The sequence below is a fragment of the Gavia stellata genome, chromosome 20 (assembly GCF_030936135.1).
Source record: "Gavia stellata isolate bGavSte3 chromosome 20, bGavSte3.hap2, whole genome shotgun sequence".
NCBI lineage: Eukaryota > Metazoa > Chordata > Aves > Gaviiformes > Gaviidae > Gavia > Gavia stellata.
Genome location: NC_082613.1, coordinates 3,577,653 through 3,692,836, shown reverse-complemented (window position 1 = coordinate 3,692,836; position 115,184 = coordinate 3,577,653). Strand labels below are relative to the sequence as shown.

The window sequence follows — 115,184 nt, the reverse complement described above, 5'->3', positions numbered from 1 at the left end:
CTTTCCTGAGTTAGGAAATATCAAAGTATCAATATATATTCATGAAGGATCAAAGGAGATATCCCAGTGCTGGTAAAGAGGCAGTAGGAGCGTTTCCTCCGCGGTGAAGGTGTGCTGGTTTGGGAGCTCTTGGCTCCTGGTCGCAGCAGCTAACTAACAGAGACGGGCTTTTTTTATCTACTGAAATCAGCGATAGCAAAATCAGTCCCCAGCCAAGCAACCTGCTTCGCAAGTGCAGATAAATGTAACGTCAGATTTATGTTTGATATGGGAAACTGGCAGCTGAAGTCAGCTGGCTGCCGTGCAGGAGGCACTTTTGATTCACACCGGGGTAACACGACCAGTTCCGCCCCTCAGAGCCTGATCCAGTACCTAATAATCCCTTTCGACTTTAATAAAGTTAGAGTGCTAAAGCACTCTTATTTATTGTTGCCAATATTGCATCCAAAGATGGGAAAATAGATTTAGAGCTCTAAGAGTCATAAGGACATTGGCGGGATGAAAAAGTGAAAAAATACAGCCTTACAGCCAAGGCATTATCTTTTTGCGCCAGCACATTACAGCAGTCTGTCTCTGTGGCAAAATGTCAACGCCTGCAGTTAGTTTTTGCATTTACATGTTACACATCAAAGTTATCCTGCACTGCACTCAGCCAGCTAAAGTAGAAGTTACCCGGAGGAGTCTCGCGTGGACCTGAGGAGCAGTGCCCTTGGGCTGCCAAGCCCACCCCGCCCTGCGCTATCATCAAATTCCTACTAAAATCTGGACCCTGAAATACTCTGCGCACTCTGCTCCCTAGACAGGGTAATTAAGATAGGCTTGTTTGCAAATGAAAGGACGATCTCATTTCTTTAACTCACCTTGAGGACCAGACCTGTTGTAGCACTGCTGACCTGGGTGTTTAAAGTTTGCCTGCACTATGTGGTCCATCCTCTCCCCCTCTGGGGTGGGAGCAGGACCTCGATGCTGCTGTGAGCATCACATTCTGCCGAGTCCTCCTGCCCCGGTGCCTGCCAGAGCTGCCGGTGTGGGGAAGCACATCAGCGCTTGTGCACCCCCTTATCTACCAAGCAAATGGCAGTGAGTGTCTCCAGCAACACGCCGATGAGTATTAATTTGTTCATCAAAGGCTGCAATATTCCCAGGTTACAGTGATCTGAACAGGGTTCATTTTATTGGGAAAACGAGTGCCCGTTTTTCCCATCCCCTGTTGATGATTGCCATCTCAAGTGGAATATTTTGATAGGAACCTCTTGAAGCCTGTCAGTGTTTTAAGAGGCATTTGGACAATGCCCTTAACAACATGCTTTAACTTTTGGTCAGGCAGTTGGTCTAGATGATCGTTGTAGGTCCCTTCCAACTGAAATTATTCTATTCTATTCTTGTCTAGCATTTGTTGCCTATTTAAGAGGAGCAGTCAAGGGAGAACCTTATTGTTTTCATCATTTATAGTTCAGCCAAGGGATTTAAGAAAAAGTACTCTTGGTTGCCGGCATGACCAGGTGCTAAGATGCACAGGAACTGGTTGAAAGAAGGCAGTCTGCATCGGTAATCAGGTTAGAGTCAGCTGCCTCTGCCCTCCAGCTCGCCCTGAAATGGCATGTAGTCTAATTAGTTATAGAAAGGATTTTACTGAATAGTTGTAAACAGATCTGAGGGCTTGGAATAAAATCAGTCTGACTGTGGAAACTTTTCGGGATAATTATAAACTGTTATTGGCAGAGTGTGAAAGAGAGACCAAAGGACTTTTAACAGTGGGAAACCTGTAGCTGTGCACGCCGTTCTCTGCAGGGGGAAGGAGAGGGACAGGGGTTGTGGCTGGCGCAGTGAGGGTCGGGTCTCTGACCGGGGTCTTTTCAAGAGGAGGCATAAGGGGCTTCAGCTGGTAGGGAGACTGCCTTTAGAGGTGCATTTTATGGGGTTTTTTAATGCTTTTGGATGTTTGGGGGATTTTCTGTAATATTGATGGTGCCCCAATACCTGGGGTACCAACACACCCCATGGTGGAGGGCACACATCCAGCTGAACTGCACAGTGAAATGCTAATACTTATTTAAAAAAAAAAAAAAAAGGAAGAAACAACATTTGAAGGCATGGGGCATGGTTTTATATAAAGGCATGTGTGAAAATTCTGTCTTCACAGATCGCAATGGTCCTGGCTCAGACCTTTGCCATCTCCCTACTGACGTAAGCGCTGAAAATTGCATCTCCCGGGTAGTCAGGTCCTCGCTGCCCCACGAACCTGCCCCGGCCACCAGCCCCACCTCGACCTGCCGCTCGACTCCGCGTTCCCGTTCATGGCAATGCCCCAGAATTCAACTGGAGAAAATGGCTTTTGTTTCACTCGGACGCTTGGCTTCTCCCGCCCGTCTCCTCCTCCCGGCGAGGCCGGACGGACCTTCGGTGCCGCGAGCGGGCAGGAGGCATGCGGAACCCTTCTGAGCAACGGCACGGTGTCCTCCAGCGCACCCAGCCCATCCGAATCGTCTGCCGAACCCCTCTGCTCCATCACCCCGGGAGAGGAGGAGACCCCATTCAGCGAAGGGATTAAATACGTGTCGGCTGAAGGGGAGGAACTGGCGTGTGGCTGGGGGGGGTTCACCCCCGGGTGCTTACAGCTCTTCAACACGTCCAAGGGCATCTTGTTCTTCCTCTGCGTGGCCTCCTTCCTGCAAGGCATGACGGTGAACGGCTTCATCAACACGGTCATCACCTCCATTGAGCGACGCTTCGACCTCCGCAGCTACCAGAGCGGGCTGATCGCCAGCTCCTACGACATCGCGGCGTGCGTCTGCTTGACCTTTGTCAGCTATTTTGGGGGGAACGGCCACAAACCGCGATGGCTGGGTTGGGGCGTGCTGGTCATGGGCTTGGGCTCGCTGCTCTTTGCCTTGCCCCACTTCACCACGGGACGCTACGAGGCACGTTCGGCGGCGGAGGTGGGTGTCTGCGGGGGGAACCAGAGCCTGCCCTGCGCCCAGGCTGCCTCCAGCCTCTCCGGCTACAGGTTCATCTTCATGCTGGGGCAGTTCCTGCACGGGATGGGAGCCACGCCGCTCTACACGCTCGGCGTCACCTATTTAGATGAAAACGTCAAGACTAACTACTCCCCTGTGTACATTGGTGAGTGGAGCCGGAGGAGCAGCTCGGACCCGTGGGCTGGGCGATGGGGGGGAGAGCCGGTCCATCTGCCTTGGCACCGACCAGGCCACTCTGAGCAGTTTCACGAGAGGTGCTCCCAGTCTTTTGTTCCCGATAACCAGCGAGGTGGTAATCAGAGGGAAGTGGCAGCTGTTGGGGAGGGTTTGATGATTTACAGGCAGGAACTGTAAGTGTAGCTGGGTATTTTCACTCCAGCGACGCATGCCCTCCAGATCTGGAGGTGCCTCCTGCTCCCGGCACGGGGCCAGCTGGGGAGACCCTCCAGCGTGCCCCAGTGCCTGCGTGGCATTAGCACCTCCGGCAAACAGCCATAGGGCCATACCCCATCCGTGCAAGGGGATGTCACCCCTTCAGTGGCATAGCGCAGTGGGGACGGTCGCTGGGCTGCTCCGATACTGCTGGTGCAAAGCACAGCCACGAGAAGATGCTCAGCACACTCCTGTGCTCTGTATTGCTGATAGCTTAGTGATTGCCAAATAACTACGGTCCTATTTGTTGGAATTGCTAGAAGGGGTGACCTTTAAGCAATTCAAAATGTAGCAGTCTGCCCACACCGTTGTATCAGAAGGCTGTGGAGGGAGAGAAGGAGATCACAAGGCTGGGATCAGTAAGTTAATGATCTTTCCATGGCAGCAAACCCAAACAAGTGCCGGTGGTGTCGCATTTAGCGTAGACTTCGCCTATTGTCAGTGGGGAGACAACGCCGCTGCTCATCATGCCGGCAGTCGGGATGCGGCAGCGGTGTCAGCTACATCCCTGCTAAATAATCAAACAGTAACTGCATAAATATGGTTTTCCGTTGAACCAATTTTGCCTGCCCCGTGCTATAAAAATTCCCAGGTTGGATGCAGAAGTTTCCCTGGGACATGAATGTGAGGTGAAAACTTGTCAAAACTGTCTGGCTTTGTTTCTGAGTGGCTTAGGGAGTGGGGTGCAAGGCGGCAGGAGGCTGAGCATCCCGGATCCAGGAGGGAATCTGCTGCGGTGGGGCGGGGGCTGCGGGGCACCGGCAGCGCTCCGCAGCATCCCTGGCTGAAACGCCGCTCTTTCTCTGACACGGCTTGTTTTCCCTTTCAGCTGTTTTCTACACTGCTGCAATCCTTGGGCCTGCAGCGGGTTATCTGGTAGGAGGAATGTTTCTAAATATTTATACTGAAATTGGCAGAGAGTAAGTCGCTAAAAAATAATCTTGTTCCTTTTCCTTTATGCTATATGTTTCCTTTGGGGTAAAAAATTAATAATAATACTAATAATGATAATCTGGAGAAATGACCTGGTGGCTGGGTGGAAAGGTGCCCGTGGTGTTCCGCGGTGTTTCTGCGGGGGGCCAAGGCTGGAAGGGTGGCTGTCGCTGGAAGAAAATTGCTGACAAACCCGTCAGCTTAAACCCTTCCTCACGCTGCGCTGCCTGCGCTAATGAGGCTACCAGCAGCAGGTGAATTTTTTGAATGAGTTCCCTGATGAGGCACCGCTACCAGCAGTGCTGCTCGTCCTCCCAGTCATCCAGCCAGGATGCTCAGTCCCTCCTTGCTTTTTAATATTTGTAATTTATTTTTATCTCCTTACAGGCTCTTTGGCAGATGAATGGGTTAAAAAGGGGGAGCGGGTTTCCAGAGGAAGGAACGGGTTATTTCCACCAGTTTTCTTACAAAGGGTGGCTCTGGGGTGGAACGAGAATTGTGACAACCCCCAAAGCACAGATGAAATGGGGAGAGGTGAATGTGCAAGCCAGAGATTAAAGGAGAATTAAGTGATGTAGTTTTGGGGCTGGTTAAGTGCTGTGCTCTCTGGTAAGGCAGGCAACACTCTGGTGTGACCGGAGGGATGGTGGACGTGGCATCCCCAGCACATTACAGAATCACAGAATCCCTAAGGTTGGAAAAGACCTGTAAGATCTTCAAGCCCAACCATCAACCAGCAAACCCCACCATGCCCACTAAACCATGTCCCACAGTGCCACGTCCACACGTTCCTTGAACACCTCCAGTGATGGTGACTCCACCACCTCCCTGGGCAGCCTCTTCCAATGCTTCACCACATTCTCTGGAAAGAAATTTTTCCTAATACCCAGCCTGAACCTCCCCTGGCGCAACTTGAGGCCATTTCCTCTTGTTCTGTCGCTTGTCACTTGGGAGAAGAGGGCAACACCCTCTTCTCTGCAACCTCCTTTAGATTGCCATGGGAGAGGCCAGAGCTCGGTTTCCTTCGCTGACGTCCCCCCCGTGTCCCCCCAACCCCTGCCAGCTTCAGCGAGAGGCACGCCGAGCTGTCCCGCTCCGTTTCAAACCGCCGCCTCTCTCCCTTGTGTCCTTTCGGCTTCGTTTCTTACAGGATCGACATCACCCCGGAGAACACGCTGTGGGTGGGGGCATGGTGGATCGGCTTCCTCGGGGCCGGAGCAGCCTCCCTCCTCATCTCCATCCCCATCCTGGGGTACCCCCAGCGCCTCCCAGGTACGCAGAATTGGGGCTGGGCTGCACGGTACTTGCGTCCTTATGCACGTGTGTAGCTGGGGACACAGTGGTAGAGGAAGAGCTTCCAGTGTTTGAATTGTAATTCCAACGCGGATTTCACCCCCGCAGCTCTCCAGCTGCCTGTTTCCCTGCTCCTCCCTTGCAGCGGAGGGAGGATGTTGCGTTGCATTTTCCCCCTGCACATCCACCGCTTTGGTGGCATCTGCATCCCATGTCTCACATGCTCCTTGTTCCCGTTTGCCTCTCGTTTTCAGGATCCCAGCGGTATATCGTTATGAGGGTGTCAGAGGCTCATCAGCTAAAGGATGGGAGCCACAAAAAAGCATCGGATCCGGACTTCGGGAAAACAGTTAAAGATCTGCCTCGGTGAGAAAACCACCCCACGCCTGAGGTTCAGGGAGCCCTCCCCAGAAGTGAGAGCAATGGGCCCAGACTGAGCTTGCTTTCTGCGGTGCTAGCTAAAAGGTTTTGCCCATCTCCAAACGTAGTGATAACGCTTTCTCACAGAGGAGGTTGCAAAGCTCCTGGTCCCATCAGTGGCCAGCGGCTCTCAGCAAATGGGCTGAGCTAGAAATTGTGCTGGGGATCACGTGGGAGAGCAGGGGACAAGTGGCTGGTCCTCTCTGTGGTTTTCAGAAGGTCACGTCCACGTGTGAAGATCCGCCTGCAGTCATATGCAACGCGCTGAGTTTTGCCGCGAGTGCTTGGTGCCAGCCTTCAGGTGACAGGAGGTGCACAGGCATTGCCATCTCATTCCCTCTCCCCAGCAGCGTTATTTCTTCCTGCCTGCTTGTGTCTGGCCTCACCTGGCCCAGCTGGGTGTTGTCCAACGTCTCCTCTCCGTCCCCTTGGGGCTTTTCTGCCTTTCCTCTGTTTTTCTTGTGTTAGATCCCTGTTTTGTCCTTTTAATGAGAAAAGAGAGGAAACAAAATCCTGACTCTTATAGCTCCATTCCAAATTCAGGCAAGAAGATATCCTGCACTGTAGCTTTGAATTCCTTTTTTCTTCTCAGTTTTCTTTTCTTTTTTCCTTTTGCCTTTGCATCTTCCAGCCACCTTTTGTGCGTAACTGCTTCTTATCTCCTGCAAAGCAGCGACACGCTTAATCACAGAGCTGCTGCTTGGCTCTGTGGTGTGGGCGAGCACGTTTGCACCAAAGGAGGTTTGGTAGGAACTGGTTTAAAGGGATCCTGGGTGGGAACAAGCGAGTGGCCGAAATAAAGTGCGGTCTTTTAACCTGGAAACATTTGCAATGGATCTTTGAAATCTTTTATGATTTTTTTTTTTGTGTCGAGTTGTATTTAAAAGGAGGGCAGGGGGAGAGGTGCTGCTTTATTTACAGCTGGGTTTAGCCGGTATGCAAGCTCTGGATGTTGCAGAGAGATCTGGGTATCAACTCGTTTTGGAGCTTGCAGTCAAGAAGGGGATTTTTCTTTTTTGTATTTCTCCAGGACTGTTCTTAGGGAGGAGTTTGCATCCATATGTGACCGCTGCCCCATGCAAAGGCAAACATTCAGTGTTGCCAAACCCCGTGCCGCTGCCAGCAATTACTTCTGAACTTTAGCAGTGGTGTTTGCCTTTGTGCTGGCAGAGGAGGATTGAAGCAGGTGCTCAGTACGGGAGTTTTCAGCAGCAGTCGCTCTGGGTTGCGTCAACGCAACTGCTCACACTGGTCTGAAATTCTTGGAGACTTCGTAGGAAGTTTACCAGGGGTTAAGGTAGTTTTATGAAGAATAGTACATTGAACAGATTTCAATGCTGTTATTAAATGGCATTCTTGACTGGGTGCCATTTTCCGAGGTCACGGCTGATTCTCCACACGGAAATTAAATTCAAAACCTGCATTTAAATAATGATAAGGTTATGACTAAAACCGACACAAACAGGGTAGCAGAGAGGGATGAAATTCAGTAGTTGATGCTTTTCTTGCTTGTCTGGAGCAACGCTCCCACTGTTTCTCGGTGAAGGCTGTCTGACAGCAGGTACGGAGGCGGTCCTTCCCCAGGAGCATCTTCGTTCACCCCTCGTTCCCGAAGAACGAATACCGGAAGGTGGGCAACTCGTACCAAATAATTCAGATCAGTCCAGACCTTCGTGTGGTTTTCGTTTGAAAGCAAAAACCCAACAGACTTTTGTGTTCCCTGCTTTTGATTAATAACAGGGAAGTGCCTTAAAGGGTTGCTATTCTGGAAACTCACATTAAAGAGGAGATCACATCCGTGCGTGCAGCTCTTGGGGACACGTGGACCAGGCTGGAGAGCGAGGCCAAAGGACACTGTTGCCTTTGTTTTAGTAACGGATTGGATGCTACACATTTTCTCACAGTACAGACAGTAAGAGTTTCACAAAGATAAGCAGAAATACTGATGAAATAAAATACTATTCTATGGCATCAGGTCCTTTCGAAGCGAGGTTAATGAACTGCTGTATTCACAGTGCTGACTAAGAGCAGGAGCTTACAGGAATGCAGCCCGTACAGCTTAATCCTCTGCCCTGAAGAGACTTCTGTCTTAATTCTTGGGTTGAAAAGGCCTGATAAAATAGCGTTTTCCTTTCTCTGGTTCCATATGATTGGTCTCATGAAATAACCCCTGCTGTCAGTGCAGAGGGATTCAAACAGAAGACATGTAGAGCTGTGCCAGGAGAGGAGGCTTTGTCCTGGCGAGCTACGGGACGGGGTTTGTGAGGATCACTTGCTGGTCTGTCAAGACCTGATCTTCAACACGAGAAGCTACTACGGTCAATATTTTACTCATCCCTCTTGGATTAGTTGGCAGGGCGGGGGCTTCGGTTTGTCTCATGGCTTTACTACAGCTTCCGTGTGTTGTAAAGGGAGGTTGGTTTACATTCCTGTGGGACGTACGTGCTGCCCTCCGTCCCCTTGGTGGTGGTGACAGTAGGTGTCATTTTGTGCTGGAAACGTCCCCATTCACGTGCTCTAAGATTGCATAAATATCTGTCTATCATTAAGGACTCATTAGGTTGTGGCCGTACTCCGTTACAGTCTGGGGTGTCCTGGGCATGCAAGTGTTCCTCAGAGGAGCGGGCCCTGATTGCACAGGCGGTCCCAGCTCACTCAGCAGGACCATTACCTGAGGAAAGAGTACCCGTATGCACCCATATCAGTAAAGACTTGCAGGATCAGGCTTTTATAGATGGGGGGATTCTTCTCTTGGCAGTGCTGAGCTTCCTGAAATCCCTTTGGCTACAAGAACTGAGGACAGTCAAGACTATCCAAGAGTTAGGTGGTTTCTGGCTGTGATTAAAATCCTCCTGATAGCAATGAAAAGCTCTGTGTTGACTTTGGTAAGGTTTTATATGCCATAGCTCCTCACAACTACACCTTCTGTCTACAAACAGATTAAATTACATGAGTAAATCCTTACTTCTAGCACTAAAAGGAGTTCCTCCACATTTTCCTACCTGCAAGTCTAACCTGTAACCTTTGGCCAACAGGCACGAAGTCACGCTGTGCCAGGGAACCACAACTCTCTTTTCTCTTGAACTGTAAAAAGGTGAAGGCGTTGTACCATTTCTACATCAGCCACAAGGTCCACAAGAAGCATTTTCTCACTGAGAGATTACGCTTTGTGCTTCCAAATAAAGCACAATCGAAAAGATCATTCCTGGAAAACAGCTTAGTAAATTAAACTAATCCCAACAGCTAGACAACGGTTGGTATAAAGCCCCCTGTAATCAAGGTGTAAGAATGTGCGGTATTTCTGTCTTTCAGCTTCTTTGTTCTTTTGGTATAATGAAATTCTCCACTTTATGTGGATAAAGTTGCATAAATCTGATGCTGAGCCTCAGCACGTCTCGTACTCGGTTGTACTACAGTAGATTTTCTTTGATTTCACATTTCCTCCAAAGCAGTAGGTGGTAAGTGACTGTGCCTTTCAACTCAGCGAGCATCCCACAGCGTCCCTGTCACTGCCATCGCTGCGGGATAATGGGTTTGTGCCTGTCTCAGAAATGGGATGATCTGTGGTACTGGTCCGGGCTAGGCTTGGGGAAAGTTATGCGGCAGAATTTCAAGCTTGTTACAAAACGCTCCCTGCAAAGCAGTGTCAACCCTCTTAGTCCAATATCCGAGATAGTGAGAGATAATTGAGACCATCCCATGTGCCCGAGGGCCTTTCTGTGTCTCAGAGATGGAATCATTGCTGGATCATCTTTCCGCATATAAATGACAGATGGCAATTTTTCAGGCATATCTATGGCGCTCTACTAAATCCTGGTGGGTCAAAAAGAAAATGTATCTGCTCAACTTATACATTAATCTTAAAGTAAAACTATGCTTAGACTGTGGGAGAAAGATTGCTTTCTGTTTTCCAGGGGGATATAAGGTGTCTTGGAGGTGTTTCCTCCATATAGAAAGGCTTGCTTGGTATTTCCCCTGAGCTGCAAAACATCCATGGTTATCAGAGGTTGTTATTCTCAGGAAGACATGGGTGCACCTGAGTAACATGCGTACGTGAGGGTGTAACACAACTTTGTTCCCTGCTCGTGGTTGAGTCGGCAGTCCCAAGATAACTGCCATCAGGGACTAATAAAACCTTGAAATGATTGAGATTTGGTGAGGAGTAGTGTCCTTTCAGGTCCTTTCAGTATGGCCCCATTTAGGGAATGGAAGTTACTTAGCCTGACTCTAAATGTTGTAGAATTACCACTGAAATCATCTGTATAGAAGTCATGGGCACCCTGAGTGTGAATTATGTCACACACACACACTGCTGGTATCCAGTCCCAATTTTGAACATGCACATGAGATAAATAGACCCATCTGGTACCCTCATGAGGTCCACAGGGAAGAGTCCCAGGTTATTCCCTCCTGTTTTAGGTGTTTGGTCGACGTTCCTCAGATTCCCTTGGCGGCTGGCTGTAGCCAACGGGGCTATAAAAAACAGCCAGGGTAAGCATGTCTGTTAGGTGCCTGAAGATAGTCAGGACAACACCCAGTAGGAACAAGAGCCAGAGCAGGTTGGTACATGAGAGACGTTAGGCACAAAGGCAGTGTTTGAGAGCAAACTTGTTGATCTCCACCCGCAGTGGAGTCTATCTCCACAAAGCACCAACATCTACTCTGTGCCGGTGTAGGGAGAGGTGAGGGTATCCTCAGCATCCTTCCTTGGCTGGTAGGATTCGATAAGCATAAGTGGAGAAGCTCACAGCTCTTTCAAACTCCAATTACCTCCTTTTGTTTTTTTTCTTTTGAAGAGATGCAGCGTGATGGAATGCTGCCTCATCTTACATGTGGTCCTTCTGACCTGAAAATAGGGGACAGACCTGAAATCAGAATGTGCCACAGTGATTCAATCCCAGTATATTTGTCCTTTGCAGATCAGTACTGCTGCTTCTGAAGAACCCCACCTTCATCTTCCTCTGCTTAGCGGGAGCGACCGAAGCCACCCTCATTGCTGGGATGTCCACGTTTGGACCCAAGTTCTTGGAGTCTCAGTTTAGTTTAAGTGCTTCTGAAGCTGCTACCTTTTTTGGTAAGAATACCAGGTTTTTGCAATGTTTTCCCATTTTGCTTACAAATGTAGGAGCACTGTAGCTTATTTAGACTGGAGACAAACACGCTTTGCAGTTCATTTGCAGAGCGATTATCGTCTTCAGCTATTAGATAGGATCGTTTCCTGTCAGCACATCTGCACCAAGTGCATTTTCAGAGCTGTATCTACTGACATCAGGAAGAAATGTGTCGCTTCTGTAGCCATCTGTTACCCTCTAGAGGAAGGCAAAATAATTGTAGTCTCTTCCTTCTAGTGCATTACCAGGAAACATTAACTAAATGTTTCCTCTAACAAGGGATGTCTGAACTGGGGGACATATTTTGTCAGCATCCCAAAACTAGGAAGATCCTCGCATAGGTGCCATATTGTAGACCGAGGAAGTGATGTCCAACAAGCATCAATACTCATGTCAACAAGCATATCAATACAAATGATGTGCTCCTCAGAGCGTCTGTTTTAAGATCTCTGGCTAGGAAAAGCTGCCTTGCCAGGCTCATGCCACGTTACCTGAGCTGTTACAGAGAACCACCTGCTGTAGCAAAGTCCACTGAACTCCCACCAAGAAGCCACACAGCAACTAAGGGGTTATTCTCATGCAGACACACTGCAGTTAACGTAGTCAGACATGAAAACTCCTTGCTGACATTTCTAAACTTGGGTTTTTTCCCCCTTTTTTCAGGTTATCTGGTCGTGCCAGCCGGAGGTGGAGGCACATTCCTGGGAGGATTCCTTGTGAATAAATTTAAACTGCGCTGTTCAGGAATCATCAAATTGTGTTTACTTTGCACAGTGTCGAGTCTGCTGGCTATATTCATTTTTTTTATTCACTGCCCTAACATGCCGATGGCAGGAGTAACCCAGATGTACGATGGAAGGTAATAACAATCATCCCATCTGTCTTGTGCTGCGTGGCCCTGGTCAGAATAGAAGGATAACTCCAAATACACGCTGCTGGTGGTAGTCATGTGTTAATGTGTTGGCGATGGAAGATGATGTCCAGTCAGTCTTGCAGGCAGATACTGAGGGTGAGACCCAGAATATAGATGTCCAAATTTTTGCATCTAGTTGGAGTTTATGGAAGAGGCTCCTGCTGTAGTCAGGGAGGGGAGATCAGTGAGACACTCTGCTCTTCAGCTGCCGTTACAGAGTCCCCATCTCTATTATTATTGGTTAGACTACAAGTTATTGGGTTATTGGTTATTGGGTTATTGGTTGTTGGGTTATTGGTTTAGACTACAAGTGGGAATCTCCTCTCCAAATGGAGGTGTCTCCCTATGAGCTGGTCATTTAAAGTCCCTTGGTAGGTGTAGGAATGACAGCTCCAGGGCATGATTCCTGTTCATGGTTAAAATTAGGTGAGATGAAGCCCTTCTGGAGCCTGGTGTTATGCTACTTGGGGATCCACTGCATCTCCTACCATCCCTCCTTCTCTTGCTCTACCCATTTCCTTCTGGAAAATGCTGTTCAGTGTCTCCCCACTGACTGCTCCTGTGTTTCCCTTAGTGCTTTGCCTGGTGGCCACCTAAACCTGACAGCAGCCTGCAACGCCGACTGCGGCTGTCTACAGGAGACCTACAGCCCTGTCTGCGGGAGCGATGACATTATGTATTACTCTCCCTGCCATGCCGGGTGCAAAAAAGTGTCCGAAAACCTCAGGAATGGCAAGAAGGTATGTCTGAAAGCACAGGGTATTAACAAAGTGGTGGCACATCTTTGGGGTGATTTGGCCAGCTCTGCAAAAGTGTCCGCAGGTTTGAGCTTTGCTGCAAATCAGTGTAAAAGGCAGAGACAGCCCGGTGCAGGATGGATGCTCTCAGGCATCACCTGGGATGAAGGCAGAAGGTACCCTGAGGTCACCCTGCTTTGCTTCTCTCAACGTGTCACAACCGGTTTTGCCTCGCTCTGGGTCAAAACTGCACTGAAATCCGTGGTAAATCACCCAGGCAGGCGGGGGGAGCTTGGTAGGCACCTAATTCCTGCCCCAGTTCTTTTGGGTCTTCGGTGAACATGATGCACCTCCTCATCCTTCCAACATGTCGCTCATAGAGATAGACAAAAGCTTAAGAAGGGTAATGATGACATTCAGCATTCAAGGGCTGCCTGGCAAAGTTAATTTCTCTTATTTAATAACCTGTTTCGAAACAGAGGTGTGTCAAGAATGCAGCTTGATTTCTGCTTCGCTCTGCTCTAGGAGTGAAACGAGCTGTTTTCTGCCCTCCCTGAATTTCTTTCTTTCTAAAGCTTTGACTGTCACCGTGCTGTCCTTGACAAAGTGCCCACCAGCCTTTCTTTCCCAGGTCTATCACGAGTGTAGCTGTGTTGAGAAAACCCTCCTGCCTGGCCCCGGTGACGCAGAGGCAGGGAAATGCACCTCCTCTTGTGCAAAAAGGCCCCTGCTCCTGTTCTTCATGTTCGTGGTGATCCTCTTCACCTTCCTGAGCAGTATTCCTGCCCTCACCGCCACTCTGCGGTAAGCACGGGATCGCCTCGTCCTCCACCAGCACTGCAAGAATCCGCCTCTCCGCTTTGTCCTGCTGGCTCAAGCCATGGGGAAGGTGTGATGGGAACCACCTCGTTACTTGCAGCCTGGAGACATTGGGACTAATTCCCTTCCCTGACTAGCTGGGAAAGCAAATTTTAGCATTGGCAGCTCTATTCTCTGAGATCGGGCACCCACATGCGTCCCCCAGTTTGCAGCAGTGGTGGGGGGACATTGCACTGGGGTGAAGCTCGATCTCCAGAGAGGATGGAGGTCCCAAGCGTGCTGGACCCAAGTGCATGGCGTTGCGGGGCAGGGAGGTGCCGTGCAGCCTGGCAGCATTTTTAAACAATCCCCTTTTGTTCCCCAGGTGTGTCTCCGACAGGCAAAAGTCATTTGCACTCGGGATCCAGTGGATTGTGGTACGAACACTAGGTATGGAACAGAGGGAATTTGGGCATGGGTGTGGTCCGTTGGCTTTGTGGAGTGTGTGCCAAGCTGTTACCTAAGAATAAAACACGTTGGGTTGGAAAAGAAGGGACACATGCTGTTGAAAGGAGGATGTTTTCTCTTGTTTGCTGTCATTCAGTAAAACCTAATTCCCTTTGCATATGGTTTGCAAACTGAATGAAGGGTTCTGTAACACATCACAGGTGGGGTAGAGGAGCAATGTCCTGGCAACATGTCCTTATTTTAAGAAAAAAGGAGCAGAGGGGTTGAAGGTCCTGTGTATGTCTTCTGCAATATGTACGTCAGGATGGTCAAAAGACCTGCTGGACTTTCCGGTCCTGAAATTCAGTGTATTTTGGATACCTTGTGGCTCTAGACATTGTGGGATGCGTTTGCTTAATCACGGTAGCAGCAGAGCCTGATGCTTTTCGGCAAGCACCTTGTGTCTTGCAAGGCTCGTGCATAGGTGCTACCCAAACTGAAGGTCTGCTCTCTCTTCCCGCAGGAGGCATCCCTGGCCCCATTGCCTTTGGGTCCATGATCGATAAATCCTGCCTGCTCTGGCAGGACCAGTGCAGCGAGCAAGGTTCTTGCTACGTTTACCAGAACTCAGCCATGAGCCGATACACCCTCATCGCTGGACTGATCTACAAGGTGATGCTGCCTGTTAACGTCGCTCTCTGATAAATCAAACGGGTCTTTAGGAGACAGCATTTTGCTCTGGGAGAGAATTTTACAAAATTGTGTTGTCCTGATCTGCCTCCCCAGCCCAAATTAGACCTTCACACAAGAAATGTTCTCGCGGAAGGCAAAAGCTCCATTTGCTTCTTGCCAGGTAATGGTGCTCCAGGCACCATCGTTCTCTTGAATTCCCATTACTTGCTAGGCTTACAGCTTCCGTTGCACCATATGAAATATCTCTTCTTCTCCCAACAGTTACCAAAGAAATGCTAGAAATGGAGTCAAGTCTGTAACTGCAGTGTGTTACTGAGGGTGAGGGATGGCATTGTGGGCAGGCTGTAAATAACCATTCCCTCATCACCGCTAGAAAATAAGAGAGCTTAGCTCTGTGTTTCTTATTTATTAGCTGAAAACCATCATTTTAACTGCTCCCAAACAAGCACTTGTCTTAGATCTTGGTGTTTAGCCGTTGCGGTGATAAAAAGGCTTTCAAAAGCCTTCCAGCAAATGGCTCAGGTGGTGTTGGTCCATATGGCACTGTGCTCCAGGTGTCCGTGTGGGGCTGAACAGCTTTCCAAATTCTCACTGTCCCATTGCTATGGGGCTGGCTAGATTCAGATTTTTTACTCCCTGCAGCTCTGCGCGCTGGTCCGCTGCCCAGGCTGGCCTTCAGCCTCATCTCCCCAAAGCTTGGTCAGCAAACCTCATCCCAAATGAGGGCAAGGGGACCAGTTTTGGGGGGAGCAGAGAGTAACGGGGTGTCTTCATGGCTGCAGGTGCTCGGGACAACCTTCTTTATAGTTGCCTGTTTACTCTACAAACCCCCGCCGCCAGAGTCGGCTCCGGGCAGCTCGGACCCATCTGAAAATGGCAACTGTGACCTCCAGGAACACAAACCTTCACTGCCGGCTGAAGAGGATATGTAGTGCTGCACGCGTGGAAGTGACTTTCTCAGTTTCAAACATACGATGAGAAGACTTTATGCAGTTCCTAGGGGTTTTTAAATTAATAGTAATATTATCACTTTTTTAGTTCAAGAGAAATAATTTAATTAACCACTGGTGTGCTTGCTATTTTTCTTAACAGCAGAAGCGCATTTAAAATTGGGCGCTGATGCCATATGCAGTTATTTAATTTCATTTAAAGAAAGGGCTACCGTCGCTTTATTCTATGTCTGTGACAAGCAAGGACCGCGTTCTCCACTCGTGGAAATAAGCACCAGTAACTCCAATGGAGCATGTGGGGTTTAAACCACCAGAGGATCTGGTCCCTAATATCTCGGTTGTAAAGCCAACTTCTGTCGAGACTTCCAAAGCCTGAAAAGAGCCCTGCTGTCCCGCAGTCTGCATTGCAAAGAGGACGACTGGCCCTTAAACCACTGTATGCAAAGTGGACAGCCCCGACAGTGTCCTCCTCCTTCCTGTGACACACAGCATCGCTCCTTTTGTTCAGGAGCAGGTTATCTAATTATGCAAATTCATATTACTGTGCAATGGGAGACAGGTTTGAGAGGAGATTTGTCTGGCAAATTCATCAGCACACTACAGGCAGCCGTCCCCGAGAGCTGCCGAGCACTGTACGTTCACTGCCTCATTTCATTGCAGGGTTTACACCGTGGTGACACTTCTGGGGTTTTTTTTCTTGCCTCATTTAAAGGTGATGCCTTTTGTAATGTACTGTGCAAAACTTGAACTTACTTCTTGCTCTTTGTTGGGTGCAGGAAGACATGAGATACAGATCTATGCAATGCTTCTCTTCGGTTGCTCTGTAAAGACACTGAGTTTGGGTAGATGAGAAAAATCAGAATGAATTTAATTTGACTCTAGACTGCTAGCTTAAGGGAGAGCTTGCCCTAACGACAGACTGCCTTGTGGAAAAGGGGTGCTGACTTGTAACTGGCCTGCTTGCAAGTAGAGAGGGCAGCGTTCCCAAAATGACCTTTGAATGTGCACTTGCAATATTGACCAGGACCTTTCTGAGGGGGGAGGAAAGTGGTATTTGGACGGGCATATGTCTTGCTTCCCTCTCAACCCAGATCAGGAGAGGCTAGTGCTTAGCTTGCCTGTATTTGCACCGCCACAGGATCCAGGTACAGCTCCGGGGGAGGGCTGTGGCCGGCCCCGGGAGTCCTACACTGGATAAACCGCGTTCACAGGCATGGGACCTACATTGCTGAGCTGCAAAACTGGCGCTTCTTTTGTGCCAGCTGCTACTTAGGATTACTTCGTAGATGTTTTTGTATATTTTGTGTATTTATGCTTTCATAAACGGACACGGGATGGGCATTTGTCTCCTTCGTTAGCAAAGGACCGACTCTCAGAGCGGAGGCGAATCCGTTCCCATTGCAGACTGGGACAGCGGCGCTGGGAGCGTGGTCGATCCTTGAGCAGCGGTTGAGAAAGCAGCTTCTTCCATTCACAGATCCCCTTCCACCAAAGCCAGGTAGTGACCTTCCCGCTTCCAAAGCCCTTGTTTCCCAGCCCCTGTCAAGTGCTGGGAGAGACTTGAGCATCTCCAGTAACTGCTGCAAAAGCTACGAGTGCTAAGGGTGAGATGGAGGGTGGATTTTGGCTGCTTGAACACGGGCAGCTGGTGCAGCTCTGATGGGGCACAGCATGCAGGAGGGCCCTGTTTCGCCCGGGAGGCAGGATTAGACCCACGGACGCAGGAGTTAACCCCGACACCCCCCAAGCACCAAAGGCTTCTTCACAACCTCCACCGGGGTTTGCAGCCGCCTGCAAGCACGAGCCTGTCGCCAGACCTTGCCCAGCGATTGCCCTTCCCAGCTTACAGATACTTCGGGTACAAGCAGGGATCTTAGACGGGGAAAATGCATGAATGTATTTTGGGGACATATTTTATGTATGTTGTATTTATGAAAGGTAGAAGTTTTTCTTAATATATGGATATTGCAATGCAATTCTAGTGTTTATAAAATGAGCTTTATCTGAGTGTGTTGTTTCCAGAGCAAAAGGAAAGCTCACAGGATTCTGGGCATTTATTATGTTGCTGTGGGACTGATAAGTCATGGATTTAAGTAAGCAGCAATAAGGCATTCCTCTTCCATAAGCAGGATATGTAGGTGTATAGGTAACTTAAAACATTTGAAAGTATGTTTCCCAGTCTCATATGAAGTATTATATTGCTGTAAAAGCATAGAAATATAATCAGTATTTCACAGGTACTTGTGTGCATGTTTTTCATCGGTCATTCCCCTTTCCCAGCTGCTGTCCCGGCAGGGGTGGGCTGGATCCGTGCTGCCCAGGAAGCCAGTCCTGCCGAGCCTCCTGCTAACGGGGTCAGGGCCACCCCGTGGGGGTCCAGGCTTCGCTGCCGATCACTGTGGTGTCCCCAAGGGTCTGCAAATCCCCCCAAGGAGGAGAGTGTGGATTTAGGTTTGTGCTTAAATCGTGTTAATAAAGCCCCTCGTGGATACAGGAGCTACAGGCAGCATCATCCGACGGGTGGGACCGCAGGTGACAGTGAGACCTGGTGGGTTGGTGTCTCCTACTGACTTACCTTGTCCCCCTGAGATGGAGGATAATTGCTTTTGAAGGCAAAATGAGGTTTTTAGTTGCTGAGGAAGAACAAGGAGGGCAAGGCAATACCTTTGCTGCCCTCCTTCATCCACAGACCAGCCCTGTTACAGCCACAGAGTTTCTCCCAGACCTACACTACGTAAATGAGGTCAAAGTCCTGTGTCACCTATGGTTTGCTTAAGGGGTGATTCATGCAGTTAAAGAATACAAACAAACAGCGGTTGGTATTGGGGAAAAGCCACAGGGAAGTAAAACAAATGAGCACCCAGAAGGGAGTCCAGGCAGGAAGAACTGAAAGTTGTTTATTGTAGACAGAAACTCAGGCAGTCAATGAGGCGTTTTGCTCTAGTGAAGAGTTTGTTTGGAAGCTTCCTGGAGATTTTAAATTGACAGCAAATAAAAGCTTTGTATGTGATACATAGACGGTTTTGCAGGGCTTCCTACCCCCTTCCTGCTGCTACGACCTCTCTTCTGCGCCCGGGTGGGCAGAAGACCCCGATGCCTCCGCACCCCCTCAGCTTCCCGTGCTCCCTCCCCTGCAGCCCAGGCTTCGGTCTTGCCATAGACGGGGAAGGGAGCGAATACTGATAATTCACTTTTTATAGTTAGATTAATATAATTCAGAAAGGAAAAAAAAACCCACAACCCAAACTACTGATTGGCACGTTTTGATTGCATCAAAAGAAAAAAAAAACCCTTTTTTTCAAGGGGGCCCAGACTCTGCTCCTGAAGCCCGTGGCTGTGGGTCGGGTTTTTGCGTGGGGCGCGGGTGGGGACCATGGCCCCAGGGCCACTAGATGGCAACGGAGACGGCAGCATGGCCAGCGGGGCCGTCCGCTCGGAGCAACCTCTGCTCGCTCCGGAGGAAGGCGAAAGGCAGACTGGTGCAGTGGGTTCCAGATTTGCACCAGCAAAACCCCAAATGGATTTTAGAAGAGCCAAATAAGGTCCAGGGTAAAAATCTAGCATCTAGGAACAGCCCTTTCCAGGGAAAATAGGTATTGTTTGTAATCAGAAAGCGATGCAGCAGGTGAGGGTTCAAACAGACCAGTTGTACTATTTTTACAAAAGTCGATAAATTCTTATTTGCAGCTTTCCCTTCCCAAGCAGGGATGGAGAGCTCTGAGCTGTCAATCAAAAGGCAGTTTCTCATTTATATTTTCCTTTCTTGATTTTCTTCTTCCCCCAAACGTGATCATTGCCATCGCTATTAGCCTGAGCCTTTCACCTCCCTCTGAGTGAGGTGAGGGTAAATCCCCCAGCTCCTCTTCCCAAAACAGCCATCCAGACTCACCTTTGCGATTAACCCTAAAAGATTATCTCCCTCTGTTTGGAGGGTAACCCGTGCTGATCCCCCTTTACCTTCACGCACCGTCATTGCTGTCTTGTGGCTAAGCTGGAAATCAAAAGCGAGGAGGGTTTGGGGGGTGAAGGGCTGGCTAAGGGGGTGCCAGCCCCCCCGGCGCTGGGGCATGCCCTGGGTTGGAGGCTGCCACTGTGCAGCTCCTTCCCCTTCACTGGTAAAGCTTTGGGCAATGGAGCTGCTGGGCTTTTTGGAAAACGTGACTTGCAAAGAGCGAATAACTGACCGTGGAGGGGAGTAAAGGCTGTGACAGGGGAGCAGCGACGCTGTCTCTGCCTTGCCACAAGCTGGCAGAGGGGTACGTGGCAGCACCAGAACAATCTGGGCGATGCAAAGAGAGATTCACGGGTGATTTCTTAGCTGCTTCTCCCCGTAGCAAAATTTCTCCTTGGCTAGCCAAGACCAAGCGGTGTTATTCTGCCCATGCAGTATGAGACTTCTCAGGTCTGACTCTCCTCGTGCTTAGGTCAGAAATTGAATTGACTGAAGTCAACTAAGCGACACAGAGCGAGGAACAGAAGTGAAAAAATAATTAAACTACAGGAGGACAAAATCTGTACATCCCCACAGGAGATCCTTGTTTGGTTTTGTTGTGCAGAAAAGCCTACCTGCGTTTTCCTGCGTTTGCAAAGGACACTTGTTTTGGAGCACAGCAATAACCTCAGGGTCCAGCTCTGGTCCAGCTGAACTCAGAAGAAAACCTTTTATTGAGCCCAATGGGCTCTGGATCAGGCTCATAATTAACAACTTCTCTGGCTTCTTTTAAAACCAAATAGCAATGAAGAAGAGTGGCAGATTAAAGGAAACGTGTGTGTTTTACCAGCCTGGGCAGACTCAACCCAGCAAACGTGGTGGTGACCAGGAGGTGCGTGGGGTGGCTGTGGCTCTGCTGCAGGAACAGCACTGCATTGCTATCAAACAGTTCGAGGGGATTTAAGGGAGCAGAATGTGCTGGCATTTTCTGTGGCCAAAATAATTTCCTCTGGAACAGAATAAATGCCAAAATTTTCTTGCCTTCCCTCAAGTTTTCATATTGACCTGCACAACGCAATTTTAGAAGACGAAAATGAGACCATTCTGCTCCTTTGAATGAGGCGCTGCGTTTTTTCTCCAGCCAGGGACTCTCCGTCCAATTTCCTAGAGACACATAAAAGACTAAATCTCATGTTAAATTAAGAATTTCGGTTGTGTTACATCATACCTGCTTCATTACCAAGTAACACTCTGTCAGTTAACACAGGGTCCTGAGAAACCTCCTAAAGGTATATGCAATGGGATGAGTCCACCAAAACCTCTCATTACAAACCTACTCTCCTAGGAAGGGGGAAGCAGAGCTACTATAAAATTAATATTGCAGTAGTTCAGTGAAACACTAATGCACTAGTAACTATAGAAACTGTAGCTCTGGACATGAATGTTCAACATACTAATGTGCCCTGGTTCAAACTAATAAAGAAAATGTGATCTCTTACTATTCTAGCAATCTGCTTTAAAAGTACAAAATCTGTTCCGAGTGGAGCAACGCTTTGAAAGTCGATCAAATCACAGATAAAGCCTTCCACCTCAGCGGAGGTAAGAATTAAAAATCATGAAGTATCCGAGCCTTTATGGCATTACAGATAAAATCTGCCCAGTAGTTGTCACCTAAGCAATATCTATGAAAAACTTTTTTAATAGGAAAAGTAAATTACACATCCTCTTTGCATGCCTTCATTCCTAGGGATGGATTGGCGGTGGATTTGCCTTGGGAGATGCAGACACTAAATTTTGTTTTACTCTGGGGGAAACAAAGCAATAGGGTCGAGCCCAATGCACCAAAAAAGGGATTATTAACTTAACCAGGGTGGGCAATTAACATCCTTCACCGAGTCCGTAGCAGCTCACGTGCAGGTCGTGGCACTCGCTGTCTGCACGGCTCGCCGAAGGCAGCAGCCACGTGAGTCAGGTTAAATGGTGCCCCTTGGCCAGTGCTAGCGGAGGGCTGGCATTGCATGGAAACGTGGTGAATTAGGCTGAAACATTTAGACTCAAAGCAAAAGGTTGTTGGGCACCGTTAAGTTTGTGCTTTTTTACATCAGCCAGGATCGATTAGGGGTTGTCCATCTAACTTGCTTTTTAAAGACTTGCTGCTCCCTGTGCAGAAGTGCGGCTTCTCCTGTGAAACAGCCCAAGCTGCTAAAGAAACCCCATAGCTGAGGCTTTCTGATGTGTGGCCAAACTTTCTTTAACAATATGTTAAAACTTTATTTTCCTCTTTTTTTACATCATAATCCACAATTCCCAACCAGCAAGCTGGGAAGATTATTTGGTTTTGTGCAATCCTTTCAATGCTTCATTTGGATCTGCTCTAGGAATATTCCCTTGTTAAAACATTGCAGCATATTTCTTTCATTTTGTCTCTACGATGGGGACCTGGGCACTAAGCAGTGTGTTACCTGCATCTGCATAAACCAGATAACCAGGAAGAAAATTGATGAAGAATCGGGACAGTTTATCCATGTTTTTCAGGGATCCCACACTTTGTAGGTCAGTGTTATTCTGGACTTGTGAGTGTTTCTGGCATCTTATTTGCTTCTTGTCTTGCTCTGAATCAAATCGATGGTTGGACTTGATGATCTTACAGGTCTTTTCCAACCTTAATGATTCTGTGATTCTGTGAAATGATGCTCTTCTCTTAGAGATAAGCCTCATCTCATTCATTCATAGCCCCGTTATTATCGTTATCATGGAGATCTCAGTAGCTCCGTGTAAGATGGCTCATGGGAATGCCCAGCTGGGTTTTACATTCCTTGTGAATCCTGCGAACGCTCCAGAAGCAGGAGAGCATCTGGTCCTCCCCGAGATTCACCAAAACAACGTGCTCCAGCTCTGTGGGTGCTGGGGCTCCGGGGGGGTCCCTGCTGCAGCCCAGAGCAGACTGACAAGCTGCTAAACCTCTGCCTTCAGCCTCCAAAATTTAAAAGCTGTAGGGAGAGCTAGAAATCTTCCCACATCACCCCCGCAATGCTCTCCTGCACGTCCCCAGGGTGGGCACGGGGGGCTGCGGGTACGGGCACGGCCCAGCTGCTCTCAGCCCCGGGGTGCCTGGGGAAACGTCTCCCTCCGGAGCATCCCGGAGCCAGATGGGTGGTGCTCCTTGGGAGGCACAAGCTGGAGAGCTGGAAGGAAAAAAAAAGTGGCTGTACTCCTGTTTTGCTAATCTAATTAGGCAAAAGAAACATCATTAATGCTCTGCGTGTCTAATTGATTAACATACCCACTAAAGCGCAAGGTTGCTCTCATTAGCGGAGCTTCGTAGCTGTGAATGCCTCTTTGCCTGAAGTTGCAAATATGTTGCGTATCTAGAAGGCGCATCTCATTTCTGTCGTTGTAAAATACTTAGCATTTTTATGTGACTATTAGTGATGAGGGGAAAGGGAGGAGATAGGAGAAAAGCCCTAAGTACAGAATAAGCAGAGAGTCTTGGAAAGTGAGGGTTTGTTATTTTTTGTGCCTCATTAGCTGTGAAAGGGAGCAAGATGGGTTTTTTTCCTATCCCATAACAATTGTAAAGTTTTTCTGCTCTGCATGGGAAAAAAATATTAATCTTTGGGGCAACAGTGAGCTGAAAACCTGGAACCACACAACTCATTTTCATCAAAATTAATCCAATTTCTAAATTGTCATTTTGCGTTTCTTTTTTTTCAGTTTCATAAATATCTGAATGAAAATTTATTTTGTGCCTAAACCAGGAATTTGCAGTTCATAAAAGGGTAAGTGCGAGAAGATTTATGTCTCTTGCTGAAGCCTAAGACATGGGTGCCTGCAGCGGCAGCCTGCCCTCCTCTGTGCTGGCCGAGCAGTGGGTATTCCTGGGGCATGACTCATCCCGGGCAAAGCCCAGCATCAAAATGAATTTCTGCCATAGGATGAGATGACCGGCGTCCTGGGAATGCCCTTTTTTTCTGCTGACTATGGAGATAACAGGTTCACGTGGAGATTTCTACATTGCAGAGATCTAATTTTGATCTGAAATAACCCCAGCCATTTCACAGTGTCGTCAGGCACCTTTTCTACCTTGGAAAGGAGAGAACTGATGCTATCCCATCCCATCCCATCCCATCCCATCCCACTCCATCCCATCCCATCCCATCCCATCCCATCCCATCCCATCCCATGGTTTATTGAGAGGCAGAAGCAGCAGCCGCAGCCATCCCTGTTCTGCACATCTCCTTGTCCCCGATCACAGCTGAGCCCCTCTAGCCAGGCAGACTGTTATTAGACAGCAGATTAATCAGACTGATACCATCCCAATCTGATAATAACCCCAGCTTTTCTTCCTTGATGTCTTTTCCACCAGCATTTTCATGGATGCCAAATGCAGAGGCAATGGGGGATTTCGCAGCAGGTTTCCCGACCGCTCCTCGCTACCAGCAGCGGGCTCTGCCCTGCCTGTCCCGGGGCTGCGTTATCCCGTGAAGCCTTTGCGGCAGCCCCGCTGCCCCACACACCCGCCAGAGCCATTTCCCAGGCTTCAGCAGCTGCTCTTAGTGTAGGAATATAAATAAATTTAGATCATCAAATTATTTCTTTTGCAAGAGACAAAATGCAAATTCTGGTTGCATTTTCCCTTTTCCGTGTCCTACCAGAGGGAAAGAGGTTATAAAAATATAAAGCGCTCCAGACTTTCTTAGGGAACTTACCTATAAATAAGTTTAATATTAGATGGGTCTAAACTTGCAGGTGGGCAGCTTGAGAGGCTGTTTTTTCTGACCACTTTGCCCTGTTACCCAGAGGACTGTAGCCTTTTCTACCTGGTCCATTTTTCCCCAGCAGCAGAAAACAGCCTACAAGTGACACATGGCCCATCTGAGCCCAATCAGGGCAAATAAAAGCCCAGAGCAAGGCCAGCGATACAAAAACCTCCATAATTGTGGCACGGGCATTGCCTTCTCTGGTCATGTTCGGTCTCATCCCCGGGAACGGTGACGAATCCCGTGTGAATCTGGGTCATGCCAGGACAGTGAAAAATGAGTGGCACAGGCTGTGTGTGCTTCAGCTTTCGCCCACAGCCAGCCCCTCTTCAGGGTCTGAAAAATGGTTTTATTCTTCAGGAACGTATGTTAAAATTGCGAAGGAGATTAATGTGACCTATTGAGTTTTATGCTCACTTCCTACATAATCGTTGTTGAATTTTGTTCCTGTTTCTTTGAGGGGGAAAATAAGTTACTTCAAAGAAGCATTTGCAAATAATTGTATTTACAGAATTATTTCTGCCTTCATGGGCTCTCAGGGGAAGCAGTGGAAGAGCCACCAGGACTGGGTATGTTGTGATCTGACTCACAGATAAACTGCTCAATGGATCCACTTCCCAGGCTGCTGCTATTTTAGTTTGGTATTTGTTTATTATTTTCCTTTCATTTTGCACATTTCCTCTTCAACGCCCTCCTTCCTGGCATCGCCTGCGCTTTTCCTTTCAGCAAGAGAGAGAAACCAAAGGCTCAACAGGTTAAAGAAAGATCCCATTGCAAACGTTGCCCCGTGCCAGGAGGCAGCTCTGTGTTACTGAAGTTTATTCTTGCTTTTTTCTGGCTCCTCATTCCGAAAGTGATGGAGCTCACTGCAGTGAAACCCAGAGCTGGGAAAACAGTTTTCCTACCTGGATAAGGAGCCTAGTTAGTGCATTAGGAGATGGGGATGGATGGGTTTCAAGCAGCAGCTTTGGGAGGTGCTTTATTAACCCTCCTCTTCCAAGCAGCTGCCCTGGGGGTCTCCCATCCCCATCCCCTCCTGCCACCTCTCCATAGCCGCGAGGCTCAGCCTGCAACGGAGCAATCCTCAATGCTGTATTAATACACACAAATTCTCTTCATGGCTCTGCAACTCAGGAGAAAGCACAACATCCCAGACCTGAAGGCTCAGTTCATTTAAAACACATCTTTGTGGGTGTTTTCAACCTAAAACACAGCTTCTGTGGATTTGGGGGTTCCTGCCTGCATCTATGCCAGCTTTGGTTTTTAAAGAAACACCATCTTGGCTTATCCTACCCAGGATCACAGCAAATCCTCTACCTCTTGAGAGCTTTAGTTACCAGCTTTCACGGAATTCTTATACAAATCCTGTCGGTAGATTAAAACCAGGTCTGAGCAGCTTATACCCCCCAGTCTATGGGGCCAGCACCCCCAGTCCGGAGTGCAGAGTATCCCTTGTGTAGCCCGAGGTGGGGGATGACCCTCTCTGAGCATCTGCCCCTCTCACAGTGCAAAGGAGGCCACTAGCTCTCACCTTCACCTTCCCAAAATCACTGAAAGAAATAGGGCAGACGGGAGGTTTTCGTCATCCCCTGGATTTTCGCAACAGCAGGAATAATTGCCATGACAACATGATTTTCTGTGTCCTCTATTAAGCCAGCCTTGGGGGTCACAGTCCCCACAAGGGCTTGGGTGTCCCAAAGGTCTTCTGTCACGTCTTCCAGCCCTTCTGGGAACAGCTCAGATACCATCGGGTGGGGGGTCCAAAGCAGCACACGTTATATGTTCAGGCGCCTGAACCCTTCCTCAAATGTCAGCCTCTTTCGGAAATTTCCCACTGCAAAAATCCACCGTGCTTTCCCTCTGGCATTAGGTTTTTGCTTTATATTGTGTATTGCAAGAACCATGAGCAGGAATATACATACACACATACAGAGGAAGAAAGAAACACTTTAAATGAAAGATCCAGTTATGAATTAAAGAAAAAGGAAATGTAATTACTGTAGAAACTGACTGAGAGCATGCAAATGCTGAAATGGATTAAGCAGGAAGCGCTCACCGAGCAGAGCCACGTTTGCTTCCGTAATATCCTGTTTATAGAGATAAATCTAAACACCTAGTCTTAAAAGAGCAACATTTAACCTCCCCCATGCCAAGTGTTTTGATGTAGGCTTCTCTCAATGTGCCAGATGTAATTAAAACTCGTAAACAGCTGTTAGAAGTGGTGAAAATATATCCTTTCCTACCTGCAGCTTATCAAAGGGTGTAATTGAAAGCAGGCAATTAATAAGACACCAGAGAGAGATCATTCATGCTAACCTTTTCTCTGTGCACTGTTCTGACAACAGTAACGTTACGGGCTTTCCTTACCTTTCTCTGCTCTCAAGCATTCTCCTTCTCACCACCTGAAGCTTTTTTTTCCTTTACAAACGTAAAAGCATGAAGTTCAGACAGCGCAATCGCGAGTAGCTCTGTGGGTAAATGCATCTTGTGCAGCCCCACCTTAGTAGAGCCATCGACAATAGGAAGAGCCAAAAACCGCGTCCTCTTGTTATCTCAAAAATCAGGTGTTAAAAGCCTGGACGATGACATTCAATGGACGCAGACTGGAAGTTACCTTGGAAAAGGTCAAAGTGAGATCAAAGCTAAATTTTGACTCAATATAACATGAAGACTAGGTAGATGAAGTTAAAACCGTATAAGACCCAAAAGCTGCCAAACCTCGACAGGTCCAGTTTTGAATTCAGATCAGATAATGCAAACATTTGTGCATTGGCTTAATTTTAGGAGTGTTAGGTCTTAATTAAAAGATGGGGAGGGGTAGATCCGAGAAGTCATTGCTCGCCGCCTGAGCAATCCAGCTGAGTTCAATCCCGCCTGCGCGTGTGGGCTCTGGGGGTCTGGGTCACAGTGCTCAGGTCCATTTCTGACACCCCCCCCCCCCCCCCCCCCCCCGAAATTGCAGGGTCTGCACAAACCTCCTGGGAACTGAAAAGTTTTACTTGTCTTACAAAAGGTTAGCATGAGAGAAACAGAGTTAACACAAGCCATTCCTCCAGGCCAATAACAGGTATTTGGAAAATGGGCTTCATTTTACTAACTTGGGTTTTTTAAGCAATATTCCCACTGCGGAAGATGCCAGAAACCAGAAAACACATGGTGAAGTCAGTAGCTGACAGAGAAATGCTCTTGTCTCATTCTTACTCATTCATACCCTTAAGTTCCTATTGATCTAATGTTCATCAGCTGCTTTTCTCCTTATTAATCCCCTTTGGTGAGTAAACCTTCCTCCCACTGTCTTCCTTACTCATGGGCTCTTCAGAGGTGCTCTGAATTCTAAGCTGCAGTTAGATTATGGTCCACAAAGAATAAAGAAACAAAGAATAACGTATTTCAGGGATCCCATAGCTGCAGGGAACAGAGGAGATTCCCCAAATCCCATGTGTTTTGTCCTCCTGGCTGTGACAGCACCTTACCGGTTCTTGGTGGCACTTCTCTCGCTGCCATCACACCTGATCCTGCAAAGGTTTTCCCGTGCGTTTGCCTACCGTGTTGTGAGCTGTGTTCTCAGCTGCTAATTTGGGTAATATCACCACTGTAATTAGAAGGGGAAAAAAAAAAAAAACAGAGAAAGAAAAGAAGTCTTGGGGTGTGTAGGGAAAATGAGGCTTGTTTGTGATTTCTCATTGCTGTCTTGATCTTATCAGTGGTTGCAGTAAATAAACATACACATACATAAATTCGCATAGGCTATTTTTTTCCAAAGCATGCTCTCCATACACAGAATATAAAAACCATCATCATTTGATACTATAAGTGGCATAAAAACTACTTGACATTTTTCATTGTGAATATCAAGATTGTTTTCTTGCCACTGCAAATCCCCGAGGATACATTATGCCTGGTTATCTCCGTTCAACACATTTCACAGGGGGACATGTTACAAGAGAGGCAAGATTGACAAAAATAAAAATTCACTTGAATGTAGAAGGCGAATCTATTTCTTGTTTGGCAGGCTCTGGCAACTGGTACTTAAACAGCTTTTCATGCATATCGGATACACACGTGGCACTTCAGCTGAGAAAATAGCTGCCTTCCAGTCTGCAGGAGAAACAGGCAGTTTGCATTACCCCTCTGATCATAGATCATCAGAGCTAAAGTTGCACAAAAGCTGCTTAAGTGCATTTCAGTCTGGGGAATTCAGAGCTGCCTTTGTGAATGAGCTACGCAGTTTGTATCAAAGCGAATTGGTTTAAACATCCCACCCTTGCTGGGCCCAAATACGCCCCTGCCTGGGGTGTAAGGGGAGCGAGGTGCAGGGAAGGACCCTCTAGTTCAGCCAGGCAAAGCCAATGTATATTTTTGCACCATCTCTGGGCAGAGTTGCTGTCTTCCTCCACCAGACGTGGGAGCTGGGAGAGCTAAAACCTGCTGTAGCACTCAAAATATTTCAGATTATCTTGCCCAATGCTTCATTCTGGTGGAGACTTGCCTTAAACAGAAAAGGAAAATCTAATAAGAGCTGGATAAGAAGAAATAGCTGTTGGGACAGGCTGAATGCTTCCAGGGTGGCTGGTGGGCTTTCATTTTTGTATTCTGCTTGGGTACTTCACTGGTCACCTCATAATCACAGAATCACAGAATCATTAAGGTTGGAAAAGACCTGTAAGATCATCAGATCCAACCACCAACCCAACCCCACCATGCCCACTAAACCGTGTCCCGCAGTGCCACGTCCACACGTTCCTTGAACACCTCCAGTGATGGTGACTCCACCACCTCCCTGGGCAGCCTCTTCCAATGCTTCACCACTCTCTCAGGAAAGAAATTTTTCCTAATATCCAGCCTAAACCTCCCCTGGCACAACTTGAGGCCGTTTCCTCTTGTCCTGTCGCTTGTCACTTGGGAGAAGAGACCAACACCCCCCTCACCACAACCCCCTTTCAGGCAGTTGTAGAGAGCGATGAGGTCTCCTCTCAGCCTCCTCTTCTCCAGACTGTGAATGGCACAGGGGTGGCAGCTACAGATGCTCACCGACCGGTATCCGAATTTACAGAAAATGGGCAGCAGACCTGGCTGACTCCCTTGGGTCTGGTAGGCAGTAATCCCATCACTTTGCACCGAGTGAATCACAGGAACAGAGCGTGCTTCATTCGAAGACCTCCTCATAAGTTATTAATTGTTATTTAGACTCAATACCAGACAGCAAAATTTAATCAGCCAGCATTGTGAAATAGCAGTGAGGGAAAACTCTAGCGAGCAGCAACAAATTACCAGAGGCATTATGAAATTGTCCCTGTGGCTTTAACTACTCATTTTGCTGTGTTCATTAGAAGTCCTGCTCTGCCTGTTTTATTTCTGCTAAGGAGAGGCTGTAAGCATCGCTCTTCTCCCTCATCCCCCCATTGCAGCAGGAAAGGCTCCTTGCTGACCTGCTGTGCCTGGGACCAGGACTTCACGGATGAGACCTCGTGGTCGGTGACACATGGGGAGGAGAAGAGTAACTGAGACTTTTTGCTGAAGGATGTATGGTCTGTTGTGTTCACGCACAAAGCCAGCTCACCTGGTCCTTGAACATTTAAAAAGAGAGTGACTTTTAAAGTGACCTGCCCAAAACCACCGTTACATGGATTATAATGCAAGAATATTCCCAGTCCTTCCTCCTTTTGATCATGCCAGTTCAAACTGGCAGCAGAACCTGACTGCCACGAAGAAGATGTAGCTTTCCTCTCTTTCATTTTTTTTTTCTGTTTGTGTTTCAAGTCTGTTAACTTGTTCTCAAGGCTTCATTGACTTGACAATAACATTGTTGTATTAAGAACGTCACTCACAGTTCCTCAGTTTTTTTCCTTTTCCTCGCTGCTGCTGTCATGGGTGAATGAGTCCTTTAAAGTGAAATGGCCATGAAACGGCGATTAATTATCATCGCTGCTGAGAGATGCTGAATTTCCCAGTTATAACTTCATGTCTAATCTCTTTTGTGAGAACAGCAGAAAGGACCACCGGGCTACTCTCACTTGCGTTTCAAAGGTGACCTTTTAATTAGAGTTAAAGGCCACCAAAAGAGGATTACCCCGTCTGAGACGCCAGCTCTGAAGGGTGAGCACAGCAGATGTAGGGGCAGGCGGATAAACAGAAGATCACCGCTAAGCTGGCAGCAGAGAGCAGAGAGCACTGAGGGGTCTGCAGGGAGGGAGACACCCAACCTGCCCGCCAAGGGAAAGCTTTGCAGCCAGACATTGCTTGCTGCAACCCTTACTCGAGCAAAACTAGGAGAAGTCATGGGATAACCCCAGCTTCTGGATCTCTTGTGGAGCTCATGGTGGTTGCAATTGCTTGGGAAAAGCTTATCCTCTCTGACGTGTTCAGCAAAAGTGAAGTCCCGAGAACTGTGTTCCAACTTCCCGTGCTATTAAGGCAAATGGAAGTCATCACTGGTGCTGCCGGGACTCATCTGAATGCCCACCAAGAAGGAAAGGAAAAATGTTCTAGTAATTGCTTTTACTGGCTTGTGGCTAGTCACAGCACTCTCTGAGGCAACACGCAGTGCCTGAGAGCTTTGTGATCCTTTATGTGACTCTTCTCCAGCTAAGATTGGAGATATTCCTTGCTCATTTGGCTCATATTTCTTTCTCATATTGACAAAGCCATACACTTTTTAATACCTGTTGGTAATCTCGATAACAGAAGTTCCAAGCCCCCCAGAAGTCTGTTATTTTCATTTGGCTTTTTAAAATGGACACATCAATTACTCCCAGGACTCAGGCGAAGCTTCTTGCACACAGTCCTAGGGTCGGTTCTCAATATCCATGTCAAACCACATTGCATCTCTGTGATGTAAGGAAAAGGAGGGTAGTAAATCCCCCTGAGCCTGAAAAGCTAATGCATTAGCTTATTGCCTCTCCTACCATCACTAACGCCATAATCTGATGGAATTAGGAGAGATGGTCCAAAAACCAGGAGAGTGGAATTTTTTCCTCCAAAGCCCGTGAACCACTACTGCACATCTCCATCTTTGCTAAGGATCTTGTGTGAGAACTGATGTTACCGTATCCGAGCAGATGTACAGGAGCAGAGCCATATGTTTTAATGGGTTGTGGTTCCCGGGGGGGTTACTGCAATCGCTGTCCTATGGACAGCAGCCCTTGTTAGGAAAAATAATACAGAGGCTGAGGCAAAGCATGTGTTTTGACAGGGGATGGTTTCACAGTTGTAAGAAAGGAGTGTTTAAGGTCTCTGTGACTGCCTGGAAGAGGTGCCAGGAAGAGGTTTTCTCACCGGCTTGGCTCCTCTTCCTTTCTCCTATCAGCACTTGGAGGGGCTCCATCCCGCAGCTTCGTCTGCTTGGCTTCCTTCAGCGAGAGCTCCGCTGTGTTAGCGCCCGTTCAGACAGCCTTCTGCTCTGCTTTCTGCTAATTAAGTAACACAGCTGCTTTGCCAGCCACCTGGTGCCTTCGTTAAAAGAGGAGTAAACCTCAAACTGTTCTCATTTCATTTCTAAGGATCAAAACTGACAACTTTTCTCATGTGTAGAGTCATGAATATGTATGAAATTCAGAGACCCCATCAGATCCCTGATCCTAACTTAAACCTGACCCTCAAAGAAAGACATGTCTGCTCCGAAATCACTTGTCCTGGGCCTTAACTATTGTGCAGCCCATGCCCTCTCCCATGATCTTTACCGCGTCCTTAAGTTCTCACTTGAGTTCTCACTTGAGTTCTCACTAAATGAATGAAATCATACCTGTTAATGCAAGCTGGGTAGGGCACCCTGTACCAAATGGGGGAGAGATTTTGTGACTATTTTATCACAACCTGGCCAAAGTCAAATGGAGGAATAGTGAAAAGTCACAAAGTATATAGTGTTTCAAGCAGAAGTGACGGAAAACAGGCGTGAGAGGCTCTGCTGGTGGCTGGACTTGTGTTGCGGCAAGGGAGAGGATACCATGATGGGCCATCTGCGATGCAACAGTCCTGGGGGAAAAGAAGTGGTGGAGAACAGAGCTTGATCACCCCATCCATCAGGACCCAGAGGCAGTTTGTATGTACCATGAGTCTCATGCATGCTCATGCTTGTATCCCACACGTCTTGTATTATTCATGGCTTGAAGCTATAGCTATTTGGCTGAGGAAAAGACTGTGGATGGATCCTGATTTGGTTCACACCCTACAGACAGTGGTGTTGCTCCGTTGTCTTCACCTGAGTAAGAAAGATCTGAATGTGGCCAATGTGTTTGGCATGCTGGAACGACAATATGCATGTTTATGAAGACTGTCAAAGGACACATAGTGATGGAACTGGGAAATTATAAAGGCACTGGGGAAACGTTAGATGATATCATGTCTACAGAGCCACAGGGCTCTTAAAGCACTACCCCGAGCCATGACAGTACTGATTGTACTTCGTGATTCATTGGCTTTGGGAGAACATGTTATGCCTAAAAACCCGCAGGACCTCTTGAACCACAAGGTTTCATTAAAACATGAAGGGGTTCCAGTATTATCATAGCCTTCTTTCTTCTCCATTTCAGGAGCTTCTTCAGAGTCTAAGATGATATTTGTAGGTCTAGTTGGAATTTGGAAACTAATGAATAAAGATGAAGAAACCAGAAGGAAATTAGTTATTAACTACATTACATACACACACATACCCAGGCTAGCCCTTTCAGCAAGCCGTGTGGAGAAAGTGGGTGTGTACAGATTAATTAGACTTGATCTTCTTGTTGCCAAAGAAATATAAATTTGCCATGCCATAAATTTGCCACTCTTTTTTTTCTCTTCATTTTTATTTTCATTTGCCTTTAACAGAGTTTTAAATACTGATTCCAATGTAATATGCTTCCTGAGTAGCATTAGTGCTGAGTCTAAACCAAACATTATCTGATTAAATCTTGACCCAAATGAGTTTGTCTACTTTCTGAGCTTCTAAATACATATTTACCATATGTTGCCTCATATGCTGCCTTTCTTTTTTACTGATACTTTGGTCCAAATGTTGTAGTAATCATATGTTGCTTTTAGTCATGAGTCAAACAAAGTTTCGAGTTTGTAACCACTTTTAGAAGTCTGAAAATTAAATAGCATCAGCATCCTGGTCAATCCTGATGTTGTCACAGTTGTCACATCTTCCCATCTCCAGAAATGGTGGACAAAGCCTCAGCAGACATGCGTCTTTCCCTGTGCCAAGTCTGCCTGAGCACACAGCACTGCACAGCCGCCCCAGGACCCCTTTTATGGTGCAATGTCATGGGTGAGTTAAATTCATCTAATTCTCAAACAAAAAGCAGTCCATGGTTCCAAACGGCCCTTGCTGCCCTGCACCGGGTCTAGCTGATCCATTAGTCCTTTGCACAGGACGAGTGTTCAGGTGGACACCATGTCCCTGAGCTGGGTGACGGCACTGCCACCACGGCCCAGGGGCAGCTGGCGGTGGGGAGTCACTGAAATCAGAGCACAAATGCACCTTTGCTTACTTGGAGTTATCGTACACATCTGCCTCAGGCTGGGGATGGTGCCTGCTCCGGCCCTGGCTATCTCCCCCCATGGTTTCATCTCCTTTCAGCCACGGGAAGGGCAGGGAGAAAGCTGAGCAGCTGCTGGGGGCTGCAGCCCACAGGTCAGGAGACCCCCATGGGCTCTCAATACCCTCCAGCTCGGCAGTTGCAACATCACAAGCCTTTTAGCAGCTGCCATGCCTCCAGCCCCCGCTCACACTTGAATTCTCAAACGAGTCAACACAGAAACGTGTCAGATCAGAGCAAAGGCTTTGGTTAAACAGAAGCAGCCTGGCTGGTCCTGGATTCCTCTTCTCCAGCCTCCTGCAAGGAAAATGTGTCTCATCTGCTGGGGAGCGCTGTGTTCTCCCACCGCTGCTTCATCCACAGGTTATACCCCCTGCACGTTCCCGTGCAGCTTCTCATCATCACGCAGCAAACTCAGCCTCTGCTTCAGAAACTGCCTGTTTTCCTCCTGCCCTTCTCTACGTGCAGGAGGCAATGCCCAGTAGCAAGGTGCAGCTGAGATGGCAGTGGAGAGCTGGGAAAGCCCAGCCAGATCCTGGAACAGAGCTGGAGAGGTCCCAAATGTGAAGCTGCAGAAGCTGCATTTCCCCCAGTGCCCGACCCCACAGCTCCCAACCCTCTGGGCTGCCGTGCAGACAGGTTGAAGCATCCCAGAGGCTCCATCAGCACCGGCAGCTGCAGAAGCAAGAAGAGAACCCAGTGCCATTTTCCTGGGTGCTGGGTCCGGCTCTGGCTGTGCGTCGGATCGGGACCAGGGCAGGAACAAGCATGGAGAGGTGTTTTGCAGGTATTCATCAAGATGATCCCTTTGCTCGCTCAGCCATTCTCTCTGTTCTCCTCTTCAAGGCTGATTATAAAATCTTCATGTTAGCTTAAAATAAGTGTCAGTTGGCAGACACAGCAGCAAAGCAAGAGATTTTGTGAGCCTGGGGGTATTTTTATTCATTTACGAATGGCAAGCAGAGGGACACCATCTGTTATGCAGATACAATTTTTTTTTTCCCTTCCTACCAATTGTTTCTGTGTTTGCAGCACGGACAGTCCCATGAGTCTGTCTTGCTATTCTTCATCAATTTTATAAAAAAGCCCAAATAACATTAGGAGCATCTAAGCAGGGACCCTCACTGCATTACCTGCATCTTCCTGAGCAGTAAGTTTCAGTGATCTGCTGGTCTGGATGTGGCATGTTTTCTTCCCAACTTCGTGGTTACGTATCTGAGACGCACAAAAGGGGAGTTTATTTCAATGATCCAGATGGTATCGAGGGGGCAACAAGAGTAAATCAACAGGCACAAACACACAGAGAAGCGGTGATGTTAGAGACCACGTTTCCAGGTTAAAGAAAAATACTTGGGTTTCCAGCTCTGTTCTAATTTACACCAGATCTGTGCATCTGTGGCTGGGGTTGTATCTCCTCGTTGTAAGTCTTCTTTGCTCCTATATGAAGATATTGCAGGCTGTTTTTTATTCCCAAAGCAAAGCCTCTATCCCACAAGCAAATTCCTGACATGGACATGGAGTTGCTGCAGCCATCAGCTCCTTCCTTTGTCAGGCGCATCAGTCAGGTCAAATCCTTCCTGAGGTTCCTGGGAAACCTCTTTTTTGTTCAAATTTCCTGAGCAAACATGAGAAGATTGTATGGATCCCATTTCTAGTCTGCTGCTTAAAAATGTCTTGCTTTTTAGGCTGGACACAAGGCTTACTAAGATGCATATGTATATATAATATACAAACCTGTTCTTTGACTTCAATCAAATTCGGCAGTGCCTATAAAACCTTTGAGTATCTAGAAAATCTAAACCTTTTTAAATGTGTTTAAGTGTTTGCACTGTCGAAGTGAAAGTGAACATAAATGCAAGTTTAATATTCATGCCAGTTTGTTCATGGATTTTATTTTCAGGATTCTCCTTTCTGTGAGGGTAACATAAATGTAAGTTATTGGTGATAAATAGTCACACTTAATTCCTCTCTCCCGGCCCTCCTTACGCTCACACTAGCTGCTCTTGCTTGAGCTCTTCCTTTTTTTCCCTGTTTCCTAGCAAACTGTAGTTATAGGTGAAGTATTTTCTAGTTCAAGCCAATTTCCAGAATTATTCAAGCATTTAATTTAAAAAGAAGCATGTAATTATAGCAAAGTACTTCAGAAAATTTTAATCCCTGTACCATGAAGCTGCCTTGGAGTTTCTGGGAACAGATACACATCACCTTACCACAGGCTGGACTGGGACCCCAAAACAAAACCTGTGAGCTAACACGCTCCAGCTTCAGCTCCATGGTTGTGTCGTAGCAGACTCACATGTTGCTTTTGGCTGATACAAAGGTGGTCCCATTAAACACACCTTCGAAAGAGCATCTCAAGGGGGTGGGTTTCTGTCTGAAGAGCAGAAGTTACTGTGTTTAATTTAAACATTTAACATTCAACATCCTGTTGCTCCACGCTCAGAATTGATTATAAACGTAGGGATTTATATCTTCTTTCCGCGGAAGAAAATCTTCAGTAGACAGAAATGGGGAGGGGAAGTAAAGGCTACTGTTCCTCTCATGGACCCAAATTCACATGTGTTGGCCGAACCATATTCTGTATAGTATTTACATATGTTATGCATTCCATCCCTAATTATATGCCTTATTGCACTGCTGGTGCTGAGCCTGATGCTGGTAACGGCGGCTCTGAGCAGTAATAGCAGGTTACCTGTAGTTTTATTGCAAAATGAGCTGCTAGCTCTCTCCTTGCTTTATTCCAAAGCAAGAGCATTTCTTTGCATATGATCACACAAAATCTACTTCACTCGTCTGTGCCGGGGTAGAAATTGCCCTCCAGAATGGGGGTTGCTGTTGGAGCCAGAGGAACGCCGTCATAAAATCACTTAACACCATTTAAGCCATATAGGATCAAACATCATTGCCATGAGGTCAGCAAACCCAAGGGCTGCAGGAACCAGACCGTTTCAAGGGAGGTTGTGTTTGAGGCGTTTGCTCAAAGCCAAAACCAAGCATGAGGATTTGCTGCTATTTTCTAGGTTGGCAAAAATCATGTTAAACACAAGCTGTAATAATTAGCTCAAGACAGTAAGGTACACGTACATTGAGTTAGAGGAAGGGGATGGATTTTGGCGTTGCTATTTCTCCACTCATTTTGATTTAGGTGGTGGCATGAGAAGGTTGAAGCACATTGGTGGTGATATCCAAATCCAGCCTGTTAGTTAGCTCCCAGAGTCAGCTGGGAGGTGGCAAAGATCAGAAATTCCTGATTTCTGGAGCAGGTCTGTGCAGTCAGGGAGGCAGCATGGGGCTTGCCTGTGGAGCCTGGCCACCGATCCCGGATACAACAGAGACAAGTCACTCAATGAGGCTGTCTCCATCCCCTCTCCACGAACTGGCAAAATGTGAACCTAATTTGCCTTCTAATGAGTTTCATGTAATGTCTTTCAAGAACAACAGCAAAACTTGTGATTTCCCAAAGAGAAAATCAAAGATGCTTACAGGGAGTTCCTGTTATTATTGGCACATTTTGGGGCTCTGTCTGCGTGATCAAATAAGATAATGAGAATCATGATGATTCATTGTGGTCATTAGCAGTTCCTCTCCAGCACAATCTAATGATGATCAATACCAGTATTTCTGGACAACCGTGCTCGTGGTGAGCCCAGGCCAGCCCATCCACTGGGACAGAACGACAAGGCATTGCAGCAGGTCTGGATCTGCTCCTCCCTTCTCCTGATGAGACGCAATACGGGTGAAATTGTGGGACATGGTTTAGTGGGCATGGTGGTGTTTGGTTGATGGTTGGACTTGATGATCTTACAGGTCTTTTCCAACCTTAGTGATTCTGTGAGTCTGTGAAACACTGCACATTGCTGTGCATTGATTTTGCATTGTTGTGCATTGATTTTGGCATAGAGAGGAGGACAGGAGTGCTGTATTCACCAGACGCTGGAGGCAAGTCCTCATTTTGGGGGACTGCCCTCTTGATTCAGCTGGAGCTGGCTAAAGCAAGCAGGGACACTTCTGCTCGTGGGGAAAACATCATCCTTCACAACCCAGAACCACCACTGCAGATCACCCTGCATGTCCTGGACAGCAGATCTCCAGGAATTTAGGGACACATTTCTTTGTTTCAGCTTTATCAGCTCCTTGGAGCCAGCTGGAACATTCCCCACGGCTCTCTGATGTGGGAGCAGGGGAAGCCCCAGCTGTGAGGATATCCTGGATGCACCAAGGTCTGGAAGGGACATCTCCATCAGCAGCTGCTCTTTGCCATGCAGCTGAGCAGAGCAGCTCCCTACTAGGTAGCAGAGGAAGAAAAAGACTGTCTCTGTGAAATAAGTGGTCCCCGGAGAAGTTATAATAGTAGGCTATCACACGGTGAGGCGGGTGGGAAGGTGGGCAGAAACTTGTCAGTGAAAAATGATTCACTGGATAACTGTTTTCCAGGAGAGCTCGCAGCACTAATCACATCTTCTCAGTTGCTAATGGCTTAGAAGAGTTAAAGGAAGAGTGAAAGTAGCTTCTTGCCTTCTGAGTCCTCCATGAACATCGCACTTGTGAGGAAGTTGGCAATTAGGCAAATTAAGGATCTATAGAGAAATCTTCCTCCAACCTCTCTAGTTCACTTTTAGAGCTAGAAGAAGAAACTCAACCCGTCAGTAACTAAACATGAGACTATTGCACCTCTCCTGGATTATGAGCATCACTGTCTCCCAAATCCTCTGTGATTAACAGGATTAAGATTCATCCCTCAAGTGAAAGGAGCCACTTGGACTTCCTGTCTTCAGCTGTTCTTCTTCTTCTACCATCCTTTGAGGTTGGACAAAGCCAAGATAAAGCTGTGAGCTGCCATTGCAGAAGCTAAAGCAGAGTTACGTGCTGTCTTGGATCAGTTCTCATCATGGGCAGCAGGAGGGAAGGGACCAACTGCGACAGGACCGTGCAGTTGGGTTTCATGGAGGGATGAGGGGTTGGTGAGGGTGGCATTTGCACACCTGCATTCTCTATCTGCTGTCCAAAATCTGTCCTAAACCAGTTTTGCTTAAATATGCAAAATTGCCTCTTAACAGAATCCCTTTTAAATCTTGAAGTAAGCATACATTTGATCAAAATGTTTCTTTTTACACTACTTAGAGCTCAGCCTGAGACGTGTCATGCGGTTAACTCAATACCTACAAATGCCCTTTTATTCCAATAAAGGATGAACGGATAAAGTGGTCTCCTCATATTGCAACAGGATGTGTATTTTATTTCTCCTCAGTCTGCCCTTTTTCAAGCATATTCTCAAATATCTTTATATGGCAGCCTACTGATTTCTTATTCTAGCTGGCGTATTAAGCTCATAATAAAATGTGTTTGCATTCTTACCAAGGAAAGAAGACAGCCTAGCAGAGGGCAGGGGCATATTTCTAAGCTCCTTGGAGGGGCTTCTGGAAAGTGAAGATCTCCGTGAAGGTATAGATACAAGCAAGAGTGAACTACATAGCTTCCTAACGCATCCAAATATAAGCTCTCACAAAGATGCATTTAGGACTTGCTGCTTGCTCAGCTCATTTGCCAATTGTTTCAGAGGCTCACCAAATGCGGTTAGTTTGTTATTCTCCCAGTTGTGATCCACCACTGAAAGATCTCAGGTGCCTCTGTTTCCCTAGGAAGACACCCAAATGAGACACCCCTCGAGACAAGCTGTTTGGAGACAACAGATGAAGAACTCCTACAAAACTTTATAAATAGCTCCTGACATTTATGGTCAAACCCCTCACATTTTGTTATATGTCACATATTATTACATGCCCCAAATATTGGAGAGGCATTTACAAGTGTTGGCCTTGCTTTACAAATTAAACTGTAGAGGTGAAAGACAGTGTTGCATGTGTACCTCTGCCCTCCAAAATTATAACCTGTGCAAACAAAATGGGGACAGATTCTGCCACTCTGACTTCAGCTTGGCTTTTGGATTTTACTTCTTGAATTTCATAGGTTCTCTTTCTCCTTGTTCCTTGCTGGCAGAGGAACATCGATCCTTGCACTGAGGTCCAGCCGCTTGTCTTGTTGACGTAGCTCCAGGAAAGGCAAAGACTGGAAGTATCTTTCTGCACCATCGCCTTACACAACATCCCTGCCAAGCTGACCGGTGGCTGCAAAATTTGCTGAAGGATTGGCTGAAGCATCAGAGCAAATTCTGGAGAATCAAATCATTTAAAGAAATCTTTTTGTTAACTGAACTCTGTTCAGCTGTCTGCCGGTTCATCTCGCAGCTACTTTTGTGGCAGTTACTGTCATTATTATTTCTATGTTTACCGCATAGTGAAATATGACTTTCTTTGATGAAAAGATCATTACTGAGCCAGCCGGACTCCATCTAATTTTTCTAACCTATTTCGCATCCCTGTCATCAGTGTGGCTTTGCTGCTGTTTAGCAATTTCTTGTATGAATGCACCCTTCTACCCAAATTATTTTCTAGACTTTTTCCTCCAGCATTCAGCCCCGGATTCAAGGCTGGGTGGGCAGCTTTTTCTATTTTGCTGTGAAGTCATGTACTTCATTAAAAGAGAACTGATTTTGGTTTCAACATCCGTACATGGGCTTTGTGAACAAAAGAGAAAAACTGCAGCCTGTGCTCTTGCATAGAAACATGAGCTGGGAATACGCCTTGCGTATACATCTATTGGGTGTCTCACTGTAATACCTACTCAAGATTTCCTCAATTATAACCCCACTGCTCTGCTATGCTCCCCTTTAAAATCTCTCCCAGTATGTATGAGATCTCCATATTTCCATGTGTTTGGAGAAATATAAACACAGTAATTAATTACTGTTAACGGAGTACATGTTGGGATGAAATAGGTTCATGAACTTCTCTTCCCCTCCTCCCCAAGTAAGCCTGTGCACTGCATCAGGCCTAATCCATCCCTGGGGCTTTTCAGTAGTATTAGACTATGAGAGACGGTGGGTTGGATAAGGCTCCTCGTGGAGACCCTTTAAATGCTGCAAAGTCTGAGCTGGAAACAAGCTGTTATTTTAAATGTCCTTTGCACCAGTGAAGAAGTCTTTATTTCAAGACAAGATTGTCTTCTTTAGAAGGTATTCTAGAAGAACCTGAGAAAAAGGTTGTACCATAGCTTAGACTGGGTATTAGGAAAAATGTCTTTCCAGAGAGAGTGGTGAAGCACTGGAAGAGGCTGCCCAGGGAGGTGGTGGAGTCACCATCCCTGGAGGTGTTCAAGGAATGTGTGGACGTGGCACTGCGGGACATGGTTTAGTGGGCATGGTGGGGTTGGGGTGGTGGTTGGACTTGATGATCTGACAGGTCTTTTCCAACCTTAATGATTCTGTGATATTTTCTTTGCACCATCTGCTACAGTCTTCCACAAGAGAAGCCTTCCCTCGTCTCACAGCTACAGCAGCGTGCCCTGAGGAGCAAATTATCAATTCCAGAAAAGATACTATAGGATCACCCCTTTCCTTTGGCATCAGGTTTTGAAAAGATATTCGCGGTTCAGACAGGGCAAGAAACAGAGCGGGGAACTCTCTAGAAGCAAAAAGGAGAACACACTGTGAGAGCAGACATTGTTACCTGTAAGATGCAAAAGATCACTTATTTTTTAACAATGAAACAGTTGGAAATATTTGTCCTTGGAGTCAGAACAGTTTGTTTGTGATTTATGAGAAAGTTTAGAAAGATAGCTATTGTCCAGAGAGTTCTTCTTCTCGGTAAACATCTTTCCACTAAACAAACCAAAGATTTATTTCACACAAGCTGGGCTTTTTTTTTTTCCAAATTTCTTCAGTACCTGCAGTTCCCCAAACAGCTCTGATCAGATTTACAAAAAAATCTCAGGAGCTGAGTGCGACTACAATCAAGCCCCAGCACCACGCTGAAAGGCACTGAATGAGCTCCCTCTCTAGTGCAGGCTGAACAGAATTAGCCTCCCTGACCATTTTTCGTAGATTTTTTCTCTTTTTTCATTTCGTCCCTCCTTTGTCTGATTTCTTACCATTTCATTTAGAGCAGTCCCAAGACTACTCTACATTGCAGCCTGGGCAGGGGGTGTTATTTAAGTGTAGGAGCCCTTCCCCTTGGGGTGGCTGCAACAATACCGAGGGAGCAGCAGGACAGAAATGGGACTTCCCTGTGCCGAGGTCAGGCTGTGCCAAGGCGGCTGTGCCAAGGCGGCTGCGCAATGCCCTTGCCTGTAAGGGTAGGGATGGAGCTCAGGAGCCTCTGCAGCCTCTCGTTCCTCCTCCTGGTAATCATCTGGAGGAACCTTCTCACCACTCGCAGAGGCTCCAGACCACTGTTAGCATCCTCTCCTCGCACAGCGAGATGGATGCCAGCGTGGCCTCGGGAGGAGCCCAGGCTCCGGCAAATCCAGGGTGCCAGTGCTGCGGAAAATGGGAGGATGTGGGCTCTTAAAGGGAAGAATAGCAGGAATGAGCCAGATTGCGGAGTACAAATAATATGTATTTACAGCAGGACACAGTGTGCTTTGGAAGACACCAAGTGCCAAGTTTTCGAGCCTGCTGGAGCGGCACAGAGTGACTCGAAGGCAGTGTAGGGCGTCCCAGGAAAATTTCCACTGGGAACCTCCCTGGGGCTGACCCCGCTGCCTCCTGCAGCCCTGGTGTCCCCAAGGGCCTTTCTGGGTGCAAGGGACCAAGGCAGAGAGGAGCGTCTGAACAACAGTCATGTTGTTTGGTGACATACAGCCAAGGAGAAAGCCCTACCAGCCCGTGGTATTTCCAGCATAATAAAAAGACTCACACTAGGAAAGAGCACAAAGCATGCCTGGTGCTTTGTGTGTTTCCTGAAATCCAAGGCACTTAATAAGGATTTAGGAGCATTTCAAACATATGGGAAGGTCACTGGGAAAAGGTGGTAAAGAGCGTTTGGCTGCCAGGGATTTTTACTGTGCTGCTTTTTCATTTGCATTTTGAAATTGCCAGGCACACTGAAATTTCGAAAACCAACAGAAATTATTTGGGGGTATGAGAAAATGAGGTTAATCTGTGCCTCCTGACATTTCCTGGAAAATGCTGGTGCGGTGTATGGGGGGAAGGGACGGTGCTGAGCCGGGAGCTGGAGCTGGGGCTGGAGTATTCCCCGGCAGCGAGGGCTGTGCTCCGAGCTGGCACCGCCGAGCGGAGCTGTTGGAAGCGCCACTGGCAGAGCTGCTGCAGCTCCGGAGAGCCAGAGCTGCAAAAGCACATCGAATCCTTTAGAAATAGAGTAACTACCCGTCTGCACGTGCACTGAGGATGCCAGCACTGTGCTTGGGGCTGCGGCGGAGGCTCCCAGCAGCAGCAAGTGCAAACTCTCCCTTTGGACTCCTCTGCCCCTTCTCTTTGTATTTGTTCCTGGAATAAACCAGAAGACTTCCAAAGGGAAACCCCGTGTGCAGTGTGAGCAGAAATGCCTGTGTCTTGAACACTTATATTGTATATATGAAGACAAAAGTGTCTTTATTGCCATGAGGAATCCCATTTGGACTTGTTGCAGTAACAACTCAGGGGACCCAAAAACTACTTTTCTCTTTAGACTAAAGCAGTTGATATCTCCTGTGTGTGTCCAGTTAATCTATCAGTCTCTATCTGTTTGAAACAAATATTACAGGGTCTATAAGCTGGTACATCCATTACCTTTAAGGGAGTTTTGCCAAAGTAAAGGACTGAATTTGAACGTGCAGCACACAGAGGATAGGACCTGTAAAAGGTGTCTGGACACCTCATTTCCCAGCTGTCCCTTCCCAGAGACTGATCGTTCTTCAAGGTAATTCTCTTACCAATATCAGTGTACACATCCCGGTGCATTCTGCTTTTTGGGTTGCCTTTTTTTTTTTTTAAACCTGCCCAGGGACACAAGTGAATGGGTGTAGGATCATTGCTCTGCTCTGGGTATGGTCTGGCCGCTTTGCCAACCCACACACAATGTGCTCACGCTGCGGAGTCTCAGCAGGTTCCTCTGCTATGAAAATCAGAGGCAATAAATATCCCATGTATCAACTGTTTTGATTTAAAATACTCTCCTGAAATGAGTTCAGCCAAAGGCAGTAAATAACATGCAGCCATTGGGAATCTTTTATTGCTTATCCAAACTAGCAATACTTTATTTTGCAGTATGTTGAGTGTAGGAAGGGATGAACTTCCATGCCTGTAAGAAATGATACAGTCAATATTGTCATCAACAAAGCTGATGTATGTCCCTTTTTCTACCATCCCTTTCTCCCTCACTTCCTTGTTTTTCAAGCACAGCATCCTTAAAAAAGCCCTGTACACCCCAGGATTTTACCTTCCTAACCCACCTTAGACACTCCTGACTTTTAGGGAGAGCCTGTCTATAGTGAGTCCCCTGGAAACTGATTTTAAAGGCTTGAATCAGTCCAGTGTTACCTGACACAGGAACTTGCTCTAACGTATTTGGGGCTGGGTGCTCGGACCTCAACGGGAAAAAGGGTGATGCTGTCTTTTAGCACCTGCCTCTTGCAGAGCTTTCTCTCTGCTGCTTTCCATGCCCTTTAGAAAAATCCCACCTGGAGAAATCAGACAGGAATAGGATTAATATGAAAAATTCCTAGTGGTCCCCAATTGCAACTGGAAAAAGCAAAGATGAAAAACACTTGGGTCAACATAAAAGGGAGTGAGGCAACCTGTGGGCCTCCGATCTTGGTCACTGTGGGACCCTCAGCTCAAAGTCCAGGCAGTTTTAATAGATGAGGTCTTTGGGTGACATTTTCCTGCAAGATTTTAAGTAAATGCCTTGCTGTAACATTTGAGATCAGGCGTCTCTTGGTTTCCATGATTCTTTTCCTTTTTAAGCCACAGACACACACATAACAAAATATATTAAAACGAGCCCAGCTTAGCTAAAAGGTCGGCTAGTTCAGAAACAAACAGCGGGGATTTAGGTCGGAGGCTTTGGCGCACAAGAAGAGAGCGGTGCATCTCCGGCTGTGCTTTTGCTTGAAGGGGAATATGGATTAAAACTTTGCAGGGAGCAGAAGTGAAGGCAAGAACAGATACTTTTGTCATTCATTTCATTATCTCACACCGGGAAAGGGACTTCACACACATCCACTAGCAATGGGGAGAGTAAAGGGGTGTTGGATAGATGTGTTATACGGCGAGGCAGGAATGGGGTCAGTCTTCCTTTGGCAGGGCTAAACCTCCGCCTGCTCCAAGGCCGGGGTGGCAGCGGGTCAGGCGTGGACCAGCTGTAGGTGTCCAGCTCTAAAAGTGATGTGAGGACAGAAGGTAGAACCCGCCTGGACAAAAAGCTGTCTAAAAAGAGAGGGGAGAGGTTGATGCCTTTCCCTATGGAGAGAGACAAGACTTTCTTTTACTTTCTCCTTTACAAGAAGTGACCCACGCTTCTGCACGAGGAATGGCAAGGCTGTGTCCCAGCGACGAGCTCTTTGCTCAAACCCAGGTCTATGAGATAAAGAACAGGGCAGAGCTATCTACCCATGCTAGTGAGAATGCTTCACGTGCGGCTGAGACAAACTTGCCAAGGAATTAATGGAATATATTAACTTAATTAGCTCATAGAAATGCGCTGCTGAGGCCTTTAATGACGGGAGCACCCAGCCCATTCGTTGGGCGATGGGCACTCTTCCAATGCACTTCTATGGGAGGAGAGATTTGGCTGGTAGAAACTGCACCAGCCTGTTAAACTGTTGATTGTAAATCAACAGCCACATTGATTCCAGGTAGCTGATATTTCAGTGTGTAATTAGAATTATTTTTTAACTGTATCTCTTGATGTTCCCTGCCAGTACTTGGCATGGAGGGAAAGCGAAGGAGGCAGCACATGGAGCACTCGGGAACAGCCACTGGGACAGAGCAGGGAGGTGCAATGCTCTCCTTGTCAGCAGCCGCGCTTGTGCATCGCCTGTGTGCAGAAACATGAGGCAACAGAATCCAAACCAGAGCATTTCTAGAGACAGCTATTGATATAAACGTGCACATCCAGACTGTAAAATTAGACGAGCAGATGGGTATCTTGCTTGTGGGGATAGCAATTGCTTTCCACAAGGCTAAAATGAACTTGCAGACCAGGAAGGGAGAATAACTCTTCATTATAGACAAGGATCTCAAAGGAACTCACTTGCTGCTTCTGTGGGAGAAGTGCTTTAACCCAGGAGCATGGGTTTGTCCTTGGACCACGGGGCCATAAGCTCCTCCCAACTTGGGGGCTGAGGAATAGGGACACTGGGTACCCAGGAGAAGGCTTGCATCCCAACTCCAGCTCTCCTTCAGACATCAGTACAACCCACCACTTATTTCATGTTCCACTTTCCTTCTTTGGGATAAATATTCTTGATCCATCCCACGAACCTGTCCAAGGACCAGGAACAATGGGTGAGACCAGCTGGGAGCACCAACCCCGTCAAACTCCTCTTGGCTAATAGAAATTTCATAACAGAAGATTTTAGATGAAAGGAACATTGGTGTTAAGAGATTATTAGTCATTCTTCAAACTAGTGTGGGATGAGTGCCGGAAAACATTTCTCTCCAAATTTTATGAATAATATGACTAAATAAATCTGATTTTGGTTAGTCTTCCATGCCAATCCTATTGGGTGGATTTAAGAGGAGGAAAGTTTGGGGGAAGATGGACTCTTGGCGGATGGCTGTGGAAAGTTCACTATTTGCATGCAGACATGATTTGATTGACTGCAGGATTAGGTATCTTACGCATCAAATAGTCTGTAGGACCTCAGCACACACAGAGCCCACTGGCTGTTGGGAACCAGGCACCCAACGCCTGCTAACGAATGAACAGGACAAATTACGGCTGTCTTTGGGTAAATCAGTGATTCTCTGAATGGGATTTTCCTAGATCTCCTCTATGCATTTGTAAAGAGGTTTATCATGAAGACAACTGAGTGGACAAACAGCTTGCTGGAGTTTCACAGGGCAGCTGGCTGGCTCAGCGCCCCGGGCCTGAGAGGGTAACCCCACCACAGAACACACATCCTCGGGGGGCCCTTTCATCTGGGGGATCCCCTTGTCACCCTCAGCATCACCGTGGCACCCCCACAGCCCCTGCTCCTGCAATAGGGCAGCTCAGAGAGGACCCCCACACCCCCAAATCTATGCAGATAAGGGAAAAGTCACTGACGGGGACCAAAGCAAAGCAGCTCGCCGCTGTCGCTGCTGTGCCGTGGTGCTGAGGGTGCCCCAGGCAGATCAGAGCAGAAGTAGGTATTTTTAGGTGGTTTTTCCTCTCCTTTAAATGCATTTCTCCTAGCAGCAGCAGCAGGTGGGTGGGAATTTGGGGACTAGCAGGACAGATGGGTATCTGGGGGTGATGGAGCATCCCTGGTGCCTCTCCTCCCTCCCCGGAGTGGGGTCCGAGTGGGGGGCGTTGCAGTGCTCGGACCCCCTTACCAGCCCCCTACCAGCCCTCAGCTGACAGCTGTGTCTGATTTTTTGAGGGGTGGAGAAGGGGGGGAGGGTGGTCCCAATGGGGGGGGGGGGGGGGGGTTCTGCAGCCCAGCCCTGGACGCGCTCCCTCCCTCCCTCCCCGGGCCCCAGTTTGGGGACCGAGCTGGCGTTGCAAAACCCGCCTGGGCGGCGGGGAGTGGGGAGGGGGGCCGAGCCGAGGGGCCGCCCCCCCCCGGGGCCGGGGGAAGGCAGCGCCGGAGCCGGCAGAGCCGGCGGGGGGTGCCGGCGGAGCGGCGTCCCCCGGCGCGGCTGTGCGAGGCAGGCGGGTGCGGGGTGTGCGGGGTGTGTGTGCGGGGGGGGTGTCTGCAGGGCGGCTCCTGCCCTGCCAGGGCACATCTGGGCGCCGGAGGAGCTGCAGGGAGGAGAGAGCCGGAGCTGCGGGCTGCTCGCAGCCGAGGCTGCTCCGGGGGGGGGGTGTGGGGGGGTGCGTGTGTGTCTCGCACACGCACACGCACACGCACACGCACACGCACGGCAGCCCGGGAGCGGCAGGCGCCTCCTCCCCGCCGCATTAAAACCAGCCAAGTTTCCACGCCGGGGGCAGCGGCACGTCGGGGCGCGGCGGCGGGTCCGAGCGCGGCGCCGGGCGGTGCTGCGGCCCCGGCGGGGCCGGCGCGGCCCCGGGGATGCACCTGAACGCCACGGCCCCGGCCGTGCCGGGCGGCCCCCTCCACCTGCACCCCAGCGGCTATGCCAACGCCTCCAACCGCTCCGACCTGCTCCCCAAAGGGCCCGACGAGGAGGACCTGGACGTCAACACCGACATCTACTCCAAGGTGATGGTGACCGTCATCTACCTGGCTCTTTTCTTGGTGGGCACCGTGGGCAACTCCATCACGGCGTACACGCTGGTGCGCAAGAAGTCGCTGCAGAACCTGCAGAGCACCGTGCACTACCACCTGGCCAGCCTCGCCTTCTCCGACCTCCTCATCTTCCTCCTCTGCATGCCCATCGAGCTCTACAACTTCATCTGGGTCCACCACCCCTGGGCTTTCGGGGGGGCCGTCTGCAAGGGCTACTACTTCCTCCGGGACGCCTGCACCTACGCCACGGCGCTCAACATCGCCAGCCTCAGCGTGGAGCGCTACATGGCCATCTGCCACCCCTTCAAAGCCAAGAGCATCATGTCCCGCAGCCGCACCAAGAAGTTCATCAGCTGCATCTGGATCGCCTCCTTCCTCCTCGCCATCCCCATGATCTTCACCATGGGGGAGATCTACGGCAAGGACCAGAATCCCGACTCCCTCATCTGCACCACCATCGTGGACGCCTCCACCCTGAAGACGGTCATCCAGGTGAGGACCCCGGTGGCTGCGGCCCCCCGAGCAGCGAGGGCCAGCAGCCACCTCCCTCCCCGGCCTCGGATGGCCAAACTTTGCGGAGACCGGGAGGCTGGGAGAGGGGGGCCGGCTTGGGAAGGGGGGTGTCCTGGGCAGCTCTGATGAGGTGGACCGGTGGGATTTAGGAGGGACGGGGGGGGTGGCTCGGCTCTGCTTGCTCTGCCCCACCCTGCACCCCCTCCTGCCCCACAGTGCCGGGCTGAGAGCCTGCACCGGGGTAAATCCTGCCCCGCGGTTAGACCGGCCCCGGGCCGGTGCCAGCCCCCCCGGAGCCCCTCTCCCGGCATGGCCGGTGCCCAGAGCTCCCGCTGTCCCGGACCGGGAGCCCCATGTGCCGCAGACCCCGGGGCAGCCGGGCCCCGCTCTGCCGTGCGGCCGCCGTGTTGGACCAGGGATGCTCGGGTCCTCCCCAAAATGTTGCAGTTCATGGCCAGAAAACCCACAGATCTCCACCCTTTTCCTGCATCTTCTGCATCTCCTTTCCTTCTGCTGGAAAACGGCCAGCAAGATCGAGGGAAATAAAACCATCTCTCCCCCTCTCCCCGTTTCCTGGGTTGATCAGAGCCCATTTCCTCGGCGTGGTGATAGATCCTAATTTCAGAAAGTTTTGAGAACAAGGTGCAGCATAGGCACCCGAAAAGGAGATGCATCTTCAAAGCCGGAGGCTGGTATTTTTGCTGTTTCGGGGCAATCCAGAGCTGGTTTAACTAGCAGACCCCTCCTGAGTTCAGCAAGGCTTTGCTGGTCTCCACACACGGCTGAATCTAACACGCCCATGCGTGGAGAGGATTTCAGCATCAACACTTGCTGCGCTCCAATGCTCTGAGGGGTTGAGGCATTTGTTTACTGGAGCATTAGGCTTGAAAAATGTAAGAGACATGGAAGGAGAGATAGAAAGAGCAAGACACCAATCTCCATAGTCCCTTTGCTGCCAAGCTCGCCTGTGATCGCTTCTCAATCTTTTATTTTGAACATGAATTTCAGGTGGGTTTAATCAGCGACCAAGTAGAATTTAAAATTGCATGTGTACTAAAGCCTTTGTGATGTTCCCACAGTTAAAGAAAGGGAGGGAACTTAAATGGAAACAAGTCAGAATCATTTCTGCCACTAAAAGCAGGTGAGGGTACATGCAATTAGATTCAAGCCCAGAGCCTGTGGATGTTTAGACATGTCTCTCCAAGTTTCCCCCTGGCTTGCTGCAGTAAATGAAAATCCACCCCGCACAGAAGAACTGGACTCCCTCTGCATTTTGTCCTGACACCTAACTTTCCTCTTCAGCTGGTGGGGGCTGTATTTCGCCTGTCGGTGCTCTGTAGATTTTGCCCGTGGCAGCCCAGCGTACTTAACCCAAATTCTGTACTCTCTAAGGAGACATGAGCCATCTGATTTGAGACCAATGTGGCTGAAATGCATTATTTCAGTCATCTTCCTCTTAGGATTAAACTGATGCTCATTGTTACCATGATAGGGCTAAAAAGAGAGGATTATTTCCTAGCCATGTCTTTGGAGATTACAGTTTAAACAATTCACAACGTATTTTACAGTCTTGCCGTTATTCAGGCTGTACCTTACCCTGTTACCCAAGCAAGAAATAGGCAGACATGAACGCACAGTGTGTGAAGTTCACCTGGGGGCTTTTCCTCATGTGGTTTTTTTTTATTTCACTTGTGGATTAATTTAAAAGTAAAAAAGGAGGCAGCTGTTGGGGGAAAAAAAAAACCCAAACCACCATACTGTTCCTTCTCAGGGAATCTGGCTACAGAAGTAGATCTGCTGAGATAGGAAGGTGGTTTAATGGCTTCGCGCCATTCCGCCGAGCACAGGGAAGCAGCACACAACGGGATGCAGGGCCCTGGACCGGGGAAGGCTTCAGAGTGAATAAGCAAAGCAGCTGCAAGTCAGGTTTGAAGTGCATTAATGGAACCCATTGCACAGTGTGTGAGCGGGCATTCTCACGTCGTAAGCTGTGCAGAGGTTTAAAAAAAGACAAATAATGGAAGACCTGTGAAAGAAAGGGCAGTGGTAATGTGGAGAGTGACACGCAAAGGTCGTGCCGGTCAGAAATCTGGGGCCTGGGTCTTCTGCAGTGGATTGAAGCTGCTTTAGAGCAGGTCTTTGCATCTCTTTGCGTTCATTTTCTGTCTTTAAATTAAGCAGAGCAACGATGCACTTGCTCGAGCTGGCAGATCACTTGTAATAAATCACCCAACATATTTCACTCCTCTTCTTGTTTGGCAAACTGTCTAAAGCAAATTGGGATTTTTTTTGGAAGCCATTAGTTCTCCAAGGGGTTTTATTTGTTGACTGATTGAAAGTCAGTCCCAGAACAGAGCAGTTGTAACCATTTATAGGCTCAGAGTGCAGTGTGAGCTATGCTTCTGCTGGGACCATTGCAGGAGAACGCTCCTCCCTGGACTGGAACAAGCTTCCTGGGATGAATATTGGATTGCATTAATTTAACATCTCTGATTTTGAAGAAGTTCCTCTGCATTTGCTTTGAATATTTAAGTTTTAGTGGGCATTCCTGAGTGAAACTAGACTGTGTATGAACAGTCAGGTTTCCTTATACTAAGAAAAAAAAGTAACTATTCAAACAACACTCGGCATATTTGATTCTTGCTGGTATTACTGGACTTGTACCACTTAAGCTCCACAACAACTGTTGAAAGTAATTACTGGTATTCTTCCCGTAATCGCAGATTGCTCAGCGCAGCACATACTGGTAAGCAGGAAAAGCAGTAAGTGTTCTGCAGGGTGTCACCGTGTGTCACCACCATCAGTTTGGCCGGGCACTGCACATCTTGCCTCGTGCCATCGAGACGTAAGCTCGGTGTGGCCTCTGATACTTAATTCTTTAGAACAGTACTGTTTCCCAGCTTTGTTTATCACTATCCTTGCAGCTGCTTAAATCAGCCTGTGAATCTGGTTTATTATATATTCTTCATTGCCAAGCTTGCCTGTTACTTCTGTCAGTCAGGGACGTCTGGTCTGAACATTGGCATCAGCATGGGATCTGGTAGCAGGGATAAGTCCATTATAGCCACATTATTTAGGTCTAGTTAACACTTTAACTGGCAGACATCCTCTAGAAGACACTGCAGCCAGTTTTAGGGTTTTTTCCACATAAATTAAACACCTCTTAAAGCCATCCATAGAAGTAAATTCATGTTTTCATGCCACTTCAGCTGGAGGAGGTTTTAAAAGCTACTCACTGTGGCAGAAGCAGATAAGAGAGCTCTGAGGCAGAATGAAATGATTCCTCTGTTCACTTGCAGGTTGGTACCTGTGGTTTTGGCTACTTCACAGCCTTGCTGTTGGCTCTGGGGCCAGCCCCCGCAAAACAGGAGCCCGCTGAGTGTCCCATCCCACCAGGCACTGCCCTGTGTGTCATTAGCACCACACGCTCTCAGCCCTGTCTTTCAAGAAGGTCTTAATTTTAGTGGTCAGATGTCTGTGCAGATGAATTTTCCTTTCTTGCTTCTTGCTTTCTTACCTTTGTACCTCTTTTCTGGAGAGGTCCTTAGTGGATCTGGGCAAAGAGAGGGAAGTTGAAAGAAATACCTACAATCCTGGTGCACCATCAGTCCCAGCACACAGAGTCAGGCAACTCCTCGACCTAAAATCTCAGGATTTTAATTGAGCCTGGGTTGGGCAAACGTGCGAGGGGAGCCTGGGTGTGGGCAGCCACCCCATAACACGGGAGAGCGAGCAGCGTGTTGTCCCGCTGGCATGGCACAGCCTGTGCTTGGATGGCTCTACTGCAAAATGTCCCCTAAGTTATGGCAAGTGCCCGGGTAGATAGTGTCTGACACATGCTAATGTTTTATTTGCACGGACAGCTGGTGTGAACCTACTTATTAAAACACATGGCAGCAGGCCCTGAGCCTCCATAAACTGTCACAGCTCCATCAGCTCCAAGTTGCTCATTTGACAGGGCAACTTCTTGGGAAGCGCGCTGGGAACTTCTCTGGACCTCCTCACGGGTTTGGGTGGAGAGCTGCTCCACTTCTGCTCTGCATCAGCCCACCCTTGCATGGCTGCAGCTCGCCTATCCCTCCACATCCCTTGTTTATTATGTTTTATGAAGTCTGCTCATAGTTCAGATGATTTGTAGAGTAAATAACTCTACACACAAAACAACCACTTGCTCAAGGAGGTCCTCTGCTTTTTTTCTCCCTATGTTACTTCTTGTGATGCCTTTAAAGGAATGTGCCAAAGAGTCTCAGGTCTGAAGGGGATGGGAATGAAGGAGCAGGCGTTGAAGCTGACAGATGCAGGGTGCAGCCTGGCCTCTTGGCATCCATTCCCATGCTGTGGCCCATGCCTTGGTCACCCGGAGTATCCCTTTCTGTTGGCAAGATCTCCTGCTGCCTGGCCCGAATGCTTTGCTGCCTCTCTACACACTTTTCCAAGGACATCTATTCAATTCCCATTTGTCTGAGGGGCCCAGAAAGTTACTAATTCCACGCACGATGTTGCAAACACTTCCTTACACTTTCCTCTGGTGAGGAGTGCCTCAGCAGGGTGGTGCGTGGACAGCTCTGCCCACCATCAGATCTGTGATGCCATGTAAATAAACATGACAAGCATCTCTCCGTAGTACACACAAATAGCAACACATAAAACCAAATGGCTGAATTCTTTCCAGGTTTGCTGGCAAATCATATCCAGGATTAGTCAATGGCTTCAGTTCAGGAATCCTGCATTTATACTGATGTTGACTAGAGGAATTGAAGTTGGTTTCTTTTCCTTAGGTCACAGCCAAATTCCCACTACGGCTTTTAATAACAGTACTGTTTTAAATCACTCACTACAGCTCCATGCAGTGATAATCCCACCCATCAGGGTGGGCACCCATCTGCCCACCAGAGAAGCCCACGCCTGGGTGCTGCTAACCCCTCCAGCCGCACAACAAATCGGCACCTTTGTGGCAGGACCGTGTCCCACGAAAGGTGTCCGGTCCGGTCCCGGTGCTGCCGGCCCCTCGGGTAGACAAGAAAATGAAGATGTTGGTGTTGAAGTGTGCCTGGATCCGTCCCCACAGTGATGGAGAGAGACACCCGCCCCAGTGGGGATGCCCATCTGCAGTGGCGTGAGCATCCCTAAAAAGCTGCCTTTTTTCCGCAGACTATGCAGAGAACCCAGGGCTTTAATCGTATGCATGATGACAGCCCAGCCTGCCTAATCCCAGCCCGTTTACACTGTGGTCTGTCTTGCAGCTAGATCTAAATTAAATAATCTCTTGTGTTCATTGCTTTATGTAACCACTTGGCCTGCTGTGTTTTGCCAGTTCTTACATAATTTCTTCTTTTTTTTTCCCCCAATTGATTTTAATTCATTTGATTTCTTTTTCCCTCCCCCTTCCTGAGATGTCAGCTGGAGGGATAATAAAAGAACAAGGAAATGTGGCTGATCGATTTAGCTTTTAGGTTTTCCTCTTAACAGCAGTTTGTAAAGGCAGAAGAGACGAAGGTAATCTAGTGGTTCCTCTTCCCAGAGAAAAAAAACCAAAACCTACAGCTGCCTTCAATCTTCTTCCAGATCATTTAAAACAGCTATTAAATTGTCTTCTCCCTACTTCCCCCCTCTTTCCCTTAAAGGCTTTTACTATCATCTCTGTGCAGCATCTGCTTGAGACTCACAAATGGCACTTTTGCTTCCTGATGTTTAGAAACACTTCTGTGTCCTGCCTGAGGTGTGTATGATGGGCAGCATCCCACCACAGGACGCATGGGGGGCAGAACGGGCTTTGGGCTCCGACAGTGTCACCGTCGTGTTTTCCCTACTGTGAAATTACCCGTTGCTGAGGGGCACGGGACAGCGGGTGAGCAAAGGTATCTGGAGCGGCTGGGGAGCGTGGTGGGGTCCGGAGCTGACAAGGTGGGAGAGTCTGAGTGTTGTGGCCATCTAGCCCTAAAGCAGATATCATTAGATGCCAAATCCAGTGGCTCCGGTGCTGACGTCCCTCCTTTCCCTCACGTTAAGCAGATGAAGCTGAGTTATTACACTCCCAATCTGTCTGGCTGCTCTGTGGTATAAGCCACTTGCGCCGTGTGAAGCTGGAGATGCTTCCAACGCCGTCCTCCCCCTATCTCCATACCCTGCATCCCTCTCACAGGGGTGTCAGCACCCCCAGTCTGGCATGGTAGAGAAAAGCAGATTATGAATTCTGAGCTTTCCTAGCCTTTTCCCTACTTCTATGCGCACACGAGCACCCTGCGGTTGCTTGTCTGGTGTGACTGAGACGAGTGCAGTCTCACCTCCTGGCCCCCATCACCCTCTGCAAGAACACATCCAAGCAGGGGACTGGGGCGAACCGCTCTCCTGGTTTCATTAAGAGCTGCCCTTCCCCAAGTGACAAATTTTGCTGCCTTATGGAATTTGAGTTGATATTTTTAAAATTTCCTTACCAAATGGCATCCTCGCTGGTCCCAGACCTCTTTGAAATGCAAGCCAAGAGGGCTTTGCGTTAGAATTAATGCCGGTCTGGCATCATGATGGCTGGTGGCCTGGCAGCTCCCCTCCCCATGGTGGGGGAAACGCGGAGCTCCTTGAGCACAACTGGGCATCGCTTCCACCTCGTTGCCCGGGGTGCAGATGGCACCAAACACAAGGGCTGCTCCTTGGCGATGAATGAGGAGTGAATCCTGCAGGGCTGCAGCCTGGACGTGCCTTGGGGGTCGAGGGACAGACCAACCACACTCGCATGAGCCCTGCCATGGAAAGGGACCTGAGCAAGACATGCGCTGCTCCTCTGCCTGGCTGCGGGCACCAAGCACCCGTGCCATGCCCTGCCCAGGCTGAACAGCTCCGTTCTGTAATTTTATGTGAGGGTGTGATCACTTGGAAAGGTTTGGGGTTTTTTCCTTAAATGAAGCTCTCAGGGGAGCGGGTCAGGTAACTCATCATGCTCCAATAACATCAGCCCCCATGTTTTGCCTCCCATAGATGCCATTTCTTCTATTCAATTTCAAAGCATCTTAGGTGTGGGATTAAAAAAAAATAGCTGATGATCAATCAGTTGAGCTGATGAGTTGTTCAGGAAACAAGTGCTTGGGGCTGGTTTAGAAAACGTGATGGTGATGGAGTACTAACCCTGTCTGGGTAGCAGAAATTTCTGAGCTGCTGGTTCATTCCCAGCATTTTCCTGCATTCAAAGTATCTGTTGTTAAGTTTTCCATGGATGGGAGGGAAATAGCGGTGAGACAATTGTATAGCCCTATACCCAAGTGCCCTCCTGCTGCATCTGTGCATGGAAGTCCACCCTCCTCCTCCCTCCCTGGGGTACCAGAAACTTGCGGCTCAGGGACAGAGGATGCTGCGGGACAGGGCTGTACCTCGCCAGCGAGCGCTGCTCTCCTCCTCAGCCTTCGGAGAAGGTGCGTCTGACGGGCTGGAGGAGCCGGTCACCCACAGGTGGTTCGAGCATGTGAGATTTGCTTCTCATCTCCCGTGGCTTTTTCACTTCAGTAATTCTCAGTGCGGAGAGTGCACCGCTGGGCATGGCTTCGTGGCGGCTCTTTTTCTCCCAGGGAAAAAAAATAATAGAACGAACAAGGTCTTTTTAACTGAACTTTTTTTTTGTGAGAGAAAGTTCGGTGAGGTTTCTCTGAAGCTTTTAAGTTCTCAGGGACTAGAGACAATTGTCAGTTGAAGACAGAAATGAGAGATGAGATTTTCCTGGTGGGAATGGGGGAAAAAAAAGAAAAAAACATAAACCTTCACAAAGTCTTCAGTATCTGAAAGGGGGAAAAAAGCATCTCTTTTATGCAAAGCGCTCATGAAAAACCTGGGAATACCTCTAAACTATAAAGCCACACACAGAGCGAAAAGCTTATTCAGTATCAGTAAATCAGATAGGCATCGGGGTGACAGCTAAGCTGGAGACGTGCCCTGGGTTTGGTGGCGTTGCCCATGGCCACGTTGCCGGCTCCAGCGGAGCAGCCCCTCGCCGTCCTCGCAGGCAGCCTCCCTGCCCGCCGGCTCCCCTCCATGATTTACATCCAGCCTGCGGATATACATCTTCCCAGATGCTGAACCCTGTGCAGTAAATCTCCCTGTATAAAACCTTCCAGGTGTCTCTTTGCCAAGCGAATTCCTAAATAAATAAAAGAGGAACAGGCAGCCTGGTTAGGACTGGGTATATAGCCTGATTTCAGCATTTTCCCTTCTCTTTGAAAATACCTCCTTGTACTTTCCTGCCAATTATTACTCCCTCTAGATAATAAAGAATAAATTTAGGGCCACTGCTGTTACAGCCACCTTGCACTCTTGAAGCCAATGGTTTACCTTGCTTCAAGAGATTTCCTCCTCCAGAGGAAACGAAGGAGATTAGCAAACCCTCCCTTAGCACGTGGTATCCCCACCAAGAGACTCCTGGGACCCTGGAACCTGTCTGAGGACCTTCATTTCAGGGACTCAGGGTGGATCTGGTTTAATCTTTCCATGCCTTCCCTCCTGCTGAATGACCCCAGGAGAGATCACACTTCAGTGCAACACTTTGGATGTGCCAACAAGCCCTGCCTCCTGCCAACACCGGGTGTTTGGAATTGTCATTATGTTAAAATACCATAAGTTGTCCAGGTGCTCTTTCTCTGGGGCCAGTGAAAACCTGCTGTCCCTTTGCCTGGAGCACTTGCCTGACTTTTGGAGCCTGCAGGATGGTTTCCATTGCAAGAGAAAGGGCTAACACAAGGTTGTCTTCTCTGATAGACGCTGGCTTACAGAGCCAATGCACGGACCTCTTTTCTGAGCAGGCAGGAGGACTCCAGGAGGAAGTTACAGTCTGTTTGCTCTGGTTTCTGCCATGCAATGGATCTGCTGGTTGCCTTCTCCTCCTGGGCGACTCAGCCCTGCTGATGGGTCCTCTCCTGCCCTTGCAGGCTCAGCCTGACAGATGCTCACCCGCTGCCTCGGCTCTGCTGCTCAAGGCTTTGCGTGGTGTCTAGCAGCAGGAGGAGCACTCTCATCCCTTAACCATCTCATTTTCTTCCTCCTTTAACCTTGAAGGAAGGGGTCTACCAACTTTACAGCTTCACACAGACCTGTGGAGCAAAGACCTGCTGCGTATCAGCTATGAACGCTTTGATGCAGGATGGCATTTAGCTCAGCAGACCCCTATTTTTGATCAGGACTCCAAGGAGCTGATTAATACGGTCATTGCAATGCCACATCCTATTAATTGTAACATAATCAAGAACAATGCAGGTCTGCAGTGCTGAACCGAATAAATGCAGTCTCAGTACTTGGTAGGACTGTCATATCACCGTGTTCCCTTGGAGAACTTGTTTAATAAGTCCATAACTATTTGAAATACCAAATTAACCTGCTTTTCCCTCCTATTCTATGATTTTTTCAAAACCATCTTATAAAAATGCATCTCACACAGCCGCTGGGAAAGTTTAGCTCATTGCTCGCATCACTCTATTGATTCCTCCTGCAAAGACCTTACATTTTATTCTCATGGGGACAATTTATGCATTTTAATATACTTGTTTCATTCAAAAGATGAATTCATAGGATTGAGTTTCCCTCCCCAAAGCCCACGTTTCATTTTTTGTCACTGTCAGTCATGGGCTTATGACATTGTCATACTTACTTGTTCCTTAACTCCAAGTGTGTGAAATGTGATAAAGCACTGTAGGAGGAAGGGGAAATATAGGTTCAGGCTAATAAATAGGTATTTGACCTCAAGATACAATGATGGGGTGATGTGTATGCCCCAAACACTTAATAGACTGTAGCCACTAACCCAAGGGACAAACTCTGCCCTGAGCTTTGTCTCCTTACACCACTTTGGCAGCTCGCAGGTGCTTCCCAGCCAGCACAGGAGAGCTGCGGGATGGAAAATCCCTCAAAAGGGCAAAAAGATACACAGGAATGTGGTATCGCAGTGCAGCAGCCGAGCGGAGCAGAGCGCACGGCCAGCCTGGCAGTCCTGGTCCAGCCCGGAGATCAAGCCTTGCCAGGAAACAAATCCTGTAATACCCGAGGCTCCGAGAGGCAGAGAGGAGCTGCGGCAGAGAAAGACACTGGGGAAAAGCAGCAATAAAGTAACCGATAAGTTCACTGCCCCTTTGGGACATGCTTTTTGTTTCTCCCCTGAAAGTCTAATTTAATTTTCTTTGCTCGCCTCCCCAGCAGTACAAGAGGAGGTACAGGTACAGCCTCATGCTTGCATGGTCATCGTGAAGAAAAGCCATAAGCAGAGCGTGGGGAGGGGGAGAGGAAAACAAAGGAACAGGGGGTTGTGGTTTTGTAGCAGGTTGGTTAAAAATAAACTAGCAGGGTCTGAAAGCTGCTCAGGGGGTTAGGGATGGATTAGTGGGCTGGGCAGCACCAGGCAGTCAGGAGGGCACAGAAATGTGGTGTGATGTTGCATTGATTGTGTACCTTCCTCCAAATATTTGTGCTCTAATTTGTGTCCTGGGGTGGAGGGACGTTTCACGTCCATGCTGCCACACTGTTCTCTGCCGCGGATGCCATGGCTACTCCTGGCGGCTATTACCAAGTTTGAAGCAAACCAGAATAACCCCAAATCCTTCTCTCCTGCGCTCAGCTCTAGATGGTCATTCCCACCTTGCTCTCCTCCAGCCCAGGGGCCAAATCAGGCGACATCCTCCCACAGCACGGCGCAAGGGGGTCAGCACAACTCCCATTTCTTAATAGCTTCCAAACTGCCTGACTATAAAAACCCCAGTGCTGGCAGCTGTGCCGCTGCAGCAAGGTTTGCAGGGAGCACGGCATTTCTCAGGGTGATGGGTAAGTGCTTCCCAGGACCAAAGCCCCAACTCCGACTGCCCAAATCTCCTCCTGAATTCAGGCCACTGACGGCTGGGGAGTCAGGTAGAAAGCAGGTGTAGTTGGTGTTGCACGAGCCGAGCCCCTGTGCCCAGGGCACCAGCCGTGCTCGCGCCCTCGCCGCTCCTCTGAGCTCAGCCACAGGCAGGGTGTACCGGGGAGGGGGAGGAGAGCTCAGCCCCAAAGCTCTTCCCCAAAGGGCTCGTGCCGCAGCAGTCATGATCCTGCTGCTGGAACACCCTGTGTTTACTCCAAGGATTTTAATTTTCATCATCAAAAGCTTCAGCTCTTTGACTTTTCTGCAGTTGAACCCATCTATCACTTCATATACTCTGAGGCCAGGAGCAGTTTTCTTTGGTTATTTGCCTAAAATATGTGATGAATTCATCTCAGTGCACTTTAGCACAAACTTTTTTCCTTATTGCCAGAAGAGCAAGGCAGACTACGTTGCTATAATTAAGAAGTTTATATACCAAATGAAAAGAGGGATGCACTTGAGGTATTTTGCTGAACATCAGCCCCAGCAAACCTATGCTCTATTCTGCCCAAGCCAAAGTGTCCACAGTGCCACCAGCACTACTAGAGTTTGGGCTGACACTACAAAACCCACTAAGGGGGTTCATTACCCCCCAGAATGAGTTTCTCGAGGTACCAATGATGGAACTTGCCACTACCATTCCCTCCAGCAAGTCAGGCAGCCGACCAAATCTGTACAGTCCACTGTTAACAGCTCTCACGCTTGAGTCTGCAGTCAACAGTGGGACAGTGTTTGACTTAAATATGGCCTTTAATTTATTTATAACTGCATATCCAGCACTTAGTATCATATTTAATGCAAATAACATTCAAGTGAAATCCCCACTGAGAGGCACATTATGAAGATTAACAGCCTGGCTTTTCTATTACTCCAGTTTATATGGTGCTGATTTGTCCTCAGTGCTTTATAGGCAAATGTTAAGAATATTTGAATCAAGAAATCTACATCTAAGACTACCATTTTGCAAAAATCAGTGCCTGAAAGCCTGCTTGTGGCTCCACAGCCAAAGGAAAAGGCTGGAGGCATAAAATCTTCTGGGAAATGCTGACATCCAGGCAGGCGAGAACCTCGAAAGGTAACCTCCACTGGTCACGCAATAGGCTGTCTGTGAGGGTTTTCTTTCTTTTAATTATATAGCCCACTTTCCTTTTAAACAAGCTGTCAAGAGAATTAATCTCACCAAGTTTAAGATGACACTGAACATATTTGTATACCCTGCAACTATCTGGAGCTGTTTTATTCCTTTGTATCTTCATGTGATGAATTTGTCGGGTGTAATGCCATGGGCTCAGCACCTCATTATGGACTTTATTAATAGGTTTGTGTCTGATCTTCTGTCTGGGTCCCTCTCTGTCCCTCTCATCCTCTGGAGAACTGAATGCCCTGGCCAGGTCATTGCCCAAGTTGACTTTTCATGGAGGAGAAATGTGACCAACGTCATATTGTGAAATGTGGCCAAACCCATTAGTAGATGTCAGGACAGGAATCGGTTTTGGTTTGCTTTTCACTGTGGATCAGGCTTGCACTGCAGCTGCTTCGGGCTCCACCGTGCTGAATAATGCAAAGAGGCTTTTGCAGGATGTTGGCTCTGTGAGTGGTATTGAGACTTGTTTTGGCATCTGCTCTGCAGGTTGCCATCGAGGTGCAGTTCTGAGATGTGTAAAGGAAAGACACAAAACACAGGGTTTAACCTGCTCCTTGGCTATTTCAGGCAGGGGTGTTAGAGAAGAGCATGCTGCCACACAGCTGAACAGCCGTGGCTGTCTATATTGGGTCCCCCCAGCCCCTGCCCCCATACACTCGGTCTTGCACAAACAACATTAAAGGGTGGTGCATGTGCCAAAGAGCTCACAGTCTATATAATCACCAGAGCGATGCCACTCATTCCCTGTGGCATTGTTCAGATGTTGGCTCTGTCACCGGTGTACTTGTTGCTCACTAAAAGGTTTCGTCTCATTGCAGAGGGGAAGGGAAACCTTCCCCCTGCTTTTCTTTAAGAGGGGTCGTGCAATGGTGAGACCTCCTAAGGACAGCTATTACTCGAGGGCAGTGTTGAGATATTGAAAGGGAATAACCAGCCCAGCTTTAACTGGAGACATGCCAACGCAATGGCAGCATGGCCAGAAACGCTGCATGATCTGCTGGTTGTTTTCCAATAGCATCCTGGAGCCAAGCAAATACCATTTATTCTTTAGTGTCTAGTGAGTAAGGGGTTTCGTTTGAAGATAGAGCACCAGCAGCTACAATAGGCATTTTTCTGAGAGTCAAAGAAAAAGGCAGAAACCTATTAGACCTTATAGCTGACCGCTAAACACGCTCTGCTCAGGAGCAGCAAAAAGCTGAGAACTTCCAGCAAGAGCTCCGTTACAGATGCATTTTCCCTCAGTTCATCACCAAGCCAGAGTACGAGGGTCTCACTGACAACGTGTCTCAGGGCAGTGCTTCCAGGGAAAACAAAACCACCGTTATCCAAAGAAACTGACTCTTAAAAGGGGCCAGGGCAGAGAGGTGGTAATAATAACAAAACACAAAGAATCTGCGGCTCTCAGCTGCCCAAGCTCAGCACCCAGCCGCAAACCCACCGCATCTGCCTGCACCCTCCCTGCTCCTCCCAAATCCCATCGGGTCCTATCGGTGCTTCCCGCAGTCTTGCCCTGTTTCGCCGAGGTTTCAGTTTGGTGCAACGCCTTAGCAACCTGCTCTTTAAATTCCCCCTCTCTAGGGTGGCTCCCCACTGCGTTAGGGGAAGGCTGGGGGCTAAAGGAGATGCTGGAAGCAAGAGGAGTATTTCAGGTTACCAGCATCGATAGGGCTTGAGGATCGAGTAGCTGAGCTGTGTCAGAGGGATCTACTCTGCTCCTTTATAAGAAGGCACAGGCATCTGCTTCACCAGTGATATTAATGCTAGGGGTCCTCCAGGAAAAGAGAAGGAAGGTGAAGCATGGCAGGAGCTATTTATTTTGAGAATGAGATGCCAGGTGCATTACTGCTTGCCAGCTCTGTCTCTTCCAGCAAATGAGGTCTCCCACCCCTGTCACTCCCTGCCTAGCCTGAGTTCCTCTAAAAAGGGTTAGAGAGATGTGATCTCCAGGGAACGGCTGTATCACAGGGAGACGATGCAGAAAGTCTTCCACTTTCATGAATGCTTCTCTTTTCCCTCTCCCCCCCCCGCCTTTTATCAATGGAGATGTTTCAGGAAAGACTACCACATATATAGTGATGTTACAGCCAGAAATAAAGCTGGTTTGTGTCTTCATTCCTTTGAAACAAATGTGTTTGGGAAAGGGAAAATTGCAGGGCATACTCTAGAGGTTTTCTCATGTGGTATAGTGCTGTGCTTAAATTCCATCCCTTAAATATTGCCCAGGCAAAAGTTGCTTTAAGGGCCCTCAGGGGCTGCCCCCCTTGTTGCGAAGTTACATCTCCTTGCTCTTGCACAAAACAAGTTCAAATAATGTTTCTGTTTCCTGCTCTGAGGGTTGCTGATTTCTTCCCTGTGAAATAATGGAAAACTTTGTTAAACTCATCAACTATTTAGGGGAAAATGTAATTTACTCAGCTTCAATTAAACCAAAAAACCCTAAAGCAATAAAAAACCCACTGGCAGCCTGTAAAAAGTTGAAGCAAAGAGAGAAGGGCAGAAACAGGGCAAGAAATGACAGTTTTATATACCTCCTGCTGGGTAGAGATAGAAGAGGCCTTTGTGCCTGCAAAACGGAACTGCTTTTCTGTTAAAGCAACTATCGACTCAAACTCTACAACTGCAGCTGTAGCTTTGCACAGAAGCCGTACGCCAGCGAACAGACCGACTTCCTCGCGTCTGCTCGCCCCCGGCCAGCCGGTGCCCCTGCCTCCCAGCCCAGCTCAGCCCTTTTCGGAAGAGACAGGGACCGCTCTGCCTCGGTGCTGTAAATTAGAGACGTGCCTTCAAATTCAGCAACACCCCCCCCCCTCCCCCCCCCCCGCCCATTTCAAGTGGTTTTTCAGGAGAAGGAGCTGGTTTGGGTGATTTGCGTGACTTTTCCTATTTCCCAGTTTTACAGGGCTGGACCAGCGTGCCTGTGATGGGTGGCTTTTGCTGGGGCTGTGTCTGACATGGTGCAATCCCTGATTTTCCATGCGGATTTGCCTTTCCTGAGCCACCCTCATGACAACAGAGAGCAGCTTGTTTTTAAGGCCATGCGTATCGATCCAGCTGTAGAGATTATTTTGACTGTGAGTACTGTTGATACAAAATTGAAGCGCAGCTGAAAATCTTCTGGGCATTAATTCCTTTACAGCAACGGGCTGCTTTCCTCTCCAGGAGGCTGGTTCACACCTTACACTAAAGGAAAACCTTAACAGTTAGCAGATTTCCCTCTATTTCTGTACTGCAAATCTCACACGAGCACGTTCACAAAACCTGCTTGTGCCGCGCGGAGCCATTGCATCGACCGACTGGCTACTCCCCTTCGGACCCAGCATCCCCTTAGCAGCAGGGCTGCTCTTCTGCCAGGAGCTAGCCTGTCTGGGGCCTTTCAGGTCAGCATCTCAGCAGCGGGGAAACCACTCAGGTGGAGAATGGGTCTTTCTGCCTGGCTGCTTTCACTTATAAACAGACACCAGTCCCAAATGCAGGGTTGGTGTTGCAGTGGGATGAAGCTGGTTTCCTTCCTCGGGGCTGGGTGAGCCTGATGCTTCTGCCATCAACACCGTATTGGCTTGGCAAGGCTGCTTTTAGTGTGTGTGTGTTACACCAATGTATCTATTGGCATAAATCATGCACCCGTGGTGAATCAACAGGGAGATTCCTAGGAATCCCCCAGGAACGGGTTTGGCGATCAGAGTCCTCTTCACCGGTGGGGAAGGGCTGTGCCCAGTGTGCCGGGCGGCTGATGGGGTCAAAATCCTCCACCCTTTCTGGGAATGAACCTGATGAAAATTATTACCAGCAAACATCAAGGAAGAAGCCATGAAAAATTACTTTCCAGGCTGGGACAGTGGTTGTTTTGACAGAGTTTTCATACCTTCATTCGATATTCCATTGAAGGTTTGCTGGAGATAAACGATCTCATTGTGTCCAGTCACAAAGAATGAATTGCAAAGACTGCTGAGGAAAGCAGAGTTGTTATCCAAGGAGACAAGAAATTCAGCTGAAAATAAGCATGGCTTTTTCATTTACAATTCTAGCTGCAACTTGTCAGGAATCTGGATCCAGCCATGCTGATGGGGCTGGAAATGGGGCAAATCAGCTATGAAATGTGCATTGGTCACCCCTAAAAAACCAGCTTGTTCCAAGACTTACCACAAAATGGTTCCAGCTTTTCCTTATGCTCACGACGTAGCGTTCAACAAAAATAGGATATTTTTAGGAGCACACGGTTAAGACAGTAATAGAGATATGAAGCGAGGCTGCTGCCCTGCCAGCCTCTCCCAGTTGTTGGGTAAAGTTTTGTGTTTAAATTGTTTTAAGGTGATGCTTGCCTGGAGCACCATCATCAATCCCATAGCAAAAATGGACCGATTAAATAAACAGAGATTTCCCGGTTTTAGTGCTGTTTAGATAACTATGAAATGCTTATTATTCCAAGTAAATGAATTACATAACCTTTCCCCCTATTTTTGGCTCAAAAAGGATTCAGTGAATTTCCTTTTTCAGAGGAGAACATTTGTGCTTTTCACCATGATTCAGGGAACAGTTTTGTACTTTGAAACCGGTGCGAAGATGATTCACGGTGACACATTTTGTGTCGGCAGCGGGCCTCGTCTCGAAAGCCTCGATACGCCGTGTGGTCCAGGCTGTGCCTCTCCAAAATTCGGGCTTGCAGGTGCAGTGGCCCTGGGGGAACAGGCTACAAAGGGATTGATCCCTGGACCACACCAGAGTGCAAGTTAGCATCAGAGCTGACTAGGGCGGTCTTTCATTACCTTTTTTAGTTAGAGTACATCCTTATACTTGTGAAAAGTTTCATGGGTCACTTTACTCCCAGTTTTTCCTTTCTTTTTTTCTTTTTTTTTTTTCTTTTTTTCCTTTTTTTTGGCCAGCTTCATACAGGCAGAAACTTAATTGCTTAGCCATGGGCAGTGATGAAGGTGACCATCTCCAAGCCAGGGGTACCCGCTGCTGCTCTCTCTCTCCCTCCGCATTCCCTGGCCAGGGACACGAGCCACATCGGCAACGTGACCCAGCTCTTCTTTTCATCACCACAGCTCCATGTCAGGCCGTGTTCTTGCACACCCAGATTTGCATCACGGTTTATGTCCTATAACACTTCATGGGCGTCATCTGGTTTGGAGCTGTGGGGCTTATTTTTCTTCTTTTTTAGTGCAAGACAAGTAACGTGGCAGGAAGGGTCGGGGTGTGGGCTGGCTCCGCTCCCCAGAAGGCTGTCCTTGCTGCACTGGAAGGAAAGTCATTTCCCACCCTAATTGTCCCTGGTTTCTAACACTGTAAGTGAGAAGAGACACGGAGCGGTGCAAAAAGTGTTGTGGCAAGTGTGCTGTTTAACTCTGCTTTTAGTGTGTTATCTATCAAAGTAATTACACGTGGCTCGGGAACCTCAGACTGCTGCAACAATACAATTCTCTTGTAGCTTTTCTATTTCCATCTAATTAAAATATTGTTTCATTCATGTTCGTTTGCATTTTAAACAAGGAAATAGGGACAGAGTGGCTGATTGGTAACTTATTCTCTGTGTGGGTAAAGATGAGCATTGATCACCCTGTCATATTCATGCTTTTTCTCTCCTTATGCATCTCAGACATCAAATTGCAAATAAAGGGAGAAAAAGCCTTGGTCTTGATTTGTTTCCTCTGTTGGGTCTCAGGGAGGGATGGAGACATGCCCTTGCTGGCTGCTGGGGTAGTCGCTGGCTGCACATGAGCTGCATTTTGAGGAACAAGGGAACTTTCATCCCAAAACGAAGCTCTGCTTTGGAATTTAATGTGCTTCCATCTCCCGTTCCCTTTAATTTTGATTACATGTTTTATCACTGCCACGCGCCTGCCTCTTTGGTGTCAAGGCAGGGGAGGGAGGAGAGTGAGACTGGGTGCGTATGCAAACAACCCTGTTAGAAACATAATCTGAAATAATCTGCTCCCTAAATAATGTGGCATGGCTCAGCAGCCCCTTTCTCCCCTCGTATGCCATGATTTGCTCCCGAAACGGCTGGCATGCAGCAGGCACACATCCACACCACCCTTGGGAGGCTCAGCAGCCTCAGGCTGCATCGCCCTTCCCCACTCCCTGGACACAAAGCTCATCAGCCACGGCGGAGATGATCGATGGAGATCTGGGCACGTTAAATGGGAGCAGAGGTGCACTACTCAACATGGCTGGGTTTTGAGGTGGGGAGCTGGAATCCGATCATTTAAAATCTCCCCTGCTCCAGGTGTTTCTGTAGCCCTGAAGCACGTGCACTTTTGTAGGGTATTTTTAGCAAATTTAAGCTTGCCGAAGGTCGCAGAGAAGTAGAGCATCAGCATCTGGAAGAGCTGTCATTCCACTTCCAGTCTAGCAGGAGTAACACATTGACTTATTTATGAGAGCAGCCAGCTCCCTTCTCTCTCTGTATAACAAGCTGCTTTACCTCTCCCAGCACAGAGAAATAATTTTATTGTCAACAATTCTGTGTCCTTAATAAAACCTTAAAGCAAGTTAAGCAAGATTTGAGGGAAATGGAAATGTTCCCAGATATTATTATTTTTTTTCATTCTTTCCAAAATATTGCACTCTTTCACTGTCTAAACCAACAAGCAGCAATCACTGCTTGGGCCAAAAGGAGCAGGAGGAAATTATTTCGCAAAGCATGAAGACTGCTGGATAAACCCTTGGCCCCAGCAATTCCCAGTGGCTGTGCGAGTCTTTGGGTGTTAATGCCATGCTCACATTTGCCAGTTTTCTCCTGGTTTGGATCTAGCTCCATCTTCCACCTCGGGAGACAGACTGTCAGGAGGGCAGCATCTCACCAACACTGGCAATTCCAGCTTAGCCTTCCTTCCATCTCTTCTGAGCTGCACCAACAGCCCTTCCTTGCAGGAGCAAAGGAGCCTGAGTGCACAGCAAACTTCGAGCGGTTCATTAAATCTTGCAAGACAACGTCCAAATATTTTGTGCCCAGTAGGAGAAGCTTAATCTGTTAGCTGGAAAATGCCTGTGTCAAGAATGACTAATCTCAGCCCACATAATACCTGGAAAACGAAGATATTTGATGCTCCCTGCAGAGAAAGGTCCATCAAAATGGCCAGAGTTGCTCAACGAGCATGAAGAGGGAGAGTGAAAGCCATGACAGCACTATCTGGCTTATTTATGTCGTTGTGTTATGTCATTGTGTGTTGATGCTATTGGGAGACATCTGGGAGAGGACATGGGGAGAAATGTCCCTGGCCAGGCTGCCCTGGGCGCATCGCAGGCTCCCACCTGTGTCCTCCAACCCCACAGGACCTTCCCCAGAGCTGTGATTGTAACAGCTCCAAATATTTTATTCCAGGCCCAAAACAGAGCTTGTGTGGCCAAGGATGAAAAATCAGAAGCAATAGGGAGGGGAGGCTGAAAAAGAAGCTAAGGAGAGAAGAGTTTAGGGCTGTCCGTGCTTTGAGGGCTGTGCCTACCTGTCCCTGGGTAGGCATGCGATGCTATTGCAGACTGCGATCGCTGGGACTGGGTGATTCCTGCCTGGTGCTGAGCTCTACCCTGAGCAGATCCTAAGTCTGTCTGGACCTCCATGTTCCCTTGCATAACCAGGGAACGAGGATTCACCAGGACATCTTGGCGTCCCACATATCCTCTTACTGTTTACCTTTTCTCCTGACCATCCTTGATGAGTTTTGGCTATCAGAGATTTTTTTCAAGACAAGACCAATATCCTTCCAATATCCTTCAGGCCGATATCCTCACGTCTTCAGCAGCCAGAAGGGTTGGTTGTTGCGTGTCACAAATCAGAGATTCTGTGTCATGGCTGTGTGAGTCTTGCCTCTCCCCAAAGGGAGGAGAGCTTAATCTGTGCAGGACAGTGAGGTCATAAAATGATGATGAGCATCAGAGGTGCTAATGACTAAGCATTCATAAGCTTTTTCTAATAGCCTTAATAATTTCCTGAGAAGTCTTCCCTGAGTTGGGCGGCAAGTGGCTGTGGCTGGAGAGGTGCTAAGAAAGGAGGACTGCAGCAAAAGGTTGGGTTGGTGCCTCTTCCCATCTCTAAGCATTAGAAGTGTGTTGCAATTCTAGGCACTGTGGCCTGGTCCCAGCCCTTTGCATGCGGCTGGTACAGTGTTTAGCATACTCAAGGCCCGCTGCAAGATGGATTATCAGCTTGGAAAAACTGGTATTGCTCTGCTGAGGTCACTTCACATTCCTGTGGTGCCACAGTTTATACCTGTTGGGGATCTGTTCAAAATGTTCCTCAGCTCCGCAATAATGAATCCTCCAGGCACGTATCACATCCTTGCCTGCCTTACAGACAGGGAGCTGGTCCAGATAGATGGAGGCCTTTGCCTGAGGCTGTGGCTTGCTCATGGCAGAGCAAGCCCAGACCAGCCCGCTCTTCCCATGTACCACAGGCTTGTGACTTGTCTTGTGGTTTTCCTTGGGACTGCTTTTCATGTTCATCAGCTGTGTTCTAACTACAGAGGCTGTTTCTTGAACTTTGGGAGCCAGGCAGTCATCTGCCAGAGGTAACAGGTGCTTTTAAGCAGCTGGCTAGAAAGAAACCCCATTTGCACACCGATCTTCCAGTGGCCTTTATTTTTTTGGTCTGCGGGAACTCAGGAAAGAATAAAAATACTTGAGTGAAGCTCCGTCGCTGCTCTCTGACATAAAGATGAGACATGATCACCTCTGGTTTGATGAACTTGCTGCTTTCATGATCCAATGTACCTACTTCATTTAGAAATTGGGGGATCTTTGTGCTTCTATCATTCTTTGATTGACAGAGTCTGCAAACAGAGCAACATGTTTTTGTCATTAATTACAATTTACGAACACTTTGTGTTAGATGAAGGGACTAAGTGGAAAGGGCAGTGAATGGGTATGTTCAGAGCTTCAGGGACAGCCCATCCTGCCACAGCACAGACCAGTCCCAAAAGCTGGTTTGAACTTAGTTGGATATAGGTGTCCCACTCTCACCCACTCGTTTCTCATGTGCGCCAAATTAGATGAAATCCCCCAATAAATTATAATGTAGAAAAGGTCTTGTAATGAGCTGTAAAATGTTAACAAATCACTAGGAAATGCTGAAGTGACATGGCATGAGGTTTTTTAAAGTAGCACACAAATGACATGGCAGCATAATGATCCTTAGTTTAATTCTGTATAAACTATGGGGCCTAATACAGCCCAGGCTATTCAGGGCCCCTCACCAAGACAGACTGTTTCCACCTCCTTTGTTTCAGTCCAGGTGAACTTTCTTCCTTCTAATACTAGATTTCCATTCCTTTTTATTTTTTTTTGTGGCCAAAATACTCTGTTGGTTCATCTTTGAAAACAAGGTTGTCTTCTTGTCACAACCTCTGCACCCAAATGCTGAACCTCACAAAAGCACTGATGTTTTGGGACAAATCTTGACCTTCTGTATGATGTTAGGAGCCTGGGAAGATGTTGGCTAAGCAGGCTCCAGAATGAGATCAGAGCAGGTGGATGACGTCAATGGCATATTGCGTAGAAAGAAGGAATGAAAAGCTAGAGGGGAGTAAACGTACGGGGCCATGAAGGCCTGCGACATCCACCTGCAATGTCCAACGAAGTTCTGAAGTCTGATGGTGGGTTTTCTGCCTGAAGTGGGCACTGTGTTTGTGTTTATGGGCATGCCAGCCTGATTTCATTGATTAGATTTTGATGGTACATCAAACAACACTTGCCATGAGTATGACCAGTCCAGAGCTGGTTAGTCAGGGTAATATGGTTAGGACTGTCGACCATCAAGACGGGCTTGGCTGAAAAGTTGGAGATTCCAAGCTACAATGTCCTTGTGCTTCATCAATATAATTATTTTCATGAAAAATGCCAGTTCTTACTAAACAATTGCCTGTCATAATTGTCTCTAAAGCTGTCATTACCAAGGAGTCAGCTGTCACTTGCATAGATGTGTTTCTGGAGATGTTTCTGCCTAATTCTAATGAAATTGCCCAGCAGAACATCGCTACATAATGCAGAGATAGCCCTGGGGTGCAGAGGAGGGTGATACATCTCTGCCCTGGCTTTCCCCAGACGCTGGTGTGGTCTCTCCGGGCTGCAGCGGCAGGAGAAGCTGATCCTCCCCACTGTTCTTATTCATTCCTTAGTGCTTGTCACAGGAAAACTGGGGTCAAAGATTGTGGAGATGCATCTGCCCGTGGCAAGAGATGCATTCCTGCTTCCAGCGCTTATGGGCTGGAGACACTATTTCTCCTTCATTCTCTCTTTCCACTGGAGATGTTCCTCCTGCACTTGACAGAACAATGGGGTTTGTGGTTTCATAGCAAAACAACTCATTTTCAAAGGAAAAAAGGTGTTTGGATCAAACCGAGAAGAAAAAACTAAGAAATTTATCAGGGATGAGATAAAGAAAGGAAATAATTTGGGGTTGACCTACAGCACTTTGCAAATAAAACATCTAGTTTGAGCTGAGGTGAATCACCTTGCTTCATTTTTGGCATATAACCTATCTTTTTCTTCTTTCGTTTTTAGCTTAGGACAATTCTGAAATAAAACAGAAGTTCAGCATGTTTTTTTTATTTAATATTTTGAAATGAAATGTGTTAGTGTTTCCAGAGAGAAGACAAGTGTTTATTTGAAAACACTGAAACAGTTCAACATTCCCCCCCCTTTTTTTGTCAATACTCTTTATTGAATTATAACACGAATCCTCAATTAGCTTTTGGTTTTCTTCCAAAAATTCATTTTTCATCAGATTCACCATTCTCCGAAGAAGATTAGCTGTCTATAACTGTTGTATACTTAAGCAAGGGCAGAATCCTGTACCTCCAGGCTTCTAACTCCCCAGCCTTTTCCGTCAGCCTTCACCTGGGTGACCCGTGTGAGCTGCTGGAGCTTGAACCAGGGATCTCCAGAAGTCAGAGCACAGCGTGTTACCACTTGCTTTAGAAGCCTCATTCTGTAGGAGGGGGCCTTCTTCAGCGAGGGTGTGTATAGCAGCTACTCACAGGTGACAACACAGGTGTAACAAGCTTTAAGGGGCACAAGATTTGCTCTTTCGCTTAATCATGGCAATTAGGACTGCTTCAATTATTAGAAACTCCTGACACGACAAAGAGATTTTTCAGTTTTTATAACTTGTATTCCTGCATCTGCTCAATCTCTGTACTTCTCATTACCTTACGACAGCATGTAATATATCCTTAAATGCACAAAGCTTTTAAATTCTCCTGACGGATCTTTCTGGTTATATTTTTCATACAGCTTTCATTGTCTCACTGCACTGAGTCAAAGCATGTCTGATTCGGCTTTATCAACACGAAGCCAGGTTCCACTTCTTTTAAGCATTTTAATTAATGCATAGCAAATAAGTAAACATCGACATAAATTGCCCCTTAAAAGTGAGGTGCAATCTTCTTGCCATTCTCTCTTGATTCATTTTGTTTAAAGTGTCTGTCTTCCAGTGTGCCTTCTTTTTTAGTCTGCTCATGTTCCTTCACTGCTAAAGATCAAATGTTTTTCTTTGTCTGTGCCAGGTATATACCAGGGAGACCCTGGAGGAAGAGTATTTGATAAGGTCTCTAATAGGCTCTAAATATAATAATCCAAATAGCACTCAAATGGCTGGTGCCTCTCCCTCTTTATGTTTGGTTCAGGCTCTTTATTTTTGTTCTCAGGTTGTGAGACTGACTGTATCATTAAAGATCAGACAAATCCCTTTTTTTCATCCATATGATCCCTGCTTTACCAACAGCCATGCAGCAGAGCAGAACTTCTGAACGCCTTTTAGACAAGCCCCAGACAGGTCCTCGCCTGTGAAACATCTGGATGCCCTCGAATTAGGTTTGAGCTCTGCCTTTAGAATTAAAGCTGGTCCTGGTATCACATGCACACGTTTATACAAAAAGCCATTTCTTCATGCAAAAGGAGAAAAGATCAGAGAAGGCGGTTTCAAAATTACCCTGAAAGAGCTATTGCAGAGCCAACAGCCTTGGCCGCTTGCAGCGACTGCAGCTGCAGAGACCTGGATGTACTGCCCACGGGTCTGGGGTGAGTGAGGAGTGACCTCCACTTCTCAGCTCCCTCGTGTGAGCTGAGAACCTGATAAAGTTGGCATAACACTGTCGTTGTAGGAATGCTTTTCCAAATTAAGCAGCGTAGGAAATAGCAGGTGAAGTGAGTGAGAACTGTAAGTAATGGAGAAGAGGGGTATTTTCAAGAACAGGCTGGGTACCCTCAGAGGGGGATTGCAGTGTGATTGGGGCTGGGGATGGAAAGGTGCTATACAGCCAAATAAAAAGGACAGTATCAAATAGAGTTGGAACTGATGAGAGAGAAACAAAGATAACCAGCAGCAAACCCTGTAAGAGTCAGACGGTCAAGGAAGACAACAAGAGAAGGCAGGAGAAATGTGCCTGGATGTGGAGATGTCTGGATCTGGGTGACCCAGCCGCGGTGCCTTGTCTGTGTAAGCAAGGAGAAGCAGCATGTCTAAAACATCCCCAAAGGAAAACATTCACAGCAGTGATGAAGTGATGCACAGCAAATCCTCTGGGCTGGCTGAGATCTGGCTCTGCTGTAGCGATTGTCCTCGTCTCTATCACTCACGTGGTGATTGTAAACAGCAATGCAGCAGGGAGCTGAGTCTTGAGACCGTTTAATTCCTATCTATCTTAAACAAAATCAAGTGATGCCTCCCTGAGCTGGTAGTTCAATACAAGCTAAATGGAGGGAATGACTCACATTGGTGCTTCCAATGCCCACCAGCTTTACCTGCAGCACTTTACCTTTACCAGCTCCATTTAACTGCATCAGACATGAAGGAAGCATTTACATCCTTGCGTACACCTATTTTTGAAGATGCTTAAAAGGTGAGAGACAATCAAAAGGAAAAGGAAGCATTTACATCCTTGCTTACACCTATTTTTGAAGACGCTTAAAAGATGAGAGACAATCAAAAGGAAAACGTGCTACCACTCTTCTTGCTTTGCCCACGATGCCACCTTTGCTGAGCCCCGCTTGCCGGAGACATTGTGACCCATCGCTTCACGAGAGAGATCAGGGTTTGGTGTAGAACAAGCACTCACCTTTGTTCTTGCCCATCCTGCTTTAACATCCCTCCTCCTCCTCCTCCAGCACTTTCAGTGCCAGTGGAATAATTGTGGACATGGATGTTTTAATTTCTGTGACTTGGTTTCAGAGGTAGCAACGTAGGCAATTAGAAGAGTCACTTCTCCAAGGTACTGCAAATTCCTTTAAATGACCACGAACATCGCTAGCGGGCCAAATTCTCTCAGCATTGGTGAAATGGCATGCTTTTTTCCTGAAATCTAAATTTTGTTTTATTCATTTATAACATGCATGTACTCAGTCTGCCACCCTGGCATTTCAGCTCCCCTGTGGATGTTTTTATTGCCTTTAGTCAAAGCAATATTACGTGGGAGTTAGATTGAGGTATGGAAAGTCAGACTTCCCCGGGTCACTTGAAGGCTTCATTTAAAAATAAACCTTGCTAGAAAACAGAGAAAGTAATTGTGAAAATGCTTGTAAAGAAGAGGTTTAGATCAGATCTAGATATTTTCTGCCCCCATTTATTTACCTGAAAAACAGGAATAATAAAAACTTTCTTGTACCCAGAAGGGAATGGATAGTTTTGCTTAATGAATCACTTAATGCCTTTGTCCATAAAAAGCTGAATAAATTCAGTGTACTTCCACCATTTCAGCACTACGTATGCTATTCTCTCTCCATGAAAATTCATTGCAGTACCCGAATACTGCGCGCTAATGAGACTTCTCTGCACTTAAAGGGCTGAAATTAAAATATCGCAATTACCGAAATATCTTCCATTAGATGAAATTATTTATGAGAACTTGTCACTTAAAAGACTCTCAGTTTTTACTGAATCAGAAATCAAGAAGTTTCAGGCTGTTGTCATATTTTTTTCTACCAGACTGACACAGAGCTTCTTCCTCCATTGCAATGAGTTATTTGGGAGAACAGAGTCCAAGATTTCTTACGTGTCTTCTCTAACCACTGTGGTTCAAGTGGAGTCTCTCAAAACAATTCAGAGCTGAAGAGCTTCATCTTTACCAGTTTTGATGCTCATCCTTCTCATGACTGGCCCTTCATGGAAAGCGAATCTGGAACGACTTCAATTTATTGTCCTGGCATTCAACTTAGTCCTAGGTGTTGACCGCAGGGAACCTCATCCCACCAAATAATTACATTTTTCAGTATTTTTGGCAGAGACAGACCTGAACTTGGAATCCCAGATCTTTTATGCCCCTCCTTACATCTTCAAAGCTTGGAGGGTTCATTTTCTAAGGCCACCCTCATATCCCAAGTCAATAGGTCACCCCTCTCATAGTTTGGGCCTTCATTGCAAGCAGTTTCTTTTCAATTGGAAGAGGTAAATAATATTAGAAGAGCTTCTGTCATCCATTGTGAAGCATGATTTTGTAGGCAGAGAAAATATCTTTTCTTAAAATAATGAACTGAACTGAAAAACAAGCAAGGGAACAAAAGATCTTGGTGAGTTCCTGGGCAAGCAGGTCCTTCTTTGATCTCAGGTAGGAGCAGACACCTCAGGTATGTATCAGAAAATCAATCTGAGTGTAACCTGCCTGTTAACAGGTTAGCAAGTGGGAGTCAGTTTGGTCCCTGTGGTGCAAAGATGCTGACACAAGAAGATACGGACACTAACACCCGCAGGTGCCTGGCAGCAGGAGAGGTGCATGCAGTCTTTGGGGTGGGGGTGAGCTGGGGGCTATCCTAGTGCACCATAAAAGCAATATGTGTCATAGTCTGTCTTGTGTTGGTTAAATCATTGACAGTGGCTTGTCTCAGAAGTAGCTGCTTATGCTTAAAATAGATTCCTTGATTTAAGGGTAGGAGGGGTCACTGTGAATCTTGGGTTTTTAGTAGCCAGGGGAGATTCAGGCTGGATATTAGGAAAAATTTATTTACTGAGAGAGCGGTGAAGCATTGGAAGAGGCTGCCCAGGGAGGTGGTGGAGTCACCATCCCTGGAGGTGTTCAAGGAACGTGTGGACGTGGCACTGCGGGACATGGGTTAGTGGGCTTGGTGGGGTTGGGTTGGTGGTTGGACTTGATGATCTGACAGGTCTTTTCCAACTGTAGTGATTCTGTGATTCTGTGAAATAATAGAAATGCTTTTGAGAAGTGACTAGTAATACTGCTGGTTCTCTGTCCCTGCCTTACTGTTGAAGGGAGAAAAAAGACTGGAGAAATTAGCCAATTTGCCCTTTATTGAGACTGACATGTGCAGGTACTTGCCTGGCAGGATCCGTCAGCTTTCGGCTGTGAGGCTCGGAGCAGAGCCAGTCCTCTCCTCTACGCATGGACTGATCCTGTCCCTCTTCCCATCCCACACCGACCCATGTTCTCACAAAATCCTGGAGGAAAATGGAGTATATTTAAAACATTTTGAGACAGAAATCAGCCACCAGAGAGACCCACACCAGCAAGGGCAGGGGCTGGAGCATCTCACCTCTCCTGCTTCTCACCTGGGTTTCTGCCAGCGGCTGAAACTCTGCACAGGGAAGACAAATGGAGTTTGGCACATCAACCCTGGGAGGCTGCCAGTCCCCATGTGAAGCAACATGGCTTTCTCCTTGGTCACTGAAATGGTGCCAAAGAGACAGAATGAATGGGGTGGCTGGAGAAGAGCAGCAAGAGCGCACCTCGCTGTTACTGCCGGAGGGTACGGGGCTCCTTCCTTAGCCCAGAGCCTGCTAGGTTTAACTGGGATATTTGTGGGGAACGTGCTTAGGCTGACACACTGTCACCCTGGGCACAGGCTTGGGGCCAGGGAAGGGTCAGTACATACAAGTGAGCTCACAGGGTAAAAGCCAGGAAGCACCAAAAAGGCACTTTTTCACAAATCTTCAGGCATTTCTTTTCAGTAGGCATCTCACCCGTGCCAAGCTGGGGTTTGTGTGCACAGGGACAGCATCCAGGGCAAGTCAAGCATCTTCTGTTTGTATAGCTGTGAAAGCCTACATGCTCTGCCTGCCCGAGAGGAGAGACCAGACACAGCGATGCCAGCTACGGCACACGGCAGCAGTTCATGCCGGCACATGCTAAAACAATGGCAGTGTTGTCCAAGAACTTCTATGTAAAAGTAGCTTTTTGCAAATAGATGTAAGGAAAAGGATCAAAGGATTATTTCTCCATCAAATTTTTGGTGTATGGGATGTTCAACAGCAGCATCAAACAGAAATGTAATGTGTCGGTTCACTGTTGGGGTGGCAAAGCCAGGTGCTCCCAGTGGTCCAAATAAAAGGTGCTTCATTTCTCTGTGTTTGTTCTGAAACTAGTTTTTAGCAGTGAATTAAAAATTAAAAAAATTAAAGACTAAATAACTCAATTCTGGGCTATGAATATTTATGACAATATTGGACTTGCAAATCTAAGGTAATTTAAATGTCAAAACTGGTGTAAAGTCTTTCCTTTGGAGGATAAGTCAGAGAAAATTAATCTTGATTGCAAGTCATAACATTGGGAAATTAGCATCTTAGGGCATCAGTGATAAACACTTCTGTACTATCCCCTATTTAAGCCATGTATTTTACAAAGAGAGTTAATTTTAATAAAAAAATAGCCCCTTAATTAGCCAGTAAGGTAATTAACAGGGAAATCCTGGTTGCGTTCATGACACTGTGATTATTTCATCTTGCTAAATCATCTCCTCTTCTGCAAGGACTCTGCCTCCATTACTGTTTGGAGAGGAATGGTTTCTACCTGAGATTGAGTCCTGTGTCGGGGAAGCCTGCCTTAGGGATAAAAGCAGTCCTTTTTACACTGAAATTCTTGTGCTTAAAAAGGAAATAATTTTAGTTAACGCATAGCAAAGGCCAGTGTAAGCAAGTGCCAGCAACATCAGCTGCAACGTCTCTGTGAGCAGAGGATGATGTTACCATCAGCCTCTGCAGCCACACTCAGATCCTTGAACAGGACCATGAGTTACTGGGTATCTGCAGAGATTTTGCTCCTGATTCCTGCATTGCAGAAGCCAGGACGTTGCAAGCTGTTTTCTGGTCCAGTGTCTAGATCAACATTTTCAGCCATTCCTCCCCGGACCCTTGTGGTTTTGAGAAACATAAATCTGAAAAACAACATCAATGTTAACAGGCTGCAAATTGCTATACAGGAGTTTGAACTGCCATGGGGAAATAGTTAGAGATTTTTCTAAACCTGCAGTCAGAATCTTAATTTGAGGAATAGCAATTTATATCCTTGCAGGCAGCCACGGCTCCATACAGAATCCAAACAGTTAATTAACCCAGAACCTCGGATTTGCCTCATCCATCAGACTTTTAACCAATCTCAACTGCTGGCTACAGCCAGATGCTTTGGGGTAAGGTCCAAAGAAATTTATAACAGAAAAGAAGACAAAACGTCTTCCCCATGCCAGTCATCTGGTAGCTGGATCATGCCTTAAAGCAAAGCAGGTTACATAAAGACTGTATTCAGTAATGACTCCTCAGCAGCTACACCAGAAACAAATCTGACATTTGGCCTGTTGGTCTCATTTGCAGTCTTATCCAGCAGCGTTTTGTCCCACATGTTCATTTTGCACTTTACTTAAAAAAAAAAAGAAAATCAATTTTGGGAAATGGAAATGCAGTCAGGACTTGTCTTTGCTATGGTTTGCAGCACAGAGCCATGACCTTCTTGATATGTTTTGCCTTGGGATCATTTTCTGAAAGACCGTGCGGATTTGGGATTGCAGTGGCCTTCCGGCTGTCCAGTTAGGCTTCAGACCTGCAGCTCACTGGGAGCTGACCTGTTCAACGCAGTGGGTATCAATCAGCCAACAGAGACGTTGTCACCAGGGAAGGATGGCTCTGATATCTGCTTTCCTCTCTAGCTACCCTAGGTTTAGGATTTCTCTCTCTGCTACCACCTTTCCTTGCTTGCCACGTGAGCCAAGGCGTACTTCCATACTCTCCCTACTACACGTGTATTTACCTGCTGATTTACCTTCACGGTCTTGTAAGGCAGCTGGTCAGCACCCTGAAACCAGTAGATCCTCTGAGATCTCCTCCTTGGAGATGCCAGGTCTCTCTGCAGCCCCTCTGTTTGTCTCATCTCCCTCGCAAAATGGCTTTTCTCCAAAAACATGCCCACCCTGCCACCTCCTCAGGTTGACACCTGTAATTCTACAATAAGAGCAGCAGAGTGCATAGTATTACTGTAAAAATATTAAATAGGCCCTTTTAAGTAATCTGGAAGTCTGTGCATGAATAATCACCCCGGTTTCTCTTAGGGAGCTCATGGTTTCCCATACAATAATGTTGTGAGACCCAAGGTGATGTCTCCACAGCAGCCCTGAGCACCCATTGCAGCACAGGTAAACCCATCTCAGCCACCTTTAATACCCCTACTTGTGGAAGGTGGTATTGGCTGTGGATGGAGATGTCCAGGATGACCATGTCCACCTGGGAACCTCTTGCAGCAGCTGCTCTTTTCCCCGAGAGCCCCACTACAGCAGCGCCGAGCTAGCCGAGCCAGTGCCCACCACCGGGCTCTCAGGCCCCGCTGCAGCTCTAGTTCCTGGCTGGTTGAACCCTTGTGTCCACCTTGCATATAGAGCGACCGGTCTTAAGGCTTCAGGCATGGAAATTGTTCACTCAAATGTAAATGCACAATTGCACTCAGTTCTCAAGCCTCCTTTGAAAAAAAATAGCTCCGAGCATCTCCAGCTATCATGCTTTCATTTTTGTCCCTTTCTGCATTTATCTGAGCCATTTCTATTTCATCCTTACAACACGGAAAAGAAAAAGGAAAAAAAAGTGATGCGCATATCGACTGAGAGTGAACGGGCTTTTTTTTCCACCCTCTGGACAGATTTCTTCCCTTTCCTCCTCCAGCTCTTCACATTCTCAGCTCTCCATCTCTCTCTTGCTGTAAATATCCTTAGCAATGGATGGACTCAGCAAATGTACTGAGGAACATGCAGTGCTGTGGAGAAACCAACAGCCACACTCAGATCGCACAGGCTGGGCTGAGAAAGCACCTAAAAATTATGCAGATTATTAAAGGTCCTTCTCGGAACGAGAAGCTGTCCAGGATGGAGGCTGGTTCACATGCAGCCAAGATCTCCTTTGCAGCAAGGGCTGGGGATGCTGGGGCCAGGAGAAGGACTGAGCAGCAGCCGCCGTCCTGAGTAGGAGCCTGGGGAGGAGAAGGGGACACAGCTTCCTTCTGACTTCCCTGCTTTCCTCCGGGAACGCTCCCTGGATTTGAATATGGTGACTATGATGTGCACGAATTTTCTGCTGGTCTATTTATCAACAGCCACTGCAAGGACCCTACAGGAAAAGGACCTTATTTCAGCTGCTCCCAAAGTCAGCAGGAACAGACCTGAAAAAACAGACAGTAATATAACAATATAATGACACGTCTGGCGATTCAAGCTGCCCAACAAAGACAGATGTACCGACGTGCTCCCATTCACGCTGGGAGCACGAGAGGGCCAAGTCGCTCCCAATTCACACTGTATTCCTATTTTTGTCCTGCTGGCATTCAGCCTACGAACTGGGGGAGGAAATGTAATTAATGGGGGACACACAGCGAGTGTGTGGTAAAGGCAGAAAGACAAATCTGGTTTTGTGTTAGATTTGTCTTGCCCACAGCAAGAGTGAAAAAACGAAAGTATTTGGCCAGTATAAAAGAGGTGCTCCGTGAAATACAAATGCGCTTTCCTCCTTCAAAAACAGAAGACTGCAGGGAAGTAAGTGAAATTTTCTCAGGTTTAGTAATATCATAAAGAACCTGAGACCTTCATGAATAGTCCCATGATGATAAATCAGTAAAACAAGTCTATAAACAAAAATGTGTTTCTTGATTTGCCTTGGTCCCACTGCTCAAGCGCAGCAGAGGGAGATAATTTTAGTCTTCCTCAAGACACTACCTAGTCAACACGTTTTCTTGGTAGCTCATCCAATCACCCTGATTAAGAGATGCATAGTCAGGTCTCTCGGAGCAGCAGGAGAGAGATTCACGAGAGACGAGCGCACACTCGGCGCTACTTGACCTTGCTTCTTTTCGAGAGGTCAGCTACATTTCCGAAGCAGAACATCTTGAAGGAGAGATGGAGATCTCTCCAGCCCACTTCAAAGCCTGATGAGAAGAGGGACAGGTACTGCCTCCTGGGAAGGACTGCCATGGAAATAGGGACTTCAAGAGGGTCATACAGCATTAACTTATTCGAGAGAAAGCTAAAACCTCACACTGCTAAATGTCACTGCTGTACCAAGGTTTTTATGTCGATCAGATGTTAGACTAGGTGGTGGTTGCTGCTCCTGGCTGCGGGGCACTACTTTAGGCTGCAATTAATTTGTGCAAACTGAAAAAAAAGAAAGACAAAAGATCCGCACTGCCACAGCTTAATAATGCAACTTGAGGAGGAACTGTAGCATTTTCTCTGTAAGTTGAGGAATGTTCCAAACTTCAGCTTTAAAGTTCAGACCCCCAGAGAGATTGTTAGATTTTAATTGCTACCTTAATCAACATTTATTAGTGCTAACCAAAGCTCCTCATGGATTTAAAATTCAACCCATTTGTCAACTACTAATTATTTTAAGCAGACAAGCTGTTATTTTACCAGCTATATTAATGTGACTTTTCAGTATATGTGAAGTATTACAAATAGCTTCAGAAAATTTGATCCTGAAACATAATTCAACAGATAAATCATTCTTTGCCATGATCTCACTTGTCTCTCAGACACCTATAGCACCTCTTACCCTCGCCTACCTCCACCTCACCTGGCAGAACGTGCAAAACCAGAATCAGGTCCAGCGTGTTTTTCAGTAGGAGAATGATTTGTTCTTCCCTTTTGTTTTTTTAAATTAACTCCCCTTTAAATCCTCCTGTAATGTGTGTGCCTCATGTGTCAGGCTGAAGGCTTTAGTTGCTGGCTTGGTTTATAGCAAAGTCTCTATCTACAATCTTCAGTATTGTCCTGGGGGATGGAGCTGATTTATTAATTACCCTGCACTCTGGCTCTAATGAGCGTGTGCTTGCCTGTCATCCAGCTGCTGGTTGCATCCCCGTTTTTCCTCCGCGAAGGGCAGGAGAGCGGAGTCTCTGCTGCTTTGCCCACCCACGCTCTGGCCCCGGCGTGGGACCCCCCTGCCCGGACCCAGCATGGACGCCGGCGGCAGAGGGGAGCCCAGCACCCCGCTCCCGCCGGGCCGTGCTTGGCTGCGGTGTGGCCACGTGCCGAGTGTGAAACTGAAGTCTGATTGTCACCACGTGAGCAGAGCAGAGCCACATTTTTCTCTGTCATAATCCATCTACCAAGAGAGTGTGGGAAGAAAGCAAGCAAGCACCACTTGGTTTAACTGTTTACGGCTCTTTGCAGTTAGAAATCTTTGCTTATTATACTCCCATGCTTATGCCTTTTGCTTTATTTTCCTCCTAAAACACTGACTAGAAATAGCCACGCTGGCCTGCTCCCCATAAGTGACTTCATACCCATGTAGGCAAAAGCCACCCGTTCTGATTATCAGGACTGAAATGACTCAATATTACCAGAAGAAGAAAAGTTGAGGGATAATTGACTGTCACCATGGTTTGATTCTTTTTTTGACATGTTCTGTGAGAGAATATCCAAGCATAATAGTCTCATTCATTACAACAACTATCCCAAGCGTGAACTGAAGAAGTACGGAATAACAAGCAGATGTTAGAGAAGCAAGGATCCGGGTATCAGCTCTCAAAATCAGCTGCTGTGATTTATTTGCATGGCGATACACCCCTGAGACATACGTGTAGTCTGCACTCTCGTTAAGGCTGCGGTGGCTGCCACCCCTGCACCCGTCCCAGGCTGCAAAACCCACACATCAGGAGCAGGAGCATCAGATGTACGGAGCGCTTGCAGTTGTGGCTAACAGCATAGGAAAGAGGATGATTTTCATGGTTTTGACAAGGACGTCATTAGCTACCCTCAACAGAGAGCATCAGCCCACACCAGGGGAAGAACCAAGCCATGGAGGCATTTTCTTTGGATGAATGTCCACCATGTGAGCCCCCACGGCTAGTGCAATGCACAGTGAAAAAGAAGATAGGCAAGAGGATAGACACAAAATAACTGTAAAATCTGGATTAGGATTACTTAGGTGTTGGGAGCATTAGGCACTGTATGAACATTTATTAAATTATTTAGAGAGCTGACAAGCAGCAGAACTGGAGAAAACGAAATAAATTGTGATAGGCAATGGGCAATATTCCTTTGGCAAAACCAAGCAGGAACCAAAATACCGGCAGATAGTGAGAACTGAAATCCAACTGCACTGGTAAATGATTTAAAGCACATTTCCAACCTGTCATTTGAAGCTGAAGTATTATTTCCCATTCAGTAGAATATAGCTGCTGGGGAGGGTGAGGGGGAAATAGTAACAAAGACCTGCATGTTCAAAGGGAAGATCAAGAACATTATTCACTGAGTTTTTGTTCAACCAAAGATATTGCCCTAAATAGTGCTATGGATAACTAGATCTGAGGAGCAAAGCTGATGCCAGTAAACTGGCAGCATACAAATTGACTTTATTCTTGTTTGCAAGCATAATTGGGTAAATCTAATTAATTTACCTTGTAGCTCAATGTACCCAATCGCAAGAAAGTCGGAAGGAAGATTTCCTGAAGGAGGAAGGGGGTGAAGATTTGAAGCTTTCGGGTTAATGATGACATGATGGAGGATCATCACTGTTGCTCCTTCCTCCCTCACCAGGTACAGGGAGGCAGCAGCCATCCTTGGCCAGAACCCTTCCATTTTAGCTTCCACATATCCCTCTTAACTCCCTGGCAGGAGGCCCTAGATTAACTGAAGTGAGATGTACAAGTACCCCAAGCCCATCTACATCATCTTCATCAAGCATATTCCTAGCGAGGGTTTGAGGGTTTTTTGTTTAGGGTTGGGGGTTTTTTGGTAACTGGTTTATTCTTTAATTTTTCTAAATAAACATTCTTTTATCCTTCAGTTTTACTGAGTGATAAAGCTGGATATCCATGAGGCATTCTGCAACACATGGTTGCAAACCTTAAAACCTTCCCATTTGCCCATTCTCCAGTTCATTATTTCCAGGATTTCTTGAATGTCACAGCTTTTCTCTCTCTTTGGGAGCTGGAATCAGAAAAGCCATTCAGGTTTGAGAGTGGTGTCCCAAAGATCAGGAGAGGAGGACGTTTTCTCGTATCAATAGTTATAATGAAGACAGCTTTCTGGCCTTTAGCAAGGTAATGAGGAGCTCTGAGGTCCCCAGGGAGTTCGATACTTAAGTTTTACCCTTGTGTACAACTAGGAATAATAAGCTTTGTATCAAACAGTTATGTATGAATCATATCTTTTTGCTATTACTTATGATAAATCTGAAAATACTTCAGGCCACAAGATTGTAACTATGCATAGAAATGAGGTTAAATGATCTCTTCAGGTATCCAGTCAAGCTCAGGAATGCCACCGTTATTCAGTGATCTGACATCTTTGCCAACCCATCATGAGCAAAAGACCCATTTAAGTTGTTCTGCGTCACATGTTGTTTTTTATGAACAAATGAGTTCTCCATGGAGGGAGATTGATGAATGGGAAAGCTGGTGGAATGTTTTTGCCATAGAGATATGATGGATTTTTTTGTCAGCATGCAATTTCTTTCCATCTGTTCTGTATCTGATTAACCTCTGTAGAGTATGTGATTAACTTAACTTCTCAAGATCATTAGCTGCTCTGCATTCCCATTATAGTTCATCAGTGTGGGACCACACACAGGCTTGAAAATGTTACATGTTGGTTATTCTTAATATCTTAATGCACACTGGCTGGTCATTCTCTCATGATGGCCATGGATCTAAAGAGAGAAGGCTTGTTACCAGGAAAACATCACTACTCTGGAGCAAACACAGAATGCTAATGAAAGCAGAGTTTAAGCAGATCCTCCTTCTGATCTCAATGCTAGAGCTAAATTAAGCCCTTTGGACGAGTTCGTGCCTGGTGTTAGCTAGTTGGAGACATCGGAGGCATCCAGCCAGCACAGCAGAGCAGGAGGATCACTAGTCTGTGAGTGGCTCCTGCACATTACCAGGCTGTACTGAACAAGTCCTGTTTTGCAGTGAGTTGCAGGTACTTGCACCTTGTAGATCTTGAAGTCCAGCACAGACTGCAGACAATGGATGCTGTCACCATAAGCCTTGTAGTAATGTGCATTTTCTTCTGATATAAATATCTACCAATACAAAACCTGAAACATCTTAATAGAAGCAAGTAGCGAGATCTCAAGCACAAGTCTTTTGCATTGTCCTCCGAGTTGTCTTTTGAGTGGTTTTCCCGTAGTGAATAAGGCCAGGAAATGGATGTGTGAGTAACAGGGACTCACGTGTCCTTGCCATGCAGTTAATTGAGTACCAGTCTCACTGACATTAATGGTTGCAGGGCAGGAGCATCATGGGGACAGGGCCTGGTCCAGTCACTTGGGAGCATCCATCAGCTCCATCTGATAGTTTATCTTCAGACTTGTGTGCTCTCTTTCTTCGCCTAAGCAACAGTACCTGCAGTCCCCTATTCCCAGACCCTATCCAAAACAAGAAGAAAACTGGGACTCCTGCAGAGGTCTAAAATACACAGGTTTGGCCAGTTTGAGCTCCTGCAGCCGATGCCGGCTGAGGTCAGCAAAACCCACTGAGTTATTTAGAGGTGGATTGGGCGAGATGCACCTGCGTTTGAGGTTTTCCTTTGTTTTCCTTTCCCCTGAATGACACACATTTGATGTCCCGCTCATCTCCGTGTTTAGACCAGGCTCACACCCGCATCACTGCCCCAACTCCCAGAGGTTTAGCTGCTTGTGACTGCCATCCGTCCCCCTGCAGCTGTGTCCTGGCTTCAAGGTTTGCCTCTGTAATTCATAGCTGATCGTAACATTTTGCCATCAGATACCTGTGCCTGTGAGCAACGTTTCACATCATCGTAACCTTTATTTGAAATGTCTGGGTTTGATGTTTAACACTTTTGAAAAAGCCTTGCCGGGGCAGAATGAAGGCGCTCCTCAATCTCTCTGGTCTACACTTACAGCTCCCGGCGGTGAACAGGGGAGCTCTTCACGATGAGATTAGGGCAATTCACACCATCATGCTCTGTTAATTTGGGTAAGATGTATGGAATCCGTACTCACCTATAGCTGGATAGAAGAGGTACAGGGCTTACAGTGTGATAACAACCAGAGGCTTTTGTGGTTATTTCTCAGAAAGTTTTAAAGAGAAAATATTAGTTGGGGTTTGGTATCTTTTCTTTGGTCATTCATTAAGTTAATGATGGGATATAATGTCCTATCCCCTGGATCTCCATCAGATATTTACATACTGTTCCTGGTTACGAGGCAAGGGGAGGGTCATGTCACCCAGCTGATGAAGTCCCAAGGCAGTGTGGTTTGTGCCGCCCTGTCTGGTGGTATGAGGGGACCCTGCAGGGATGCAGGATCCGACCATACCCGCATGCAGCCACCAAGTGGTCCTGCACAGGGCTCCTAGCGCTACCCATCTGCGGCACCCGCCAGCCTCTGTCCGACGGTGATGGCTGTGTCACACCGTATCGCGCTGCCAGCGCTGCTTGAGATAGCAGCTACCAGAAATAAAACGTGACAGGCAAACCCGCCTGAGTTAAAACCAGCAATGTGTAAAGATCGAGCTCCTGCTCAAGTACGCTGTTAGAGCTCCAGATCTACACACAGGCTTCAGCAAATGGCCCTATTCCTATTTATCCAGGATTTGTGTTCCTACACTGGGATGCACTTACCCGAGATAAGGACCAGTGGCTGTAGCAGTACAGGTCCCCACCAGGGCTGGATACCCACTCAAGTATTTCAGATTCCTTAGTTTGTTCTCTCACTTCCATACTCCTTTAAGCTTCCTCCTTGAATCTGCAGATTTAATTTAGATATTTATTAAATGAATTATCAGAGAGAGGAAAGATTGGAAAGATTTTCTACTAAAATCTAGTGCTAATACACTCTGAAACCAATAAAATTCCTCAAAAATTTCCAGAAGAGCTGAATTCCCTTCCTAGGCTGCAGTTTTTCAGCTTCCACATTCCTCCCTGTACCCTGCTATAAAAGCACTTGTTATTTTTTTCCATCACTCACAAACGCAGACCTCTCCTGCCCTGTTGTATCTATGGAATGGCATTTAGCTGATAACCGCTAGATAGTTGGCATGAAAATCTGGAAAGCTATGCAAAGATGGGGTTTAATTAGATGGTAATTCATTTACTGGGGGGAAAAGAAAACCTTTGGATTTTTCATCAGATACACCCTGCGAACATCAAACACGAGTGCCGTTGCCAAATGCTCCTTTTGGCATGCCAACGCCATGTGCCTTTCCCCTTCCTGCTTTGTCTTCCACAGGTTGCCGTATCCGGGCATGCGGCACTGTGCTTATTAAAGGCTGAAATTATCCACTGGGTGGTTAAAAAAATGCTAATTCCGGCCACTGAGTGAGATAACGGGTAATTTTGTAAAGTACATTTAGTCAAATAAGATTTTTTGGCAGCCGAATGTTGATGTAGCAGAATGTGCTTTTCTGATTGACATATGCTAACAATACAGCCTCCACAGTCAGGGGGAGGATAATTTACTTTTCATTTCCATTGGAAATGAGGTGAACCAAAATGCGGTAGATTGTTAAATCCCAGCTATGCGGTTTAATTGATTTGCTCAAAACCACGAATCAAACGATACCCTTCATCCTCAGCCCTCTCCATCATCACTTCCAGGAAACCAGCAAAGACAAATCTCCCCCTGAGATACTTTTCAGCTCTTTTTGGGTTTCTCAACCGTTTCCCCAGCCATGCCCTCAAGGGGTGGCTGGACCAGAGGAGAGTCTCTGCAGTGAGAAATCCTCCCCAGCAGAAGACGGAAAGGCTGACAGCCGTTTCATAGCATTTCCCAGCCGGCTGGCAGGCGTGCCACAGGGAAATGAAGTACGAGGGAGGCTTAGTCAGTCCAGGTGAGGTTTTACCAGCTCACCGTCATCCACATTTCTTCTCTCCATTTTAATTGTCCTTCTCACATCCCTGAAGAGGAAGGGGGGAAAATTGCTCTGAGCGCCCCAGCTCACTGCTGGAAGGGGCCGTGTCTCCAGAGACGTGGCACTGAGAGAGACCAAGAATTTGGCTCTGCCGTCACCTCATTTATCAGGCAACGAGGGAACATCTCTGGTCTCTGTCACAAAACCACTGTCATAACCCAGAGCTAAAATTGTCCCTAAATCTCAGCTGACCCCCATGTCCGCTCTGGAGGTCTTGCTCCTGCTGGCAGGGGATCCTGGCCGCTGCTTTGTGGGGTGCACCGGTGCGGTGCACCGTGCCCTGCTGCTGCAGCGACCGGCATTTCATGCTTCATTTGCTTTGTGGGACTTCGTTTACTTATTTAGAAAAGAGGCCAGCTTGTGGGAAAACACAAGACGCAAGTTTGAAAATCTTTTACAATCTCAGTAAAGGAATATTTTCTCATGAAAACTCTTTCAATGAAAATATTATGAACAGTTCTGATTCTTGGCTTTTTTTATTATAAATACTTCTAGTGGAGGTGTTTAACTTGCTACTGTACCTCCAGGAAGAGCCTTTAGCCTAATTTTTTACTTTTAACCACTTGAGTGCTCCAAGACCTCATAAAGCCCCTACAAACTCTCATTAACAGTCTGCACCCCTCCAAAGCCATGCCCTGACGGACCATGGGAACAGTCAGCTGCAGGTGGCTCAGGGGATTGAGTTTTGCTGGGAGCAACGGTGACCTGTAAATGCCTGTAACATGTAATATTTCCCCTCCTCCCCTTCAGATACTCATAAGACAAAAATCTGGGCTTGCAGGAGGGATGGAAAAAACATCTTCTTCCAAAGTGGCCTCTGAGTCTGTGTTCCTCCAGAAGTCACCTTAGAGCACAAAAGAATAAACCTTCACAAAACTTCTGATTTACAGGACTCATTTAAGCCCCCTGGGGAGTCCCTACGTGAAGTTATATCCTCATCTTCTCCATCACTGTGGCGAGTGAGCTGATGTCTGCTTTTAGCGGTAACCCAGGGAAACCACAGCAGCCAAATAGTTTGAGGGACGACTTGGCAAAAGCAAATCACGTCAGCATGAAGCTCCGCAGAGCCAGGGGAGCAGTTTTCCGTAGAAAAGATTTAGGAAGAGTTACAAACCCAAGCACTGGCTTCTGCTTTTGTGTCACTTGATTCTTCTGGTCGTTTCCCCTGTGTCTCTCCCACACTCCTGTTTGGAAGGAAGAAGAAAACTCACTTCACGCTGAATTCTCTAGTCTCACGCAAACTCTGATTTTTGTTGAGCTGACTGACAGAGGCTGATAATTGCGTTTTTTCCCTTCCAGAAGTGTGACTTAACTTCCATAGATTTCCATTTGTCTTCTTATGAGCTTATGAAGCCCTGTCCCCAGACTTGCTTTGTCTTCTGTGTCCTACAAAACCCTGCGTAATTTTAATGCTTCATGTTTCAGCTGGAATGAAAATCACCTTTGGCAACAGAGGGCTAAGAGAAAGCTGGGATGAAAAGTGTGTCATCGTTAGAGAGTCAGGGAGGGTCAGTGCCGGGGCAGGGCAGGACCCTCACGGCCACCAAGACGGGGCTGGGAAGGTCAGCATCACCGCCGTGGGGTACCGTGCAGGAGTTGTACCTCTGAGGACTGGCTGAGTCAGAACGGGCGTCTCTGCCGTGCCTTTGCATCCATCAAGTGACCCGATATCTCAGGCACGCCTTCACAGGGACAGGGTCTCGGCAGAGATTTCTGCTGGGAGCTCACCCTCAGACAGTATCCGCGTCATCACCGTCCTGCACAGCGCAGCCGCAGAGTGATTCGGGTCTCTGAGTGTTACTGCTCAGACAGTGCTGGGAGGGAAGGTTGTTGTTCTGTACGAGACAAAACACGATTTGGTCCTGAGGACTAATCCCATCCCACAGATGCTGCCAGCCTGGTGTTTGAGTGGCTTTTAGGACTGCAGTGATTACAGGAGCGACAGCAGCGTGGAAGTGGGTTAGTGTTTCATTCTCTCCTGCCAGTGGCAAACATTGTGGTACTGGATTTTCTTTTTTTTTTTTTTGTGAAGATTTAGCACACAGACACAGGGTTTGTGGTGTCGTTTCTTTTTACACTAGCGAGCAGCCAGTGCTAAGCCTTTCCGTGCACAGCTTTGTGCTTCTGCACTGTGCTCATGCAGCACGCCACTGCCTGCCACGGTGCTGAGCAGAAACCTGGGATCTGGTGGGTTTACACTGATGCAAACACATCAGTTTTAATGGAGAGGAGAGTCAGACTGAACCACACTTGGTGATAGCAGAGGTATGGGCAGACCACTCTGCTTGTGCATCCAAACAACCCTGAATACAGAACTAGTTTAGATCCAGTATCACATAAGCTGTCCTTTCTGTGGTGAGCCAACATAAAGCCCGAAACTTTCAGGTCAAAAATGAACCTGGACACTGTCTAAATCTTCCTTCCCGGGGCCAGAGCGATATGTAAAGGTGTATAAGGACCCAAGGGCTCCCATAGGTATTCACTGACAGCCATAGCCAATTTAGTCCCACTGATGTTAGGAGTTTCAGTGCTGTAAAAAATCCCATTAAACACCTGTACAAGTCTTCCTCCTCCTGAAGACCTTTGAATACGTAGACCTGGGATCCCAGACCAGCTCCTCTTGAAGCAGGTGGGAAACTTTCCACTGGCTTTGAAGAGGTGTTTGAGGCATCAGCTCCAGCAGTGTGCAAAGTCACCTGGAAATGAAGTGTGACTGCACTGACATGCACAGCGTGCTGGGGTCCAGACTTGCACAACCCAGCAAGCAGCTTGCCAGAAAAAACACTGAATACAAAGGGTTTGCAGGAGGGGGATTCGCTTTTCTAGCTTTTATGATCCTTGGGAGTTTGTGTTTGCAAATAATTCTTTCAACAAATTAAACCCTTCTGCCTCTGGGGAAAATATTGATTTTTTTTTTTTTTTAACTATATAAGAGTTTTGGTACAAATCAAAACATGGAAAAAATCTTTAAATACAGCCTTTCATAGAAAGCATGCAATTTTCACACTTTTACCATAACAATTCATAAAAGGGAAAGTCAATGCTATTCTAGACAATTTCCCAAGTTCTTTAAAGACTTCACAATACAATTATGGAATGAATCAAGGCTTTAAAGAAAGCTCAGAAAAGACTTTTTGAGTTCTGTGTAATTATATTAGGCAAGACTAATTTATAGCTAGGGCAAAGTTTTTGAATGAAAGCCAGTAAACTCTGAAGCTCAGGTGACAGAGTGAAGCATTTCCAGAGTTAAGCGTTTCCTTTTGCTGCTGTGCAAACACTGTTTGGTGGTAGGAAAGAAGGACGTTCGGCAGCTGAAGCCATAGAATTAGGAGTGGGGTACTACAGCGCTCGTTTCTTAGTCTGATCCAGTAACTCTGAGCAAGTCATTTCATCCCTGTGTGCACCAACGCAGCCCAGCTGCATTGGGAAGGTTAAATAAATGGAGCAGGTTCTTTACAAGCACAAATCACTCTCTCAGTGAAACCGTGTCACTTTGTACCAGCTGAGAACTTGGTCCCTACTGCTTAATGATCTTTCTTAGCATCCTGAGGCAACTCCAAAAGACAACTCTTCTTTATATGCTGGAGGCTGTGAGATACGTTATCTTTTAGAAGCTTAGAAAACTGCTATATATTTAACAAAAGAGGCCATTAACAGCTTGTAATGGTGGGGTATATCTAGGAATTTCCTCAGTCCGCAGAGGAGCTCTATTATTATTATTACCAGCATAAACAAGAGACGATGTTCTCACCATGTGGGTTGCGAGAGACAAAACCCAGCTGGTACTTTTGCTAAACACGTTCAGCTCTGGGGCACAAAGCTGTATAGGGACTTGATCCATCTAAAGAAAACTTTGGCAACAACAACAACACTGCCTATCTTCACCAAAAGAGGAGTTGCATCTTTCTCAAATTTACAAACAAAGTAAGTTAAGTGCTTCTGATTGCCAGTGCACCTGCTCCCCACACGCTTATGTGCTTCTTATTTCTTTCTTTTATGGATCCCTTGTAGCATCTTGGGGGTGTGGTTGGATTCTTTCTCCATTTTTCCGTTCATCTCTGGCATTTCTGAATCCCTCCAGAGCAAAGAGACCACGCATCTGCACGAGATACTGGGTGTCCAGCAAATGCTTGTACACTGAGGTGGTGGTGGTGGGTGGGTGGGTGGAGGGGGGATGTCTCCACCCGAGCAGACGGAGCACCCATTTGTAGATGAGGCTTTCCTGGCTTTGCAGTCTGCAGAGGGACGTGGGGTTGGCTTGGAGTGCAGGATTGCTTCTGTGTTTTAGAGCACCGAGGTGCAAGCTATGTGGCTATCTGGAGAAGAAGTTAGCACGCCTTGTAACCCTACAACAGGGCAAAGTTCCCTATTGGATTTAGTAGTTTTATCTTTTTGTCATTTTATCACTTTTCATAAAATTGCTTCCACAGTGATTTGCAGCACACAGTTTAATTCCTGTTAATATTTTGAAATTTTAAATACTTCAGGGGCTTTTGACTTGTCCCACACTCATCTCAGTGATGCACTGAGCCTCCTCCTGAGCCGCACAGCAGCGAGGACGAGCCCCGCGGGCACCCAGCCCCTCCGTGCTGCAGGGAGGGCTGGCGCGGCAGCGCACCGTCCCACCACGGCAGCCTTGCCACAGACATGCAGGCGAATCCTACACATGCCTCTTCCCCTGAGCTTGTTCAGCTCAGCTCCAGCGGGTTTTCTGGACAGCCCATAAGGCCCTCACAAAGCCTTCCTGCTTTTATTTGACACGAACAGTGACTTCCACTTGATTCAATCACTGCTTAATTTGATCCTCCATTTAATTTTATCAAAACTGTAGTAATCAAATAATTTGTACTAAAAACATTACAACTTCCACTTGTTTGTTCCAATCAATTTTAATCCTTTAAGGCACAAAGTTTATTGGATAATTTGATTATGAGATAACAAAACGCTGTCATTAAGTCTACAAGGAAAGGACAGAGCACAAAAAAGAAAGTTAAAAAGATCCCAAGGAGTGCTCATAATAAAGAAAAAATACAATAACATACTGTTATTTAGAAGTCACGCTACGCACAATGAAAGCTAAGAAGCATCCTGCTGTTCGCGAGATTAAAAGATCAGTGGCATGTTTCAGTCGAGACATTTCTGGCAATGAACTGCACTGAAAAGGGGAAGACAATGTAATTGGATGCGAATGAATTTGCCTTTTTTGAGTGTTGACCCATGTGAATAAATGTATGTCAGTGGTACTTCAGTTTTCCCTCTGTGCAATAAGCCTCCAAAAGCCAAAGCCAGCAGAGTAAGAGGAGGGAAAAGCTTTCCAGGCTGTTCCTCTGTTGCTGTGAGAAATAAAACACAATCTCCTGCTCCACTGATCCTTCTCCTCCCTTGACTGTGCCACATTTCTCCCCTGCAGGTCAACACTTTCATCTCCTTCGTGTTCCCCATGGTCGTCATTTCTGTGCTCAACACCATCATCGCCAACCAGCTCATGGTCATGTTCAAGCAGGCTGCCCAGGAAAACCAGGTCTGCACCATCGGCGGGCAGCAGACGATGCTCAGCATGTCCATGGAGCCCAGCCGCGTGCAAGCCTTGAAGCACGGCGTGAGGGTCCTACGTAAGTATTCACATATTTTGGCATGGAACTGGCTAGAGGTGTTTAAGTAAATACGATTTGAAGAGTAATAGGTTGACATTGGTAAAAGCTTTCCCTCAAAACATATTTTAAATGAAAATTAGCTTTTTTTGGAAATCCGAATTGCCCCCAAATGCTTTGACGTTTGCCAAAATTGTCCAATTCTTGTCTCAAAGCCCCAGACTTTGGAAAATAGATTTGTTTGTTCTCTTGGTCTCTTTTCTTCTTCATCTACTTCTTGCTGAGTCACCCAGAGTTTCCTAGAGACTTTTACTGTCTATTTTCCACTATTTTCTTTTTCTCCCAGAGTAATTTTTCTGAGTCCTAATCTTCCCTTAAAGGACAAAAAAAAAAAAAAATACAGAGAAAGGAAGCTAAAGAGATATTTGAGTATTATTTAATTAATTGTGCTCAATGGGGGAGAAGCTGATAAATGAAAATTTCAAATTTAAGGAAAAAAATACATTTCATGTTCTGTGAAATAGAAATGACTGCATAGCATCAACTTTTCCTGTTTCTTTTTTTATTTCTGGCCAGCTCCAGCCTGAACCCCTCTCTTTCAGCTGGTGCTGGTTTTAGGCTTTGAGTGTGACCAGGGAACCAATGAGGTTTTAAAACCAAAATAGTTCATGAGATTGGGTTTGAGGAGATCAGCTAGAGCGGACACATAGCAGAGGGTACGCAGCCCCACTGGCATTGCCCATGGTAAGTGAGATGTGCAAATTCCTCTCCGCTGTTACAAGCAGAGACTTTGGAAACCCAGTGTTGGTGCCTTCCTTCCCCTGCTCCCAAGGTAAAAGCAGGAGCTGCTCTGAGGGTGTTCTCTGCTCCTTTAGAGCTGTGTGGAGAATTAGTTTTCCCCTAAAGATACACACGTAGGAGAAAAGAGTTTCTCGCAATCAATCACAGCTTTAATTCAGATTTCAATTTTCCTCTCTGTTAGAAAAAAAAACAACTTTTTTGATCAATTTAGATTTTTCCTAATGTTTCTTCTCTTCGAAACTCTGATTTGAGAGCAAACCATTCCTCACCTAATCCCATACACCTGATGTTTTATAATATCCCAGAAATAACTCCACTGCACACTTGAAAACCTGAAGCAAGACACTGGCAGGGGCGATCGCTGTGTTGTCTGTAGTGAAAGAATTCCCCTGTTCCTGTCCTGCACATAACGTCTCCCCAAGTCAAGTGTTCAGCTCTGGGCTAAGGTGACTCTGATTTATCTCCTTTCCTGGGGGCCAAATGTCTCACAGTAAACTGAAGCAGAGTTCCCAAGGAACATGTGCGCACCCTCTGTGTGCACTTGACCTTCTCCCACCAGATATTGCACCCAATGTTTTCCAGATTCTGACCCAGACAATAACAATATATTAAAAAAAAGACATTTTTTGCCCCAAGCCAATGCAGCAGAAATTTAAAAAATAATACTACTTCTTACATGATTGTAACTAAATTTTGCAGCTCTTTGAGGGCTGGCTAGCTGAACGTATTTCAGTCAAATTCCCAAGCCCTGTTCTGGAAAATACCTTCATCCACATGTCACATGCAATAAAGGGTTCATGTTTGCACATGCAATGTCTCAAACAACATTGCTAGCTGTGACCACAAGTGGCCGTTTATGAACTGCTCAGGTGGGTATTCACAACTTCATGGAGAAACTAGACAGAACTTTGATCTCCATGGATGAAGACAGAAAGAGATTAAATTTTTTTTATTATTCTTCCAAACAACCACATTTAGTGTAATCACAAATACTCCTTTTCTTTTGCCTTGACTTGTTGATACGTAGAGCTAAAGAACAGATTTGCTCACATACAGAGACTGAAAAAGCAAAACTAGCCCAGCATTTTAATGATTTGGTCAACAGCAACTTAAGCCTTGCGTGTATCGCTTTATTCCTTTTCTTTTTCTGCAGAGCTTTGGTTGAGACAAAGGTTAAATAAAAGATCCTGCACCCAGGAATTGAGCTGTACTGCAAAATACTGGATGGCTTAATCCAATAAGCTGAGGAAAAGACCAAAGAATCTGATAGCTTAAACTGACAGATGACAAAGCAAAACCTCTTAAAAAATAGCACCCCAAAAAATCTAATAAAGTATGCCGGTACTGGTTATAAACTGTGAGACTCCTCGTGAATATTAGATGGTGAGAGTTTTTTAGCAGAAAGCTTTCTGACCCCGGTGATTTTCATGGCAACGCTTTTGGTAGCTGAAGTGCTTTGGCCAAGGCCACATTTTCAACAAGGAAAGAAATCCCTAGAGAAGGCACCAAGAACCTCCATGAGATTTTTCCAGCTGTTTTTCACAAGGGATGCATCCCCCGCAGCGCGCTATGCCCATGCCGTGGGCAAGCCACTGTGTGCACCCCGGCTTCAAACACCGTGCTGGGAAATGCCTACTGAGAAAAAGCAGGGAAAAGCCCAGAAGACATTAAATTCCCTGTAATTATCTTGTTGGGCTGCGGTTATTTACTCTCCCTGCACCCTGGTTAACTATCACCCATCTGGGGATAAGAAGCGAGCCTTGCTTCGGCGCTGAGCCTCCAAGGACGGGGCCGTGCAAGTCCCCCGCTATCTTTTTCTGTTTCTTAATGCTTCTGCCTACTGCCATTAAGTGAGAAGCTGCCTTTTCTCACTTGTGCTACAACACCTCACACCTCTCTCTCTCCCCTTTTAGTATTGTGTATTCTTTTAACGTCAAGAGGAGAGAGCTCTTCATGAAAAATAACGGAGAGACCTAAACTTACACCTGCCGTTCCCTGGGCATTGCTCAGTGGCGGTGGAAGAGCATCCCTCGCCAACAGGTCCACATTTCCTCTGCGGCACTGAAAACCAGCCCTTCTTTCTCCCAACAATAAGCTTAATTTTCTTCTTCTTCTCCAAGCCAATTTTTGCTTTTGTTATGTACTGCAAAAGCTGAGAAAAGTTAGCAAAAGTGAGGGCTTCAGGCTGGAGCCTGAAATGGTGTAAAAGTGGGTCAGACGTGGCACCGCGGGGCTCCGTGGGCTCCGTGGGCAGCTCCGTGGGCAGTGATGCCCAGGCATTACGTGCATCTCCCCAGTGCCAGCCCAGTAGCAGGACTGAGCTCCCTTCCCTGCTGGGAAGGCAATGAGAGAGCAGCCACTTGCTCCTTTTCTGGACTGAGGAAGATCCAGCAAATAAGAAATCCACCGTCAGTTTTGTCTGTGATTCACCACATGATGCAGAAAGGCTTTTTTTATCTGGCAAGCGTGAGTGAAATCCTGCTTCATTTCATTTTTCAGATGCACTTGATTACTGGAGGTGATTGATTCACATTTACTTTTGTCACCTGTTCCTCACAACTTTTTTTTTTAAATAAACCAGGCCTCTGAGCTGTCTGAAAAGTAGCAAAAAATAAACAAGGATGCACATGATTTATCCTGGGATCCATGGCAGCCAAAACCATGTACACAGTCTAGGCTAGTTTATGGAAGAGAATGGGAAAAGAAAAATGACACTTGTCCCCAGTAATAAAACTGTTGGCACAAAATCAGAGCTTCATGGGGGTCAAAGTATTTTCCATTTCCAAAAGTGGACTTTGGCCTGAAGTGCAGAGAGCTTGATTTTGTTTTAAGGGTGGAATGTTTTGGAACCTGTAAAACCAGTGCTCGGAAAAGAAATGTTTGTAGTTCATGGTGTGGAGAGCTGTTGGATGAGACCAGAGCAGCAAACACCTTCCTTCCTTCCTCCAGATCTACTGAGATTATGTATTTATTTACATTGAAGTAGGAGCTAAAAGCGGTCAGGCTAGCAGCTTCATTCAAAACATCCACAACATCATTTTCCTCCTCTTTGGTAGCATTTATGTATTTTCTTGGCTCTGTCTGACTTTGGTCATGTACAAAATAATTAGGGAGATGAAGACCAAGGAACGTGTCAGCCCTGCTGCCGGGGAGCCGGCTTGTTAATTCATTAAGCATGTGATTTCTGATTGCAATTCCCTCTCCGCTCTCAGCGTTCACCAGGTGTGAGGATCCAAATTCAGAGAGCTCGAGGCGCTGGCAGCTTCCCAGCTCTTTTGTGAAGACAACACGGCAACGTCTGCACCAGTGCTGCCGCTTAAAATACCTGCCACCCAGAGATTTCATACCCTACTTCATCCATCCAATACATCTTCCATTTCTCCAGTTATAAACCACCTCCAACTTTTGGTATTATTCCTTGGCTGTGTTGAAGGAGTGCTGGGAAGCTGAGGCTCTTGGGCACTGTGTGACGCTTCATGGAAGGGTGAAGCTTCTCTGATTGCATAGACTGATAGCCAATCATTTGATAAGGTAAAAAAGTCCTAAATAAATCCAAACTGTAGCACTAAGTCTTAAACACACACCTGCACACACGCACCCTTCAGAATAAGCAGCCTTCAGCAGGTAAAACCTCACATACACTGCCCAGACCGTTGCATACTGTATCCAGACATAGAGAGGCAATATAAATCTTCCCCATCTCGGTTTCATGTTTCCAAACAGTTACTCAAAAATCACAGACTCACAGAATGACAGGGGTTGGAAGGGACCTCTGGCGATCATCTAGTCCAACCCCCCTGCCAGAGCAGGGTCACCTGGAGCAGGTTGCACAGGGATGCGTCCAGGCAAGTTTCGAATATCTCCAGAGAAGGAGACTCCACAGCCTCTCTGGGCAGCCTGTTCCAGTGCTCTGCCACCCTCAAAGTAGAGAAGTTCCTCCTCATGTTTAGATGGAACTTCCTATGACCAAGTTTGTGCCCATTACCTCTCGTCCTGTCACTGGGCACTGCTGAAAAAAGACTGGCCCCATCCTCCTGACACCCACCCCTGAAGTATTTATAAGCGTTGATAAGATCCCCCTCAGTCTTCTCTTCTCCAGAATAGAAAGACCCAAGTCCCTCAGCCTTTCCTCATAAGAAAGATGTTCCAGTCCCCTAATCCTCTTCATAGCCCTTTGCTGTCCCCTCTCCAGCAGCTCCCTGTCTTCTTGAACCGGGGAGCCCAGAACGGGACCCAGCACTCCAGACACGGCCTCCCCAGGGCAGAGTAGAGGCGGGGACAACCTCCCTTACCCTGCTCACCACGCTCTTGATGCACCCAAGGATGCCATCGTCCTTCTTGGCCCCAAGGGCACATTGCTGGCTCATGGTCATCCCATTGTCCCCCAGGACTCCCAGGTCCCTTTCCACAGAGCTGCTCTCCAGCAGGTCAGCCCCTCACCTGTACCGGTGCCTGGGGTTATTCCTCCCCAGGTGCAGTACCCTACACTTGCCTTTGTTGAATTTAATGGGGCATATGAGCATTCATGAGGGCGCATTTGAGCTTTGTTCAAGCTGAAAGCACTCTTTGGCCAACATATCTTCTTGAAAGGGGACAGTTTTGTGACATGGACTGATTGTCCCCATCAGTACTCTAGCCTGCAGCCCATTCTCCGAGCAGCCCTCAATATCTCCCCTTCTCCCTGTCAGATCTTTTCCTGCCGTGGATGGAAGGGAGGAGTTACCGAACGGCACAGCTGAGCTCTGATAACAATGTTGAGACAAACTGATGGACATCAAGTGGAGGCTTTGCACGTCCCTGGGTGGATGTTGGCTAAGCCTATTAAAATGGGATCAGTTCCAGGTAGCGTTTGCTCCATTACAGAAGCTGCTTAGTGAAAGCAATTATAAAGCACTTAGAGAGGTTTAACCAATTAAAAGAATACCCTTCAGTCTCCCACAGCTGACAGGGTGATGCTTCAGTAAGATGCTTTTTAGGAGATGAATTCAAACTATATTTTTTTACTGAATATCTAAGAATTTTTAAATTATGATTTTGGGGTCTCTGCATTTCTTCAAGTAATAGTAGACAAAGGTGTCGTGGTTTAAGCCCAGCCGGACTAATCACCACACAGCTTCTCACTCACTCCCCTTCCTCAGCTGGACAGGGGAGAGAAAATATGAGGAAAAGGCTCGTAGGTCGAGATAAGGACATAGGGAGATCACTCACCAGTTACCATCATGGGCAAAATAGACTTGACTTGGGGAAATTAGTTTAATTTATTACCAATCAAAATCAGAGTAGGATAATGAGAAGTAAAACCAAATCTTAAAAAGCAACACCTTCCCCCCACCCCTCCCTTCTTCCCGGGCTCAACTTCACTCCCGAACCTCTTCCCCCCCCCCCGAGCGGCGCAGGGGGACGGGGAATGGGGGTTGCGGTCAGTTCATCACACGCTGTTTCTGCCGCTCCTTCCTCCTCACACTCTTCCCCTGCTCCAGCGTGGGGTCCCTCCCACAGGAGACAGTTCTCCACGAACTTCTCCAATGTGGGTTCTTCCCACGGGCTGCAGTTCTTCACGAACTGCTCCAGCATGGGTCCGTTCCACGGGGTGCAGTCCTTCAGGAACAGACTGCTCCAATGCGGGTCCCCCGCGGGATCGCAAGTCCTGCCAGCAAACCTGCTCCAGCGTGGGCTCCTCTCTCCACGGCTCCACAGGTCCTGCCAGGAGCCTGCTCCAGCATGGGCTTCCCACAGGACCACAGCCTCCTTCAGGCATCCACCTGCTCCAGCGTGGGGTCCTCCACGGGCTGCAGGTGGATATCTGCTCCACCATGGACCTCCATGGGCTGCAGGGGGACAACCTGCTTCACCATGGTCTTCACCACGGGCTGCAGGGGAATCTCTGCTCCGGCGCCTGGAGCCTCTCCTCCCCCTCCTTCTTCACTGACCTTGGTGTCTGCAGAGTTGTTTCTCTCACATATTCTCACTCCTCTCTTCTCCGGCTGCCTCTTCCTGGTTTTTCAGCCCTTCTTAAATATGTTATCACAGAGGCGCTACCACTGTTGCTGATTAGCTCAGCCTTAGCCAGTGGCAGATCCGTCTTGGAGTCGGCTGGCATTGGCTCTATCAGACATAGGAGAAGCTTCTAGCAGCTTCTCGCAGAAGCCACCCCTGTAGCCCCCCCTGCTACCAAAGCGCTGCCACGCAAACCCAATACATTCCACCCCTCGCCTCTGTGAATCACATATTTACAAATGATCATTAAAATCTACATTCATAATACAATGTTCACAAACTTCACTCACATCAACAAAAAAGAATTACCCACAGCAAAATCAAAATAAAATCATCACAACACCAAACAAAAGTGGACAATTTACACACAATCCACCCCTCGTCCTTTCACCACAATTACAACAACAAAAATTCCCCATGATCATTCTGCACTCTAACATTGTTCAGTCCGTATTTTGCCCATTACCTCTCCCAATTACTGTCCTTATCTTGAATTCCTCGAGCCCCACGTTGGGCGCCAAAAAGACTGTCGTGGTTTAAGCCCAGCCGGACTAATCACCACACAGCTTCTCACTCACTCCCCTTCCTCAGCTGGACAGGGGAGAGAAAATATGAGGAAAAGGCTCGTAGGTCGAGATAAGGACATAGGGAGATCACTCACCAGTTACCATCATGGGCAAAATAGACTTGACTTGGGGAAATTAGTTTAATTTATTACCAATCAAAATCAGAGTAGGATAATGAGAAGTAAAACCAAATCTTAAAAAGCAACACCTTCCCCCCACCCCTCCCTTCTTCCCGGGCTCAACTTCACTCCCGAACCTCTTCCCCCCCCCCCGAGCGGCGCAGGGGGACGGGGAATGGGGGTTGCGGTCAGTTCATCACACGCTGTTTCTGCCGCTCCTTCCTCCTCACACTCTTCCCCTGCTCCAGCGTGGGGTCCCTCCCACAGGAGACAGTTCTCCACGAACTTCTCCAATGTGGGTTCTTCCCACGGGCTGCAGTTCTTCACGAACTGCTCCAGCATGGGTCCGTTCCACGGGGTGCAGTCCTTCAGGAACAGACTGCTCCAATGCGGGTCCCCCGCGGGATCGCAAGTCCTGCCAGCAAACCTGCTCCAGCGTGGGCTCCTCTCTCCACGGCTCCACAGGTCCTGCCAGGAGCCTGCTCCAGCATGGGCTTCCCACAGGACCACAGCCTCCTTCAGGCATCCACCTGCTCCAGCGTGGGGTCCTCCACGGGCTGCAGGTGGATATCTGCTCCACCATGGACCTCCATGGGCTGCAGGGGGACAACCTGCTTCACCATGGTCTTCACCACGGGCTGCAGGGGAATCTCTGCTCCGGCGCCTGGAGCCTCTCCTCCCCCTCCTTCTTCACTGACCTTGGTGTCTGCAGAGTTGTTTCTCTCACATATTCTCACTCCTCTCTTCTCCGGCTGCCTCTTCCTGGTTTTTCAGCCCTTCTTAAATATGTTATCACAGAGGCGCTACCACTGTTGCTGATTAGCTCAGCCTTAGCCAGTGGCAGATCCGTCTTGGAGTCGGCTGGCATTGGCTCTATCAGACATAGGAGAAGCTTCTAGCAGCTTCTCGCAGAAGCCACCCCTGTAGCCCCCCCTGCTACCAAAGCGCTGCCACGCAAACCCAATACAAAAGGCCAAGTATTAATGAAGTATCCATGTGGCCTGCATTTCATTAATTTGTGCATTAATAATTCCCCTTCTGAACAAATGTTTTGAAGAGTTCATTCATTTCTCCTCACTGATGTTCCAAGTCTGAGCTATCTATTTCAGGAGGAGAATATTGCTATGAGATTTAGTGTAACCATCCCGCAAACAGGAATAACAAATAGCAAATACTTTGCAGCCACAATACACAGAAGAGCACCAGTCTGAAAATCTGCTCCTTAAACAGTTGTATTTCATAATTCCTATATTCTAAGGAAATCAGATTTGTCCATGAACCATTTCTTTTGCAAAAAGGAACTAAATTCATGGCAGTTTGTGTCCCTAATAAAACATCTGAGCAACTCCAAGTGGAGTTCAGCAAAACCCCCGTGACATTAAGCGTGAGTGGAAGCTGAGTTTAACGGCTGAAGTGTCAGATTGAAATTCAGGAGGATAAATTAGCTATATAACAGCTGTATATATCTCCCAGAGATGTTTGTACACGTAGGTTTACTTTACAGCCTGCCAAGTGACATAAAGAGAGCAGAATCGCTCTATAAACACCCTCTGAGGAGCAGAAAGGGACCATGGCTGCACCTCTTGGGACAGGGAGACTCTTTTTTCTCCTCTCCCAGGACGTGTCCCTTGGCTGGCACCGCAGCTCGTGCTGGCAAGGCATTCCTACTGGGATGCAGGCTCTCGTGGCCGCACCTCTGAAGACAACCCTAAGGCTGGTCAAGCCCAGCAAGCAGATTTTCCAGGTGTTAAACCCTGTCCATATGAGTGTTTAAAAGGCTAACTGATGTATTTTTAAACATAAAGTCTGGCCAGGGCTTTAGTCACTGCAGAAGCATGCAGTAAATACAGCCCCAGGGTCCCCCTGGAGAGCAGAAACTATTCTGGGAGGAACAAAGGACACATGAAACTCAAAACTGGAGGGGAAAGAAGAAAGGGGCTGCAGAGGATGCCAGTTCAGACTATACCTGATCTTGCCAAATAGAAAGAGCCTCGAACCTGGTGAGGAGAAGATGGGAGCCCTTATCTATCTTTCAAAAGAGAAATTTTCTTTCTTCTTCCTTCTCCTCCAAACACCTGGACATCCCCGGGAGGAATGGCACGAATGGAGTTTAAATGGAATCAAGCAACTTCTTCAACTTCCAAAAAAAAATAATTACCTTAGAAGGAAACTGGGGAAGAGACCCCAGTTTGCACTGGGTCAGCAGTGACATGCTGCTTGTTGGAGCCTGTTCTTGGGCTGGCTTTAACCTTCATTTTCTGCCTTGCTCCTCATGGATGAAACCGGTGCCAGTGGACGATTTAATCACCAGTGTGAGCAGGGGCAGGAATTCATATCCATTTTCAAATCTGTCAGCTGAAGCCATTGAAAATCAGGACTGGGGAATGTAGTCTGAGTAAAATACATTGGCTTTGCATGCCAAAAGGTTTTTCTATTCACTGTGCTGCCTCACCACCATTAACAAAGAAGTATTTTGGGGAGCATGGCTCCTTTCAAGTAAGATAGCATCTTCTACCCCATAATCCAAAAAAGAGACACAAAAAGAGACAATCCTCCCCCAGTAAGAAAAAAAAGAAGGAAAATGATACAGAAAGATAAACAGCAGATCTCTGGCTGCTGGGAATGGAAATAAAGGAGTCAAATCTAATGTTTACAGTGCCCAGCAACATGTGTAAGAGCACAGGGGGATTGTATCCAGCAAATGCGGCGTTTTCAGCGGTGTTTAAAGGAGCTGAGGGCTCCCCAGGCCCATTGCTATTCCCAGTTTCTCCTTCTTTGCTCTCCTGAGTACTACTGGTGCATACTAGTGGTCCCCAATCTCCACTGGTTGTTATCGACTTTTATGGAAATCCTTTCTTCTGCAGCCTTGCGACCCAAATACCAGCATAAGCAGTTTTAATTTTACTAGGCTTATACCCACCCTTGCAGCTGCCGTAATCCCTAGTTTGGGGCCCGCTGGTATAAATATTGCCTACGACCTGTCAGGTAGTGCAGCTTGTTAATATAAACAGCACCTCGAGGTTTAACTAGGCAGTGCCAGCTACATCTACACTTGGCCCAGCTTTTACCATCTCTCATATCAAACGTCATGGTGACACTTGCTCCCCTTTGTGAGAGATTGTCTTGTAATGGCATTGACTAGGTAAGTATATAAAACTCCAGAGCTTTGAAGGCACAAGGACTCTTTCTCCAGGAATCGGCATTAATGCAAATCCCTGACATGAGCCCCATAACACTGTCATATACGTTATTCTGTACCAGCTGGAGTTTGCATTCCTGGGGCAGCGTTGGAGACACACGGCCGCTGATGAGCTGAAATGCAGAAAAGGCTGAGAGGTGTTGTTCAGATGGGTCAGTACCTACCCAAACAGCTCCTTCCTTTGCTCCAAAATTAGAACACGCTGTTCCCCAGCTGTATGCGTTTCAGCTCCCCTTGAAATGCAGAGAAAAAGAAAGAAATTGGCCAAAATAACCTGAAGAAAACTATCAAGGAAGGATGGATATGAGCTTTTCTGGAGGCCTTAGCAGCAGTGGAGGTGGTTAAAAGAGGGAGCAGCATCTCTTTTTTTTCCCTCTCCTGGAGAGAAAGGAGGACAGGACGGAGGGATACCCTCACCGAGGGCCACCCCGGAGCCGCAGAGCCGCAGGGCTGTGACTCAGGAGGACCCTGGAGGGGATGGAAGAGCTAAAGCTAGGAGGAAATCACCATCCAAGTGCTTTGCACCGCAGCAGATCCCTGGGGTCCTGTGCGAGTCAGCAGCGGCGGCTCATTCCCCATCACCGTCCCGGTGCTCTGAGTCACACAGAGCCTCAGATGGCCCCGGAAGAGGGACAGGGGGCTGAAAACCCCTCCCGAGCACAGCTCCCGTGCTCAGCCGAGCTGGCCACCAGGCACCCACCAGGGACTTTTTACACATGATGTATTGCTCCGCGCTCCCACTAACCCAACGTGAGTTTTTTGAGATGTTGGCCCTGGAGAAGGGCTGTCTCCCAGCCTCAGCTACAGGATACACACAAGGTAAAATAAAATACTCAGTGCGATCTAATATAATTTAACTTCCAGGATTGCTTCCACATCTAGTTTAGTCTGAAAATCAAGACTGGCACAGGTTAAATCTTCTTTTGCACAATGAAAAAGATGTCACTCAGAATTTATGTTTCCCTCTGCAGGACTTCCTGCGCAATAAACAAACAAGGGCTCGTTTCTCCGTTGCTTCTCCTTCCTCTCTCCCCTTCTTCCTTGGGATACGGTTCAAATGGACAGAGAATAGAGCCATTATAAGACAAAATAGAAAGCCACAGGATGCAATAATTCAGGTTTTAATACACTTTTAGATTGGGAGTTTGATTTAGAAGGGAAATGAAGATGCAGCTGGGTGGAAGGATCATTCCCCAGCATCCCCGGCATGCCAGGGTCAGCTTGCTTGGGTCTCCTCTCCACTCCCCAGCCCTGGGCTCACAGATTTGGCACCTTGTTTTCTCAAATGTGGGAAAGAGAAGTTCATGGAGCAGCCCAGCTCCTGTGAAAATCACATTGAATTAATTAGAAGTAAGAGATGGGTCTGGTTTATTTTTAGTTCAAAAAGCAGAGGCAGGAAATCTCCGACCTCACAAACACCATTCCAGACAGTCACCCCCGCCACACCTTGGGTTGAATTCTTCCCCAAGCAGTGCTCAGCTCTACCAGGCTGACCTGCCCCACCTTACTCCACCAAAGAAACCCCTGTGTGAAGGGGGGTTTCTTCATCATCCCCAGATCACAGAATCACAGAATCACAGAATCCCTAAGGTTGGAAAAGACCTGTAAGATTATCGAGTCCAACCATCAACCAGCAACCCCACCATGCCCACTAAACCATGTCCTGCCGTGCTTCATCCACACATTCCTTAAACACCTCCAGTGATGGTGACTCCACCACCTCCCTGGGCAGTTTATTCCAGTGTCTCACCACTCTCTCAGTAAAGAAATTTTTCCTAATATCCAATCTGAACCTCCCCTGGCGCAACTTGAGGCCATTTCCTCTTGTCCCGTCACTCATCACTTGGGAGAAGAGACCAACACCCCCCTCACCACAACCCCCTTTCAGGCAGTTGTAGAGAGCGATAAGGTCTCCCCTCAGCCTCCTCTTCTCCAGACTGAACAACCCCAGCTCCCTCAGCCGCTCCCCATCAGACTTGTGCTCCAGATGATGGAGAACAGGTCCTAGGAGCCAGTAACAATAATCAAAAGTCATTTTGGCAGCCACTTTGCCCATTGCTTGTTTTACAACTCATCTGTTTTGATAAGCATGTGCCCGGGGAGGCACAAGACAGCAACAAAGGGCACCAGGTATCAGGCAGAAAAAGGGTACTTCCACGCTGTGTTAGATGAAAGTCAACACGTTCCCACGTTTCAGATTCGTCCCTGGGGAGGGAACCCAACAGGGCAGGATTTCCACCCTAAATCTGCTCGATTCCTTGTACGATAAAATTGAAACATACAGATTAAGGGTGACAAATGCAGGTCAGGGTCTCCTAATCTGTGTGGTGGAGGCCGGTGGTGCAGAACCGCACAGCGTGCGACCCAGCTGGGGTTTCAAAATCAGACCGTAAGTGTCTCCAACGCACTTAGCCATGTGTTTAATAGAGGTTTAATTACAGCGTGATTGCATGTGATATTACAGAATTACCACAGATTACTTAATTGACTATTTGTTTGCTGAGGTTAAGCAGGCATTTCTCTCAATATGTGTTTTTGCTGCTATAGATCTCTGCCTCCGTATTATTTGGCACAGCACTGTCTGAGCAACAGAAGCAGAGATCCTTTACCAGGAGAAAACCACTTTCATTTAACCTGTTGGTAAATTTAACAGGCAGATGTGTGAGACTCCTAAAACTGGCTGCAGAAAGAATCCAGATCCTGCTGTTCTTAAAGAGCCACATGCCGGGGCAAGCAGCCGGGAAGTGCCAGCGCATGGAGGCTTCTGCAAAAATTATGATGTGCACAAATGAACTTGTGTTGGGAGCCACTTGGGAAGCTGCTTTCGCAGCCTGAAAATCCAGCTAATCCTGTACAGGCACTGGGAAAGCAGATGGTTTAATGGGCATGGTGGTGTTGGGTTGATGGTTGGACTTGATGATCTTACAGGTCTTTTCCAACCTTAATGATTCTGTGATTCTGTGTGCCTGGAGCTGTGATCTTGGCTCGTTCCTGTAGGCCCGAGGCTGATGGATGGAGGGGGAGAGGCTGGAGAGAATCGCTTCTCCTGTGGCCCCTGGAAGGGATCTCCTGGGGAGTCCTGGGTGCACTGCTCCGTGCAGGGCAAACCGAAGGTCCATCCGACAGAGAAATTAATTTCTGGAGGCGGCCAAAAGCAGGTGCCCAGAAACATGGAAGGGCAAGGCAGGCATCCAGCGCTCCCCCCGAACTTCCTGGTGGACCTCCCCACTTCTCCGGTGCCACACGTCATTTTTGGGGTGTCTCCAGCAAAGTCCCAGCAAAGCTCCTCAGGGCAGGATCAGACGCGGGTCAAATTCATTCACTCGATGGCGTCGGCAGAGCTGCAGGCGGTCTAGTGAGGAATTACAGCTGCGATCACAATGACCATATAGCAGCCAAAAATAGTCAGATTGAAATAATGAATTCGCTTGGACAGGAGAATGAAAACAGACCCTCTAGCCTTCTTTCCAAAACATGTCCCTTCAGCTGCCTAAAACTTTATTGAATAAATGGCTTTTGCAACATTCCTGGAAGATGCTGTCATACATCATGCAGGCTGATGCTAAAAGAATATAACCATCTCCATTGTTAGTTATGTGTTTAATGAAAGAGGTAGCACATGGAGTTGAAGTAACACTGTGAGTATGGAGCTGGACACCAGGAATTATTTAATTTCTGTACAAATTAGGCAGTGACTCTGCGAGTGATGACACCCACAAAAATAGGGCACAGACGCTTCCCTCCCCACTGTGTTACTGAAGCCTCCCCTGTGCCTCTTGGCTGAGTAATGGTGATGGGGAGATGCAACCACAGCCAGACTTGCTCCTTCTGGACCACGTCTTTCAAGGGAAACACACCTTCTGCATATCTCCTCGATGAGCTATAGCATAGTCCCTGTGGGATGACAGCATCTGGGTTTGGGACATATCCACGTAAATATTTTCAATCCCAAGGCAGAAGGAAAAGCAGCCTTTGCCTCCATGTGCCAAATCCGCATTGCACTGGTGGTGCGTAGCCCTGTGAGAGAGCTTTGCTGCTTCCTAGCCCTTTACAGGTCACATAAAGGACAAGAGCGATGCGGCCCTTACTCTCTGTAGAGCAAATTTGGGATAAAAAATTAACATAATTATTTTATTTAGCCTTGATGTTCTTCTTGTCTTTTATTGTGTTACGCTTTAACTGAGATTTCTTTATTTCCTGCTAGGATTCTGCCAGAATCCTGTCATTTCATACAGAGGTTGAAATGCATATTACAAAAGGAAATAAATCTTTCCCTTGATTGCCTGATATAGCTACTTTTTAATCCAGATTGACAAACGCACGCTACCAACAGCACTTTTAACCTTCAGAGTTGTTGCATTTTGGTTTTCATTGTTTGATGTCCCTCGGCAGGAATCTGGAAAGGAAAAAAAGATATCATCTTTCTCTGCTTACCCTTTAATTAATCATTTTTATTATGGCAATGTCCAGACCCAAACGTCTTGTAATCACTGTCTCAGGTATTGCACAAAGGTAGAACAAAAGGACAAGCCCTGCCACCAGAAAGCAGGTCCTGAGGCTGTTTAATGATCCCCAGCACCGTGGGGACTGCGGCCAGCGGCTCTGCGTAACGAACTAATGGGATTATAGTGTCCCTGGCTCCCTGTCTACCTGGATGAAAAACATACGCTAACCGTCTCGGCGAGTACTTTGGACAAAATACCCCGTGCCACGAAGGCATGAAACAGAAGGACAGATGCAGTTTCGTTTAAGCCAGTGTCTGAACTAGGCATCAGCAGCCCTTTATCTGCATCCTGCCTCCTTTCATTCGTAATGGCACTGCCCCCATCCTTATTGCTGTTTTCTATTATTTCTGTTATGCTTCTTTTTACAGACATTTGCAGGCTGGTTGTCCCTCGGGGTTATTAATTCTTTGCACAACAGCAACAGAACAAAGTGAGGCTTTAGGAAAATGGTTCACAGTGATAAACACCACACAGACAGTCACTTTTTCACCCCCGATGAAGAATTGCTCACGAAAACTAACGGGCTTTTCTCATACCTTGCAGGTGCTGTGGTGATTGCCTTCGTGGTCTGTTGGCTCCCTTATCACATACGGCGTCTCATGTTCTGCTATGTCCCCTCCAGTCACTGGACAGAGTGAGTCACGACTCGGGGGACGAGCCCCCCCACGCCAGGACGGGGTGCGGGGTCAGGCTGGAGCCGGGGCTGCCGGGGCACCAGCGGGCTTGGGGGTGGAGGTGGGGGGTCCGGGAGCAAAGGCGTTCTCCACGCGAGCGGTTAAAGCCTCAACCTCCTAACTGTTGCTTTGTTTCTTTCTTTTGGATTTCATACCGCGTTTGCCAGCCAAATTAAGAGTCCTAGTTTTATCATCTAACCCCCCCAGGCGTGGGTGAAGGAAGCGTTAGCTTGAACCGACAAGCATCAGCATGCCCTTCCTTCTGTGGCTGCGACCACAGAATCGCCCCCGTTAACAACGGCGATGGATATTCACCTCTGACAGTCCTTGATGAAATGACATTTGGACAGGGGGGTTTTATACATCCGAAGTGGATTGCTGTCTCCGTGGCGGAGATATCGATCACCGGCCCTAAGACGGAGCAGCTCCTGTCAGCACACAATTTAGCTCCGCGACGCCACATTTCCTTAGTGACAGGAGAGATTACACAGGTGGGGAAATAACTGTGCTGCTTACTGAGTCTGGGGCAGGTTATTTACTGGGTTTTGCAGGGAGTGGATCAAAATTAAATACTAGCAGTTGCCACTGATTAGAAAATGTCCAGATGCTCAGAAAGTTTGGGGCTAATTGTACACCTACGCTGAATTCACGTGTGCTGTTCGCAGGCGTGCAAGGGCACACGAGCAGCTCCGTGCAGCCTTTCTGCCGCCTCAGGGCAGGTTCCTCAGCAAAGCAGCCACAGAAGAGATTATTCATTTTAAATGGCACAATTAAGCATTAATGCTGTCTGGGGATATACACCCAGGTAGCCTGAGACACCATGAGATGCTCTCAGTGAAAAATGTGTCTTTTCCCCCAAGGTGTTATGTCCCTCTTCTCTCTGGGACCGGGGCTGTTTCCTGCCATCAACAGGAAAAGAAAAAAAAAATCTACAATACCAAAAAGCAGAGCAACTATGAGACATGAAAATTTCATAAACTCCAAGCACAAAAAATAGTTAATTTACAATATAGCAGTCTGCTGAATGGAATTGTACATCCATCCGTAGTAAAAACCAAAACCTATCTTCAATCATGAAAACAGAGTTCTAGGCACACACTGGGACAAACTGTTGTTTCTTGTTTGCTTTCCTATATGAAAAGCACTTAAAGCAGCAATCAATTATGTAACGACTGCATTCGCTTTGAGCAAGAGGGGTAGAGAAGTCTGTCTGCAGTTACTGTGAATTTATACATTGTGGTTGCATTCACTTTTTTTTTTTTCCTTCTTTTAAAAGCCATGAGCAATTTTAGGAAAACATTGAATTCACAGGCATATTATGAATGGTGAACTATCAGTACGGTAGCTAATCAAGAGCTTGCAGCAGCTTGACGTGTTCATTTATAAATGCATGTGCCTGCCCCTGAAGAAGAGAAATTTTTACTATATTAATTCTTCACAACTACATAGAGAAACTCTGCTTGTAAGAGCTGGATGGGCCGTGCAGTACTTGGCAGTGCCGAGGGGGTGTGGAGGGACTGGTGATGTACTCCAGCACACGTCTATTTATCTTTTGTTAGACAATGCTCAGACTAACAAAGGTCTGCATTTTCCACTGAGATGAATGATCCTGGGGAACATCTTCCTGAAAATGAGACCCATGTTGTTTAGAAACACTTTACCAGCTCAGAGCTCTTAATCTCAGTTGTCCCAAGGAAAGATATTTCCAAAAGAAAAAAAAATAACTAAGCATTTTCAACCAATTCTAGTTTAAAACATTACATTGTGGTGGTCAGGTTATGTTTCAAACGCATGCTATCATCAACTTGCCCCCGGAATAGAGAATGCTATCCCAAATTACAGACAAATCCCAACCCAGGGACCCACTGAATGAGCTGGTAGAGCTCTCACTGCCAGGGGGAAGGAGAGAGCTGCATCTGTTGCTGGATCTTGGCTCTTCGGCAGGCTCCACAGACCAGAACTGCAGCCAGAAAAGTCAAGTTAATGTATATGCATGACACAGAAACAAATTTCCATCTGGCTTCTCAGTTTCCAGAATGCCTATTTTCAAAGACAAAAAGAACGCGCAAGGTAAATATCACGTCTGGACCCAGTGCATAAATAAGTTTCTAACTGCTAATGATTGAGGTAAGGCCTTTATAGAGAGACCCACATTTGGCCAACCCCAGTTGAAAACATAGATGTTTTCCTGGTGGCTCCTGCACCATTGGTAAACTCATGTCCCCAGCTGAGAAAGGTTAGCTCATGTTTTTCTCACCCTTGTGACTTGGAATTATTTCAGTTCTTCACACTCTGTTTAGATTTTTATCTCTCATCTGTCCTTGCAGTTTCCTTTTCAACTTCTACCACTACTTCTACATGCTGACAAATGTCCTCTTCTACGTCAGTTCGGCAATCAACCCCATCCTCTACAACCTGGTGTCTGCAAACTTCCGACAGATCTTCCTCTCTACACTCACACTCCTGTGCCTGCCATGGAGGAAGAAGAAGAAACGACTGGCCTTCACCAGGAAATCCAACAGCATCTCCAGCAACCACACATTTTCCAGCCAGGTCACAAGGGAAACTACATACTGACACCAAAGGAGGAAGGGAAATGCATTTCATCATGGAGTCAAAACTTGAGAGAGGCCTCTGTGACTTTCATGCACGGTCTCCAAATTCACGTAACACAAGTGTGTTTAGCAAAGTCATCTTTGTTGGAAAAATAGGCTTTGTGCTGCCAGTAACTTTGAGGTTATTTTAAAGCATTGGCCTTGCCTCTTGTGAGTAACGTCTACACGTTTTGTAACTTCAGTCTGGCATAAATCCAGGTGCAGTGTTAACTGGGAAGCCGAAATATGTTAAACTTAGGCAAAACCATACTGCATTTCATCCTTTTCTCAGTGCAGAGATGCCATGTTCACATCCAAGGGTTTGAGATCACGTCTCTTGGTGGCACTGAGCAGAGAGTCTGTTGAGGAGAGAGCAGTTTTGAACAGAAAGGGATGTTTTTGGAGAATGGACATGCTCATCTATGGGATGTTCAATGAACAAGGAGTGAAAACTCAGGGAGCCAGGTGGTTATTTTAGAAATACATCTAAATTATGATTAATATGACCTAGGTGCTCAAGAGAGCCGCTCTGGCTCCTTGAAATTAAATAACAACAGATGATCCCTTACCTAGATTGGGGTGGGTGTGGCCTGGGGAAACGGGGGTCATCTTTTACTTTAGGGCATATATAGTGCCTGGCACAGTGAACACCCTCTCTCACTGGTATTGGTTCTGCAACACCAATAGATAACAAAGTCTCTGGCAAAGTCAAGAATGCAGAAACTGTGCCCAGCTGGAGTGCTGAAAATGAACAGAAATGGAAAATCTTATTGTTGCCATGAGGCCAAATCCTATTTTTCACTAGGGAGAAGTTAGCTGGCCTGCATTAAGAGGTGAGATACTCCAGGCTCATGAGGGCTTCAGGCTGCTGAGATAGGAGCAACCTGCCCCAATTCTGTGGGACCTTCAGATTTTTCCCATTCTTATTCCAGTTTTACTTGTTTCCTCACCATTTTCACAGGGCTGATGTCTCATAGGTTATATCAGTTGTAGGCAACGGGGCCTCTTGTTCGACCTTTTCTCTTATTTCTTTTTGCTACCAGACTGTTGGCACACTGGTCTGCACATGCAAATCCTTAGATAGTGCAAATGAAGAACAGAAGAAGGTCTAAACTGGGGAGTCTTAGCTCTAAAACACCTGTCTTTTAACAAGCCAGAGGAACAGAAACAAGACCTGAAAATTCTCTTTGAAATTTCTCAGCCGGCCAGGATAGGTAGCGTGAGATTTTCTGCCTCTAACAGCCCACTGTGTGGTGCAGCAAATTGCTCCAGAGCCTTTAGCACCAGAGGCCACAGGCCTCTGGGACGAGCTAAAGGGCTTTCCCTGCTGTCACATCAACAGATGGTGACCTGCATGAACCTGGAACCAACCGATCATCCTGTGCAGCCTCTGCTGTGATTTTGCTGGTGGTGACCTTGTGTCCCCTGTCACACCACACTTCATCAGGAGAGCAGGGCTTGCCTCTTTATGAGGACAAACCAGAAGAGCCACTTGGCTCAATTCAGCTTTCTGGGCTTTGCCTGTCACTCTTCAACTAACGAGCACCCTTGGTACGTAACAGAAGTCTCACTGCTGGAGATGTGGATCTGGCCCCAGTGAACCATCACACAATGATGGAGAACTGCTACTGATCCACTGGGTACCGGTAACTTCTCCTGCTACAGATGTGGCATCTCATGGGTTCGGCCCTTTTGGGCTCAGGGCATAGAGAAAACACCTGTGGGGCATTTGCTGTGGGTTGTGAGTGACGGCTGTCTACTTCCAAGGCATTTATAACCTGGCAGCTGTACAGAGCTAGCTACCATGGGAGCTCCCTGGCTACCATCAGCCATGACCTCCAACCACACCTCCCAGGGATGGGAGATTGTTTTAATGACTAGTACAGAACCACTCCCAAAGAAAGGGCTCAAAATAGAAATCAGTGGGGCTTTAGTTTCTTCGGATTCAGCCAAACTGCAAGCTCTGTCCTGTCATGCCTTCTTTTAATTTCTTGCCCTGGTTGTACCAAACAAAGGGCAGAGATTATATTTGACAAAGCACTTTCATTGCTCGTGTGCAGTTGACTCCTCTTTGGCAAGAAAAACAGGTAATGGCACACACACAAAAAAAAAAGGGGGCAGAAAGGAGACTGGTCTCTTTGGAAGGAAATCTGTGAGGAACCAGCAAATGTTATCTCTCTGTGTGTGTGTGTGTGTGTTAGAAATGGCTTGGGCAGGTTGGAAGAAGCGTCTCTGGAAGATCTGTACATACTGTCTTGTGGGAAAGTCCAGGTACAATGAGCAGAGGAAGAGGAGTCTTAATGTCACACACTTAACCTTGGCCTTCCAGGCAAGACACTTTAAATGTATCTGGAGAGGACCCAAACTTTTTCACTTCACTTCTAAATAGTCAACAGCTGGGAGGTGGTTTCTGAAACCTCCCATGGAAGCTGTAACTGTGTGTTGCTTTGACTTCCATTAGGATTTAACATCCTGCTTGTCTCAGTTGCTTTTGAAATGTTAAACATTATTAATATACTTGTTCAACACCAACCTGCTGAAATGTGCTTGATTATCTTAGAAAACACTGTACAAAAATTGTTGTTTCACATAAGATGCTTGGCTTAGATTTTCATTACTGAGATACACTGCCAGCTTACAGAATATTTGATCACAGCTCAGAGAAACTGGTAGGTTTATTTTTGGTTTGACATGAAAATGGGAACAAGCTGGAGTAAAAACGAACTTACCATAAACTCTTCCGCAGTGTTTGTTGGGCCACTCGAGTCCTGAAGAGCTGACTGTTTGGGGGGATTTATCCGAGGGGTTTGCTGGCTTCTACAGCTCTGTACCTGCAGTGTAACACGGGAGCAGACCTGAGTCTATGGCCTTAATCTGAGATTGCAGCTCAAAGCTACCTCTTCCACTGGCCACATCTGACTGCCTTGAGCTGAGAAGTAGAAGTTACAGCTGATTTCATCCTCTCCTCCCTCCTCACCTAGTTTTGCTATAATAGACCTAGGGATTTAGTTCCCTTGAGCTCAAACTCGCTGCAAGACCCCAAGGTTTTGTAAGGGAAAGCACGATACTGTAGAGAAGGAAAAGGTACAAACTGCCCAGTATATATCAGAAAAATGGTTCTTTCCATGCCTTTTAACAATGGTTGAACTACTAACCCAACAAGGATTAGCTTTAAACCTAATTGAGTATAAGTAGCTTTTGCCATCAGGCAAAATGCATACTCCCATCCTTTGTATTCCTGTCTTATCTGAACTCCCCACTGGGGCAGAGAGGGCAGCGTCGGTGCGGCATGCCGTTAATCTATGCAAATTTCCTGTAGGTGTTTTGAACTGTTTGTTTCGACTAAAAAAAATCTGTTGAACCCACAGATGTGAAGTGCTGCCAGATGGATTCTGAGAAA

At 47.2% G+C, this 115,184-nt stretch overlaps 2 protein-coding genes across 2 annotated transcripts; both read left to right on the top strand.

Annotated features, from left to right (window-relative positions):
• The first annotated feature begins 2,297 nt into the window (after window positions 1–2,297).
• Window positions 2,298–15,687, top strand: SLCO4A1 (solute carrier organic anion transporter family member 4A1). The gene is made up of 11 exons (XM_059827340.1): window positions 2,298–3,123; window positions 4,240–4,330; window positions 5,494–5,615; window positions 5,891–6,002; window positions 10,976–11,130; window positions 11,831–12,026; window positions 12,655–12,820; window positions 13,449–13,621; window positions 14,001–14,065; window positions 14,586–14,734; window positions 15,538–15,687. Exons 1-11 carry the CDS (start codon window positions 2,298–2,300, stop codon window positions 15,685–15,687), a joined length of 2,205 nt encoding a protein of 734 aa, XP_059683323.1.
• A 32,288-nt stretch (window positions 15,688–47,975) lies between these two features.
• On the top strand, window positions 47,976–111,767 carry NTSR1 (neurotensin receptor 1). Its single transcript, XM_059827367.1, has 4 exons — window positions 47,976–48,644; window positions 93,149–93,350; window positions 109,060–109,150; window positions 111,518–111,767. The coding sequence occupies exons 1-4, from the start codon at window positions 47,976–47,978 to the stop codon at window positions 111,765–111,767; spliced, it is 1,212 nt and encodes a 403-aa protein (XP_059683350.1).
• The last annotated feature ends 3,417 nt before the right edge of the window (window positions 111,768–115,184 follow it).

Bases quoted from the DNA above. Each gene is read 5' to 3' on its own strand.
- SLCO4A1 (XM_059827340.1), top strand. From the start codon at position 2,298: ATGGCAATGCCCCAGAATTCAACTGGAGAAAATGGCTTTTGTTTCACT. The intron at 12,027-12,654 runs GTAATAACAATC...TGTTTCCCTTAG, and splicing joins ACCCAGATGTACGATGGAAG to TGCTTTGCCTGGTGGCCACC. The intron at 12,821-13,448 runs GTATGTCTGAAA...TTTCTTTCCCAG, and splicing joins ACCTCAGGAATGGCAAGAAG to GTCTATCACGAGTGTAGCTG.
- NTSR1 (XM_059827367.1), top strand. From the start codon at position 47,976: ATGCACCTGAACGCCACGGCCCCGGCCGTGCCGGGCGGCCCCCTCCAC. The intron at 48,645-93,148 runs GTGAGGACCCCG...TCTCCCCTGCAG, and splicing joins CCCTGAAGACGGTCATCCAG to GTCAACACTTTCATCTCCTT. The intron at 109,151-111,517 runs GTGAGTCACGAC...CTGTCCTTGCAG, and splicing joins CCCTCCAGTCACTGGACAGA to TTTCCTTTTCAACTTCTACC.